Genomic DNA, 102,926 nt, shown 5'->3' on the forward strand with positions numbered 1-102,926 from the left:
CCCCCCCCCCCCCCCCCCCCCCCCCCCCATTTACGACTGTTCATCTTTTACTCCACTTGCCACGAAAGGTTATTTGCTCCTATATTCATGTTCAGAATCTGAAATGGAGCTCCTTTAAGAGTAGTGAGGAGACAGCAGTCAATGACTGTATGAAACAGTAAATAAAATATGTTGACAATAAAAAAATGCTTTCAAAAAGTGTGAGTCACTGCAACCACAACAGGTCTTTCAGCAAATGAGCAGCCAAAAACATATTACAAGCGGAAGGGTGAGGCAGTATGCAGGATTAGCCGTGGACTGGATAGACAGACACAGAAAATGCCCATGCATGTGCACACACGGCCGAATACCTAATCTCCTGGCGGAGATAACCAGGTCTGTAAGCAGGCCTCTAACAGCTTGTGTAATGCTTAAGTAAAAAAAGACAGCAAAAAGGATAGCACAAATCAGTACATGCGATAACTGCATGAGGACAGCAGAAATGACACGAGCGCAGAGATGAAGAATAGGAACTAACATGAAAGGGATCCGATGTAACAGGAAGGATGAGGGAAGGTTGGAATTAGGGAGCGAAATGGAGAATGAACTGTCAAACCCACATAAGCTATGTCCCCATGACATCCACACTTTTACCAGCTCACTTTACCGCTTAATCAAAGTCTAGCCTGAGTGATTACATGGCCCTGTTTTTTCATAAAAGTGCCACTATTTAAAAAAAAAAAAAAAAAAAAAAAAAAAAAGCTCCCTAATACTGCGCTCTAGGAATCATTTCTAATTTATTTTCACCAGTCCTGGTCTGCCAGCCAAAGCTATTATAGGAAAGTCAGGATGATGTGTTGTCAGAAACCAGAGAAATAGATGTCATCCACAGCAATAAGCCTGTAATAACTGCCGTCAAATGATTTGCAGGGCCTAAGTAACTTTTCTCTCATCTCCCCATTTGGCCCCCAGTGCCTCCTTTGCAGCTTGTAAAAATGCTTATTATCATAATTGCATAACTACCCATATAGCATTTGAGATGTTGAATTGAGGCGATATAGTCCTTCTCATCATTAACATACAAGGAGATTACTGAACTTCATTCGTGCACAAAAATCATCCTCTCAAGTGGATGGATTTCCTGTAACAGTCGCGATGAAAACATCTGCATACATACACACATACATACATACATAGATACATACATACATACATACATACATACATACATACATAGATACATACATACATACATACATACATACATACATACATACACACTCTGCCTTTTACTGTGCAGCGAGCAGGTAATTACAGCACCGACTTGGTTTTGAAATTTACGTTTGCCTCTTTTCCTCAGGAGGACGATTCAGGTGTGTCCGTAAATGAGGGAGTGAAAAAGAGGACAAGAGAGGGGAGGAGAGCGTGAAAGAGCGCTCGGTTGTGTTTAGAGTGGCTCACTGTAGTTAAAGTGACATTTTTGTGAGATGTGCACTTTCCAAAAGCCCTGTGGGGGTGCAAGGGGCATGCCCAGCCGTGCCAGCCTTCTCTAACGCAGTCACACTGTATCCTGACACTAAGAACAACAGGCAGCCCAGGCCACGTGCCCAAACACGTTATCCTCTTCCCTATCTAACACTCAAATTAAATGTTATCCTTCCTGACATTAACACAATACCCTCTAATAATATATTAAATACAAATGTGCGCATATATACACAATCACACACGCACACTTTTATCTGCTGCACTGTGACAGTACATAAATGTGTCCCTTTATGCCCTCTGCGAGCCGATCTGGGCACTCAAGAGCTTGGACTCGATATGTTCCATATAGGCCCCATAATGACGGCTTGATTCTATAAGCACAGCCAGCTCCCTGTGTTGTGCATATGACCCCCATAAGGTCTCGCTCCATGAGCGGTCGCGTGAACATAGGTAGAGACGAGGCTTTGGCGACTATAGCGTATGAATGGCTGCGGAACCCAGTGATGTGATTGAACAGGACAATGGTCGTACGGAGGGATTGAGTGAGAATACTGTGTGTTTTGAACTTTAACACTCTGTTATTGAATCATCTTGGGTGGATTTAGAGGGGCTGAAAAGGCTACAATGTGCTCTCATTCCCAATGATACACAGCAGGCTGCAGTATTGACTGAAAAGCATCACTTGGTGCGGAGAATTCACAAAACACACATACCAATCAGTCGGTCTGCTATTCCGGGGCGCTAGTAATCAGCTCGTACTGATTCTTGCACACTCTGACAGATCTACCAATGCTAAAATGTCAGCACGCTGTTGGAGGAGCAGGCAGAATAAAAAAAAGAGACTGGAGAGGGACAAAGAAAGAGGAGGGGTAAAATGCTAACTAAAAGTCACAACTCCTCTGAGCACAGGTTGGGGTTAATGTTGCAGCTGCGCTTTAGCGCCCTGCAAACAGCAGTATCAAACTGCTCACAGCTCCTGACCTAAAAATGTCAGAAATTAATACCGATTGAAAAACTTTTGTCATTCTCTCAACGTATCCCGGTTTCTGGCGGGTACACGCAGTCATTTGCCACACAAGTCAATAGGGGAATATCAGATTTTACACTGATTCACCTCATTAAACTATTTTGTGCCACAGGGGGCACAAAGTACGAGGCATGTTTTAAGCTACTGTATGTCACTGTCCACAGCTAATCTAATCAATTAGCTATGGTGACATTGGTGTTGGAAACTGTGGCATTAGAGTCAGTCAGTGGGTGCCAGTCAAAGCACATTTGCATTTCTGCAGCTCGAGCTGCACTTTTAACGACCGCAGTGAACTTGAACGTACAAGGGAGGCATCAGGTGAACTGTAAAACACGACAAGAAGCAGCCAGGCAGCTTCATCCATCACAACAAGGTGATTTTTTTTCTTCTTCTTCTTATAAATAACAGAAGCCACGGGACCTGGTCTGGAGCCAGACTTGTGCTGCGCTGTCAACAAGAGCTTTTATTATCAACGGATAAGAAATGAAGCCTGGCTCATCGGAAGGCAGATAATGTGCAGGGCGATTTGATCTCAAAAGTGAAATGGGGATATTATCAGAACAAGCTGTGTATGTATGTATGTATGTATGTATGTGTGTATATATACACACACATACACACACATGAAAAAGAGCCCTCTTATGGGACTCCATGGGCAGTGTGCTTCTGGAGCAACTTGTCTAGTTGCCTTAGCACTCTGAGAAATTGCATGCATGTGCACGACCCATCGGGGTGAGCCCATTCATCCTTATGGGGCTCTGGGGCCCTTTCACCTGCTCAGTATGGGCAGTGTAGGGTTATGTTTTACTGAAGGAAGACTAGCCGACAGGCGCTGTATTTAAAAAGCGCAACTTAACTCTGCAATGCTTTGGATTGTCTTGAAGGACTCAAATGGCCAGCTACTGTTAAGGGAAGACAGCTATCACACCGGAATGTTCGGTTAGTGGTTAACTGTTACCCCAGTTAGTGGCACAGTAAATAAAAAGATGGCTAGTGTAAACTATAGGATGCCACACGTGAAGATTAGAAGGTAGCAGTTTGGTACAAATCTGCATATTCTTGCCCTGCTGTTGGGTAGAAGTTGGCTTTTTATTTCACTAAAGACTGTAATTTAGGTAATATGCTGTCCTCTATTTGTTTGGAGCATGTAGTCAGATCTTACACATCACACCTTTACGCACTAGCTTCATCCAGAAGAACCTGTGGCTTCAGTGCCAAGAATTGTCTCTTTGCTTAAAGGAATAGTTTTACATTTTGGGAAGTATGCTTATTCATTTTTCTTGCAGCGTGTTAGATGAGAAGACAGCTCTCATGTCTGTATGGTACATATGAAGCTTAGCTCATCATAGCTGAACAAAATGTACCAGATCTGCTAAAGTTCACAAGTAAACACACTTTGTGGCTATGGCCATGATGTACACTCTTCCCAAGACTGCATTGTGGTACAGAGAAATGATTAATGTATTTGAAGCACAGCCCAGGAATCGTCCTCTGTATTGGTGAGCAGTGTTGCTTGGCAAGTATAGGCACAATGCCCAGTCTGGTCCAGCAGCCTCTCAAGGTTTAGCTCCCCAGACAGACGGGGTGATGGGTCCGGGATCGTCAGTCAATGTGGGCAGGTCGATAATTTCACCCTGGGAAAGGAGATGTGGATCCATGACACTGCTGACTGACTCACAGAGTAATACTCACAAAGTATTGATACTCTGAACCTCTGTGAAAACACCACATGATTAGATCGTCTCAGACACCCTGTCTTGCCATGTTGTTTTTTATAGGGAGCTGGAGAGAAACACTGCTGCTTGACTTGATCTTGGCTATGAGTGAGTGATCTCTGTGTCGTTTTAGACAACAGCTTTGTGCTCATAAGAGGAAATATGAGTCCATCAAAATCTGACAAATAACGCCCAACCATCCTTCCCAAGAACTCAAGGAACACACTGGGCCGATGATGATTCGGCTATAATAATGCTATCCTTGTCTCCAAACAGGGAAAGAAAGGAGAAGTTGCACCCGTTGTATCCCATGTGCAACACAAACAGTAAAACCCATTGCAAATGCCCATATGTGTCGCAGAGTTTGGAGCCTTGTACAAGCAGGGACGGCCAAGCTTATCAGCAGCAGACTTTTCAAATAATTCTGCACTTTTAAATGCATCATCAATAAGGTGCCTTTGACTAAAATAAAACAAGACATCGCTGCGATGGATTACTTAGCCAAAGCTTTAATTCTCTACAGTACAGAAATAAATGGAAGAAATGTCTGGCTCAAAAGATGTGGAAAGAAAAGAAACAATCTGCCAAAACATTGCACTTTGTTGGGAATACATTTTTTGATGAGCTGAAAGCGTATAAATATCAGCAACAGTAACTTTTTGTTGTGTGTGAATTTGATAATGGAACGAGGACACCAATCAGGCTGTTAGCTCACAACTCAATACAGTGTCATGTGTAACCTACATGAACGCTTCTGTCAAACACTCTACGGCTTCAGCAAATAAGAATGCTCTTAACAGAACAGGCAAGGGAAAAAAAATTTAAAAAATCTAACTCAATCACCGCAAGTGTTAACCACTCTGCAAGGACATTGCTGGTCTATGACCATCTTCTTAACTTTAATGGAAATAGTGCTATGGTTCAAAAAGCACAATCAAATACAGAGTGCTTACAACCTTGCTGACCAAGAATGTTCAATTTGTGCTTCTTCCCCTTGTTCTTTTCTTTATATACGTGGCTGAAGTGTATGTGTAGGCACACTGCATACCCACACACACACACACACACTGGTCTAAGACTCCAGAGACCCAGAGCGCCCTTTCTCTCTCCCTCTTTTTCTAATCCTGGCAATTAGCGAGAAATAATTAATGATAAAAATGAAAAAAGTTGAGGGCAGAGAGCCTTGAAGATAGAGTTCTGCACCGTAAGCATTCAATTCCCCCTCTCAAGGTCCTCAAGGTCCACGGCTCTCTGGCTCTGATCCTCATACAGCTACTGGGGGAGGCTCGAACAAAGGCCTCTTTGATATCAGCCCGCCCTCCGTCACTTGATTTCACCCTCTACTCCTTCGTTTTTTCCTTCTCCTGTTTTCCTAACCGTCTAACCGTCTTTGCAAACAACTCACTTGCTCCCATCTTCTTTGTCTCTCCCTCTCACCCGTTCCCCTCAATGTCATCCGCCTACCTGCTAAGGGTCCATCCGAATGTACTTCGAAGGTTACACCAGACATCTGCTGCCCCTCCCCCCCAGAGTAAGGCTGTGTTTGATTGCCTCCCTGTGAAATTAATAAGAGCAGCCATTAACAATCTGGTATAAATAGGAGGCCGGTAGATGTGGAGCTGTGAAGGGGTTGTTCGATGCAGCTGAACCTCGATCACCGTGCGGTGCAGCCATGGAGCTGAGAGTGGTGGGGGAATGGGAAGTCCCTCCCGGGCCACATACAAGCATAATGTGGTCTCGTGAGCAGAGAGAAAGTGCAATGTCATCCCAGTCTCGGGAGCAAATATGATGCGATGTCTGTACAGGCTTTTATGTTTATTTTTCTTGTAATATGTACAACTCTTTGTAAGCATCTAGAGTTCCCCCAAGGAAATCAATATTCATGTTCATATGCTGTTCAGTGCATATGCCTGCATATATGTATGTATGCATGCATGTATGGACAATCACTCTGAGCAGACAAACAGCTGAAGAGAACGCATGAAGGAGAGAGGGCGGGAGGAAAAAAAAAAAAAAAAAACACTCCTGAGCACTCCTGCCCCCTGGTGGCCGTTTGCAGCAGCACCACTGAGTGTGCGAGGAAGGCTGCGACGGAGTTACAGTGGAAGGGGGACTGCTGTGTGAGTAAGTCTGGGGGTTTCTGCTTATTGCACCACCTATTCCTCCTGAAGGGTGGCTTTGATCTTTGCATACACTTAAATTCCAAAAAGGCAAGAAATGCCGAGGGGTGGTAAAACTCATTCATTCATAAATGCAATTACAGGGAGAGCAGACATCATTTCAAAATACTCTTCGAGCTAATTGTGTTTCATTGGGCAGATATTTCAAATAGTTAATGTCAGGCTTTGAATATTGCCATCATAGAGATGTTTCACTGCCACGGGCAATGATACCTTAGCACAAATTTGAAGCAAGCGCAGATACACCAGTTCTATAACAAGCGCGCTAGATTTCCCCTCTTACCATATATCTTCTTGGACACATCTGTTTGTTTCATCTTAAGCAAACGACAGCACACTTTACGGGAATGCAGTGCGGGAAAGCTGGCGTGCAAGTGTAAAGCTAAAATGAAGTAGAGAGGGTAGGGAAGGATTATCACAGTATCAGAAATGCTTGCAGAAAAGCTTTGAGGAACCTGCAGAAAGGTATTTGATCTAGTGGATCAGTCAACACTGCGACTGCAGTCTATGCTTTTGGCCAGCAGATGGCATCAGCAGTTAGTACAGTGTGTTGTGGTGCAGTGCTACCACCCTGATGTTGCCTGTCATCTGGGTCAGTGTCTATGGTAAGGCAACTGCATTTTGGCCAAAGACCAAAGACACGTTTAGTAATTTTGCCAGTACACACTAGGTTCCAGATTTTAGGCAAACAGTGCAAATGAATACACGTCTTGCACAACTCATTCCACTCGGTCTCTTATCAGTCTCTGCTTGATATTTCAATCCTCTCAACTGCTAACCCTCCCACACACTTACACTCACACATTCTCACACGCATTTTTGACAAAGTGTCTTCGACCTAGCAGCACACCAGTTGCTAGTGTGTGTGTGTGTGTGTGTGCGTGTGTGTGTGAAGGAAAGAAAGAATGCGAGAGATCATTAATACACATGCTAAGGAGCATGGTAAAACTTGTCTGGGGAATCAATAGAAACATCAGAAGGAGGAAGATTATGTATTGACTGAGGTAATGGGGTGAGGTGAGAAAAAAAATTGCATTTGGCTAACTGGTGTTTTCATGTGGACTGTAAAATGTACAGAGTATCATCGTGAGAAGGGCAAAAAAAGGGAAAAATTCACCAGTTTGGTTAAAGGGCCAGAAAGTTAATTGTGCGTGATAATGTGTCGTCATGTGACCATCTTTAGACAAGACCACTATGGAGAAGACATTAACCTGTTAAGAGATAAAATAAGATAATCCTATATTAGTCCCGCAGCGGGGAAATGTACAGGATAAAAGAGAGACATAGTAAAAACAAGATCAAAACAAGTATTATAAATAGGTAAATAAGTAATAAACAAGAGTTTAGTTCGAGTTACATTTGGGGTTTTTGTGAATGTCCACATGCCCTCCTTTGCTCAGGAGACACGTGTTCAACATATCTCGTCTCTGGGCTGGGCTGAACAATAACAACTGCCAGCTGGCCCGAGGACAGTAGAAAGCTATACGCTGACACAGTAAACTCAACAGCTCGCTATCCAATTAGAAGAGTGCTTAAAAAAAAAGAAACTACCAGAAATAATATGTTGTCCTTATAGCCTCTCTGCTTTTAGACTGCTCCTGACATCTGACTCACAAACCAAGAGGAGTCACAGGCACACGTGTTAGCCTACAAATACAGAATATGATCGCGTCATTTAGTTGACAACCATCAGCATCAGCATCACTGTCACCTGACAACCACATTGCTCAAACTCTCCAATCAGCCAGGAAAGAGCAGTTGAGATTTACTAATTGTGCCTATTCTTATCAAAAATAAGAAAGATGAGGCACTCAACTAAAAAAAGGATTCAGCAACATAGATAGCAAGATTAAGTTTTTGTATGTCTTACCCACCAAGCAGTTTTGATTTAACTGTAAAAAGGTGGGTTGAGCAGGATTATGTAAATTAACAATAAACATTGAACCCTGTCTGCATGGCTTGAAGAATACCCAAGTACAATGGTACTACCGTATCAAATGTAATGATACTACGGTACTCGTAAAATGTACACTCATACTGTACCATCACAGTGGTGACCAAGTTGCCATGTTTCTGAACTCTCGTGGTATTGTAGCATGGAAGTTGATTGCCAAACAGACATTAAACCTTAAAGTTACACTTCAAAGCTACAGCAAGGATGGCCACAGCATACAGTTATAATAGTTCACCTCATGCAGTGGAATTATCACTGACCTACCGGGTCACAAGAACGTGAACTTCTCTCTGACAATCTCTACAACAACAACAAAACAATCTATGATATTTATCATGACTGGAATAAGTGGTACTGTTCCCCAATATTAACATTGCTGCCACTATAATAACAAAACAACAACAACAACATAATAATATGCATAAATCATCTACATACCTGAAATGTCCACTTGTTGCCAGGGCAGGTCCTGCAAGGACGTTTTTTGCAGGGTGGCTATAACGTAGTCCAAGGTTCCGTGTACCGGATGTGGAAGTGTTTGTTTTGTAGAAGTCATCACCTAAAATAAACAAACAGCCTTTAGTAAATAAGACAATGGCATTTTAGTTGCATAGTATTCAGTCCGGCCATGCATTGCTAAAAGCGTGTTACATTAGCCTCGTGTAAATGCAGGAGCTTATATGTAACAAGTTTAATCACCACAACATCCGCAACATAGTAGCTATTGTACCTTTTATCTCGCAGTTAGCCGGCGGCTACTTAACACTTTTAGCCAACAACAAGCTTCAGCATTGCTCCGAACGGCGCTGCAGTATCTTATCGCCATTGTTAACTTTAAAATGGTTCTGAGCTAACATTAGCTAGCTCAGAACCATAGCTAGTAAAGATGATTGAACATCATTTACACTCACTGTGTTTGTATAACTCTTTGATATGTTAGTATACGTTTTATTTATTTTTTTTGCACTGAGAGAGCCTAGTGTATTTACATTTACTGTACTGTTACTGCAGCAAACAGTGTGATTCATTATGTAACTCCAAATTATATGAAGTTTGTGTTGATGAAGTAGCCTGTTGGAGAGGGGTATTGGTATTATGTTCAGTGTTAAACCTATTGTTGTATCCACCCTGATATGTCTTGGTGTCACATCAAAACCAAAATGCCTACACTGTAAAACTGACCACGGTCAAGTGTGTCTGCAGACCACAGCACCTTCGTTTGATCTAACATATACAACACCTGGTTGATCATCTTTTTTTGATAAAGTTTAAGTTGTGAATGAGAAAACATTATACAGATGTTTAATACTCAACAGATGATGGACGCAATGTTGGACCCGCAGAGCAATACAAGTAATCATCCATTGGGGGATCCTCCGCTGGGATTTTCTTTTCTTTTTTTTTGATAAGCAAGCTCGATTTTGATGCTTATTCTTATACAATCTGGCACCTTATTTAAGAAAGCGAGAGAAAATAAGAGAGGGAGAGACGGGGGGACAGCTGCGTTTGCCACACAAGCTTTTGTGCTTGAATGAGCTCAAAATTTATATTCATATTAACTATTTTAGCAGTAAAAAAAAAAAAAACAGCCCCATGGCTATAACCCAATATCCAGAACCTAAACAAACACTATCGCCACCTGGCTGGCTGTCACCGCTGAAGGCATGGTCAGGGAGACGTGGATGCTGCTCTGCAGTGCTCGATTTGCATACGTTAACTGTGGTGGCTATGACAAGGGATGTCAAAGAGGAGCAGGGGCGTGTGCGGTCTAGAACTATTATTAGCAAGTTTTTAATTGAGAATGTTTAAGATATAAAATTTGAAAAAGAAGTAGGAAAAATAGTTTTGCAAAAAGGGCACTTGGCAGAGGTCAAAAGGGCAGGTGCTTGAGCACCATCTTTGGTCTATACAAAGCCAGAAAGCAATCTTGGAGTCCTGTTTTATTTAGGCAGAATAATCCAAGAGGAAAATAATGATAACTTTGGAATAATATGCTTTCTTGTGTAAAGCAAGAGGTAATCAGGAAGTGGCGAAAGAAGTTGTAGAAATCCCTCCAGCAGTTATCTGCACTTGTTGGTAACAGACCATGAAGTTGCCGTTGTCGTTGCTCACTCTTCTATGCATAGAGGAATAATTAAGAGGAATAACGCCTCATTTTTCAGTTAAATAAAAGGAAAAAATGTGTTATGGAACATATGGTCAAAACCAAAACACAGAAGTAGTTTGGGAAGTTTAATTTTTGTTTGTGTGTGGTTATTATTTAATTTGGATTTACCAGTAATGAAATGAGAAAATGAATGGACACTAACAGTCACAATAGCTCTTTTTCTAACTCAGTTTGGCAATAATTGTCGAAGCCTTCTATATTAAACCAAGCAAATAAAAATACAATTTTAAACAGACACCACTGTGTCATCACCGTGGCAACGAAGCCAGTTTGCCATTGCGGTCCAATATCATCTCGCGATGCTGACGCTGCCAGAGTTTTCTTTTTTTATTCCTTTAAGGCCACAGCGTGAATGCAGCATCACCACTCATGTGCCAGTGCGCGTGCCTCCCGTCGGGTGTAACGAGGCTGGCGCGTGTGCTCGTGAACACTTGCCTGTGTGTGAGCGGTGGTGCACAGTGTGTGTGTGTAGGGGTGGGGGTGGGGGGAGTGCACGAGGCGCCGTATGTCACTTGATCTCGAACATCACAGCAGCATATAGATGAAGCCGAAGCGCTTAAATGGGAGGAGGGCTTTGCGTCACTGGAAAGGTGGCTGCCCCGGATATGTGAATGGATTAAGAACAGAACTACATGAATGACTGCATGAATGGAAAAACAATGAATGAATGCTTTAGAACTATTTCCTCAATTTGCCCTCCTTTTGCAGCCCATCTGACTCTCTTCCAGATAAAGTTGTTGGATACATTGCAGGAACTTGTCTCATAGTGTTTGCTTTATCATAATCATGATGAGGTCACATATTATATTAAACCAACTTTTAAACTGATCTGTGGTTCATGTTTTGCACATGTTTACACAGAGTGGTGTAGTCTTACATTATTTCAAGGCGGGGAAAAAATGATGAAAAATTAGTGTTTTCCTGAAAGCATAATGTCGACCTATACTGTGGATATTTGCATTCTTGTAATCACTAAGTTTAGATCATCATTTTTGCTCATGCAGTATTTGTTGAATGTTGAACTTAAGATTCTATGAGAGCCAAAATACTGCAAAGCTGTCCATCAAGTGTTTGGGAAGCTAACCAACCAGGTCCCATCCTCAATGACGGTCACATGCAACAAAATGTATCTCTAGGTACTTAGTTACACATTCTCTTTCTAGGGGCTTGACACCTATTTCAACTGAGAATATGACATATTTTTGGCAATAACTGATCAATTAAATGATGAGCTAAAGATACAACCAGTGTTTTGTTTGGTTCTGATTGAGAGCAGGCGTAGGGCTGGGCTTTATTTTTTGAGTACTAAAAAAATGTGACACATTTACTTGGTCACTTACCATCTTTTATTCACAGCGTTTTAAATTCACCCACATTTTGTTTTCCCAGTAGATGACCAAAACAAAAACAGCAACATTTACATAACTAAATTAATTCATCATGTACATATTACCATTTGAGCTTGGTGCCGTTGATCATTATTCTTACATTGTGATACTGCTGTTTTGCGATTCGACAAGGACTTTAGTTACAACTGCACATTTGTTTTTGATTTAACCTGCACCCAGGGTCACAGGCATCAAAAACTTCCTGATTAGATGGTATCAGAGGACAACCAGGGGTGCTCTAGCCTCCAGCGCCCCAGGTTCCGTGTGTTGACAGCTCACCATGGCTCACTACGGAAGAATTCTCCCAACGCTCTACGAGCAACGACTTGAAGTATAGGTCCTGCTCGACTTCTTAATTCTTAGTCTCCCTGTGTCAAATTCTAGTTCTGAGACTTTTATTGCTTCAACTTTGCACTTGCATATTCTTGAAATGAAAATGTGTTTGATCAATGTTCAATACACCTCACAGACCTACAAACCTAAGGGCCAGGCAGGATTAAACATTACTCAAAGAGCGAGAGGAAGAGGGGTTAATGGGGCCCATCGTCTTATTTTTGACTGTGGGCCCATTAGCAGGTTAATCTGTCCATGAATTCACCCAAATGTTTCAGCTGTGGTGCAAGCCTAAAGACATTGTGATACCATAGAAGCCTGTCTTCTATAAAGTGTATACTATAAAGGTAAATAAATGTGAGGAAATTGCTATAAAAGCATAAACGGTGTGCCTTGGTAGCTGAAGGTTTACTGTGCATGCCACATAAATATGTCCCGGGTTCAATTTCAACTGTGGGACCCTTTTTGCATGTCATACCTCTCTCTCTCTCTCTCTGCTTTTCTAGTCTGCCACGATATTCTTTATCTGTCCAAGGAAGGCAAAAATATAACAACTAAAATCTTTAAAAAAATAAAAAAAAATAAAAAATATACTGCAATAATGTAATTTTAAGGTATCAAATGGTACCAATGACATGATAATGAGGGAGAGAAATATAGTGCTGAAATCCCACATCACAACAGTCCTTTAAATATGATGGTGATACACACACACACACACACACACATATATATACCCCTTATACTCTTTGGACCTTATATGCTCCAATCAAATCTGACAATCACACAAAAACACAAGAAAGGATATATTGCAGTATAAAAAGATGATATTGATAACTTCAAAATATTCAATAATAATTTATTATTAGTTAAATACCCTATGAAAAAATGACAAAGGGATATTTCCTTGTGGTTGGAATGAATGTGTAAATGTGTGTTGAGATGGAGCTCAGTAAGCAGTGAAGGGAAACCAAAGAGAAACGTGTATGCGTGTGCGTGTGCGTGTGCGTGTGTGTGTGTGTGTGTGTGTGTGTGTGTCAGGGGGGGTGAGGGGGGGTCAGAAGATTATGGATTGATAGAAAGAAATAGTCGCCAAAAACAGCACCCAACTACCCTTTACCCCAACCCCCTCCCCCCAGCCTGGGGTTTGAATTAATGTGTTTCTATTTTTGGCTCTCCCGTGTTTCCAGGGGAAACCTAATGACGCAATGACGTCAATGCAGGTCACCAGCAAGAAGCAGGCTGGAGGAATTGAGTGGCTTCCATTAGAGCTTTTGCAGCATTTTCCACAGAGGAGGGAGGAGGACAAAATGGATTAAGATTAAGAAATGCACAGAAATAAAATAAATATAGACCGAAATGGATGGGAGGCAATGCGACTGACGTCTGGGAAGAGAAAGGATGGAGGGAGGGTGAGAGGGTGGAGGTGGAGGGGTGGTGGTGGTGGTGGTGGTGGGGGGGCCCTACTGCTGCATATCAATGGGTGCCGTTCAAATTCCCAGGGATTATTGGAGGGAAAAAAGGGGGGGAAGAGAAAAATGATGCACGCTTCCTCGGATCGGTGACGACTGGGTGAGCCCATTCTATTCTTATTGTTTTTCTCTTTGCTTATTGTTGAAGTGAGTAAATCAACAACCTGCCATTCTGTTTTCGTGCTTATAGACAGTGTTGCCATATAGAGAGAGCCATTGAGAAATTCCTCCCCGAGTTTTGACGGTGACGCGTGAGTGGCCAGTGTTTTCTCCGGAGAGACGTGTTGATGTGTGCTGATCGGGGGGGAAGAAAAAAAAAAAACATATTCAACTAAAAGTGTCTTCGTGTTGACTTCCACTGAGTTGATTGCAATTCTTTATCATCAACCGCAGCGGCGGACGTGCTCCGTCTACAGCGCTGTAATCGGCTGCCGATGCAATACAAATTCTGCATCCATCGATACACATTCACCGCTGAGAGAGAGAGAGAGCGCGCGCGCTAAGGGGGAAATACGTTTTAGTGCAATAATTGCAATTTTGAAGACTATCCGTAATCTCCGAAATGTTAGAAACACCATCAAATCATCAAGGCAATACTTGCGATCATGTGTCGTGTAATTGCAATCACTCAACATCTTACATCAATTTGTAAAATGTAAACGATTCGAGCTATCGATAGAAATGGAGCCGGTTGATCATCATTTGTCAAGAAGCTACTTTTCACTGCCGGGCGGTGTGTGTGTGTGTGTGTGTGTGTGTGTGTGTGTGAGAGAGAGAGAGAGAGAGAGAGAGAGAGAGAGTGTGTGTGTGTGTGTGTGATGGGGGGGCAGTCGTGCGCGTGGAACCTTGAAGAAGTAACGTTACTTCTTTCAGCGTGGAATAGCGAACATAAGACCGTTCTACGGGGGCACGCGCGCGCGCACACACGCACGCACAAACACACATTGCCCCCAGTCGGCAGGCCTTTCAATGCGTTATGGCAACAAGTGCCAATTCATGCGCGATCAATTCATTTCCAGACTGCTGCACACCCCGTAGTGACGCCTAAGAAGAGAGATTTAATATGGTTGTGTCAGCTGCTTTTATTGTATATGTTTATTTATTTATTTTCGTTTAGATTGTTGGTGTTTCCCTTAACACATTTTTTTTTTTTTTTTTTAACAACTCCACTTTTCTCTCTTTCCACAAACGCTCCAGTGCAGGGCGTTTACCACGCAGCGGGAGCTGGTTTCAGCACCGCGGACAGCTCCCTCCGTGTATTTCAGCACCATGGAGAGCGCGCTCCCTACTTTTGTAAGGCCGATGGGCAGGTGCCGTGCGATCATCCTTTGCTGTAAAGGTGCATCTCAGCAACTGAAAAGACAGGGGAGCTCACCCGGGTTAAGGGCCTGTGGAACTGACAGCGAAAATTAGATAATTGGAGCGCGTTCGAGCCCTCACAGATACATGTTATTCATTAAGTAAATAAATAATCAAGATAGACAATCCTCTATGTCAAAGTAAGTGGAATATGGGACAATGTAGGACACATTAAGAAAAAGAGCAGTAGGGGGATGTGACACTTTTCCCCCCTCACAGATGACGCATGTGGTGAGGTAAGTGTGGCAGATGCCTACGTGTGCAGATGGTCCAGTCTGCTGGTTCTCAGCCGCCCTGGGCTTGACGTAACGCCCATACACGCATAGGCTCCATCATCCACATGTGGTCATGTGCTGGGCACGCCTCCTCAACAAACACCACAGAAGCCCATTTAAAAAAAAAAAAAAACCTTTTTTATGAACTTGTTCTTTACTGAAGCATGAAATTTCATGATGTAGTCCTGCACATTGAATGGATTTACACTCGCAGTTTAGTATTTGATGCAGGAAATCCCCCCCCCCCCCCATCTTTTTTTTCTTCTAAATTTGCGTAGTTAAATTCAGCTGCTGGATTTATATGTTTGGGCATGGTTTATGAAGAGGGGCAAACAATTAGCTGCCAACACAAATCTTAAGATATTTTTTTTGTCATGATGATTGCTGCACGTTGTGTCAAAAATGTTGCATGTGTAATGATATTCTCTGGAATACAACCACCCCAATTCGCACGCTCCTTCCTAGATGGAGATACATCTGTGAGGAGCTGTAAAAAGTTATGGTGACAATGTAAACCTTATGCACACCAAAGAGACTCAACAGACCCTTAATAAAGCTGCAAATTGTGTTTTATTACCGTGTTTGAAAAAAATGTTGAAATGAGACAGGATTTGCAGGTAATTCCTTTATTCTGATGAGGGTGTGGCGTGGAATGGTGTTTGGAGAGAGTAACTACCTGTATCAATGAACTCACACAGTCACTGTCTCTACAGCATACAGTGTGGTGCACTACATGGTGGCTGGCTGGTGATGGTGGGCATGGGTTGTGAGGATTGAATGCTTCATACTTCCTTGTTTTCCTGCAGGGCAATTTGAATGAAACTAACAAGTAATCAGTATGTTTTTGTATATTTATATTGTTTATATTTCTCAACAGATTCAGACATATATGAGAAATTAGCTCATTAAATCCGTCACGATTTCATTCCAATTGTAGCAGCTACTTCATCCCCGGGTGGCGTGTCGATGTTGTGGAATTGTATATTTGTGGTTTAATTGCCTTAAGCAACCTTCAAGAGCTTTTATGTGGATTAGTGGTTTTAGCATATGGCTCTGACATGGTAGAAGCTGATGAATTTGAGTTTTGAAATATCTGAACTGAATGTCAGAGATGTATTGCTGCTGCTGTGGTTTCCTGAATGGAACTCTATACTTGAGTTAAAAGGTGGAAACAATTGTTTATGACTTATTTGTCTAAAGGTGATTCAAATGAACAGCTGGAATTCCAGTTCTTGCAGCATGTTGTTTGTTTCTCCAAAAATCTGAATATCATAAATTGTGACAATATTTTTGGTAGTTTTTTTTATTTTATTGTTTTATTAAATGCAGTATTTCATCACAACTAGAGGTGGAGGAAATAACATTTTAAGATGTGTGTTTCCGGTTGTCAAGACGGTAGTGGTATTTGTTTGCAATCCACCACAACAGTGGAATCATTTTATAAAAATGTTTACCATAACTGTAATGTGGTCTTCAATATCAGGAACAGGCAATATTCAAGCTTCAATTCACTTTCCTTCTGATAAAAAACTATTTCAAAAGGATATTGATGTTTGTGGCGATCATCTCCTGATGTTAGAGGGCAGTGTGTCAAGAAGGAGAACTTCTGGCCAACACTGACGTCAAGTCTCATCAGGTGAAAGGACGAGCTTCTGATTTGAGCCTTAAACACTTTTTAAATGTTTGCATTTTCAAGTCGTGGAGGAGAGACTGGAAGATACAACTTCAGGAATTCTAGTCTCAAATCTTGCAGGAATGAGCTTTTTAATTATTGACCCTGATGGATTCGTCATTACGTTGGGAAGGGAATGGCAGCGTATTTGAGTTCTTTTGGTGATTAAGGGGGAAGAGTGTGTGTGCGCGCTTCCTTCATTAGAGGTGATTCTTAAGGCCTTTTCCTGCTTTAGAACTAAGCAAGCACTTCTGTTTTCTGGTTGCAGATGGGGACAAAATTGAATGCATTTATGAAAATTTAATTTAAATGAGGATCAAGGGATACTTCCACACAGGAGTGCCAAAAACTATCCAAGCAATTTGGCTCCTGAACTGTGAAGTGTAAATGTTTTGAAGTTAAATCTTTTACCTGAATCTCTTTGGCATGAACAAACTGAACAGCTTATACATAGAAAGTCACACCAACAACAACTATACAATGTTTCAATTAATTTCTAAACCTACTATCAAATCTACAAAACAGACTTCATATGCAGTTTGTCTTTTCATTTTTGGCAAAAGGGCAAAATCTCCAGCGAGATCAACCAGTTTAGAATATCACAGCCTTATAACAGCGGTTTGGTTGTACACCATGTTGCTGCTGAGGTAGTGAATGGATGTTGGATTAACGAGTGTCTCGTGACGATCTAAATGGTTTTTGCGGTGACGTCATGACCAAAATCTCTCGCTAATCAAACACCTGATCGACCGCAAGACCCTTCGGAACCCTTTCATTTCATTTCAGTATCATACAATCACACCATACACGTGCTGGAAATCCTGTTTAGACACGGCCGGCGGGAAGCTCCCGTCAAGACCAACAGTCAAAATCAACAGTATCATATAATCCAGCCTGAAGCCCCAGTTTAACATCTGATGAAGACGATATGTGAATTCAATCAGTGTCCCAACTCTGCTGGTGGCTAATTAACGAATACAATGATACTGTAATTCTTGCAATGACATCTTTTATTATTATTGTTTCTAGCATGTCTTTCAGTCAGTGTGTTTTTCTTATGTTGCAGTATTGACGTCACATCTCGTCATTCTCTGGTCGGGGGCGTCTCGGGGCCTCGGAAATAAGCCTGAAACAAAAAAAAAAATCTTGCTTTGGGTTTTTGCAGGTAAACTTTAGTTTGGTTTTTTTCTGTGGATGATGGATTTCTGAGCTTACACTCTACCAAGTGTATTGCGTTTTCCACTCATGTTAAACACTACCTGCTCTATGCATTTCTTGCATGCGTCAGATGTGCTAATGGCTCCGTTTCTTTCTATAGATGCTTGAGGAGATCGCCACGATATGATGAAGTCAAATTTGTGTCCTTTGTGGGTCTTTTTGCGGTCTGGGCTTGCTGTTCCTAAGGCAGTAGCCAGGAAGCCCTTACCCCAAAAAGTATCTGCACTAGATTCTAGCATCTGAACCAGGCGTGGCCCGTCTTTCTTCCCGATGGAGCAGTGAGTATCTCTCATCCCTGTGGGTGTTTCAGAGTGAGGCCACCACTCGTTTGTGGCATACACACACAGCACTCGGAGGTGCTGTAATGTTATTCACAATCTGAGATTGTCAAGGATTGGCCAAAGTGGCTTTTTGATCAGTTGTGAAATACAAGGATGTCATTTTTAAATAGGAAGCATTTGTGATACGGGATGTGGCAGAGCAGATGTCTTAATGTCTTACCAAACCTGAGAAATATCTGATTGCAAAGGGTTTTATTACAGCAAGAAAAAGGTAGCAGCTTTACTCACCCTGACCTCAGAACAAAGAGTAAGCTTTACTTCCTAAAGTTAACCCTACTGTCAAGATTTACCTTCAGGAAAAATCCTATAAAATCCTATAAAATATACTTATATAATTCTGACATGCAAGACAGTGCCCATCATTAGGCTGCAGAAAAAGACACATGGAAATATGGAAAACATACTCTATTTTTACAGAGAAATCCAGATAAAAGCCATAATTAATTTCCAATTTTACATATAAATCCATACTAATAAGTATAATAACACTGGAGCAGGTGCAGACAAAGAAACGCAGATGAGTTAGTGCAGATCTGAGACAATCCAGATTTGGATTTTGGAAGACGGTTCAATTATTAAAATGTCAATGAGATACTTCTTATAATTTCCACATGCATATGTCAAATTTTCATTTCATCATGTTACATAATTTCAATATTGTTTTTTCCAAAACACTATGTTTTGCATTATCATTGAATGTAAATCTTTAATGTTCTCCTCATGCATTTGTGTTGTACATGTTTTGCATCTGTGAATTGTCAAAGTGTGTTGTCAAAATAACTGGACATAAAGATGTTCTCTGATGCTTACTATATTTACAGATGACATATATATATATATATTATACATTATGTCACGTATGTTACCGGAGCATTTGTTTCATTAAAAAACACAAAACTATCAATTGAATGTATACACAGGCCAGACATTTATAGAATTACCTTGAAGAAGCAACATAAAAAGGATGCACACCGTGAACAAATGAGCTGAGGGAAAAAATGAACATGTAGCTCGGAGCCTCTGACGCACGATGTGTTACGTAAACGTGATTACTTATCCAAACTCGTGAGCCTTCACAATGTGCCTTTTGTACGTCAAAACCCAAGCCAGTTCTTGTGCGCCGACGAGGATACTTCACTTACACTAACCGTATGACCTCATCGCTCAGGGACTGCTCACATGCATGAGTGTGTACTGTACATTGACACATGTGTGCATGTGACGTTCCTCCCAGTACAGTGGGCAAAACGAAATTAGGAGCACGTGTTGAGTGAGATTATGCAGATATGTAGCAGCCCTCATTACATCATATCACGTGGTCGATATTGTGAGCAGGACATTTCCTCTTGTGTGCTGTGACTTGTTGAATAAAGATTTGAATAAAGTAGATTAAATATTGTCTTGTTGTCTGTCCAATACATCATAACTAATATGAACGTTCCTTTGCGATTGATGCAATTCATTTTTTTAAATTTGTCTACAGTACAACAGTAAGTGTGTATTTTTTAATAATGTTGCAAATTACTTAATTACACTAAAAACAAAGATTTCAATCATGATTTGTCAGTGATAAAAAATGATTAGTAAAGTAATTGGGATTTCTTATTCTGTTTTAAAAAAATTCTTCACAAGAATCTTTGAGTGTGCTTTAAGAAAAATAAGTAAAAATACACTACAGCTATACAGCAAAAGAAAAATGCACTGATTATTGATGTCTAAAAGTAAAACTCGCCGACTCTTCCTTCCTCGTGGGTGGTATAGTGTCACACAGAGCGACATGTTTTCCGGTAGACCGCGCCTCTGCATCCATTAATTGACCTAACAAATCTCTTGCTGACCTTCAGATTGGCACCAGAGATTCCCAGTTAAAGCACAGCCGTGGCCCACAATTTGTGTGTCACACATCGCCCTGGGATATAGGACAGTGCCTCATCCATGTCATCAGATAGGGACGCGGGTTAGTGGAGGCACTTTTTGCTCATCTCCCTCTTGTAATGGAACCAATCAAATTGGAGACCACAGGCGAAATACAGTGCAAAAGGGATGTTTTTGGGGTGTCGTATTATTGTACAATATCTACGTTGATAGCATGTAATTTAATACAAAATACAATTTGGAAAGAGGAAAGTAAATTTGGGGGATGGAATTAAATGTCCCTTCTCCATTCACAATTATATTAAACAGGCCAGATGAGTTTAAGAATATGTCCAATGAAAAGGATGAAATCAATATCAAACTATCGTACCAGTTGCAATAAGACAAACCCTGAATTTATAATTAAAAGAGTAAAGAGGAGAATTGTTAAGGTAGAGTGAAGGAGAATAAATTATAACAAATCATGGTGATCGTGGAAATACGTGCTGATGTTCCATTGTGAGTCAAGGAAATGAATAAGAGGAAGAATGCCATGCAGTGTTGAGACATACTCAGCACAAACTGGCGAACTGCTCCTCAGTTGAATCTCTTGGTGAGTATAGCTCTCCAGAGGATGTTTTGGGAACTGCAATCAAAAGCACAATGTGCAGCTCCATCACATAGACAAACTAAAAATGGTTTTAAAAAAAAAGTACAGAATCAACTTCAAAAGAGTTCCAGTAAAGTTTCCACAAGACCCAGCTTGACACAGAACGGGTACAGCACGTTTATTCAGCTCAATTAGGATATTCGTACTGGTAGTCTCCTCCCCATGACGTATTCACAACAAAGTTACGGTAAAAAGTGTTTCAAGTGAATGATTCAACGTCTCATTTGGTGTAACAAAATATGCCGTCTGAGGCTATTCTTGGCTTTTGGTTTGTCAATGATCTGCTCTGTGTCTTGGCGTTTTTGTGAAGCACTGCCAATTATTTGGTTTCAACTCAATGATGTGATTAAATTTAATTGCGAAAAATCCCACTCATAAAAGATATTTGAAGTTCTTTGAGCGGACTCAGTGGAAGATAAATCTTGTTCCAGTCATTCGTGCTGCTGGTGGGACTGGCAACAATATTGTGTTTTCAATTAGGCCACTGGAGATGACGCAAAAAAAATAAAAATAATCTGGCACATCTAGTAGTTTTGTAGTAGTCATCAGTTATCTTGGTGTACAAGATCCACATAGAGTTAGGTAACTGTGAAAATATAAAAAGAGAACCAAAGACTGTATAGAAGTGGACGTAGTTGCCGTGATGACACCCATTGGTTTGTGGACTAGTTTTGAAGCCTTGAGTTTGGCCTTTTGGCCGTCACGCCGTTGGGGTCTTTTTGCAACCAGAAGTGACACGACAGGGAACACAACCGGTCGCTGTAAAAAGACATTTCTAGGCTACCCAAAAGGTTACAATTAACGTTCATGAACTGAAAACACAATGTGAAAGGGTCAAAGTTCTAAGATCAAAACGCAGACCGAACTGTCAATGACAAGGTAGCCAAATAAAGCATACACCGCTTCATGGACTATTTTCATCTAAATGGACCATGATTCGCTAAATGAACATCATTAGCAATTGAGACCAGAAACTCATGTTCACAATGTTTACTGAGGTAGTAAATCAAGTGAGAAGTATGATCACTTTCTCATAGACTTCTATACAATCACTACCTTAAGAGTTAGCTTTTAATTACATAAAAGCAAAAGACATCATTAAGACTAAGAGTCCCAGCCATGCTTTAGCAGCTCTGTGAGGCTGCACTTATGCAAAAACTGGGAGCAAAAACTTTAGCATGCCACTATAAGAGACAATAATGTGTATAAATCTCATGACAATCCATCCAATAGCTCATTTTGCTAAAAAAAAACAAAAAACCTGGTGGTGCAAGAGGAAAGGGTACCGACCGACCGAACAACCGACCGACCGACATTGTCACCTTTACAGCCATGACGCCAGTGTGGCTAAAAAAATGTGAGTAAAACTACTTTGGTTTGAATGAAGGTGAACAAGTTCAAAGCCAAAAATTGAAATTTGGTTGATTAAAGGTAAGTCGAACCATGCAAGACATTGACCACACCAGATACCATGACTGCAAAATACCTTATTTTAATGACCGATTTTATTTATTTTTTGTTAATTCTGCAAGATTCCAAGGAAAATACATCGTCTATAACTGAACTTTAGACAAATCTGTCAGTGATGTCTGATCCTGAAGGGAGCTTTATGTCTACATCATCCTCATTCCTTAATTATTTGTATTAAACCACAGCTGTGACATTGGTGCACTGAACGATTGAATGTTTTCACCAAAGGGGGGGGGGCAAACTGAGTCAGCCCTGTCCAATGTCAGCTTACTGGAATTGAACAAAAGCCGGCATTCTAATAATTTGCTCCTCCCTACGTCCCATCTGTGCATCATCTACTTCAGAATTTCCATCTGCATCACGTTGTTCCTCCGACATCAGGGCTAAACTGTTTGTTTTGGCAAGCTACGTTTTATGATTCTCGCTCCTTTAACAAAACTATTCAAGTTAATCAAAGTTCTCGGAAACAGATATAGTGACTGATAAATATAATTCATCCGCTGACATGTCTGCAGAGGAAACATTTATATTCTCTGCAGAACATATATATATAGTGTAACACAATAACTGTGTCTGCAACAATAATAATAGTATTGATGTTGTGATTACTGACAATAAACTAGGGCCCACTGTGAAAAAGTTAGTCACTTAAAGTTTGTTGGTGACCAGATCTGACGATGGCACATGTTCATGTCCTCCAAAATGGGTTTCAGAATGAGAGAGAAGGGGAACGTACACCAGTGTTGGAGAGCTGCTGACCCCGATGCTAACAGTGTTACACTCCCATATAGGCGACACTGAAAGAAAATGATTCTATTATTATTGTTGTTAATAATTTGATACAGTGAACTCTTTAATTACACATTTTCATTATGTTCATTTTGAAATCTAAATCTCAGTCGGTTACTACAGAGGTCATCTGTGCAAATCACAAGAATGTGCCAGTAACAGTTGAACTCTGTCCCACATAAAATCTCACTAATACCAACATCATCATGCAGAGCGGCTTTGTGACACGCGCACGCACACACACACACACACACACCTACACCTGTGAAGTATTACAGTACACTGAACACCTCATTCCTCACACATAAGATATACACAAGTAAGCAGTGGTCATATTCAATCAAGCGTTGGTTTACGTTAAAACAGAGGGATGAATAATTAAGGGATGAATTCAGAAAGAAGCATCTGCGCAAAAGAAGGTCAGTCACTGCCGTGTATACATTCCATAGGGGCATGTGGGAAAAGCAGTATTGGTAATATCCACTCAGAAAACTTACCATTAAGAACAAAGGTAGCTATACAACCGCACACTGTACAGTACATACAGTAGGCTATTTGAATAAGCACAAATCCATGACCAAAAAGTAATAAAGTTTGATTATTTACAAGTTTTGTAATTAATATGATTCTGAAATCTGTCATAAAGCAGTTTCCCAGCACCATTTAAAGTTTACGATTCTGCACTGTACTTTACCCCAGTCCCTCACCTTTCTTTGACCTACTGGCTGCAGTGTCGGCCATGTTTTGCACCACCTGTTTGACCAGTTTAGTAAATAGAGACGCACCTTAGGTTTCCTGGCTTGCTCCTCTGATCCTCCGCTCACTGGCCATGATGTATACCCATGGCTGTATTAAGAGCACCCGAGCTTCTCCCTCTCCTGGGCTATTTCTGCCTTTAGCTGCCCGACATCATGCCTGTTCAAAAGCGCTTGTCGCCTGACCGGTTCTCTTTAAACAGACCATAGTTCACCCTCACAAGCGAACATACCCCATCATGCACCATGTGTATCCGAAATGTACGGATTACATACATGTATAGTGTTGCTTTTCTGCTGAAATAAATAGAGCAAACAAAAAAAACAGGAACAATGCAATTTAATTACATTTATTTAGTATAGCCCAGAATCAAAAAACACAAATTTGCCTCAAAGGGATTTACAATCCGTACACATGCGACATCCTCTGTCCCAGGACACTCATTAGAGCTCTACAAGTTGTATTCCACATATTGTGCAAAACCAGGTCTGGTATCCAAGTGCAACAACCACACATGGTAAGTACAACTACCAGATCTGGTACTAAGGTGCAACAATAATTCAATAAATAACACTTCCTGTGCAATGAAAGCATCACAAGAATTCACATTAATCAATTAATAAACAGTGCATATCACTTTAAATGTAACTTTAGCTGAAATCAAAACAACAAAGTCAAACAAATTAGGATGCTTAGAAGGAGAGACAAAATGTCTTTGGTAAATTACACCATTAATTATGCTGCAGCTGCAAGATAAGATCCCAGTGAATTATGTTTGGAATCATGAAGCGTCAAAATCTGTCAAACTACGCATTTAGGCCCCTAACATTTGCCCTGGAGGAGGAGATGGCAAGGGATTTTAAGTATTTCTCCAGCGTAGAGAGGTAGTCTTCTGGGTGGCATCGCATGTGGGCGGCATGCTTCGACACCTTCCACTTCCTGCTCTCCACAGTCACGCCCCTCATCCTCCAGTGGTCAATCAACTTCTCCATGTCAGCCGTGTCGCACATGGCGTCGTTTTCGCTGAAGAAGAAGAGGGCCGGTGCGGTAATTGGGCTGTCGTAGAAAGCCTGGATGCTGTTGTCGTAGATGTCTGCCGTGTGTTTTTTGAAGAGCCAGAAGTAAAGCATTGCGGCGTTTTTGACAAAGCTCTCTAGCCGTGGAACCAGAGTCTTTCCAAGGCCTGAATAACAACAAGAGAGAGTAAATAATCAAGAGGGTTAATATTTCATAACTAGTACAATCACATGTGTTTTTCCTACAATTTCTAATAAGGTGTATGGGTGTTTATTTGTGATGCACATCAGAGATGATGACATCCTGTATCCAAATATTTTGATGTATCATTTAAGACATTTCCCATGAAAGAAAAAGTCAAACATTACCTAGTTCCAGTTTCTTAAATGAGAGATTATGTTGCTTTTCCTTATCTTACATTAGTCGGTGGGTTTTGGACTGTTGGAAGGATAAAGCAAAATATTTGAGGAGATTGCCTTGGTAACTGTGGAACTGTAATGGGTACTTTTCACTGTTTTGTAGACCAAAAGATGAAATCTGGTAAATAATCAGCAGATTAATTAATAATAAAAACTGTTGGTTGCAGTTTTAGTAAATTACTTAACAGCAATGTTGCTCATTGAATAATAATTATAATCATTTCATTGAGCAAAGAAGCCAAAATGCTCCAGTTCTAGCTTCTCAAGCTTGAGCATTTGCTGCCTTTAGTTTCTTTATATCATAATAAAATAAATATCTTTGGGTTTTGGACTTTTTATTTTTTTCTTCAAGCATTGCCTTGGGGTCTGGGAAACTGTGACAGGAATGTTTCACTATTTTGGGAGACTTTGTAAACTAATTTATGCTTAAAAAAATAAAAGATGAACCAATAATTAAAATGAAAATCTTTATATACAGCCTTAACACACCTATCGCCATGTGCTCCAGAGTGCCGACCACCAAGCTGTCATAGATGTGCCCGATCACCCTCTGGTCCAGGCCTGCATGTTGTTTCCGTCCTTGAGCAACGTTGATGAGTGTCTGCGTGAAAGTGAAGCCCCCGATGGAGGAGGCGTGGACCAGCACCGCCCTCTCTGAGAACTGAGGCTGCTCCAGGACCTTCAACACCTCCATCCCGTAGTCGAGCCCCCATCGAGGCCACAGGAAGTGCATTACTTTGCTCTGGACCAGGAGGACATCCATGCCACGGTCCAGGTAGAGGTCCCTGTATTTGCCCACCGCCGCTGGCCGGGCACCGAGCCAGGAGAAGAAGAGAAGAAGAGGACGCGAAGTGGATGAGGAGTCTGATTGGTTTTGAGAGGATGCGGGTGTGCGTGAAGGTGAATCTGAGAGCAACGGAGAGGAGGAAGGATCTGCAGAGGAGGAGTCGCTGACGGGCAGAGCGGAGGGAGACGGGGAGGAGTTGGGGCAAAGTGCAGTGGAAGTCTGAGAGTCTTCGGCAGCAAATACTGTCTGTTCCTCTGCCACCAAGAAGGGAGTGTAATAATAAGTTATCCCCTCGCTGATCCTATTGGTTATGAACCTTGCTTGGTTGACTTGTTCAGACATGGTTGCGTCACTCCTGCAGAGACTGGAAAGATTAACAAACCTCAGATTTAATAAATCACATTCTGACAGAGAAGACAGAGAAATATATCTTCCCCCTGAGACCCGGAAAAATGAAAGGCTGGGTGGTGCAGTTATTTTTACATATACAATAAAAACATGCCAGTTTTTTTGAAAACATTTCAATACCATTGCCAATAATACTTTTCCATTTAAATTTCTAACCTTTATATTTTTACTCTTGTTTTTAATCTTGTGTTGTAATTAAAATGTTCTATTCTTGATGAATTGTTTCACTATATTTATCTTCATCGTATTGCTATTCAATGTTTGCACTGGTGTCAGTATTACTTATACACTTAATACTTCAATCAATCTCTGGCACATTTGGAATTAATGAAATTCGATCATCTTCTTGTCTTTTGGGCTATTATTCATCATCATCTATTTATAGACTAGTATTAGGCCCACTTTACATTTATTTTGCACTTTACCAATTAACATGTCCTCTACATACAAACAATTAAATGGATTTAGATTGCCATGTCACCCACGATCTGTGTGATACCGTCTGAAATATTAAGGGAGGATACAATCAAGGGTTTCCATCTTGTGCAGATGAAAAAGGGGGGGGGGGCATTGAGTTCACAGAAACGAAGCCGGGCTGTGAAGAGATACTATTACGCGTGCCTTTCACCGACGCAACAAAGTGCAACTGGAGCAAAAATGGCATCCAAAGGATCGCGTTACCGGGTCTCAGGAGGACGTAGCACAGTATCAGCCGACATTTATTTTATTAAATGCGGATGCAAGTTCCGCATAACAGGACTCACACAAGCAGCAACATCACAGCAACATATTATTATGTTACCCGGTGAAGAGCGCCAGATTCCCCATTCTACGGAGCCGGATTGTGCGGGGCCAGCCCTGGTCCTCCTGGTTGCCTGACAGAAAAAAAAGAAAAAAAAAAAGGACTTGGGAAGGTCGGTCAAATCATCCGCAGAGGTGGTGCTGGTGCGTCTCAATCTGATCCTCCATCGAGCGGCGTTTTCCTCCTAGTTCAAGTGATAGCGCCCCCCTCGGCGGTTGAGGTGGGTTCGGGTTTAATTCTGTTTAGTCAGGGGGGGCGGACTGTGAACGCACACCAGTGTTGGAGAGGTGAAAACACAAGTGTACAGGGGGGAAAAAATTATCGCACACTCGATGCAAAATATATTTAATACATTAATAATTTACCAACGTTTCGATACTCCGTCTCCGTCAGGGTAAAGAGGTACAGAAACAGCTCCACGGGATTTAAATAGGACACAGGTTTGTTTAATATATATAGGCTACACATTGTGGAAGAAGCATATAACTGCCTCACTCTCCAGGTATTTAAAAATCACCTTTAAAGGAATGCTTTGATCAAGAAAAGCTAATGTTGTACAGTCATCAAGAAATAGTATATATATATATATATATATATATATATATATATATATATATAACAAATAACATGTACACATGTTCTGTGTAGCCACGTTCTTTACGTTTGTATTTAATACAGTCAGAATTATCTTTACAGACAATGTTTTAGGGGAAGAGGATGACAACTATCCGCTCTTAGTTGGGGGGTGGGGGGGACACGTATCGACAGGGAAACATTATTCGGCTCAACACCGCCTACGAAGCAACTTCTTCTTCGTGTTCTTCTTTCTGATGTTTTGTATTGGCGGTTGGCAAACAACGAAATGTGACATTACCGCCGCCATCTGGTATATTGTGGATCAGAACAGTTCATTTAAGCCGCTTATACGCTAATAATAATAATAATAACAAATATAAATAAATATAATACAATTAATTAATGAACAAAACATATTTTGTTGGCACTTTTCATTCCATCTGTGCTTAATTACACTAATATGCATTATGACCTACTGATCAAATAACTGCAAGACATTTCAGTGTCACAAGATGGAGCCAGACTAACACAGGAAGAAGAGAACTTAACTGCTGCAGGATGCGGATGCATGTGTATAATAAACTTATTGATTCATTTATCATTTGTAATTTGTCATTTGACAACCTCAGTTTATACTAATACACCAAATCGAATGGCTCAATCCTATTTCAATCCTGGAAACTGTGATTGACGACTTCATCCACTGGAAGAAGTATTCAGATTACACAAGTAAAAGAAGATATACCACACTTTAAAAATAAAAGTCTTGCATTCAGAGTAAAAAGTACCGTATTTTCCTCTGAAATGTAGTGTAGAAGTATGAATTAAAGTACGCAGGTACCCCAGAATTGTACTTAAGTACAGTGTTTGAGTAAATGTATTCAGTTAGACCAAATAGCTTTTTATTAATTAATTAATTTTATATTGTTCTGACTTAGTTTTAACTTTAATTCGCCTAATTGTAAAGCACATAACTGCATATAAGTGATATATAAATAAAGTAAATTACATAATTATCTTCCTCCATCTCAGTTATTCAGTTCAAACTTGTCATTTGATCCTGTGAGATGCTGACCGCAAAATCTGATGTTCACAGTTGTTTTAGATCATTTCAACCAGGAAGTTCCACTTTAGCTGCTGGAAACATCCTGATGTGTCACGTTGGTCTACATTTAGACGGCTCAGTGGGAACATGAAACGTCTTCCACCAAACCAGCAAAAAGGCATCAACCTGCTTCAAGAGTTTGTTTGTATTCTCTCCCTGATCTTTCCTTTCACCCGTCTAACCTCACGTTTTCCCCTTTGAATTCAACTGCAGTAGCTTTAATATATAAATAAACATCTCATTGTGCTCTAACAGCATTACACATGTATCATCTTGTTCTATTCATTGAATCTATAGACCTCTGTATACAGTGTTTACTGAGGGAGATATTCAAACACACTTGGTTTTATGGCTGCATCATTCCATCAACTGTAATTAGTCTAGATGTATCATCTCATACACACTCCTTATGTGTTTCTTGAATGTTTTTTAAAAAGGGTTCGAACTAAGCTTGGCTGCACGGCACACATTTACAAATGTATGTTATTTGCATTAAGCCTCTATGTATGTTACCTTTCTTTTCATTGTGGCTTTAAAACCACAAAAACGACTTTTCCGGCATCACCGTCAGTTTGTCTCAGCGCTTCTTGCTGTGGATGTGAGGCGCGGTATTCATGACAGTGTTGTGTGTCGGTGACTGTAAAATGGCTGTCGCAGTTGTGATCGGGTCTTTCCATTCTTTCACATACAGGCAGCAGAGGCAGTTTTAGGTCATCGCATTCACTCACTTTCTTTTTCTCTCTCTCTCTCTTTCCCTGGATCTACTTTCCACAGTCGCATGCACCTTCCCCCACCGACACACACATTACCTTATATTTCCAGTCGGCTACTTCTTTTGACCTTCAGTTTGATTCTTAGTATTGATTCTTGGTTCATTCATATTTACATGAACAGAAATTTCCCATTTTTGTCAGGATCTTTGGTATCCTTGTAATGTGTATATCACATGTAAATATAATATCATTGTTTCAGAAAGCTGTATTAGCCTCCAATAAAAAAAACAGGATACTGTTGCGTGGAAACACCTTATCCAGGTTTCCATGGCCTCCTCAACCATCAAATAATGTCAAAAATAAACAATGCCGACCTATTGCTAACTGCTCTGCTCACCAGCTAGTCGCTAACTTTGTCTAAACCGTGAGCTAAAAGATGCTAAAACACTCCATAGAGCTGAGGGGAACAGCAAAGTCATGTGACCCACTTTACATTACACATTTGATCAATTGTTGATATAGAAATATGCATTAGTCCAGCTTTATTTTCAAATGTTTGGCTAACAGTCTGATGTTGTGTGCAAACTTGTGCGTGTGTGCGACAGATAAAGCCTGAGATTTTCTTTGCCTGGCTCAGCGTGATCACTTTCAGGCTCAGTCAGGCAGAAAAATGTTTTAAGTCCCACAAAAACAACACTCACCCCCTCGGCCATGCGCCTGTGTTACCCTCAGCACTAGCTACCCGACATCCCCATATATGTTCTCTATACATTCCCCTCATCAAAACTCTCTCTCCCAGGAAAGGAAAGCCCCCCCCCCTGTAACGCAACAAGGCCTTCTCACCCATCTTCCCCTCTCTGCACCTCAGACCACCCCTGTGTTGCTGCCGCGCAAATGCCCTGCCTTTCCTTTTTGCATTGTTTCACCGTGGCCCCTATTATCCAAGCAAAGAGAGAAAGTTGGGAGGGAGGGGAGGCAGACAAGAAACCGAAAGGGGAGGAGAGGAGAACGTGCCCTCTCTGTTCTGTGGGCAGGAGGGGTCCACCCACATCAGCGTGTGGAAAATCCGTCGCAGCTTCCTGCTCCGGTCTTTCCTTTTCACTCCACTCGCTTATCTCTGTCAGATTTCCACACACACACACACACACACACACACACACACACACACAACAACCCAAATTAAAGCAAAACCGGTATTGGTGCAGATATTGGCGCTTTTCTTTAAACTACAGTGTTGGGAGGCATAATTTAGCATTAACCAATTACAGGAAACATACAGAAATTTGCAGTATTATGATTACTCATGCTTGGAAGGCGAAGCAAATCTTATGAACCAAGAGCAAAGCCGCCTGGAGTCGTGCTTTTATACAGCAACATTCTCCATGTGCTCTGCATCAACGGAGTTAACATCTGATGTTCCCGGTAAAGGGCTCATCTCCAACATGTTCAGCTTTAGTCTAAATAGTAGAATCATCCTGCAAATGAGAACTCTAAACTTAAGCTAATTATGAGTCCATCTGACTTTTGGTTACAATCCCTGATTTGCTAGGAACTGTACATTGTGAATATACTTGTGAATATAGACTATGCATTCATTTAGAGCCATGTGCCAATTGGTGGATATAAGCCCACTCTCCTTTTAGCTCTACTTTGGTCTCTAGTTGCTAATGTTGCCTGCTGTTTGATGCTGAGCAGCTAATGTACAGTGGGATAGACTTGTTTTTTTTTTACTACTAACACATGGTTACTTAATCCATTGTTGATATAAAAGTATTGACTGCAGCAGCTGTAATCATTCTAGATATACATTTCCCCCTAAAACAAGGAAGCAGCGTTAAGGCTGACACAACAAGTGGCATGTTCGGCAACCGTTTCTTTACCTCTCTGCCATGTTTTGCATCAATCTCCCCCTTCCATCTTTCACCCTCCTCCATGAGAGGGCTGCGATTTGCATTCATAACATGCTCAGAGGCTGTTGACACCTGTCGTCTGAAGGAGGCGCTTTTTTTTTTTTTATCCCATCAATCTTCCTCATTGGTATGGAAACCATGTTAAATCCCCAGCAGGTGCATGTAGCTGATGTATTAAACATACAATCATTGATTACTGATGGCAAGCCCACGTCTCACTGGACCCACACGCACCAAAGCTCCATTGTGTTTTGAACAGTCTGCTATATTGTTCATTTAGGTGTTGCACCATGGGCACGGAGAAAATACTAGTTCCTGATTGGTTGGCGGGCCTCAGGTAAAATTGGGCAAATGCCTGCACTGTCAGTAGATAACAGTTAGTAGTGGATAAATACAGACTGCCACCACCAGCTGACGAACTGCTTTAGGCCTAAATGCATCTTTAAATTGAGTTGTCATAGTCCCCTGTTCATGCTTCATAAAAGGCAGTTACTTTAGAATCGTGAGAAGGGAAAGCAAAGTGATGATGGCACATTATTTATCCCAGAGGCCACTTCCCTGTATCTCTCAAGGAAATACAGATGATTTGTCCACCAAGGTCATCTCTGATCCTCATCTAACAGCCCTAATCATCCGGATCAAATCTGCAGGGAAAGCTGTCTGCGAACACATTCAAAAAAACACACCAGAACTTACCCACACACACATACACACACTTCGTCAAGCTTGAAGTACACATGCCAAAAGGAGCGAGACTTGAAACACACACATGGACGTTGTGTCGCTTGTTAAAAGAGTATTGGAATAAGTGTATTGGATTTCTCTCTTAGTCAGATTGTCTTCATAGATTTTTTTTAAAGGTTGTATTTACACCGTGACTGCTGCCGTTTCATATAAAGGCCTGGATTAATAACACGCCTGTTTTTATTTCAGTGAATTATCATTATGCAAAACGTGAAACACCATTAACAAATATTCATAAATGTTAACATCTAGTGGCAGAAAGGCCTGCGGCTACACACTCAGCATACAGACACACTCAAATCACACGTTTTCTATAATGAAAGCAAATGCTTAAAAACTTTTTGAGCTAAAGTTTTGGGGAGATTTCAGGTCTTGACCATGCTGCGACTATAAAAAGACAGCGAAAGGGCCCTGGGCAGGGTTCGTATAGATGGCAGAGCCAATAAACTATTGATAGAGTCCATTGTTGTTTTTTCAATACAAAGAAACTTTCATTGACCTCCACAATCTACCATTGTCTGGCACTTTCCGTGGGCTGGAGCCAGCGGACTGTACAGGGAGAGGACATCAGTGTGAAGCCACACACATACTGAATTCTTAGTATTCTCTGGGGGACGGAGATCTGCTTCACAGTGTCCTGAAGACGGACCTGACCTGAGAAAGCACGAAAAGTCCCTTAACACACTGAAGTCCACTGCCATTAGTCCCACTGATAACACAGGAATATGTGTACAAGTGCACGATGCGGTCCACAGGGGTTATCTTAAATTAGAAGAGGAAGTGTTCTCAGTATTACAGCGGGATGAATGGGCTGCTCTGATGAGCTGGAGTAGAAGATAACCTCACAGCAGGGGAAAAAGCAGTTGCAGCTTTTATCAGAGCTGCAACTAACGATTATTTTCTTGATGATTTCCTCTACTAATTAATGAAATGTCAGAGAACGGTGAAAAATTCTGATCACGATTTTCCCAGAGGCCAAAGTTTTGTCTTGAGATGTCTTCTTTTGGCCGACCAACAGTCCGGGACCCAAAAATATTCAATGATACAATGACTCAAACGGTTAATAGATCTTAACGCTCTTGTGTAATATGCATACAGATCGTGATAACTTCCGTATGTTATGTATATAAGACATTAGATATATTAATATCTACTAGTCAAGATCTACCAAGTGTTGTTGTGTCTAATATAATATGTTGTTAAGTTAAGAACCAGGCTTTAATCAAACCTTGCACTATATAATATCTACTGTCTTCAAAAAAGATGCTGCTTTCACCACAAAATAGTAAATTATTTATAGTTTGTTCCTTTTTACAATTCAGTTTGGTATAGGATATCCATTCTGTGTCAATCCCTTAGACTTTACAGTATTAGCATATAGCTTGACTGCTTTTGAAGGTCAGAATAATGCAGTCTGTATTTCAGGTGTACATCTTCATACAATACGTCCAATCTAATTCCAATCATTCTGTATATAAATAAGACAATACATTGACTTCCGTGTAGCAAGAAAGCTACACTTTTATCTCACTGGGGTAAAAGTAAAGGTGGTACAAATAGCAAGGAGAGTGAAGGTCAAATATGTTATTACGGCGATGTTGGGGAGGGGGCTTCATCACAGCCAGGACCCCTCAGCCACCACTCAGGAAACGATGTTTCCTTGGGCTGAGAGTTCACTAATTGTTTCTATATTTAGGAAATTCCTACGAATCATATGAGGCAAAGATCTGGGAAATGTTTGTGCACAACAATAACCCCCCCCCTCCATCGATTAGACACCTTTGATGTCAACAGAGGTAAGTCGGCGATGCCCTGTCTGTGGTCAAAGGTGAGTCCCTTCAACCTCATGTAAACTTTGCAGGAGGTTGGATATGACGTGGGTTGTTCTGTGCTTCGGAAGGTTGGGCTGGAAATTAATAAAACAGATGTTTTAAAGGACAGTTTGGGTCTTATTTTGGCAGCCTAGTATCCCAAGAAATGACGCTCATACTGGACGATTCTGTACCTCACAATAATGTCCAATGTCATTCAGTGCCAACAAAGGAAGTTATCGTGCCAGATATGTAGGATGGCGGAAAGGGTCTGGAGATGGAGTGGTGGATGTGTGTATAGCTACTTTCATGCAGGAGACCAGAGTTCACCATAACCAAAGGTCTTTACCACGATTCTTTCTTTTATCTTATTTTCCAATCACAGATGTTGGTGATATTAATGTTCTTGTCTGGTGACGGGGTTGAATTTTATCATAAAACTACCAAAACGAGATCTGAGTTGTAATGAATTTGAATTCAACCTTTAAAGTTGGACTCAAGCTTTTTTTCCTATGGAGCGGAAGGTGATTTGCTTGCAGAGTCAACAAGTCAACATCGGCATTCAATTCATATTAGGTGTAAATATAGCGCTTGAAAACAGCTGCATTTAGATTTTACCAGCTTACAGTTTGTGTGCGGTGTGCACATGCAAGTGTGTAAATCCTGCGCATGTAATATTCAGCATGTGTGCTTGCACAACACTGTTTCCCAGTGTCCGCGGCGGCACTGGGTGATCTCCGCTAATGAACAATTTGCTCGCTGAGGTGTGACCACAGGCATTGTGATGTGAGCCACACAGTGGACCGCTGATGCAGTGAGCGAGAGAGATAGAGATAAATAGAGAAAGAGAGAGAGGGAGAGGGAGGGAGAGAGAGAGGGAGAGTGAGGGAGAGTGGGAGGGAGGGACACTGGAACTCAATTCCATACAGACGAACATACACTGGCTCAGAAGGACGGTCTCTCCTGCAACACGAACACATTGCTAGCTGTGGATTCTCCACCTTATTCCATACATCTGTGGGTAAGTCATGTTTTCATCTGTCTGTCCACATAGCTGTCCCTCTCTCTCTCTCTGTATGTGTGTGCTAATCAGCTGCTCTGCATCTAGGACTAGGAAATGTGAGTGTCTGACTCCAATAGGCATGCTGTTACACGCTGAGAAACACACTGTAGCTGCAGCTATAGGTAAACACACTGACACACACAAACATACTATATTTCCTTTTGTCACATGTAAGGAGGGCTTGTGGTTGATCTGGGTGCATTGATGCTAAATGAGAAAGGAGACCCGAGGGAGTCATCCAGTGATAAATCAAACAGGAAATCTTTATGCTGGTAGGTGTATTTATTTTAGGAGTGTGTGTGTCTGTCAGTGTGTCATTTGATCTGTAATTCCCATGAATATCTGACTTGGATTATGCAATCATATCCATGTTTACTCTCTCCATTTTAGCATAATGTTGTACAGAATATACATGCAAGTGTGTTTTGATGTTTGCAAACCAGCAAAGGCTCTTGTAGGCATTGATTGTGTGTGTGTGTGAATGGTCATTTGCATCTGAGAGCAGCACACTCCTACTAGCGGAACGGCGGAGTCCTAAAGGTGCTCAAATCCCAGGGATTAGCAAGACGTCTTTGGCTTCAGCTGTCCCCATGGCAAAGGCAGCCGGTGGAACGCCTGTGTTTGAGAGCATCCTTTGTAAGCGGCAGGTTCTCCGCATTCATCAGCTCAATGGCTAACACAAGCATTTAATGTCAGTCTCAAGCACGGGGAATATGTTTCTTGAGAGGTCAAAGTGGGGGTTTAAAGAGGTGGAGAGTAAGAGGCATGGAAAACGTGTGGAGAGCTAAACTAAGCAAAGGAAAGGGAAAAATTTGAGTGCATCGACAAGTTTTCACAGAGAAATGAATGTCAAGAAGATGTTATTAATGGTACTGCTAATATTCTAAGAAGATTTCTGCATGTGGAAACTGGATTTGTAAGATTGCATGTCAAAGATCACCAGAGGAAACCCCACAGATTGGATTAGCAAGGCATTAATCTTAAATAGCATGACTCAGGAGGATGTTGTTTAGTTGTAAAGCCTGCGAGACATACAGTACGTAACCTGTTGGAGTCCTGCCTGTGATGCTGCTCATTTGACCAGGGGTTTGTCTATTGTTGGACATGAGAGCAGCTCTCACTATGGTCAATAATGTCCAGGGACTATTGACTGTAGCTGGGTTGCACCGTTTCTATCTGTAGATTTGTCACAAGTCAGCGATGGCACTCCAGAAAATCAACTTGAAAAAATGACGTTAAACGAGGAATCACACAGGTAACTTTGACAACGGCTGATGAAACACAAGGAGCAGTAAATGCACAAAGCTAGCTGTTACCACCGGTTTCCCCGTCTTTATGCTAAGCTAACCGGCTGCTGGTTGTAGCTGTACATTTACCAAACAGATATGAGAGTGATATGGATCTTCTCATCTATCTCTCAGCAAGAGATAGATGAATATGTGTATTAGTCAACTATGAACTATTCGTTTAAACATAATTAACATAATGTCGACAACATAGAGGGATAGGTGGATATTCAGATGCTTGGCCGCTACGTTAAGCTCTCTAACACCTTATAAAGCCCTTCAAATGTACTGCTTTATGCAGAATAAATCCCTGCTGGCTTAAAGCGGCCAGTCAGATTGAATCTGTGCAGTATTGACATCCCTGCGTAGCGTGAAAGTCAGAAGAGGACAACAGGAAAAAAGCCATATGTTTATCCTCAGATGGGAGATAGAACCCTGTGCTGTTAGAAAGCTGCAAACGGACCCAACAGCACGTGGGAGGATGCACGTGTAAATACAAGCGCACCTACACACAACCATGGAAATAATACTAGAGTGAGAACTAGTGCTTGTAAATATGCACGCCCACACAGCAGATTCAGAAAACTATCACCCACAACGGTAGCCATTTGCAGGGAGGTAAATTACTCCATTATTCTGGAGTGTCATTGATCCACAAGCCTTCCCGTTGTTATAGCAAGTTTGTTAAATTGTAATGACATGGGCCACAGTCAATTCGTCTCCATTTGTGACCCCCCCCTCGGCGTCGTAGAGCCTCTCCATTTCAATCAATCAGGAGCGACGCACATCCCTAATTCAGTCACCGCATGTCTTTTTACCTTCCTTCTCCTCTTCATCTTTCCCTCTCTTATTAGCTCTAGTGACCTTAATATGATCACAGTGATCACAGAGGGGCTTGTACTGTCTTCGGGTTAATTTAGCACAAGGCATTTTCCACAGAGTAATATGTTACAGCAAGGTGAAGGCTGATTGAGAATAAGATGGCTGATGGCCCTGGGAGAAGTGAGAGCGTGGGGGCTTCTCATGAACACACACACACACACACACACACACACACACACACACACACACACACAGACTAAATTGAAAGACAGGAGTCTGTTTACAGAGTTAATAAAAGAGGTTCTGGCAACAAACTGAAATGAGCATTAGGGAGACTGCAGCAGAGTTTACTCTCCTGGACTGCGACTGCCACAACTGAATGTCAATATGGTGTCTTTGTCTCTCTCTCTCTCTCTCTCTCTCTCTCTCTCTCTCTCTCTCTCTCTCTCTCCTCTATTGCCCTTGTCTTTTGCTCTCTGCCCTTATCTTCCGTCTCTGTCGCTCCATTGAGCACACTACAGCAGCAGGCCCCCGTCTTCGTCAGGAGCGGCTCGACAAAACGCCAAGGAAATAATAGAGGGGACTTGTAAATTCCCCACAGACACTTTTTATAGTTCCTTTCCACTTGCTCTGTTGCCTGTCAAAGCAGACAATGCCTTCACTAACAGGCATGTATTTGATGTGGTGACAAGAAAGTTAAAGCCCCAATCTGGAACTGAGTAAAGCACAAGATGTGTTGTGGTTTTTGATTCATTACTGGCACTAGCACTGTAGATCATTTGTTAGTTTGATTGCTAGATTGTTTACAAAAACATGTATGATGTAATTGATTAATGCAGTTCTTGACAGAAGCTAAACACTAGCTCTACATTACTTTCAAAAACGTGTTAGAGCTGCTATTATATATATTTTTATTTTATTAAATGGGTCAGTTACTTGAGTCAAATCAAACAAAGTAAGAAACGAAAAGCCTTCTACTATCGAGTCAAAGCTGCACGTGTGATGTTGTTTCAAAATATTAAAAGAAATCATCATTCTGATTCTGATTGAGTGATTCTGAGATCATAAACTTAAAAACATGCTGGAAGACACACTGTGAAGTGAAGCGTTTTGAGCTCTACGCGAGTTTCCTTTTACCACGCTGATACTGAGCTAAAGATACGCAGAAGTTAATTGTGAGAATCTTAGCCACATTAAATTATATATATTCCCCATTCTTACATAATGGATTGGTTGTGCATGTTCTATACATAATAAGATCAACTAAAGGCAGCATTTAATTGTTTATTGGCCTTTTGTGTAATTATTTAGAAATAGCTGTCAAAATGTCTTGAAGAATCCAAGAAAGTGTGCATGCGTGGGTGTGTGTACCTACTACAGAACAGTAAATGTGAGCGAACAAGCACAACTAAGATACAGAGTCAGAACCGAATCCATCGACAATAATATCTCTGCACGTATGAAATGTGACTGTGTGTGGATTGGTTGTTGCAAGCTCGAGCTCTCAGGCATCTAAAAGCAAACGCACCTCATTGGAAACTGATTTTCATGCTGCTCAGTCAAAATGCCAAAACTAGGGAGTGTGTGGGAAGCTTTATGCTTGACCCCCCCACTGGTAGTCAGTCTTCCTATCCAGGCATCATCTGACTGTGTATATAGGCCCGTTTCATCCCTCCAGGTGGGAATGGAGGGGGAGACGGCAGGCAAAGTCTCTGCCTGAGACTCTCATGGTAGTGGCTGATTGATCTTGTGTGTGTGTATGAAAGAAAATAGCACAAACGAGAGAGAGAGAGAGAGAGTGAGAGAATAGAGAGAGAGAGCAGAGAGAACTGGCGTGGATTAGGGGAGGAAAAAAGTGAGTCGTTAATAAACTTGTCAGAGCGGAGAACGGAAGCTGACGATGCAGAAAAAGTGTGAAATAACACTCATAAAGAGAATGAGAGCAGGAGAGAACTTTACTCTATTTGTGTGAATGTTGGGTTTTTTTTCTCTCCCCTACAAACAGATCTTTCTCCCTCTGCTTTAAAGAACAAATAAATCTGAGATTGAAAGAGAGAGAGGCCGAACTGGGGGGGTTGGTGGGGTGTGGGGTGTGTGTGTGTGTGTGGGGGGGGGGGGGGAGTACAGCTAAAGCATACAGGTTGTTGTTCTCACAGGGGAAATTCCTTTGGCGCTCCAGCCTTTTCACTGAGGCAACAGGCTAGTGACTTTGAACCACTCAGTGCTCCACAAAAGAAAAAGAGGTCCCTCCATTCTTAAGTTGGCAACCCGGATCCTAATTTACTATCCTCCCCCAACCCTACACACACACACACACACACACACACACGCACATTATTTCTTGACCGCTCTTCTCTGAAAAGAATACATATGGATGGAAGTCCTTTAAGTTTAAGTTCTCTAATTGGTCAGTCTGTGTAGCCGCCCAACCACAGCAACACAGCATGACATAAATACTGACCACCGCATCTAACGGGACACCACTAATTGCGGGGTGTCCATAATACTTAAGCTCCTGTTGTGATATGTGGTGGGTGACATCTTTTTTTTAGCCTGCTAACTTCAGCAGTCGCTTGTAATAGGTGGCATCGTTTCCATACTTGCTTTACTTCACGCTCTAGAAAAAAAGAAGAGGCTGAAAAGCAGGTCACACTCAAGAATGTTTGATGAAAAAAAAAAAAAAAAAGAACAAATGCTAATTCTATCAAGTTTTCGTGAACTCAAATTTAGCTGGTGGAGAGTGGATGGAAAGCGTGTCACACGGTGACCTGTGTCTTCTTGTCTTTTAGGCCATTTTGCCGGAGAGAGAGCCAAACCCGCCTCAGGGAGCAGGAGAATGGAGAACAACATGTGAGCGACCCATGCGCCACTGTCGACAGCATGCTTCGCCTCCTCCAGACCTTGGCTTTCTGCTTCTGGTGCTTTTTGCTGCTTCACAGGCAGGCTTTGGCTGACGAAGAGGCCCTCTTGGGACCGACGCCATCAAGAGAAAACCCACCTGAAAGCTCTTACTGGTCTCTTAATTTCCCTTCCTTTCTCTCACTACCCTTCCGCATCCCCTTTTATGGAAGCTCGGATGTGAACGACGAGGCTACTGAGTTGACCACAACCGCCAAAGGGCAGACGGAGCAAATCAATGGCTTGCAAGACCACTTCGGTTCAGGGGAAGAAAGCCTTTCGGAGGCCTCTGAACCATCCACCACTTCGAGTCAGGGGCTCCTAACCAGCGTGACAAAGATAGGTACAGGATCACTTCCCACAGGGACATCAGATTCTCCACACAGCAGCATAGCGCTGAGCGACAATGAAGCTCTTGTTTTAGACTCCTACTCTCCCGCAAGCAGTTCTATCAGAAACACTCCGGTCACCAACAGTCCCACCAGCACAAGCACTCCAGAACAAAATGCAACACATACCCACCCACCGAGGGGCATCGCACCAGCCACAACCCAACAGCTCCCAGAGGAACACACTGATAAGGAGGCTGAAGATTTTACAGAAAAGATCTTTCTGACGATAGCACCAGAAACCACAGTTCCCACTGCCTTGACATGGGCAGCAGTCCAAACCACAACAACCCCAGGACTGGTGGAGACCACTCTAACCAGCAGACACCCTCTGGGGCCTGTTACCCCCTCTACGTCTTCAGAAACCACGTTTGTCAGAAAACCACAAGACTCGACTTTGGGTATTACGCTCCATGCTGGAGAGGCAACAATGACAGAACTTCACCCCACTCAGAGCGAGGCCGATCTGGGATTCTCTGAGGCCAGGTCAGGGCCCGTGGAGGAACAGCCGGGGATAATCACCACTGCCATGGGGATCGATCACAAACTAGTGCCGGAATCCATAACAAGTACAACTAAGAGCCAATGGGTTAACTTTCCAATAGCAGGAGGTAAGCAAAGTTAAACCAATCAATAGTGGCTGGATTGACTATAGATGTGATCCATCATGGGCAAGCAGGTCTTAAGTGTTCAATAGCTGGCTGTCAAAAGGCTGCAGACCGGCTCGATTGAAGACATTTCTGACATGGTGAGTAGTCAAAGGTCCGTTTTGTTGAAAACCTGTCAACACATGATTACAATGATGGGTTGTGTGATGGAGTTTCGGTGCACCTTGCTCAGAGAGAGTACCATAAAGGTATAGTTAGGATTGTTTGATATAATGTGGTAGTCTATTACACTGTGCTGGTTTTAATGTCTCAGGCTCCTAACCCTGTGGACACATTTCGGCAACATGACAGCTTTCAGAAATGGGAGTTGTTGCACAATACAGAAATCAAAACCATGTACAACACAATGAAACATCTTTATTAGATTTCCAATGCTCGCTTCCCACGGACTTTGAATGATTCAATGAAACAGTCCCATCACACAGAGAAGATGGAATAAAGATTTAAGCATCAAAGTCTGTTGTGGATCGTTAAAAATCATTTTTGAGAGATGCGTTGTTGTTGTTGTTGTTGTTGAATAAGTTAATTTAGCATTTCACAATCGCCACCAGTGAGTCATTTGTACCAATCCAAAAAAAAAACAATTTAACAATTTTTAATGAGTTCCACTCCGACAGTTCATAAGCCTTTACCTCAGCGAATGGAATGAAAGAGTATTTGATGGAATGCTGCTCGACGGGTGTTTTGTTTTCTACGGAAAGGGACAGATGATGAGCTAAAACAGCTGGTTTCAGAAGACTTTGACACGACATTGAGGCAACACGTCCTTCTTCAAAGCCCATCCCCCCAACACTGGTGGCAGTCTGGTGTCTGTATGCTTAATGAGTTTTCACAGGAAGGTCCTGCTGCAGGTACAGACGCATTCATCATGTCGGTTCAAAGGTCGGGCAAGAAAATGATGAGTCGATTATTCTCTGCCGGGGAGGTTCAGTTTCCATCTGATAAAAGCGTGATTGTTTGGGTGAATTCATACACACAGTCTGCAATATGGACATTAATATTCTGCAGTTGCATATTGATAAGCTGATGTAAGACAATGCTGCCATCCCACCAGATGTCCATTAATATCAGTAAATACAATCTTTGAAATTTAAATAAGTTCATAGATACTCACACAAAGCATTATGTAAAAATAATAATGAAGCAATCGCACTAAAGTTAAAGAAAAATAGTACACCTGTTCCATAAATTCACCTCTTAAAATACACATTTTCTTAATGCTAGTACAGATTTCTCGTAAATCATCTTGGCTTTCTATTGTTTGAAACTACTTTTAGTTTACTGCTAGACGAAGTCTCATGTTAAGGACAATTTAGTAGCCGTTCAATCATATGACACTATCTTCCTCTGTTTTTGAGCATTGGAATTCTTTTTCATCTGAGATCAGCTACTGAATGGATGTTGAAATCAGATTGTTTTGTCAACTGCTGTTTCCAAGGCCGATATTCCCACACTGCTTATGCTGCTTGTATTGAAACTGGTGCTGTTATGTCTACAGCGCCCGGGTGTTGTGTCTGCACTTGTTTTCAGTTGTGCACCGTGTGGCGGCATACAGAAAAGAAAGGGGGTTTGGTCCGGGTGGGGAGGGGCTGCTGTGACCGTGTATCAGTATTCCAAACGCACACTCAGCGAAACCACCTCCTCTCCACTGGGACCATCCGCTCGCCAGTCTCTGTTCATGGATGCTGAACGTGCTTCTTGCCTTTTAGTCTCCTCCCTCCCTCCTTTTGCAATATTTTTTGCCTCTGTACAAACACATCCCCGTCACTTTCTTTCCACGGACAGACTTGTCAGCTATGGCTGCTTTGAAGGGTGAAAATGTCCTGACGGGAATCAGAGAAATCTTCTAGTCATCCAGCTGAGAAATAAAAAACGAATACAAAAATATGGTGCTTTCATGCACCCTTGTAGTCTGCTTGGTGTGGCATTGCGCTGGAGTCTCGCAGTGAGGACACAGGAGGAGACTTAAATGAAAATGAAAGCACGGCACCCCCCTGCATTACCATACATTATCCCAATATGAACATTCTATCTGTGTGCTGTAATGCACAGGGTGAATCACTTCCCCACTGGAGGTGTGGAACATCTTCACCACACAACCGAGTGGGTTTTCATTGATCGAGACAGCGTTTGCTGAATGTGGCGTTGCCCTTGAGGAGGCTGTTAGGTGTAACAAAAAAAAAAAACAGAAACGCTCTGCATCTGTGTCAAATTCTCTACTAAGGGACACTCCGAACGTCTCGTAGCAAGGGCAATGATGACAAGAGAGAGCGGAAAGAGCTGGGGGTTGAAGCTGAAGAGATGTGGGGGTTGTAAATGTAGGCTTTCTAAAGCCTCTCAGATAGCCACTGCTGTAAAATGTCTTCCAAAAAGCTTTCCTTTATCCTGCTCCTTCTTTCCCCTCCTCCCACTGTTCCCATTACTGTATGCTGTACTAATAGGCGGTGGCCAGACTAGACCCTTAACACACTCCATTACCTGCAAGGATATATTGTCCCTGTGATCCAGGCGCTATACACCAAACTGCTAAAGCACGGGCATTGACAGATTAATTGATTAAGGAAATGGATTTACACGGCAGAGCATGTGGCACAAATATCTAATGCCCCAGTGTAGAATGTACATGGGAAAGGGGCTTACACGCAAATCGAAAACTGTGGTGACTTTAATATTATGTTAATCTTCTGACTCATTTGGCCAGAGTCCATGAGTTTAAAAAAAATAATTGATGGATAAAGGCTGTTTGTTTTTAGGATTTCACCCACAGCTCTGAGGCTGAATTAAACGGAGTAATGCAAACATGCAAATATAGAACAATCTGGATTATTTCTCACCTTTATTCAGACAGATTTTTAAGGATAATGGAGTTTGAAAATGCCACAGATCCCTTAGTAACTCTTAAAACTGAGCCAAGTTAGTAACAACGTGATGCAATTTTGTGCAAGTACATTTGAGAGGCTATCCAACCCACTCCTTTTCTGTCTTATCACTCTAGGCTCATTGTGTTTGTTACCAGCCCATGTATTCTTTTCCAAACTCACTCGGGGCCTGCATAGATAACGCAGGCTGTAATGGAGTGCAACATCATCTTTTTTTCTGGAAGCTGAAGATAATGAGGAGCCTCTGAAACACTGCACACTGTGAATTACTACCACGCCATCATGGCCTCAAAAGTCTTGCCCATTGTGGATGCTACTTTAAATACAATTCAGGCTGTATCTCTGGATGAAACCGAAATGAAAGAAATATCTATTCATAGCCTGAAGTGAAGGAGGAAAGATTCTTCTTCAACTGGAAAAACAATGGATAGAACATCCTACTTTAAGGTCACGGAGGCTAAAAGAAATAATGTGTCTGTACTAGGTAAACAGTAAAATGGCAATTCAGCATGTAGTGTTGAGCTGTTCAATAAGTCAGATTACTCTGATCCCAGATTTTGCTTTGGAGACCTTTAAAAGTTACGATCAACTTGGGTGCTGTGAGCATGACCTAGATTATGCCGTGTGCGATAGTACCTTGCATGGCCTCCTAGCTGGGTTTTTTTCTAACTCATTATTCCTCCCACTAGCCTCATACCTCTGCGTCTTTTATTCATGTTAATTCTGAAGTTATAAACGAGCACTGCACCTGCTATCCCTGGCTTCATCACAGAGTCAGCTCATCAGCTTTTCCCCAACAGATTCACTCACTGAATATTGTCCCAAGTCTCATCTGGTCCATCATTCATTTATAACTGTAAACACACACAAATGCTGTGCAGAGGGCCGACTGTGAACACATACTTTGTGAGTGAACCAAAGGGAACAGAGAGTGATGTGGCCCTGTCTTGCAGTCAGTAATTTCTCTCCCACTCTGTCTGTTGCTTTCTTTCTTTCTCTCTCTCTCTCTCTCTGCGCTCGTCATGAAACATGTCTGAGGTTTGGATATGTGATGGACCGGGACGTACACACACACACACACACACACACACACACACACACCAGGATGTAAATGTAATTAGACTACAGAGAGCCAGACTACTGAGCAATGGATGACTGGCTACAACTAAGTGGGCGATGGCCAATCCATCTGACATAACTGGGTTAAGAAACATAGTCCGTCCATGTTCTGCAATGTGAAGCCTCAGAGATGCTGTGTGCAGAGAACACAGAGGGTTAAACTTTATCTTGGCACGCTCCAAACTGGCTAATCTGTTTTTTACTTGAAGCCACCGTGTTGTGTTCTTTAAATTGCGGTCCTGATCGCTTTGAGATCGCTCAGAGGTTAAATTGCATGTGTCTTCCCAGAGCCGCCCGGCAAAGAGGATAAGGAGGATGAGGAGGATGAGGAAGGTGTGGTTCCTTCAGCAGACGGGGATGGTGACACCGGGTTGGCAGACGTTTCCACGGCATCCACTAAGCTGCTAACGACGTACCCGCCACAGAGCACAGGTGAGCAAACAAATCCCTCGAGATGTAAACAAAAACTTGCACAATTGCATCAATGTTTCAGCTTGTGATTGCACTGCCATGCTGTTAGGAGGCACCGCTAAATGGACTGCAGGCTGTTTGTTTCATAAGCCGTCCTGTAGCTTTTTCAGTAGCAGTCAATCTGTCAGAAGGACGGGAGAAACAATTACCCTGCATCCTTTGCCTGAAGCCACTAATTGCTTCCAACGGGAGGAGAAAACTGCTCATTCAAGCTGTGATTTTGGAGCAGAAGAGAGAGGGTACAATGCCACGCGATAAACAAATATGTCTCTCAGCTACCCTAGTCATTGATCCCGTGACAATAGCTGCCTTTAAAAAAACTGAAAACAAGTATTGATTAAAGTGCTGGCCAATGACAGCAGAGTACTTTTAAATGAAGAGTTGCTGCTCACGTCAGTATTTGTCTTCATTCCGTTTTTTGAAATCTAGTAATTAAGGCAGGGTGGGAAATTGTTATTATAGATACTGTAGATAATATAACAATAGATGAAAATCAAGGCTGGCCATATTCTATATTTGTGTTATTAAATGTGTTTCCATCCACCTGTTTCTATGCATCAAATCCCATGAAAGTAAAACCAAGAATTTTACCATCTCTCAATACTTATGAACACACAAACCTACGGTATGTATCCTGTCTTTAGCTCTCAGCCCCAAACTCATTGGCTCTTACTGATGATGTAAATAATTAAAAAACTGCTCACCCACACGCACATACACATAGTATATTATATTATAGTAATTTACGAACACTACTGGGCACTGTAGTATTTAGCAAACATCAATCAAACAGGAGGTGTACGAGTGAGTGTTGACGGCAACAGAGCTCTGTATGCGGGATTGACTCAAAATAAAATACAGTGCCTCTGTTTATTAATGAAACAATGTTGTGCACCTTTAAGAAAAATCTAATAGGTTATATTAATCCCACTGTTAAATATCAATGTACAAAATACTACATATTATTCTATTTATTATGTATTAGTCCATCATCATGAACTTGACTTCTGGTAAAATATGTTAATTAAAAGATTCACTTTTAGCCCAGTTCACAGGAGCAGATTTAACCCACATTACCTCGCCTAGAATAGCAGACGTTGTCAAGTGATTTTCAAAAATAGATATGTCAAATGTGCCACTGGCTGATGGTGGAGCGCTTACGGATCTCTTTCTATCTTGGTGTGTCACAAGTGACTGAGTGAAACAATAATGTTAGCAGTCTGTCATGCCAGTCATTTGCTGCCTAAAGCAAAAGATCTGTTGTTGATAATATTGGCTGCACATAAAAGAACTTACGGCTATTGTACGAACTCTCCCATTTGCTTTAATGGACCCACATCAAGTGTTTTGGATGCAGATAAACCCTCCAAACACTTCCCATCACACACAACTGGCTGCTGCTCAGTATGCATGATATAACTTCTCCATGAGCTCCGGCTAAATTGCTTTTTTCTGAAGTGAGCCAAATTGAAAATGAGGCAATCAGATGACAACTACATGGAGCTCTCAGTTTCACGATGCAGAATCAACACGCAGCCAATTAAAGATGAGTGCGTGGGGCTGTTGCTCATTTAACATCAGAAGAATCATTCACCTTTATTACCTTGGCTGGTGTGACCTTTGAAGATTTACTCTTAAAACCCAAAGAAGTGAAGACATGAATAAAGCCCCAGTGCACTAATTGTGTTCCCGCTGAGACCGAAATGAAACCACTCCTCAAAATTAATGATTTCTGAAGCAAGTTATCTCATGTGGGTTTGCTCAGTTTCAGAAAATGTGTGTTAATTTATCTTTTAGACTGTGTGCTATCGGTCTGTAGGCTATTACTTATTAAGTGAATCATCTTAAGACAGCTCTAGCATCTTAAATTCTTTTGATTTAAGATATTCATAGCAATCAGCACTTATTAGCTGCGGGCTTTATGAAAGAAGGGTTGAAAGATGAATACTGCCATGTTGATCGAATGAAACTTAAGATGGTGAACATTGTGTTGCCATGCGAGGGTTAGCATTTTGCTGAAAGCACTGCTGTGTCCAATATTGACTCTCTTTTAGCTTAGCTTTTCGTCAACCAACTCCTGAGGGAAATATCTGTCTCTTTAGCTGTTAAATGCTCCACTATGTTCCCCAGCTAGTCGCTAACTGTGTCTGTCTGCCGTTTGTTGCTGGGCAGGTAGTGTACAGTCAGTGGAACTCTTATTCCAGGTCTTTAAAGATGATATTTTAGCCTTTTTTTATTCTCAGTTTATGTCCACCGGCACTTTGCTTTCAGGCTGTGTCTGTCTACTGTTGCTGTGCGTACTGTCCCTTTGCATGGTAGACTCGTTCCCACAGGAATGTGTCAGATGACCGAGCAGCATGCATTGGAACGTAACGCTCTGATCCATCCCTGTACTGCAGCCATCACATACCAAACCCTGTGCAGGCCGCTCGGCCGGCTGGCCGGGCAGCTCAGATGTGAATTTATCGACAAAAACATGGCACTAATTCAATACCCGTCACGTTTTCCGCTCGGCCCGACAGGCATCCAAATCATGGCCATCGCCCTGGAAAGTAAACAAATGGACGGACGAGTCATTGGCACAACAACGCTGTACTGAACCCCACCTACTTTATCAGTGGCCCTCACATGCAGAAGGCCTGCAGCTGTGTGTTTATTTTACACTCCAGCCTCATTTCCCACACCACTACGGTCTGTTTTGATAGGGTGACATTGTCAGTGCAGTGAGACAGTGCAGGTTTTTTTGGAGCACTGACATATTTAGTGACCTCATTTGAAGCTGCTAATGTTTCAACAAATCACCTCCGGGCACTTGTGATATTAAATGAACCACTGTGTTTATATAATTCAGTCCTTCCTTCCTGGCATATTAAATGTCAATATGGAACAGCATGTTTAGTCCAGTTGCTAAACAGACTTAGTGGCTGTACAGCCTGCAAGGTCCTGGCAGAGCAGCAGCCTGTGAATGTGTGGCACATCTGAATGTACTGACTGGTGTTCACACATATCTGCCTTATTCTCTTCCCTGCCATATTTGCTCATAACAACAGTCTAGTGTGGCGCTGAAGGATCATTATGAGAATGATGCACAAGGGAGCCATCTCAATAGCATTTCAGGTTTTTGCTATTCAAGATCCACCAGGGTTTAATTAAAAAACAGGGTATTTATGCGAAAACAAAGCCTCTCAGAAACTCTTCCGTCTTTGTTTTTTCCTCCTGTTGAGGACGTGATTAAGCTTCAAAAGACAGCTCAGGATGTCTGAAATAAATCTGAAGAGCAAGGCGTTGTTCAGCAGGGGTACTAGAAAACAGCAAGTGTGAACAGTGTAAACGCATGCAAAGGCACCGGTGGACACTCCAATATGAACACACAGAGTTAGTGCCATTTCGTTCTCCTCTGCTGCAGACTGTCACATCTTAACCATAATGGAAGCCGCAGCTGCCATACATTGGACCTATTTGAAGGGGGGGGGGGGGGCAGCAGAAAACATAAAGCATGGGAAGAGACTTGTAAAAATCAGGGCAGTCTAGAACAGAAAACTGCCCCAGTTTAAAAATAACAAACCCACCTATGGGAGTTTCCCCTTTTAGGAGGCAGGAAAATCATAAATAAAAGGAGCGAATTGGGGGACAGGGTGGGATGGGAAACACCAGAATACAACCCATAAAAAAAAACATTAAAAGACAGATGAGAAAGACTTAAAATAAAAATGCTAAACCACACAGATCCTGCTTTTAGTTATAGGAAACGAATTAGACATCGTCAATCTATACGCAAAGATGTAGGGGTTTTGCGGTGCTGATGTCTGCACATTTAAGTTCTTAAACTGGCACATAACATCACCACCAGATATAATGTATTCACCAGGCTTCGCTGGATGTATTTAAACCCCCTTCTTTTTCACTGTTGTACACAACAGCTACATTACTTTTGGGCTGTATACACCAGCAGTTTCTAATCTCACGCAGAAATGACACTTCAAATGATGGAGATGCTGTCAGAAGCTGCTCCTCTTCTGCGGCATTTGACAACCTTTTTCTTTTTAAGGGGCGAGGGGTTTTTAGCTGCCATCCTTCGACGGAAGGTCGAAATATGTTCATTTCTGTGGTGGAAAGATAGCGTGTGCGATGGGGATGTTTTAAGGTGGTGTTTTATGAAAAAACAAGGTCTATGATGTGAAGCTCGGAGACAAGGAGGCTGAAAAATGCTTGTCTTTTAGCCCATCTGTGAGGCATTATGCTGTGTGAAGCGACTTGTTCAAGTCATCCTCCAGTAATTGAACTACATAAACATGTATGGCGCAGATGAGCTTTGCAGGCGTCTCTTTTGATCACGCAAACACACATGGTTACCCCTTAACTTCCAAAGCTAAACCATTTCCTCTGCAGTGCTAAAACACATCTAAGACAATCATCATTAACTGTACTTGCATGGAAACTCCAGATGGCTTATGTAATGCAAGAGAAACCAGCTCTGTGGTTCTGAGTGGGTTGTTCTTTAACACACACACACACACACACACACACACACCCTCTGATTTTGGTCCAGCTCAGTATGAAGTTGCCTTCATACAAGCTTCTAAACAGGATTAGCACATTAGGCAGAAAGCACCCTTTCAGCTTGCTGGACCTGAGCCAATGTCTTCTATGGCTCAGACAGTTCGAACCTTTGATTAAATGCTTCTGTGCATTCTCATGAGTGGATGATTAGTATGCTTATAAGGGAATTAAAAGTAGATGATTACAGCTCATTTTAATTACTCATTCAAATGTCATTATATTGCTTATCATGCCAGCTATTCAATGTCAATTTGATTTTCTATTTTCTTTCCCCCAGAAACTCCCCTTATCCCTCTGGACACTGAAGACTATATGTTCAACCCGGTGGACAGTGACGCCACCTTGCTTCCAGACTGCAATAAAGAGCGCTCCGGGATCTGCTACGTTTCCGACACCTGGGACTCAACAACCTCCTCGGACGTCAAGCCCACACAAAACACCACTGCCACCAACCAATCCGCCAACCCCTTCCTGATCCCAGCTCCACCCATGCTGGTGCCGCTGTACACCGACTGGAACAGTGCCATGGCAGCTTGGGGCCTGGCCTGGGAGGCTCATGTGTATGGCGCCGGTTGCATCTTCGCGATGCTAACGCTAGCCTCGGCTCTCAATCTCCTCTGCTTGCCTCTACGATGCCCATCCGGCTGTGGCTACTTTGCCCTGGTCAGTCTGTTTCTACTAGCTGCTGGTGGCACCAGATCTTTCTCCCTCCTGTACGATGCCTACGGCCACCAGGACCGCTTACCCTCTGCAGAGGCCTCACTGATACTCTACGAGGCACCGTTTCCCTGCTTGACTGCAGCATTCGGTCTGGTTTTCCTTCTACTCTCCATGCGCTCGAGGATGCAGCTCTCCTACTCAGCTTTCCAGAGACCCTGTTTCCTGGCCTGCCTAGTTGTCGTGCACTTTGGCGCTGCATTCGGACCGGTGACATTACTGAAGCTCTACCAGCAAAAGCCTCCCCTTTGCCTCTTTCTTTCACTACTCTCCCGTGGGACCTTTGTTGCACTGGCCACATTTCTGTCTGCAGCCTATTTTGTGTTCTACATCTACGTTCGGGCAGATTCAAAGCACATCTACCACCTGAATAACACGTCTCCAACACCTGCTGAACGTTACAACCGCTGCCCCTTTGCTGAGAGCCGGGACTGGGACCGTGCAGCTGTAACCGTTTGTATTTCAGCACTGTTTTGTTTAGCATGTGCAGGACTGCAGTTGTATGCAATGCTCAATGCTATGGGTGTTGCAGGTGGAGAGGAGGTCTTCCACCCTTGGCCCTGGTGGGCTTTCCAGTTTAGCTGCAGACTATGTGAGCTTGGGGTTTGTCTCACCTTAGCCTTGGTGGTAGCACAACCAGTCTACTGTTCTGACCACCTCCCGTCAGCAGGAAGCTGCTGGACTGAACTGTTGGCGTCCAAGTCGCCCATCTTGCCTGGGAGCTACCAATGGACCCTGAGCCAGCAAGAGAAGCTTGCAATCGTTGATACCGTTAGGCTTGGAGAGATAGAAAGCCTTCCTCTTTACACTCTGGTGGATGAGAGGCTCGGTAGCAGTCTGAATGGCCTGGACCTCCTCTACCACAGCAACCGGGCCTTGGCATACCGAGACCTGGACTTGGATTTGGACTTACAGGGTTCAAGAAAACCTGAGGATGGAGGATGCGGAGAACCCTCAGGTGGATCCTCGTTTACCAGTGACTCCACCACAGACCTGAGGCCACCTTCGCCCATCAACCTGCGTCGCAGTATAGACGAGGCACTCTTCGGTGAGGCCCTATTTCCCATGAGCCTCTTTAGCCCTGCCAGGCCCATTCGCTGCAGTGATCTATCCATAAACAACCACTGTGCACTTCAATGCAACGGCCTCTGCGATCCTCTCTCAGCCGACCCTGGACTTTATCGAACCTCTTCCTGCGTGGAGATGGCCTCGCAACCCCAGCCCTCATGCGCCCAATCTCACGGAGACACAATTGTAGGTGCTCCACCATCTCCCTCCCTGTCCTCATCCTCCAGCTGCTCATCTCCTGAACGTTGGAGGGGCAGCTCTTCCTCCTGTTCCCTCTTCCGAGAATCCTTCGGAGGCTCCTCACTGGTCCTCTGTCCGAGCCCAGAGAGACGCGCTCAGCAGCTTCTCCAGCAAGGGGGCACGGGCCATATGGCATCCTCTGGCCACCATGGCCATGCTGACCCACAGAGGCACTATCATACACTGGGTGCGGCCTCACAAGAGAGCCTGGACCTGGACATGTCGTCTGAGGCAGACCGCTCCGCGCAGGAGGAGTTCATCGGTGTTTGCAGACAAATCGATGCTTTGAGCATCTGCAGCGAGACTATTGATTTATAAAAAAGGACAGTTTGGTCAAACAGTTACATAGAAGACTTGTTAAGAAGGATGTCAGAAGGGGGACTGTCAAGGTTTTTTACAGCCTATTTGGTAGTGCATGGTAGCTTTTGCTTGCACCATAAAACCTATAGCTGCCAAGATAAAGTTTTGGGAGGTTTGATGAGCTTTCTTATGTGGTAATTAGTGAATGTCTACGAGGGTCTAAGTGCCAAGAATGTCAAAAGCCAAAAGGTCATTTCTAAGTTTTACATGTTTGATTAAGGCTGGTGAAGTTTGATACAGTCAAAAGAATAGTGACATTTTACTGAGTGGTGATAACAAGAACTTATTTGTACAAATGTTTTTATTGCATTCCAACATTCCAAATAATAGTTCTGTACTGTGACTAAAATGAAGCACTTATTACATACTACTGACGTCTTAGGTTTTCAATTTCAGCATAACATCATCATTGAATCTCATGTTAGATAAGTGGGATTGCTATTCAGTTTGTTAAACTGTGAACTGTCCATATACCACTATGCCACGCATCTTACTTGCAGTTCTGATGCAGCAGTGCCCTCTACTGGAGAAGAACGCACACTATGTTACCTTATCCTGCAATTATTACCACTGGACTGTGCTTCTACATACACTGGCAGCATCTTCTATATGACTTGCTTACTAATTTATTTATGCTCAAACATAACTTTGCTAAAACACATTGTTTAATAAAGTGTCTTTTATAAAAAATGTGGCTTATTTTACTTAAGGTTTCGAAGTGACGTCCAATGCGACTTTGCAGCTCATATTCAATAAGACATAAGTCCATACATGTTTGATTTATTTATTCTTGTTTTATCATATTGAAAGCAAAAGCAACACACCTCTGTTGAGTGTTTTTACTGTAAACATGTGCTGAAGTGATATTCCTCAAAAACATCCCAATTGGTTTTCATGAATACCGAGTCTTTTCTGTCCATCTAAAAAGCCCTTCGCTTATTGTTTTGGTTGTTGGTTGCAGAAGCTACTGCGATGTTCTGGCAACGGCTTCACGATATCCCGAAGCTGAAATAATAAAAAACTGCAGCACAAAAAAATAAAAACAAATGTAAACCTAACATCTCACTTTATGACCATATTTGTGCTTTTTAGATGGACTAACAGAACCCAGTACTTTACAAATAAGACATTTCAAATAAAAACCTGAATTATCTCTTTAGATGGGAAACTGAATACAAGCAGCAGTCATTTCAAACTGGATATAGGTATATAGTTCTCCATATATTTTCATGTACATTTATTTTGCAATTTTGTCCAATTGCAAGGCTTTTTTTTCAGCCATCTGAACCCTGTGCAGGGTAAATACATTAGCATGTTAGAGGAATCAACTCAACTCTTACAATCTGGGAAATTTTATTTAAAAAAAAAAAAAAAAAAAAAGAAATTACATCTGGCCAAAAGGACATCCAGTATGAAAATAATAGAAAAGTGGACTCCTACATAAGCTGAATGATAAACACAAGCAATGCCGTTTTAAAAGGAAGAAAAAGGGTCGAGAGGGAGTGTAGCATTCATCCATCCCCGTTTCAAGGCATACCTCTGGTAGAAAGAAACACATGATCTAGAAAGAAAACAAAACTGGTAACAGAGAACCAGGAATGAAGTGACTCGGTAACAAGAGAACTTCTTGCGCCAATTTTGGTTTTCGAAATTACAAAAGAAAAGTGTCAAGAGGAAGCGCAAAGACACTTGGCAGTATGTATGCAATTACAATAATGCAGAATATAAATACAGCCGTGTTTGGCTTAGTGAAAAAACAAACATGCATATCAAAACACTTCATGCGCAATTCAAAGCCCCCCCCCAAGACTATACAGGTTTAATATAAAGTTTGATTTATCTAAAAGTATTCAAATTACGGCGGGGAGAAATAGTCCTCATTTCGAACTATTCTTGATTGATGCAATACATTTTAGTTTTGTTTTTTTCTTCCAACATACCTGATCTGGTCCCTTCCATGCTCAACATATGAACACTACGCACTGAAATGGGACATTGATTATTTGTCAAGATGTCGTAAGAAGGGAAAATGAACACCCATAAATGTTAAGCGGGTCTGGGTTCGGTCTATTGATTGCAGGGAGACACTGACGGATACAAAGTCAACGGGATACATCGGCACGGCCAATATCTCCTACCTCGGGATCCACAAGACGGGGGGGGGGGGAGTAACCAATATGCGCCGAAATATAAACAGCTACTGTTCATTAAGTAGCTTATACCTTGAATGACCTAAAAATGAAAAAAACAAACAGGAAGATTGCCATGAAACACCAATACACTTCACATAGAGAGACAAGTGTTTTGTCTGGTTTTTCTGTACGTACTGGTGTGTTTAAGAGCTGGGATGTGAGAGGCTTCAGACGTGCTGGTAAACGTGGATCCCCCCCAAAAAAAGCCAGATAAGATGCTGATGTGATTTGCACCATGGCCGTTTTACACCCTCCAACATCAACAAGTAAACACAGTGCGCCTTCACCTTCGTTGCCCAAAGACACATCTTTAACTCGATCACTCAGCCAGGCACACGCTACCCTTGGTTCACCACGCACGCGCACACACAGTTCATCCACGCATGCTAAATTGGGGTCGGCTGCGTACTCGAGATACAGGTGTGTCACTCCGAAAAACCCTGAATGCGCCGCTTGTTGAGTGCAAAAAAATCCCAGGTGTTCAGAGAAGGAGTCGGGTGTCGGATTTGAGGATTCTCACTTCGCTACTTGTGCCTCGTTCCTCCCAAAGAGCAGCCGTCTGGGATCAGCGAGAGAGAGAGAGAGAGTAACGGTGGAGACGACGGAGGAGAGGGCAGAGAGGGTGTAGTGGGTGGTGTGTATTTTAGCAGAAGTGGCAATTTTAACATTTTGGTCACTGTTAGACGTGCACCGATGAGCTGCACTTCATACCCCTCCCCACCCCGCCTCAGTAAAGCCGCTTCTCGTAACTGTGGAGGCAGAGAAAAATCGGGAGAGAAATCAGCGCCTGCTTGAACGTAAATTGAAAGTATTGCTGCAACAAGTACGTTAACTGAGATTCACTTTATGTCAGTAACTTGCACTGGTTACTGGTTTTCCGAATGCATTTAGCAGGAGAGAAACTAGCATTTGTCCTTTCTGATTTGCTGCATTGTCCCTTCTTTCTCTCAACTATAGAGCAGGCTTATTTCCCATTGGAGCATTTGCCAACGCATCAGGAAGAACAGTAATATTGGAGCCACACTGTTTCTTAGCAACGTAATGATGAAATCCTCTATGACTGTCAGAGAGTTTCCATTCCTGCTTCTGGGACTGACAGAAGGCATAAGCTCCTCTCACTGCAACAACAGACATTTTGTTTCTACCACAACAATTCAGTCCCAACTTCTTTTTCAAAAGGAGGCTTTGTTGTTTCTTTGTGCATGATCCCTACAGAGGACACAAAGTAAAGACTGTCTTGTCCCAGAATAAAGTCTTCTCTCTCTTTGTTGTACTTACGAGTGGAGTCCATGAACACCTCCCTCCACCTGCGCTGACATGGTCCTCTTTTCAAACTTCAGCTCTCCGGAGTACATCATGGAACTGCGGAAGATAGAAAGCTGATAAAACATAATGCACATAAAAAGTTAACAGTTGCTTTTACAACCAGTGGCTCACACGCTTTACTCACCGAAGGACAGAAAGACTCTTTGCCCCGATGTCCTGGCAGCCATGCTGGATACCAGCTATCAGGTAAGGTACAAACTTGTGGATGGAGCCCTTGTCCTGGACTGAGCCCGATACACCCTGGGCTACCTTCACGTTGTCGCCCTCACTGTGGAAAGACATGAATCAATATTCCTCCAGTGGAATCACAGCATTTAAAATCTCTTGGAATTTGGCTTTTCACTGCCTCGAGCCTCCCACGTACCTGAAATAGCGTTTCTGGCTGCTGGTGCTCTTCTCCATAGCGTCCAGGGAGCCCATTCCGCGGTACTTCTTCAGCCGCACACCGTCTGAGAAGAAGTACTCCCCCGGAGCCTCGGTGGTTGCCGCAAGCAACGAGCCCATCATCACTGGAGTGGGAGACGGGAGAGAATTATCAGTGGTCTTTTATTACCCGATCTAACAGCATCGCTGCTGGGAAGACTATCAGACAAGGCCTTCTTCTCCGTGTCATGATCTTTGAAGCCTCACCGGTCGATGCTCCGAGAGACAGAGCCTTCACCACGTGGCCCACGGTCTGAATGCCGCCGTCGGCGATGACTGGCACGCCGAAGCGCCTGGCGTACTCGGCTACCTTGTACACCGAGGTCCCCTGGGGCCTTCCACATGCCATGACTAGAAGATAGGAAAACACATCCAACATGGCCGCCATGGAAACAGATCAGTTAAAAAACAAACAAAGCCAGATCAGCCCTGCTAGAGCAGCATCTATTTAAGTGAGGACTAATAGAGTTATTTTAGGTTCAGCGCGTCTCCTCCGAACGTGACCCAGTCTGAGCACGAGAAGCGGGTCCCCATGGTTACCCAGAATAAGGCCTTGGCAGATCACCATGACAACAAGGAGGGTCTCGGGGTATTTATTTTTAAACATTAGCAACGGATGGCCTTTCCTTAAGGGTACAGCTAGTACTGATGAGCTACAAGCTCAGGACTCAATTCTCATCTCGCCTTCGCGTTAACGAAAATTGAGATGAATTAAATTTCCGGTACTCGTGTTGTAACGGTGTTCAGGAGATGAGGCGTTGAGCAAAGAAGGGTGCGTTGCGTACCTTCCTGTGTGATGCAGATGGAGCCGCAGCCCATGCCGACTCTCAGAGCATCGACACCAGCATCGATCAGGTTCTTGGCCTGAGCTGCTGTGACCACTGTCGGTAAAAGAAGAAGAAGAAGAGGAAAAAATGTGTGCAAACTATTAGATTTCGTTGGCATTATAAAAGGAGGCTGGCAAAAAAAAGGGCAACAACAACAAACTCACCGTTTCCTCCCACCACTTGCAATTCTTGATACTTCTGCTTAATATAATTGATCATGTTGATTTGATACACCGAGTTGCCTTGGGAAGAGTCCTGGGGATGTAAAAAAACATTCATGAGTTAAGTAGACTGACATGGACCCGAGAATGCATGCAGTGTGTGTATCATACAGGCATATTTCACAGGCAGGCAAAACTCTGTTCTTCCTACTTAACATAACAATACCTGACAGAAAGTTTCCACCAAGTTATAGTATGCCGAGTCATGGAATTTCCACCCTATGACCGTACACTCTCCCTTGTATCACTTGTCATCTACTGTCAAAAACAGTTTCATGTATTTCTAGGTGACCTCTGCTCAAACAAGGACCTAACGTTGGTCCGTGCCTCCTTAACTATCGAATCACTCACCAGTACAATGACATCCACTCCGGCCTGCACCAACAGGTCCAGTCTGTATTTGTCGTCGTCCCTGGTGCCGATGGCGGCGCCACACAGCAGCTGTTTGCGTGAGTCTTTCGAGGCCAGCGGGTAGTCCCGGTTCTTCTTCAGATCCGTCCTGGCAATAATGGCCACCAGCTCGTCGTTATTATTTACAATGGGAAGCTTGCCTGGTGGTGGAGAAAGTTAAAGTCGAGGTTATTAAATTGCACGAGAGTGACCAAAATCTGACTAGAAAAAGCTGCCGTCACACATGACCTTCTATTCACCTTTTTTACTCCGCTGCAGAATGTCATTGGCTTCTTTTAGGGTAACACCGGCTGGAGCCACTACCAGCTCCTCCCTCTTTGTCATGGCCTTGGAGACGACAAGCAAGAAGCAAATCGAATGAGTGATGCCAACGCAAACATTTGTCAACTGAATCAGTTCCCTTAAAAAGAACATGAAAACACACACCTCTTCCAGAGGTTTGCCGCGGTCTTTCTCAGACAGGAAGTCAATGTCTCGGGAGGTGACGATGCCCACCAGCTTGCTGCCCATTTTGCCCGTCTCTGTGATAGGAATACCAGAGAAGCCGTGTCTTACTTTGGCCTCGAACACGTCCCCAACTGTGTGGCGCGGACTCATCACAACTGGGTCTGTGATAAAACCCTGCTCAAACCTCTGGCGACAAAGAGAAACCAAAACCGAATTATTACCAGTATTATTTTTTTCTCTCCCCTCTTTATTTGTGCAAAGCAGCGCAAAACATCACACCAAGACACACAACAATAAGTACATGTTAATCAGCAAATACAAAAAAACAACTAACAAACAAAACATACACACACATACATACACACAGATGGAAGATGATTACCATAACCTATATAGGGACAGCACAAAATAACGAGAGGTCAAGGTATGGTTCATGCGAGAGTCAAGTTACGTTGGTTAAGGTTTGTACTTTAGTGAAAAACATGTGGATTCATCATCATTATTTACCTTAACCTTGCGGACCTCATTGGCTTGGAATTCTGGTGTGCAGTTGTGGTGAATGATGCCGATGCCTCCCATAAGCTACCGAATAAAACAAAATTAGAATTTCAGAATTAAAATTAGGCAATAAATGAAAAATTGGCGCTCTTTCTTAATAGCAGTTTTGGCACAGCGGTGTCTTACCGCCATAGCAATAGCCATAGCCGACTCTGTGACCGTGTCCATGGGGGAGGAGATGAGAGGGGTCTTCAGTGTGATCTTCCTGGTCAGAGCCGACGTCAGGTCCTAAAAACACAAAGAGAGGTTATGCAGAAAAGTTTGTTTCTGTAGGTGTGCACATGAACCACCAGGGGGCAGACTAAACTTGGCAGATTCAATATAATAATAAGATGCATGGGCCATCAAAAAGTGTCCTTCCTCTCAGGGACAGAAAGCCAACAGTGTTTGGGAAAAAATAAAATGAGCCATACCACCGTATCTCAGAATTTAACATCTTACTGATTCCCACAACCGCCATCCCCGCTATTGTTATCTCCAACTGTGTGTGTGTGAAAATAATGACATTCTTTGCACATGGGAAACCAGCAAATCGAGTTCTGTGGTGTCCAAGCTTTCCTTCCTTATCTGAGCCAGACATAAACTACGAGGGCTTTTCTCAAGGGGTTCACGGCCAAGTCAGGACAAAAATCACCAAACACCAGGTCTCCATTTAGAGAGAGCACAGCTGTGCACTGACCTGCTAAAGTTAGGACAGCGGGTCAAGAACATCGCAAAGACGAAGAATTTCCCACAACACCTCCACGCACATGCGGCCCCTCTTCATGTCACCTGACACAGAGCGCAAAAGCTCTGAAGTATTTTACAGATTTCTGAGTCGCTGTGTGAATATGAACTAGACGATTCAAAGTTGCGACAGAGGCCAACTGTGGAAGCATTCGAGGTATTCGAGCTTGAATAGACTCACTATCCTGTGGAAAAACTAGGGCAAGGCAACGACTCTGGAGACAACCAGCCCATGACAACATGGCGAGGCAGACAAGCATCTCGCACAGCAGCGAGAGCTCTCTGTAACTGAAGAGAGGGGGGGGGAGATTAGATACATTAAATTAAAGTCTGCAGAGATGGACGAAGCAGAGGAGAGGGATTTCATCTGAAGCCCAGAGATTAACTCTCCCGTCATCTGGCGAGAGACGTGGATGAGCAACCAACCAGACGAACGTAAACACACGGGTGAGGTAGCAGCCAGTGGGTGACCACATCGGGCAAAAATAGCAGGGAGAGAAGAAATGATGCAGACGGTTTATAAATGGACAAAAACAAGACTGTTTTTGTAAGAGCTGCCATTCGGAAATAAGGTTGAGGTCTGGGAGTAGAGAGGCTTGTTTATAGTCAAATGGAAAAGAGAGTCCACTGGAATAAGGCTGATTGTTCAGGACGCGGCTCGGCCAAGGACGGTCTGTCTGCCGACACTGCCGCATTAATTATCATGAAGGGGGTGTGGAAGAAACCGAAGAAGTGATTTGATTCGTCTTTCAAAATACCCGGCAGAGTCTCTCCTCAGATGCGACAGACACTTGCAACAATCTCCTGAAACAACCAGCGACCTTTACGGCCTTTTGTATTCTCACACATGTCCTTCACACGGAGGTGTACTCACCACTTCGTCTGAGGTGAAGTCGATGAAGCCGGGTAATATCAGGAAGTCACTGGAAGACATAAACAAAATGTAGAGTAAGGGACCGGCGCGACTTTGCATGGCTGGTTGAAAGCATCCTTTGAAAATACCAAGAGTTAAAGAGTTCACGTTTAAAACAACATGGATATTTGTGATATATTCTGCCCAACATTTCCAGGACAAACAGAGAATTGAACATGTTTTCTTATTCCTACATTACGTGTCGCTCACAGGCGGAATTGGTACTATTGAACAAGACTGCTTAAGAAAAGAAAACTGTAAGACAGGTCAAAGACTAACTGATTTAGCTTTAAAAGAACATTCAAATTCAATATTTGTTGGACATATAATCAGCCTGATCTCCCTCTACTCATTTCCTTCTGTCTAACAATTTCAACTGGAACAACGCTACAGTTTAAAGCCTGCAACCTATTGTTGGATACTCTTATGTTCCCAGAATATTACTAAGTAGGGTAGTGAGTCTAGTGACTGTGTGGCTGGGTCACGCTGCATCCTGCTACAGTTGATCTCACTCAGCTCTTGGACAGTATAAACACACGATGAGCAGGTAGAATGATATGAGTGGGGGTGCAACAGCGAGACACAGGAATGGCGTGTTTGTTTTTCAACCAGATTTTTTTTTTTTTTTTTTTTTTTTTTTTTACAGCTGGGTGTGAAAACAGGGCAGGGGACGGACGGAAAGATGGAGGAACAAGGGAGGCTTTGTGTGCCATGTGGACGCTGGAGGAAGCTTGACGGGGGAATACAGAGTGTGGGTATGAAAAACAGGTAGACGGGGAGCAGTACGAGTGGACGAAACAGATCTCTGCGTGGGTGGGAGAAAAGGAAGGTCTGAAATAGTCGCACATGGTACACTGAGGGAGGAGTCCTGTTTGTTCGTTGGTTTCTTCTCAGGTTAGAACCCGAACACCCACACACACACATCAGCGTGGGGACAAACAGGAAGTCCAGCACACATCTGCTAGCATTTAACAGCAGCCACAAACCACAGCTGCGGCTCACAGGCCGCACCTACTGACTCGGAGTTCAGCGCTCATTGTGTTGGATTTGAATTGTAAAAGACAACACTGGCTTGGCGATGCCTTATTGTGGTTCTCGTTTGAATGTTAAATGTAGACAAATGCATGACGCGAAGCGGGAGTGTTTCTAAGCACAACCAGAGGCCACAATTGATCTTCCACTGTTTGTGCAGACGCCTGTTGTTGCCTGGGCATTGGAAAAACAAAAACAACAACAACAACAACAACAACAACACCCCACCAAAACAACATCCAAAAGCAGCTGAGAGCATGGCGCCCGGTATTTTTGTAAATGTAACAGGGTGAATCTCAATGTGTAACATCTGTATGTCTGAATCACACTCGAAGACGCCGACGAAAGAATATTATTAAACTGCAGTTAGCAGCGGTGATGTATATGCTACAGCTCTGTAAGAAGTGAAACGACGATGACAACAATGTGCTCTTATGCCAGCCCCACGTCTGAGGTATTCAACTGTGGAAGACTTGTTTTTCCAGGTAACGTCAGGCGTTAAGGCCCATAGTATGTAGTTGTGTAGTATATAGTGCATAGTTTAAAGTATAGGGTTATGTTGAAGTGGTCTTGTGTGAATGGGACTGGCAGTGACCCAGTATTTAACCACCAGCCTGTTGCGCAAGAGGCACTTTGACTTTTGTATCTTTAGTAAATGTATTTTACAGTGTCTGAGTGTATAAACTACAGTTCATCACCTTGCCCCATAATGAAAAGCTAACAGCTCGGAACCCTTAAAGTCGGCCGTCTCTTTCACTTTCTAGGCCATTCCAATAGTGTGGACAGAAAAATGGAGTTCAGAAGTAGCTTTAAAAGAACACGCGCATAGTTTAAAAGGTCAAAATGCTGCAGGAACACAAAATGCTGTTTCTGTCTTCCTGTGTCTCACTTTCTCTGAGTGGCCTACTTCCTTTTCCTCTAAAATAAAAAAAATATCCTGTGTAATTGTAGTCTTAAAGTCAGAACCTGTGACAGTCTAAGTTAAGTGTTGATCAAGTAATTGGGGACATTTAAGATATATATCAAAGATTACAGGAAAAGTGTTTTAAAACATGCTTCAAAGAAACCGAGCAATAGAAATTGAAGCAACCCCACCCGACCCAAACTCCTCCTGCAATCCACATGATGTCAATTCAGGCCATCATGTGCGCAAACCTTCCTTTGGTCGTGATGCACTTCATTACAGTGTGGAGAGGTTGTTCAATCACACGCGGTTACGTTTTCTATTCAATTAGCTTCCCTAAAGCAGGAGGAGCATGATCAGTGTAGATAACTGGAGTTTTGTTGTGCAGACGATTATGCCATACGGAGAATTATATATTGACCAATGGTCTTTCAGGGAACGCCGAGTGGGCATCTTAAGCATTGATTGTAGTGATTGTTAGTGCCTGTTCAAGAGGTAAAGCACAGATTGATTTAGGAGAAAGTTCAAGGCGCTACAACGGAGTCACACGATGCTTTGCTTCTTGTTATTTAGAATTAAGAAAATGAAAAAAAGGGTGATTTCAAGGATTATTGAGGAAAATTTCAGACAAAATACACGATGAGTTCAAATACAAAAGCATCACCAGAATGCATCCCAGAGCTGAGTGAGGTTAAGAAAGATGAGAGAAATGAGTGCTTTCATCAAAGAGAGAAAGTGTTGTGATTTTATTTTAAAGAAGGGGCATGAGCTGCTCTGACATGCATGGTGCATTCACAGGACAGATCATGCCCTGTGATTGGTTAGTTGGAAGTTATTCATGCAGTTGTGTCCACTGGAAGCAAATTTGATCCCCATGACCAAGATCATACTGAGCATTCCAACAAAAGCCCTCGTTTTATCTTCTGCTCTCATGCACTTTCATGACACCAGATTGAGATTTTGCCATGGAGTTTTTTTTTTTTTTTTTCAGTCAAAGTAAAGTTGCTTTGGAAGGACTGTCATTTGCTTCCCCTTTATGAATTCACTTTTTGGAGAGACAAAGGATAACAGCACAGTTTCAAAACAGTTTGAAGATGACTGTTTTACTCACTTGTAAGTCAACCCATCTCCTTTAGAGCATAGCTCTTCAGCCGTATGACCATCGGAGACAACGCACTGTTGGTCAGATCTGCTGGTTCAAAATGCGTTGGCCATTACAAAGCACTGCTGTGTACACGTCACCCACCATTGCGCGCAGGTGAGGTTTTAAAATAAGGAGACCTTAATTTGAATGAATTTAAATGAAGAGATTTTTTTCCGAAATGTCTCAATTAAAGTTTGTGATGCAGGGAAACTTACTTGTACGTGAGGCCATCGCCAACTGAGAAAAGCTGCTGAGCCGAGAGTCCATCTTCGGGGACGTATCCCGTGCCACCGCTGATTAAGTAATCCGCCATGCTGCCAAATGACAAGGAGAAGCAACTTCAATCAACTGTGCAGACTCAGATCAAGATGTGCATCTAAAAGGATGCTCTGCAAGAACACTAGACATCCACATTGCAGGCAGAGCTTCAGTGACCTTCTCACAGGGAAGACATAACCATAGCAACATCAACATCCCCCCCCCCCCCCCCCCCACCCCCAGCCAGCCGCTGGTCAGTGCGCCTGCGCGGCGGGCTCAAAATGCGACCACTTCATCCGCTTGCAAAAATAAGCCTATAATAATCCGGTAATAAACAATGTTATACACGTTTAATTGATTGTTTTCTATGACTGCTGCGGATACATAACGGGACATTATATAACATTAGATCCCACCATGTATCACAAACACGTCACCGTTAAAAAAAAAATTCTACTGCGATTTAGTGGCGAGCAAATTCCTGTCTCTAAATTATTAACATCGTTGCCATTTTCAAAACATATTCTCGTGCGCATGAGGCGTATGACATCAGTGCAATAGTCGCCACATGGGCGCGTGTGAAGCAAAACATGGCCGGGTGACCCACTAACATTGAACTGAACCGATAGCTGGGACTATCTACCAGCATATCAGTTGAAACGCTGTCCACAAAAAGAACACGACATCCTTACAACGTGTTCTCGACCTGAAACGGTGACGTCTGGTTGCTGGCCCGATGACCTACATTGCACTATCAGTAGCTTGCAAACATTAGCTGATTTTGCGTTGCACACTCTTAAATTGACAAAATGCACTAGTGTTACTTGTTTATACAGTGAGGTGGCAACGCAACATCCATGCTCTTCATCTTCCACGTTACAATATTATCCATGCTAGTCCCCATGTTAGCCTCCCACCTCAAACGTCCATACAGGCTAAACAGATCATTGTGTAAACCGACACAAAGCATGCCGAACTGAAGAGAGGCTCTTTTTATTTACTAGAGGAACCGAGATCTTTCTCTACCCCCATATAACGCCAATTAAACAATAGAGGCAAAACTAATTTGGCAGTTTTGATGGGAGTTTGGTGTTGCGTTCAGGTGTAGGTCGAGTTCATTCTAACATTGCGTTATATCACATTTTCATAAATGCTCAGCACAGGTGAGCGACTTTCAGTTAATGTCAAGTAACTAGCATTAGTACCAGTAAGGTTCAACGAAATAAACACGCATGTTACTTAACGCTACGTTATTTGTGCACCGAATAACGTTGGTTTGTGAACACAACTGGTGTAATAATGCTGGAGACACCAGTGGTAACGTTACTTCAACCAGCTGGTATTTAAATGACAAATTAACTATAAAAAGGCAAGTAAGCCCTCGTGTAAATCATCGATATTTGACACAAATACATGTCACGTTACCCAGTTTAACGTTAGCTTATTCAACCCGTCACTGTGTCGTCACGGGGTTCAGATCACCGTACGCTACATGTTACTCATTTAAAAACAAGTAGGTCAACTTAAACCCCATTTGTGCTACAAAAACAAACTATCCCAACTGGTGCAGATGTGTTAATAATCCACGTATGTGCATGCAACCGAACTTTTGGCAGACCAGACACGAGCAGAGCGCAGAATAGGTTGTACTTGCAGGCATGTGGGAGCAGCCGTTAGCATTAACGTTAGCAGGCTGGTTATTTTTGGCTTGACATGTGTAAAACGCTCACGAGACCTTAAAGCACGCTTCTCCATCCGTACGTTCAATATGAAATAAAGTGGTTTGGACTATGTAGCTTCTGAAACTAGCGTACACTCACACAATATGTCCCCTACACCGAGTTACGTTCGGCTAGCTAACCTTATTTTTGGAGCTGATGCCCCCGTTGACCAAAAGAGAAGCAACTTTCCAGCTGTGAAGCTACAGAAATCAGGCTTTAAAAAAAACGACGACACGGTATTTCCTTCTACCGCGAAAAACAAAACCGATGAGGAAAAAAAATGCAAGGTGGATCGGTGCTCCAAGATGTAAAAGTGCAGTCAGAAGTGATTGCCTGTCGCTGCAGCAGACAGTGCGTGTTGGTGCTGGCAGCAGCGTCACATCCCCTCTCCTCCTTACAGAGGCGTGTTTAACCCTCTGCACATTTCTGCTGCTGTGGAGTCAGTGGCGGCGGGTGAACTCAAATGGGTTAACTGGTGTTCAACTGGAGTTGTTCACGTGGACGTGTCGCTACTAACATGATGGCACACCGGTTTATCAGAGCTGTCGGTTCATTCCGATGGGCCTTTCTAGGCACGCTGTTTAGAGTGAAGACAGGCTCTACTTTGTCATTTTAGCGTTGGTGGTTTTAAGCTGCTTTGGTTAAAGATGGCACTATGCACATTTACTTAAGTGCAGTTTTAAAGTACTTTACTTGATTGCTTCCATAATGCTTTTTTATCCTTCCATTACATTGAAAAATGAATGTGCTGTTATTTGTTTTACTCCACTACACATATAAGACTTTGTTCTAAATAAAATAATATGAATTGTTGTCATGTATTAAACCTTCCAATGTGTGTGTGTAAAACAAATCCAGACCATGTGGCGATATTAATATGCTGCTAACATGTTAAACAATAGTCACCCAATATTTTAATATATCACAGTACATACTGTTGATGATGCATTTTTGAATGCAGGGCTTTTTAATTGTAATTGAGTACCTTTACATTTTTGTATTGCTAATTTACATCTTTTAGCATTGTGATTTTGCAGTTTTTAGTTTTTCTTTCACAAAGTCAATAGTTCTATTTCTTGTATTCTTGGTATAATTGTCAACAGTGTTTGAGCACGACTTGTTAACACTAATATGGAAGCAGCACTGTCTGAATCCTGGTCACATCTCGTAACTCATCTAAACTGGATTAAGTGCACTGAAATGTTCACATGATGACAATTGTGGGATGTGCAGAGAAGCAGCTTTTAGAGGAACACAAATTCTTGATGTGGATAAAATTCAGTGTCTTTTTTTCCCCGAATAACTTTTTATATATATATATATATATATATATATATATATATATATATATATATATACACAGTACAAAAGTAGATATAACAGTTAACTTCCAAGTTTTGAAGCCGCTTTCAATGGTGTGCTGTTTGTTTAGGAAACAAAAGAAAGTTCAGTCCCGATAAGAGAAAGCCGTTCTATTTTGGGCTATATCATGAATACATGGGGTCACTGAGGGGAATGAGAACACGTTTTTTTAAAGCTCATTTCATACATTTATGTGAAATCTAAAGAGTAAAAGGTTTATAAATTGACCCTGCTCTCCTCATTATGCTTACAGGAGATTGGAGTTGAACAGTCACTTACTTTATGGCAAAGAAACTGAATGTAAAACCGCACAAACATTCACATTACTTGACAGTATGTTGGCACGCTGCTCATGTTATTGAGCTGTCAGCTGCATAAATGCTGACAGGAAATTACTTTTGCTTTCTGTATGAACGTCAGTATCTTTTATCACCTGTTCTGCAGCATCATGGAGCAGAGGATGGTTCACATCCGATAAAGGTTTTGTCATATTTGCTGCCAAGGAGGAAGTTTTGAATTACAGGCTATTAAGTAACATCAGTACTATTCTTGGGGCTTTCACTTCCGGTATATTGATCATTTCTTGCAGAGATGTTTCACTGATTGCATTTCAGACATTGAATCCAATGGAGAACCATGTGGTCTTCCCTGTAACCTAATATGCCACACAGTCCTCTCTTGTTCTATATTAATCTTAAAGGAGGGCTGCTACATTGGTCTGTCAAGGTGACTCAGGGGGGATCTGTTTCCCACTCTGTGTTTGTGTCAAATTAAATGTGGGTCATTGCAGATATGGGTCAACGGTTCCTTTATGCACTGTTGCTATTCTGAGCAGTTGATTCAGCCTTGTTTATCCTCCCTGCGGCATGCTGCTCACTCCTGCCTTGATGTTGCATCACAGAATTGTCCGTGTGCACAAAGGGCACACGTTCACATTAGCACCCGATATTTTAAGATAAGCCGCTTTTGTTTGTCGTTACGGCATCTGCTCGTGAGACAAAAGTTTCCTTATCCTTCAAACAACTCAAAAATGAAGTGTCATCCGAAGCAAGGGGTTTTAACCTCAAGGGCATTTGCAAACTGATCTAAATACAAGTGTGTGGACATGTAAACTGACCCGACGGCATGAAGTTCATTTACATGAGCAGCCTTATGAAGGCACAGCCAGTGAAAGTAAAGCATGAGGACTGACATCACATTGTCCTTAAATCTAATCCTCTGGTGTGTAAAATGCTGAATTTTTATAAAGGTTTTTGCAGAACTCTCACTCTCCCTGGTAGCAATTTAATTCAGCAGCAGGACTATTTGCAATTAAAAATAGCTACTTCTGTGTAAATAGTAAAATAGATGTGTTTTAGCCTAGTTGCTGTTTGGGCTCTACCTAAAGGTGGCTCATTCTCCGTATATTTTCTCAGCAACTCACCTCTCTGGGCCTAGACCGGCCTGGATGCGTGTGGCGCTGTATCGCTGGGCTGCAGTTTCATGTCCGTGGCCATGTGAGGTTTGCCTGACATAATGTTCGCCTTCCCCGGGCGATATGTCGGTACGTTGGGGCTGAGTGTCTCCTACAATTCTCCGATAATCCACCTCCTGGCTCTTACTCGCTCCGTCTGCACCAAAGTGCTCATAACCGTACCCCTCCATCGTCCGTCCAAGGTCAGTCTCTGAATCCAGCGGCCCTGGAGCCCTGCTGTGCAGCTTGCTTGCTTTTAACACAGATCAGTCAGTGAAAAAATATCCAACAGTTGAAGGTTACATTTGTGTCAAAACAGAAGACCTCTCGAAACCCGGATATCATATGCACTTCATAACCCAAGTTTGGATGAAATGACAATTTGCAACACAAATGGAAACTCTCCAAGTTGTTTTTCTACATTATTCTTATCTGGATTCCAGTGTCTGCTCTTTTTTACTCTGCCTTCCAGACCAGATATGGAGCTGCATAGATGTTCCCACAGAGAGAAAACACGAACCAAAAAAAAAAAAAGACCTGTGTCAGGCTCCTCCGTCTGCCCCTGCACAGGATGCACCTGCCTACAAAAAGGCAACCAGCCACCTCGAAGGCGTGTCAATAGAGGGCGTCACCTAGGAGATTCTCCCACTGAGAGGGTGTCACCGTGGAAATGATGCCAGCACCAGGCCGTTGTTGTGGAGAGGCTGTTGTGCTGATGTCCTCGAAATCTTGGAGGAGAGTTTCTGTCACAGGGGCAGAGGGTAATGGAAAGTACAGACGAGCCCTGTACTGTGCATGCATGTAGGATAAAGCAGCCATTGCCCCGAGCGTTCCTCTCCAAGTTGAATGGAGTGAGTGCTGCTGTCCTGCTGAGTGCTCCATGAAGCTCTGTACATCTTGCTCCCCTCTCTATGTATGGGTTAATCCTGCTTTATATCGGTGGCACAACGTCATTTTCACAAAGAGGATTGCAGAATTAAAATGAACAGGACTAGAGACGAGCTCTGCAAAGAGTACAGCACATTTTTTTGTGCTGATCTCTTTAAATTTAGCTCCTCACGCCAGGACCCACAGAGATGTTTAGTCTTGCATCTTGTGCTTTGTGTCGGCCTCATGGAAAACACTGGTTTCCAATCTGTTGCTGAGTAAAACGTGGGCTGTGCAAAATTGAGTGTAGGATAATAAGTTCTGGTGTAACCACACCACCTCCTAAAACAGTCAAGAGGCCGAGGTTAGACACACAAGCTAGCACGACATGTACTTGTACCTTGACGCCGCTGAGTTAAGCTCTCACCAAAGCGTCAGTGTTACATAAACACTCCAACTGGCTTTAACAGCCTTTACACAAGTCACATCGCCTCTTTCTGACTTCAGAAAAGGGTATGAACGCATGCCTTTAGTGGGATGTACATACAGTGCGCAATGTACAGAATGTATGCATTGACTCCTCCGTTGTTCTTTTGGTTTGGCGTATAGTTTAGCCAGTGGAAAGGATTCCCCCCGGCCCACACGAACCCAAACACACAAGTGGGCCTCTCAAAGGGATCACCTCCAGGTGACCGACTGTTGGTGACAGTTGGCGAGACGTTAAGATGGAAAATCCTCTTAGCCCGTCCACTGAGGTTCCCCACTTACGACTCACATTCATCGGTAATACATGGTAACGGAAACACATAAGTGAAGATAACACATAAGGAAAGTGACTTTTAGCACCAAAGACACATTAGGAATAACACATTTGTAATCTTGACGAGATGCTGCCGCTCTGAGCGAACACCATTGCGTCGGATGCGCCTTAAAATCATGTTATCAACGGCATTAAAGGGTCTGTGTCTCGTGCACTAAAAGGCAAAGGAGCACACTCTTAATTTTACATGTGCATGTCCTCGGGTTGTGCACGGTCCCTCCTCATTCAATTACAATTATCCTAATGAATGTCATGTGCACAGTGTGGATACTTATTGGCTGGCTGAGACAAATCAGAGTCATACGGTTTAGCACAAGGGAAACCATTCCCAACAAAAAGAGCACTCTTCTCCTTGCGTGTGAATGACTGCGCCGCTGATGATATAATGCATCGGATGATCTGAATCTACTGTACAGTTGTAATTCATTTCACGTCACACTACTTTGACACGACACAGGTGTCATTTTAAGTGACAGCCTTCACTAGAGCTGCAGCCAGCGCGGTGGAATAAATGTGTCTTTTTCTCTATTGTGTGATGTTTTTAAAAGATGGGTATTTATGAAGTGAAACTGAAATTGGGATTGATTTTTTTTATTCATGACTTTTATTTTTCTGTAATTGCTGCAGTTATTTTCCATCAAAAAATTTGTGTCGTATGAACACAGGTGATCTAGAGCAGACAGAAGTAGCGCAGTGATATTTAAACACAACTCAATTGTACTCATCAGAATCAGTGTACTGGTTAAGGGAAAGTACTACGCAGCCTGTAAAATCAGTTGTATAACACATTCTGTGGCTGTGGTGAGAGCTCTGTGAAGTCAGAGAAAGTAAAAGGACAGCCTGGGTTACAAAAACCCTGGGGCAAAAATTTGCAGTTGGTCCACCGCCACCTACCCATATATACACATTCACCATTTGGCACAAAGCACACTAAAGACTATACATGGCAGCTTATTTATACTCCCACAGACCAACCAGAACTCCAGTCCGTGCAGTAGTTTGATTTATCAAATATATGTAAACTTAAAACCAGATTTTGACTCGCTTATTTTTTCTTTTTACAGTATATTGGCTGTCTAGTTTTGAATCACTCGTATATCATTTTACTTTACCAGTTTTTACTACTTGTTTTATGTTTTTGTTGTTTTTATCTCAACTGTTCATGCGACTTTATCTTATTCTGTAAAGCACTCTGTAACTGCGTTTGGAAGTTTGTCGCTTTAGTCTTACGTCATTCTATAAAAACAGATGTCACTGCACAGACCAGGAACTCAAAGGAATAAACTTCAATGTTCACCAAATAATGAAGGCAGCTGGTGTGACCGTGGGTGCGGAGCAGAATGTCTTTTCCACACGAGTCATGTCGACTCGTCAAAGCAGAAAAGGCAACCGTGTGGCTAATACAGTTTATGACTGCTGTGTTCCAAATATAAAATGTATGAATAAATGTATATACATGAGGCATTTTTTTCACATTATGACATGTGACAGTAGGAAAAGCGCTGTAACTAACAACATTACTGGAAGTGAACCGTCAGCTGCAAACCTGCAAGGACAATGTCTATTATGAAACAATTCAACATTAGATGACTGAAAACAACATACACAGACTCTCCAAACCTGAAACATGTGCTCCCAGCTCTTTACTGTCATACACTGACACCTAGTGGATGAAGTGTTTTATTGCCCCTTTACTAAGTAAGGGATTTCTTTATGTGCAGTTGCATTACTTCCCTGCACAGATGTACTGTACTATATTTGACAACTATGTGCTTGCAGGAAGCAAATGAGAATATGTTTCCAGCCAATGGACAGCAACTGAAAGTGACTACTAAATGAACTGTATCGTGTTAATTATTTGTTTGTTCTTTCATATCATAATGTGCTCATTGCTTTATTTTTTAATGAGCACCAGTCAACAGCTGGGTGGATTATGTGTCAAATGACTAAAGAGTTTCCTTTGACTCATAGTCTCGTACTTTCTCTCTGTCCCAGTGTTTGCCGGCTTAACTGGCTCTGCGAACCTTTTCGTGAAGCAGCAGCTTAAGATTGATCATGATGAAATACCGCTGTTCCTCCTTGAGAGTCAGCGCTTTTGAGTCAAGGCAGTGAAATGAAAAAACAAAAGGATTTAATGTCTGACTGCAGATGAGTCATCTGAACTATTGGCAGCCTCTCAACATCTGGCAGTGAAAACTGCAGAGCAGTCCCAGACTCTAAAAGCAGCTTACGCAACTTCGTGCATTATTTTAAACCGTGGGAAAATCCCAACACTTCTTGTGTCTCTGAAAAGGAACCATAATGGACAAAAGCAAGAAGCAACGCACGGAGGGAATAATTTACAACTGGGCAGGCTTGGGTGAGTAAAACGTTGCAGCACCCTCAACTTTTCTTAACTCACATCTTACAGTAATATTGTCTTGAAAGCGTAAACCACGACGCATCGATTAGTCATAGCATCTCCTATCAAATAGTTGGTGTTGATTTAAGAGCGAGCCCTACATCTGTGCTATTATCCTCCCAGTGAACTGTGCCGATAGCTATCTGGGTTGGAGTTTCCTCAAAAACAGGGCCAAGCCTCAGGGGAAGTGAAACCATGATAGGACAGCACTGCTATACTCCCTCTGAATGGAGAAATTTCCAGAGTAAAAATCTGGAATCTCCGGTCTGGCATGTGAACAAATTAGTGGTATCTAGATTTATTTTTTCCTTTTTTGACAACAACAGGCCTGCTAACAAGTTTTTACAGTGTGGATCCAGGTGTAGGAACAGGTCTGACGAGTCCCAGAAGATACATTGGTTAAGTGCAATTTAAATACAGTATAGCTCACGAATTGATCACTCTTTGCCTTTGAGCCACTGAGAACACACCTCAAATACATTGCTCCACAACGGTTTCCTTTTGTCTGTAAATGTTAACCAAACCTTTAAAACAAAGTAGTCATTGTCTTATGACAAATAATGAGGAAGTAAAAACAAGTATTTCACGAGATATCCATCTAGCTCTAAACATTTTCTGTTGGGGTAAGATATGGTACCTCTATCATGCGATACCATGCCTTAAGTTTCTAAAAAAAAACACTAAAGATAAACTAAAAGTCAGTTCACCCAGACTGAAATATCTCAACCACTTTTGGATCGATTGCCATGAACATTCATTGTCACCAGAGGATGAACCCTACAGACATTGGTGATCCACTGACTTTTCGTACCACCGTGAAGTTGACATTTGTAGTTTTAGGTGAAATGCCTCAAAAACTATTGGACACCAATGTGTACAATTGGTAGAGTTCCCCTTTAATCTTCCATCCAGTGTTGTCATCAGGCATATGATGCATGTTAATTTGACCAAAAGCCAATGACTACTGGAAACAAATGTATCAGCTTTACTTTGTGTTTTGTGCTAATTAGCAAATGTGGCCATGCTAAACAGGCTAGGTTAAGAGGGTGAACATAGCACACATTCTCCTGCATTTGCTAAACATCAACATGTTAGCGTTATCATTGTGAGCATGTCAGCATGCTGACTTTAGCATTAGCTCAAAGCACTGCTGTAGGCCTATACAGCCCCACAGAACATAGCTAGCAAGGCTGTACACTATTTCTGGTAATAAGCAACCTGGAGTGCTTTTACATTCTATAATAATAATTTAAAAAATAGCTTAATTATGGTGTGTTGTAGGTCAACCCCAATATGTATAAAATTGACTTATTTTACACCAAATTAATCAATTAATAAATAAATGTTTCAGGCAGCATACAAAACTGGCTTGGAAACAAGCTTTTGGGAGATAAAATATACAGGAAATATAATTAAATATAAATAAATAAAATAACTAGTTGTTTTCATCAACAATAAAGAAGAAAAATGGGGGAAAGAGGACACAAACTAGCTAACAAGCCACCTTTCTACCTCTCCAAGTATGTCATGATAATCCAATGGAAACTTCTAAACTCCCCCGCGGTCATGTGAAACAGTCAGGGCATTATTGCTGCTTCAAGGTGATGTCACTGTTACGCATTATAATTGAAGGCTGCTTGATATGCGGCTCATACAGCAGCGGAGACGGAGGCAGACAGCAGCTGTGGGATTTCAGCTCCAGTGTTCCAACAGTTTCTCGGAGTATTAAGAAGAAATAAAACTCATTTTTGACAAACAGATGTCAGTGGATATTTTTTTTTAAAGCTGCTGTTTGTTGATGGAAACCGGGCTGCTTCAGCCCACACACAGCAACGAGAGTGACAAATAAAGAAAGAGACACTGCAGATCAGCCGAGCCTCTGGTAAGTTATTTTACCAGCGAAATACAGAGTGTCTCAAGAGTGCTGATTTAAAAGACGCGATTTCAGCGTATCACACCGCGTCGTGTTGCACTACCGTCTCCACAGCCATGTGCTCTATTGGGATGCTACATTCAAGCTCGTTTCCTAAGCGTCTGCGTTTGAGTTTCGTTAAGCTGTGGTTTCAGTTTCAAGTCGAATTTGTGTAGCCCACAGTAAAGCAAAGCGCAGAACAATACTACAGTAACTCTTGTAACAACCGTGGTGTTTAGTGGCTTTTGTTTCTGAAAAGGAAAGAGAAGCGTATAGAGTCGTGTTTAAAGCATATTGAAGATAGAAGATAAAAACAGTCGTATGAATAACTTTGACTACAAATATTGAATATTTTCCACTCCCTGCAAACCAAATACCAATTCTGGCGTCAAAATAAATAAAAAACAAATCAAAAAAGGTTATTTTTGGGGTTGCTTATCATCCTAAATTCTAAATTTTCAACAGTCTCAAACTGCACCAATACCCTGGCTCTTCCTGTTTAGTGTGGTCTGAGGAACAGTAGCTTCCTTTCCAGATATTCTCTCTCTGTACTCCAGTCATTTCAATTTTCGACCAATTCCTGTTCTTAAAATACTTATGTACTGCAATAATTAATTAAACATGCATACTGTTGTTTTAAATTGGCCCAAAAATAATCACCAACATGTATTTATGCATGCATGCATGACTGCTTTAAATGTAAATATCTATCAATCTAAAACATCTCCTTAAATCTGTATTAACAAATACCGCAAATGTAGCCTAACTAACCTTGAAACTGATCAATCTTTTTCCTTTGCAGCCAGTTGTCCTTTGCCACGGGAACCATGGTGGCGGCAGTCCTCAAGATGTACTTTATTGGAACGGCGCTGAGCGTCCTTGCAGTCATTTATGGAATAGTGGACGCCTTTGGTGGTCTGATGTACGTCCAGGACCACCACTACATTATGGACTTGGACCAGCAGACACAGAGGCAGCTCTCCTCAAGCAGCCACCGGAGCGGATCGCCTCCGACTAAAAACATCGGCTCATGAAGGGAAACATCTTGGTCACGATTACATTTTTTTATAAGGCAGCTATGGACATGCTGGCTACTGTGACAATGGATGAACAAGACAGGACATCATTACCATGCATCGGACAGATCGTTGATATGGATGCACAGTCCCACAACATGAATTTGTGTTGACTATCAAACACAGTAATGTGGTGGAAGAATCCTATACCCGCTTTGTGTGAGTCTTTTAATGCTGAAATAAAGAATACCGAAAACCAGAGGTTGTCTTTTGAGTATTTATTCCCAGTAAAGACATGATTCTTTCCTACGAAACAGGACTTAAACTAAAAGTAACACACAGAAGGGAAATCAAGTTGGAGGGAACTAGTCAAGGCATGCCAAGTTTATAAGGATTGATTCATCCGTATGGGTCCCAGCACAGCCCAGGCTCTCTGGTAGACAAGTAAAAAACAGCATGGAATGAAGAGAAACTTTAACCAGAGATATTTCCCTTTTCGAAGGGCTGGTTGCACAACAGCAGCGCCGTGATAGGGCTTGTCTGGATCACTGTCCCTGTGGTCTATGAGTATGTATTTACAATGAAGCGAATGGATGTATCAGTGTAATGGGAACATGATTGCTCAAAGGCCATGGGGAATTATCACTGTTGTTTAGCCTCTGTCAGCTTATTGTTTTTCTATGAGTCAGTTTCTGTGTGGATCAGTCTCATTGCTCTCGTCAGACCCAGACTTTAGTGGTCAACGTGACGTCCCAAAATGTGTTTTGGGGCATAACTCAAGAATGCGTAAGTTATGACAATTTCACACAATTGTCGAATGGGATGAAATAATTGAATCATGACGTTGACAGACATGGATGCGAACTAGGCGGTATTTCCAGTTTTTTCATGAGTTGGTGAAAGGGAAAGTTAATACTGCCCTTTCAGTACATTCATGACGTAGAGCCGTTAAGTATAGGCCTACATGTTCAAACAAATCTTTAACACAGGATCTTCAAGCTGAACTGTCTGAATCATGAGTGTTTCTGACTGAGTCAGGAGGTTGCATCGGTGGAATTCCCCTCTCTGGTGACAGCCGTGATCTAAAACACGTCATTCCGTGGTTAGGAGCTTGTTAAAAGATTGAAAGCCACAGAAACACAGTATCAACCTGCAGCAGATTATATTGACTACTGAACTAAAGAGTCAGAAGCAGCGTGTCACAGAACAGTAATGGCTTATTGGTGTAAGATGAGATATGATAAGATAAGCCTTTGTTGATCCCCAGAGGGGAAATTCAGTTGTGCAGCAACACAAAGACAGAAATTAGTATACAGATACACAGAGAAAGTTAAAAAAAATAAGAATAATTAGAAAGATAAAGAAAAATAAGAATACAATAAGAAATAACAACTAGACTTAAAATGACAATGCAAACAGTATACAAACAGTACTCACGACCAGAATAGTACTTGAACTATTAGTGCATTACTGTCTCAATCAAAGGGACATAGTGGAGTGATTATAGCAGCGATCTCTTCGCTTATTAGACAGAACATGAGGAAACTGCACTGTCAGCAACTACAAATCTTTGGATTGAACGATTTAAATCAGCAAAAATAATTCAAACTTTTCCCGTGTATCATCACATGGCCAGAAACACGACCCAAATGAAAGCGAACGAATGCTCCATATCTGTACATAGCGACATGTTTTCCAAACTAAGGGACAAAAATGGCTGACTGTTGTTGTCTTTAAAGGCAGTCCCTCTTGGTTTGCCCTGCTGTTGCTCTGTGTTTTCTGTCTCCAGGCCTGCAGGGCAGTATTAGTCAGCACACCTGGGCCTGGTGCGCTCTGTGCTCAGAGGCCGGAGTGGCAGACAGCCCATTACACTTCTCCTCTTCCCACACAGCTGGGAGCCGGGCTGCGACACTTTCAAAACAAAAAATTAAAGCATTAAATAACAAACCAAAACCCCTGTTGGCAGGATTTCTCAGTGCCTTCCAAAATGGTTGCATATGAACTGTACACAATTATTTCACAAGGCTGTTTCTGGAAAGCCAAAAGAGCCGGTTACAAACTAAGGGTATTATGGGAAGTGTAGGATTCAGCATTTATTCAGCTTGACACATTTGGGCAATATTGTCAGGTCTTTGGGTTTGTATGCTTGTTGTGAAGTTTTTTTTTTGCCCTTAAGTTGCCAAAACAACAAAAAAAGAAAAAAAAAAGTTGAGCTTGAACAGTTAAGCCTCCATTAATAAGCTCTCCGCAGTAAACATGTTTCTTTGTCCTCTGTTCCCAGTTTTCCCTCAGTGCCAAGGGTGAGGAAGTGTACCAGCTTGCTTCAAAGCTTTCTCTATCAGGGGTTACAGTGACACTGGTAGTATTAAAACACCCACACACCGCCAGAGACCAGTCATCAGAAGTCAGTCATTAACTTTTATGTTTTGAAATAATGTCACTAGTGCACACAATGTAACAGTTTTCTACTTGGCTGATTTGACCTCTGCTCAATGTTTGCGTGGTTCCTCTTCCCTGAACAGCATGAAGCCTAACCAATACAGATTATAATGATGTACATTTTTCTCTAATTGGATCTCATGGATTATTTCAAAAATTAAACATCTGGATAAAATTAAAATGTGTAGCTGAAGGACAAATAAACTGTATTCCAGTTTAAAGGGTCCAGAACCTAAATATGACTTGAACATAAGATTAAATAAACTATTGAGCTTAATCATTTCCCATGGTAGTAGGATAAAGTAGACGGTCACAGCTGTGCCAGATCAGCTCCCGGCAAAACAGCTGCGTGTCTTTCGATTTCTTAGTAAAAAGTGTCTTCAAAACACTCATAGGATACTTGTTCGGTTGACTTTCAGGCATTGGCTTGAAATATATTACAACTGTGCTGCAGCCAATGCTACCATAGCTGTGCGTAAAAGCGATTTGGCACCTGACTGAGAGTCAGTCCGCTGGAAGCATCATAGGTGAATACATGACGTCCTCTTGCGTTCAGTTGTGCCACTACCAATACAATCAGGCAGAAAAAGTTGTCTTTTATGCTGCATTCACGCCTCCTTCGAGTATCAGAACTTCTCTATTCCGGCCATCACACTTTTTTATTTTTCTTCTGTTTTCTGTGCACACAAATTAACCTCGCACCGATTCCCACATTTACCTTTCTTGCATTGGGTGCAAATGGCCACAAGGTACGTTTCCATCAAATACACTTGCACCGCAAATCCTCCCAGCAGCTCAGGTCACCTGGATGCGGGCAGAAACACCTGCTGGCGGAGGACGCATTACTTCACACGGCACTTTTTTGATGTGAAGGACCCGTTCAAGCTCGTCCCTCCCACACTTGCTCTCAGAGCGCAACACTAATAACCCAGTCAGTGTCGGCAGCCACCTCGCTTTCTGGTCCTCTTATTTTAGTGAGGTACCCCTTTCTCATCGGATATGATCTGGAGACTCTTGGTCCTCCACGTCCTTCTTCTAGGAGCTGAAAGCAGCAGCCGTGGGGGGAGGACAGTGACTTTCCACCGGACTCAGCAGGATGACAACCAGGGCCAAGCGCGCGCACGCCCCAGGAGGGATACGAGCGGCTCCTCCGGCACCACCAGGCCCGTTCATGGACCCCCCTTCACCGCCTGTCGGACCCCCCTCACCCCCGTCGAGCACAAGGTTCTGGATGACAATACGCATGAGGTGAGGTGTGTTTGAGTTTGGTGGCGTTGTTCTGAAGCTGGGAAAGGTTTGGTAAATAGACAGGAGCAAAGTAGTCGTATGATCTTTATTAATTTGCAGTTATGCATTTTATTAAAAGTGAAAAAGGACTTTCAGAAAATTCAGAACATAGTGATATTTTTTGCTTTTTTTCAAGGTTAAATATGTATTTAAAACACAACAAACGTAATACTTTAATATAAAAAGTGGAGCTTGACACAAATAGAAGCGTAAGAACAGCTTGTGGAAATTTTATATCATGACATTTAGTTTTTTAGTTCAGTTTTTTTTTTTACTTCAGAGTAAACTGACTCTGAAGACTGTCATATGTGTGAATATCTCTTCTCTCTTGCTCCTAGACAGGGTTTAACGGTGATGATGGCTCCTATGTAATTCTCACATGGGTGGGCCATGGCACAGGGGTGAGTATCTTAGCATTACAGTAGCATAAGGTCAGACAGAAACGTGTGGGATTTTTTCAGAATTCATACTGCTATCTAATCTGTGGCCGTGTATGCGATTTCTCCATTCCAAAATATTTACTTTTTTTTTTAAGTGTTCAGAAATATACATAACTACCTGAAGCTCCCTCGTAAATAATAATTAGAAAAGTAAGTCATACTGAAGTGGAAATGATAACTTACTAAATCTCCATAATTGTCTTAACCAGACTCAGATATTGTTTTATACGGCCATGTCAAAAAATGTTAATCCCATTGCATCATTTCCCAGGTCGTCCTGGTGCTGTCAACATTTAGTGCTCCGATAGATTCTTTCATCGAAGGCGGCTCCTCACGACTCTATCGAAGGTGAGCTAGTATCTGATATGTCACCGGAAATAGAGGGAGCAGCAGCTCAGCCACGAGTAGAACTCAATCAGACAGTGAAAACCTGTTTGTTCTTTCCTCTCTCATCAGCACGGATTATGCTAAATCCTTCCACGACATTTCCCATCAGATCAACAACACCTTCATCAGGGAGGAGTTTGGAGTCCGTGTCGGACCAGGGAGCTCTGTGAGTCGACACACTGTGTGTAGTGAGTGAGCAGTTAGGGGGTTTCTGTTGGGGAACCGTGTTGCTATACCCGGGGAGGAGTGTGTGTGTGTGATGTTGCCTCACATAAAAAGGTGTGAAGACATGTCTGGTCAACTTGTTACACATCCTCACTGTCAAACCATGTAGTTTTGCGCTTGTCCTCAACTGGGATGAGGATGAGATTATGTAAAAAAGATATTTTTCTCTGACACGACCAAGAAACTCTGCTCAGGTAAAGCTTTTAAAAAAAAGAAAATGCAGTAGGAAGCAATGCGATTTTGCTGTTTTCTTTATGTTTAGTGATTGATTTGAATTGACAGGTGATTCTGACAGCAGACATTCCGGTGGTGGATAACCCAGGCGGGATCATCTTCACCTCCACGGATGCCGGTGCGACGTTCAAGTTCATCCAACTGCCCTTCCACCTGGCTCAGCCGATCACGTACCACTTCCTCAACCCCGACTACCTCGTGGCCCTCAGCATTGATGTGAGTCGCACACGGCTTTAAATGTTGTTTCTCTGGTTGTCGTTTTTTTCTCGTTTTATCATTCACAAGGCCACGGCTGTTTCCCTTTGCTCTGTGTAATAGCTGTATAGAGTTATGCCCCACACACACACACATCAAGCCCACACCTCTAAGTGTAGGTAAACACTCCTCTGTTCCTTCCCGACTTGCAGGGCGGTCTGTGGCTCTCTCTGGACTTTGGCGCCAAGTGGACGAAAGTTCATGATGGAGTGCATTCTTTCTCATGGTGAGAATGAACAGGAAACAAAACCACATGCCGAATCCCAGTGTGCCTCAAAAGAAAGCACGTGTTAGAGATGAACCATGTATTTTGTAAAAGCTGTAGGCCAGTATCACCATTTGACTGCCATGTTTTGCTCTAAATGTGCGATATGCAGCGTGTTTTGTCCTGGAGAAGATAAAGTAATTGGTCAAAACGGTTCTTATGTTTTGCTGTTAGTGACATTTTTCTTAACTTCCTCTTTCCATTAGGGGCGCCGGCATTAATTTGTTCTTCAGCTGCAGTCGAACAGACGCAGGTAAAAAGCTATATGAAATGCACTTCCATCATGCGACCACTGATTATGACTTTTGTCAAACAATTTCAACCTCTGTGGTGCTTAATTAAAAAAAGCACACCCCTAAAGACAGACATCACATCCCAGACACACTGTAATTCAAATGTTTGCCTTTTAATGTTGTTGTCTGGTTTCATGTTTTTTTTTTATTATGTTGTGATGAAAGAAAGACATTGAAGTCTAATCAAATCTATTTTAGGAAGAAGATTGTCTAACATGGATTGTGCCTTCCATCCACACTCCATCCGACAACACAAAAATAAAATATAGTGCTTAAATGAATTCAGGGAAATGGAAAATCAATCAATAACAGTCGCGAGTATCTCACATCACCAGGTCTTGCTTCTTGCTTCCACAGTTGAGGCAGAAGAGAGAGGGGATTTAGTGCTGAAGAGGACAACAGATCTGGGGAAGACCTTCACCACGATCCACGAGGACATCTACAGTTTTGGCTACATAGGAACCTTTCTCTTCTTCTCTGTGATGGAGGATCCGGTAAGATGTGTGAATACGAAGCCTCCTCTTCGCAAGCACGTTCGTAGATTTGATAATCAAATCGCATAAAAGACCAGCAATGTTATAATCATACATCAAAATGAGAACCTCAAGCAATAACAACCCAGTGATGCATTATTTTGCTCCCAGAGATCCCCTCGGGTCATGTACTTCTCATCAGACCAAGGAGACACCTTCAGTCGAGCACTGCTCCCTTCTGCCTCCACTGAGCAGGTGAGACCGAGATTAAAAAACTTCATGTAAAGAGCTTCTCAACCGCTTCAGGAAAGCTTCTAGTTTATTACAATTTATGGTAACAAAAATAAAATCCAGGTGGTAAGCTTTTAACTTGTAGTCATTTTGAAACGGCCACCCTCTCCAAGCTTGGTTCATTTAATAGAGATGGGACTACATTTCGTATCGACACTATCTAAATATTTCAAACGATAACCTGCCCCACCACGGGAACTGTACAGATATTTATACAATCAGTCTTGGGTTGGAGAACGCTTCAAACTCTCAGACACACACACACACACAAACACGGTTTTTTTTGGTTTGCCTTGAGTAAAAACAGCGATGGCAACATTTCCTTTTTCAACACCAACTGAACACACATCTGTTCTGGCGAAACACCCACCCACATACACACCTTGTTGACAGCACAAACACACCGTCTTCTCTCACGACGATTAGACAAGGTTTATAGCAAAGTAAATTACTCATCACAAATGTTATCACTTTTGATTAATCTCTCTCAATATGTGTGTTTGCAGTTCTACTCCATCCTGGATGGAGATGTAGATATGCTCTTCATGCACGTGGACAACCCAGGAGGTAACAGACAAAAACACACACACACACACACAATCGCTCGGTCCATATCTTCCGCTCAGAAGACACACACACACACACCTTAAAAAAACCACCTTAACAACAAGCTGGATACATATTCCCAAAAAGCTTGTGTTGTGAAGACGACATGAGTGCATAGCTCTCTCAGCCCCTTTTGTTGTAATGGAAAAGCTCAATGGTAAAGACCGGACTGGTTTCACAAGTTCCTGGTGTTGCTGACAAATCATTCCATCATACCCAGATTGTGTTTGTGCATGCAACTCCAGCAGCCCAGTCTTTGTTCCTTTCGCTTACTCCCTCCCCCCCTCAGTCTGTCTTTCTCATTCACCTGTTTCTGTTTCCTGTCATATTAGTATTATTTATTTGTTTCCCTGGCTAGTGCTCCAGGTAGTGCCGTATGGGTTAGGTGTTGGGACTTTTGTACTGCTGAGATAAATAGGGGAGATATGGGGGTAGAGGGGCTTTATCTTTTGTTGGCTGGAGGGAGGGAGATTTAGTTTACACTGCAAAAGCTGACTGACATATCTTGGGATCAGGGTATAACACAAGCACACACACAGACACACACAAACAAACACACGCTTAGCTGAGCTCGTCCTTCATGGCTTTAGCTGACTCGTGTGCGAGCGTCACACAGTAAGAAATATGATTGATGATGATGATGATGTTATTATGCTGATGTTGAAAGGTTTGTGTCAGCGTTGCATCTGTTGTTCCCAGGTGCCGATTCTTTTTGTAACACGGCGTATTTAGAGGTGCAATGTGCAGCCACCTTTTAATTCATTTTTGTTTTTGAAGGAAAATAGGGGGCAGCGTTTCAGCTGGACTTTGCTGGTTGGCAGTAGATATCTCTGCAGCACAATACATTGACGTATTTTGGCATTCTTTTAAAAGTACTTCTTCACATTCTTTTGATAACGTTAGTTCATTTTTAAAATGTTTTAAACTAATAATCTGGCCTTTTGCACCTTTTTAACATCAATAAATCCTCACTACATTCAATTAGAGACATTGCTATTACTAACCCTAACCAAAGACAATCATTCCTAAATAATACAACAATGTATTTTCATTAAATAACTAAATAGGCTACTGGCTAACTTTGACCCTTGGTCTTACTGTAAGAGACTAAAGTTCCTTGTTTCTGTCTGCTGCATTCTGTTTCACCACAGACACCTTCTTTGGAACCATGTACACATCAGATGACCGAGGCATCTTATTCTCCAAATCGCTGGAGCGCCACCTGTTTGATGGGCAGAGGAAGAGCGATTTCTCCAACATAACTTCACTGAGAGGAGTCTACCTCACTAATAAACTAGACGAGGGTAGACATTTTTAAAGACTTATTCCTTCAGTTGTACTGGGAATTTTTTTGTTGACAATTAAAAAATAGAATAATGCCAGCCTTATCCTTTGACCCTGAGTAGGTAAAGAAAAGTGATGTGTCTATTATGATAGTTTCATCAGCTGATGTATTTAATCTAAAGGTTTGAACTACCTTCCTTACATCAAACCGCTTGTTTATACACGGTCATGTGTTTTGTTGCAGATGGCCGTATAAGATCTGTCATTTCCTTTAACAGAGGAGGGACGTGGAGACAGCTCAACAAACCTGAGAATGTGGAATGTGGAGAGCAAGTCAAAAATGTATGTTGGATGTAGAAATATCGAATTCCAGTCTGCATGTGCATAGTAACATCATATTCTACAAATGAGTCAATGTTTGCTACTAAAACATTCCTTGTGTGTGTGTGTTTTAAAATCAGTGCAACCTTCATATTCATGGAGAGCACAGTCGCAACATCCGCATCGTTCCCATGCTGGCTCTGTCGGAGCCAACGGCTATTGGTCTGGTTATAGCTCACGGTAATTGAAGAGCAATGTTCCTATATTTATTTTTGAAATAATGTCATAGTTTAGATATACAGTCATGTGCCCTTTTGCAAGTGTATACACATGTCATTTCCTAATTCAAAATTGTTGTTTAATTTTTGTCAGGTTTTTAGGGATAAAGTGTTCTATAAATCAGGCCATGAATTAGAAACCCCTCTACAAAAACCTTCAGAATATAGACAGTAAACTGGAAGGTTTGGTGTAGGTGCTACCGAAATAAAGATTTTTCTGGCTCAGAGTCTGAGAAAAAAGTGTTTTCTTTCCACTTGTTTGAAAAAGAAGACACAAAAAATCCTAAAATTGACAAGTGCATGACAAAAGTTGTAATGTTTTTTCCTGGAATGTCTCCCCTTAACTTTTGATCCTTTATCTTAACTCAAAAATAACATTGACTAAGATGATCTCCTCTCTTCTCCAGGCACTGTGGGTGACTCTCTGTCATCGTCACAGCACCCAGATGTGTTTGTCTCCTCAGACGGGGGTTATAACTGGAGGGGGACACTGAGAGGTCCTCACCACTACAGCATATTGGACTCTGGGGGTCTCATTGTGGCAGTGGAGACCCAGCGTGAAGGACAAGTCAAGACAATCAAGTACCACACAGATATTTTTACTTCATGCGCAATAGTGGTATTTGGCAATGGAGGGCAGAAAGACACTTACAGCATACTTTTGCCACCATTTCTCATCACCAGGTTCTCCACAGATGAGGGCCAATGCTGGAAGTCCTACAACTTCACGGACCAGAGCTTCTTCTTTGCAGGCCTGGCGTCCGAGCCGGGGACCAAGGCCATGAACGTCAGCGTGTGGGGCTTCCGTCCCGAGGAGGACCGCCAGCCCATGTGGGTGGCCGTCACCATTGATTTCCAGAGCCTCATTACAAGAGAGTGTGAGTCAAGATGCCATAATGCCGTCTGCTACAATATATATTCTCCGCCCCCGGCTCGCACATGTTACCATCTGGTGGTAGGTGCATCAAGTTGTCTCCAGTGAGGTGGAGCCCAACAGCAGTTTCCTATTACAGAAACTCAACAACCCATGACCTGGGACTTTCCACAGCCTTGACGTTTTTTTTTATTTTATTTGTTGCGTTTTATAGTCATGAATATTTAATTTGATCGCGAAATAGTCAGGTTGTTGTTGCAGATTTTTTACTAAAATGATGTTTGACAGAACTGTTAACAATACCCGCAAGATGGATTGGATTTGGAATCAGCCGGACTGAAACCAGTGCCTAAACTTTTATCATGTTATGGAAAATATGCATTAGAGAGGGTGTTTCCAGGGGAAATCAATCTAACTTTTTTGACATCTTTTTGGTTTCACTTTACCAGCAAATATGTAACGATTGCCAGTGACAGTCTGATTGGTCGTCATCTAATTCATCAGGTAATGACGAGGACTATGAAGAGTGGTTGGCTCACGCTACCAATGGAGGAGACTTGAAGAGAAACGGCTGTCTCTTGGGTGTCAAAGAGACCTACAGGAGGCTCAAGAAACCGTCTGTGTGCAGAAATGGCCGAGGCTTCGTGGTGAGCAAGAAGCAAAGCCCCTGCCTGTGCACCAGAGAAGATTACTTATGGTAAGTCTGTGTCCATGTCTATGTAGTTATTAGGATTTATTCAAATCCAGAATTCAATTTTATCTCAACTCAAGCTTGTACGAGATCATGTTTTGGCGCCAACAACTAATACAGCATGGAGAACATTCCCCCGTGAAGCCCTAACCTCTGACCTTTTCAACAGCGACTATGGTTACTATCGCCATATGAACACCTCGGAGTGTGTGAGACAACACAGCGCTGCAAATAAAACCTTGGAGCTCTGTCTGAATGGAGAGGAGGATGAGCTGCTGACAGCGGGGTAATAACAGGCACCTCTTTTTAAAATGAAGAGACGCTCCTGTTGCGCATGCTCACACACACACGTCTGACTGTGTTTGTAGGTACCGCAAGGTCCCGAGTGATCGGTGTGAGGGGGGATTCAGCCCTCAGCTCGCGGTACAGACAGTCATCAGACCCTGTGGTGTTAAACCCAGCCCTGGTCCACCTGCCAGGTCCTTGTCTCCAGTCACGCACTTTGACACACCGGTCAGTAGATGCGTTGCTCTAATGAGTGTATGCGTGCGTGTCCTTTCAGTTGTTCATGAAGTATGTATGACTATAACAGCTGTTGCGTGTGTTCCTCAGAGAGAGAGGCTGGTGTTGATCCTGGTGTGTTCAGGAGCAGGGGTCATCGTCCTGGTAGCTATCGTGTCCGCTGTCTTTACTGTCAGAAGGGTGGTTTACAGAACCAGGTGAGCTACACACACACACACACACACACGCACACACGTCTGTGCTGCATGTAGACCTTTTATGCACCCAATAGTAGCTGACCATTCTGGTTTTATGTCGCCCTCCACAGTTCACCAGTATATCGTTTCTCCAACCTCCGGATTCAGGACGAAGATAACGGCATCACAACCGATCTTGAAAGCGCCACCAGCAGCAATGGCACGGTCTGCCAGCAGGAATCAGATGATGTAGGAATTATCACTATTATCACAGTTTTAACATTTTGTTCTGAACTCAAAACCTGTCATTTCCCCATGTATACTAATACTTTTGTCTTCTAATATCACCAGGATCTTATTGAATGACACAATTCTATGGATACACTGAATATTCAAGATTGGGGCCAGCTGTGCTGAAAAAGACTGCCAAAGGCTTTTGTTGGATTTATCGCCGATATTTTTGATGGGAGCACCCTTTGTGGCAAATTCTGAGGATTTGAAGGACGAGCATGTGAATGTCTAATTTATTGAGCTAGCTTAATTTCATTGTGTTACTTTTCTTACTCTTTGATTCATTTGTACAGTATTTACTTTTTTATTTTAATTTTACTTTGTGTTGCACCACCTTTTTACTTTCTGTTTAATGTGAAAACAAACAAGACAATCCTAAAAATGTGCATTTGTAAAAAAAAAAAAAAAGATATAGAACATCATTATGTGTCTGTTGCAGTTTTAAATATGCCATGATCGGATTAATCATAAGGATTGAACGCGCAATAAACTACTCAAACACTGGTGGCGCTGTAACGTCTCCCGTTTGTTTGGAACTGAACAGAAGAAGAAAAGGGAGGAAGTCGGTGTGACGGACGCAAAGATAATTTATGAATAAGATGTCTCACTCATGAAAAACCTACCCAATCTTGCAGGGTTAAAAAGAAATGCAGCGAGACGGCTCATACATGTTATGCAATATTTGGCCACAGGGACCATTGGCACCATGCGCATACCAAAAACCTGATTTCCACCGAGTTCTAGTCGAGGCAGAATTTAACGAGCTGACAATACTGTCTGATATCAGGCAAGGTGTCCATAACGTATTATTATGTTATTTAACTAGCCGTGAGTCCTACGCCGCTGTGTTGGGGGAGTTTTGCAAATTTCACATGCAAATGCAGCGGGGATAAAATCGTTTTATTGTGCTTATAAAGAGATCATTGCCACTAAGTATGATCTCTTCATTCCCAAAATGGAAAGAAAATGATCTCTCTCTATACATACATCTCCAAGAAATGCTTTTTTCCCACAGTGGTATAATTGTCTAGAAAATGTGGCCATGTATCTATAATTTGCTTAATTCTGGAAGCATAAAGAGATGAACAGTTATTACGTATTTCATACGCAAATTAAAAAATAAAATCACAAATAAAGCTACAATAAATAACTGAGTAAAAGCTGGAATAACCAGTAAAGCCAAAATTTAATGAACGAGACATTGTTGACATTCATGTTTTTGCTTTGTTACAGGTGCATTAATGATCTGGTCCTTATGAAGGTGATATCTCGTGCCAAGATTAGAATTTTGAAACTACGTTTTTACAAATTGCTCGTTAGATTCTGCTCAGTGCTCTAAAACAAACAAACAAAAGCTGCCGGCTTGGTCGTCTTCGGTTTCTTCGACAGAGTGGCGCATCTTTCCGCCTCTTCGCTCTCTAACCATCTCAGCTATCTCCACCACATCAACTAGTGACCGTCAAGTGGTGGCGTGAATCACTCCTAGATACCTGGGGCCATTTGAATAGGTAAGCAGGGCGTGAGTGTTCATCCAAAAAGGGACACTCTTACGTTACTTCCAAAGTATTACTGCTACTGAATCCCTGCCAGAGCTATTTCCCTGTCTGGTAGCAAACACAGGCAGAGACGAGGAAGTGAACACATCAGCCGAGTCAACGCAGCGTCTGTTTTGACATAAAATGTTGCAATTTGTAGCCAACGCTAGAGAGGCGCGTCATCACGACCCCCGCCGCCTGTAGTTGAGCTAAAGTGACTCGGGAATACCGGAATACTCTCTGTGGCATAGGGACAAATGTCTTATTTCAATTATTGGCAGCCAGCTAATGTTGACGTCACACTGGGGCTGCCACTGTCCGTTATAACGTGACCTCCCGGAGACCGCGGGCGGGGTCACAGATGAATGGTTAACAGACGCTTCGTTTTTTAATCATCGCAGGTTTTTAATCGTTTGGACGAGTGGCTGGAGGATAAGATGGCCAGGGCTGGAGGTAAGAGTGTCCCTCTTAAAGGTGTGCACTGTAACACAACAGTATAACACCATGGGGAATCTTTATAAGTGTAATGTTTAAAACATCCTATCCATCTATCCATTTGTCTCTCATCCAGGTATTTTGAAGTTGGCAGCGGTCATCTTTGCCTTCCTCCTTGTCCTCTTCATGGCTTTTCAGCTGCTGGAGATAAACATGGACTTCAAGCTTGGCAACATGATTTGTGAGCAACGTTTCTTTGCAAGATGAAATTCACCACAGCTTCCGATGAAACTGTTTCTAACTGTTGTAAAGGAAACACGACACCTGCATTGAGTTATTGTGCAGTAGGCTTAGTGGGCCTTGTCCTTTTTGTGTTCACGTTACAGAAACCAAATATGCTCGTTGTCTGCCTCCGCGTACTTACAATGTGTGTGTTTAGGGAAGTGAGTTTTTCGACAGAGCTTCATTTAAATGACTGCCATAGAGGTGTCCACTGAAAAAACCCATTTAATATATACTTTCTTTGCTTTTCAGCAAGATCTATGCCATCCAATGAAGTCTGTAAGTATATTTAAATTATTATTATTTCATTTTTAGAGACAGCTGGTATTCTTTCAACCCTGTGAGACATATTTCGATGAGTGACTCATCAAAACATGTTCCTGGTTGCTGTATCTCAATATACCAAAGTGGGTAGACAAAATGTATTTGCAAGTCAAAAGACTAAATAGTAACAGAACAGCATTGTTGTACACGACAAAAAACAAAACACCAACAAGACGAAGACACGAAACGGTGAATACAGGCCAGTTAACATGCCGTTTTCTATTCACAGCAGCGAAGCCAGTCAGGTACAAGTGTGGGCTGTCCAAGGCATGTCCACTCGGACACTTCGCCTTCAGGATGGCGAGTGGAGCGGCCAGTGTGGTGGGACCCAGAATCTGCCTGGAGGACAAATTGTAATTAAAGTAACATCTTAAAACTTTTAGTAAACACAGGAGCACGTGTTGCAAATGCATTAATATTAATGCTTGCAACAGCTTCTACCGTGTGTTAGAGCTTCTAAATGCTACATGGCGGGACCTCCATGGCTGTACAGGAAGTGTCTTTAAGCCCCATGTGCTGTACGTGTGAAAAGGTCTCTGTTCTCATTGTCCTCTTTTGTTCTCGTTTTAGAATAATGAGCGCTGTGAAGAACAACGTGGGGAGAGGAGTCAACATCGCCCTGGTCAATGGTAACGCTATCAGCCCAATTGCGCACCTTGAACTCAGTTTTGATTAATGATAGCGATATAATACAGCAGCTATTTTCATATCGGAGGCAAAGGGTGTGGCTCCTCTTGTCCGTTTCAAAACCAAAATGTGCCACTCCTAGTGGTAAACCTCGAATGAATAGCAAAGAACCACCACCCACATTCTGTACTAACGGAAATTAAAAACTGTAAATCTCTTTTACTCAACATTAGATTTGACGTGTTCTAAATTGGATTTTCTTTTCCCCACAGGGAGAACAGGAGAAGTCATCAAGACCGATTTTTTTGATATGTGGGGAGGAGGTGAGAATATTTCAGAACCTTTTTTTTGTTTTAGAAATTAAAAGAAAATGTAGGCATTGTGTTTACCACGTGTTACCTTGTGTAGATGTGGCTCCCTTCATTCAATTCCTGAAGGTAATCGAGGAAGGGACCGTCGTCATGATGGCCTCATTTGATGATCCATCCACAAAGTAAGGACTTTCTCCACAACAGCCCCCTTGCTGACTGATACAGTTTAGAGCCACAGGACGAATATAAATTGCTTTAGTTCTCTCTGATACTGTCTGTGTGGCCATGAAATAATATCTGTCTTCTGTGTTCCGTAGACTCAACGATGAAGCCAAGAAGCTAATTGCTGATCTGGGCAGCACGGCTATCAGTAATCTGGGCTTCCGCGACAACTGGGTCTTTGTGGGGGGGAAAGGCATCAAGACCAAGAGTCCATTTGAGCTGGTAACACGACCCACACACGTGTTCATGTTTACATCTCCTCCCTTAAGTGAAGTATGACACAGTTTGTAAGCAACAGCAGTATCCTTGTCTCTATACTACTCTAGAGGTTTTCACAAAGTGGACCTGGTATCATGTCGGCATAGTATTTTCCTTCCCACTCAGGAAGTGCCAGGGGATTTAAAAAGGTGTGTTGCGCTCGGGCCTTAAAGGGCATTCAGACAGAACACAGCCCTGTGTTCAATCATTGTAGGCGGGGGGGGGGGGGGGTTGGAGAAAATCCGGATCTTTAAAGATAAGCAAAATCTATTACTCTTAAAGCCGCAGAACAAGTTTACTCAGCTCTGTTCACACCAGTTGTTGAGAAAGTGTGTTGTCGTTGCTGTCGTATCGTTTTATTTCACAAGAACGGCACACACACTCTGCCTCTTAGTTCCTGTCCAACCAGGATACCATTGCAAACACAATGTGTTGTGTTTACCTCCCCAGCATATAAAGAACAACGGAGACACCAACAAATTCGAGGGATGGCCCGACGTGCTGGAGATGGAGGGCTGCGTGCCTCAGAGGCAGAACTGACCCGAGACCTCGCTGTGATTGCCGGCGTCCTGACATTCCTGTACTCGCATGACTTTTGAGCGTCTTTGGGCTGAGGTCGTTTTTTTATATAGCTTTCACCTCCAAGCTTGTTCTTCACATTTGCCTACTAGAATTTAAAAAAAAAAAAAACATTCCAGAAGATGCTACAAGAGAAGAGGAGATGCTGTGAAACTTCGGTCTGACCTGAGCTGGAATGTGAAGCTTGGACCTTTTGTTTGCTCGCATTTCTGCAATGTAGACGCTTATTGGGAAGGAAGGAAGTAAAAGGTAGAGTGCACTGATTCAAATGGACTTCCATTTGGTTATCGGTGTACTATCAAACTTTCTATCTGTAACGCCCACAGACTCGGCTGTGATAGTGTTGCCTAATTGCACTGTTGCTGACAGAAATGGATATCATAGCCCAGATTTTTGGGAGGCTAAGTTTCCATCACCTGTTCCCTGCCTTAATCTCATGATTGTATTCCTGGTTTTAAACAGACATGACTTTGTGATTCCTTTTGTTCCTTTCAGACGGAGTTTTTTTTTCTGAAAAAATGATTATTAATAACAGGGTTTGAGGATGCTTCTTATTGTTATATTGTAACCAAATGTACCAAATTCACTGTGAAATGTGTAAATATTTGTGTAGGGAATAATCTCAAAGATCTTAATTTAATGACCATTGTAACAATAATATTTCTTAAAATAAATGATATTGGTAGCGGTGTGTGTTCTGTTATATTTGGCGGTTTTATGTAGTTATTTCTTTGTGCTAATGATATTTGTACTGCTGTGTAGTTTTTTTGTATGTGCATGTATACAGTACAGTACACGGTATACTCTGAACAGGTAACAGCTGTGGATCAACTGAACGTCATCAGCATGAACCTAGATGTTAATCTCACCGTTATACAACCACTTTGAAAGAAATGATAGGGTGTTAACTTCACTAATGTAACCAACTCGCGCTGGTTTAGCTCATGTGGTTGGCTGAAAGCAGATGACTACGACTAATGAACACGCTTGTGTTATGATGCTGTGCCTTCCTTAGCTTCATCTTACAGTTTATAGGAATGTCCTTTAACAGTAATTTCATTGCTTCTAAGAAACAATTCTGTATGAAAAACAAAGTTGGTGACTCCAATCACATTGTTGTATTTATTTGATAGGAACCTTAACATGCCCGAGTTAGCAATAATGCTAATTTACATCCGTTGTCCCTAGGCAGGTAACAAAATCAGACATTACAGGTGACGATAAATGATTTATTTCAGTCAGAAATGGCCTGATTTGCTTAAAATGTGGTAAATTAAATTTGACGGTGTTTGACGCCTTAAAATGCAAAGGGCTCAGCAACTTAAAATATAGTTGAGAGGATGCTGATTGGCCGATAGTTAGCCAAGTCCGTGTTTACCCCCAGATTTGAAGGTTGGAGTAACCGGGGCCACCTTGCAAGCTGAATGAACAACTGTTTGCTGTTTTGTCAAGCCCATAGGCATCCTCAGCTTTAGAGCTTTTCAATGCACCGATAATGTTTGTCACTTCATGGACAGAGTTTAAGAAACAAGTATTGGAGTTGGGGTAATCAGATATTTCACTAATCCATTATTCATTTTGAGTTTGAATTCTCTTTTATTCAGTTTTGTTTGATTAGTTTGTTAATGTTTTGCCAGTTTGACCAGACTTCAAGGCTCTGTTAAGCAGCTGGTCTCTATCTTTTAACAGTTACCTACATTCATCATTCAGCCAGGTCAGAGATTTCCCCTTTTCTTTTTTCTTTGACTCCGCCTACTAGTGAAGGACACCATCACTGATTGTTGTACAAAATCACAGCCACTCTCTACATCTCCGCTTGAGAGGACTTTACCCCAATCGAGCTCCTTCAGAGGTTTTGCAGCTGATTGTTTGGGCCTGTGTCACAATAGGATATGGTTTTAAATGAATTTGAGATACATTGTTAACATGTATAAGTAGAAATTGTAAACCTTTGCAGTATGCTCCACGTTTGTGTAGAAATAGCACAAAATGTAATTTCAAAGCTCCAATAAGTATGTTCAGGTTGCTAGTACCGCCTCTTGTGGCAATCAATCTAATTTGACACACCTGTGCAGCTATGTTTGTAATTGTGGTGTAGTTTCTACAATAGTAAGCTCTTTTCCAGAGGAGAGGTGTGATCTCAGGTGGGGATAAAAAAGAAAAGAAAACAAATTTTCGTGTGTGCTCCATTATGTTATGGATATTTTCTTACTTTCTCCATTTTAGTTCATTCTTAGTTGTTGACTTACAATTAGTGCAACTAAAGAATGAGCTGTATTTGCTCCAGTAGATCATACACAATTAAAGCAAACTTCTCAAGAAATGTCTCGCAACACCCTCTTCCGTCCTTCATCATATTACCCTCCCAGTCCTTCTGTTCCTTTTAATATGCTTCAAAAGAAAACCTCTATAGCCCATGTCACCCAATTTCACTCTATTACGCTGTCATGTTGCGCAAAGTGATACCTCGTTACAACATCTGCTGTTAGGAAATTGCTGTCTTTAAGTTCACAGGCAGAGGGCGCCATTGTCTCATTACATTATGTACCCTGTGGGTTGTTACAGTATGTGCATTGGATGTGTGCTTCAGTAACACAGCAGAGTAAGTATATGTCGGTGGCCTCTCTCCTTCTCAATAAAGTCTGTTTACTGAATCAACAACATGATCACCTGCTAGTGCTATGTAGGAGATTTGATCAGCGCCACTTGCACCGTCATGAGTGTAACATCAGCCTAAGTGTGGCATGTGTTGAATAGGAATTTGGTATAAATTAAACATTTGATATGTGCCTATTGCATGATGCATATGCCAGACATGACAAAATTACCAAAATGATATGCTGCATGCATCATTGGAGAGAGTTTGTGTCCTTAATGCCGTGTCTGTGGATGCGACCTACGCATCAGCCTCACACGATGTTGTGAAATGTTTCCGTCCTCTCGACTGTACTCAAAGTACATTAACATTGCGATACTTCAGTCTCTTTTACCTGGATACACACATAATGCACTAATCCGACAACTCTGCCATGTACTTTCACTATCATTTGTGTGCGTTTCAGTCACACAAATAAGGGTACAGATACATGTATGTTGTACACGACTCCTCTCAAAGTGTGCCTCTCTGCCAGGGGAGTGACCGTCTGAGTTCCCCTCAACACAGAGCTCTTCCTTACTCCCACAAAATGATAAATACCCCACGGTGCTCTCCCTCTGATCTGATCTGAGGCCCATGCATGACATCCCTCTGACATGTTATATCCCCATGATAAATGATATATATCATTAATGCTTAACGTTACAGATCCTTGCATGCTCCCCTATACGTGGGCCTCGCATATGAAGTCATGTTATTGTTTGCCTGCGTGCAGTCGGAGAGATGCCTCCCTGGGAGGCCTTTAAAAGTGTATGTTCGTCAGCGCTCGTGTGGGCTGAACCCCCTTTGAGCGCCCATGTTTCTGCGCTATAGCTGAGAGTGTGGGAGGGAAGCTTCGCCAGCTCGTCTTATATAAGACACGCTATATATGATGCATTATGTATGAACATAGAGTATCTCCCATCCCATATAAACCTCTCTAATGATGAGACATCTCGTGGGATCCTGAGGGCAAAGCTGTATAAACTCAGGAGGACTATGAGGATAACATGCTCCCACGAAACAGGAGAGGTTTTGTTGATGTTGTTGTATAGAACAACCTCTGCATGCTTCGCAAAAATAAATCTGGAGGCTAAACAAAAGCGCTTGCCCCTCAAAGAACCTCTTACGAACTCATTCCCCCTTCGCCTCGGTGTGACCTCTGACCCCTGCACCTCTGTCCTTTCACCCCCTGACCAGGCCACTCCCATGCTTCCGTTTGCTCCAAACCAACTCCTCTCCTCAACTTAGCATGAACCTTTAGATGTAAATGCATTTCTTGCCAACGTACTCATATACCGCACCCCAAAATTGACATGACTCAAACACCCAAAACTTAGGAACATCATACATGACCACTGGTGGCAAAAGGGCGACATTACAACAGTCTGTGAGTATTTTTGCAATATACTTTCTGGCCAGCAGTGGCAACACTGAGCACAAAGCTGCTTCCTCACTCCAGTCTGAGGAGGAAACTTTGCAGCTTCTTTTAAGTGTTGCAGACTTAAAAAGGAGAAATCCACAGGTTTTCCACGTCAAAATCAGTTCACTTGTCATTTCTGTGCAAACTGTTGTTTGTCTGTGGCTGATGAGGTGGCTTTGTCAAGTGTGAGAAAATTACATTTTGTATTACATTCATTTGTTGGACACTTTTGTCCAAAGCCTTGGAAGACATACAATTTGAAATGCCTTAAAATGGACATTGTACAATACAGATTAAGACTTTATTTAAAAGAATGCTTTTCTCTCCCATGAGTTTGTCTCCAGGCTCCCTCTGATGTTCACCCGGGCCATATCATTTAGTATGAACGAATGTCCTTGTTCAGGGCCACTGCCAGCATAAACATGGCTATTTGTGAGCTCCTATATTGTCTGTAGGGTTGTAACCACTCCCATAATCTGTCTCTTATCCGATACTGGACCCCAAACAGAGCCAAGCCCTCTTGTTTACACCCAGCTCTGCACAAAAACCCTTCCCCCACCGTTTTTTTCCGGTTCCCCCCCCCCCCCCCCCCCCCACACTCAAGTCAAGTCAGTTATACAGCCAAATATCACAGAGCTCAAATTTCAAAAAAACCTACCCCCAAAAAACCTTAGGGCGAGCTGCAGAGGACGGATAAACATGCAATAGATGTGGTCTTACAGAATAGACCACAGACCAAACTACACGTTCAAGGCTTGATAGATTAATGGTAACAGGTACAAGGACTGAAGTAATCAAAGAATATGCAACTAAGTGAAAGTTAAGGCTAAAAGACGAGTTTTAAGTGTGGATTGGAGCTTGTTCCAGAAGAAGGGGGCACAATAGATCAAAGTGTAATTTTGTGGAGGAAGAAAGTTGTCAATCTCACAGAAATCACCATGGGAAGCAGAGTCACGGCGTCGAAGCGGTTGTGCAAAAGGTGCAACAACCCCTTCCCCCCTCAATCTCAGCAATGACCCACTGCCCTTGTTTTCCGCCCCACCACCAATCCTATAATTGCCTCTCCAACACACGTACACACACACACACACACGTACACACACACACAGCTGTTTTTACACTCAAAGGGTCTGTGGGAACTTCCTGCTGACCTCAGCACATACAGACAAACACCACGCCGGCCACAGACCCTTAACTGGACCGATAGCTGATCATATGAGTCTTTTCACACAATATTTCTAAATGGACACGCACACGATCAGACTCAATTTGACAGAACGATTTGCACAAAGAAACAGACAGAGGAACTATTTTGCATGACAGTATATATCTAAAGAGTGGACGATGGCCAATTTCTCTGTTGTTGTTATGATAGTACATACAGTTGTTTTTTCCCCACTCAGTCCTTTTCTGGGTCAATCAAGTTTAACGGTACATGCTAAGCGCTGAAACAGCACTGACCTTTTCACCCTAATGGCTGACATGGTTCATACACAAGCACACACACACACACACACACACACAGGGTCCCTCTGGTCTTGTCTGCAAAACAAAAGTCTCTTTCATTGCCATCGTTCTGACTTTCTGCTCCTTCAAGCTCAGGGTCCAGGATGTTGAGGTGGATCAGATCACTGCTGGTGGAAAATAGCCACACTTCCAACTGGACCAACTCCTCAAACTGATGTTTCTTTAGGTGCAAAATGTGCAATGCAAAGTTTTGTTGCACTTATTGAGAGGATCATTTGTGGCTTTGCAAAAACAGCGGCTTTGCAATAATATGGAGAAGCCATTGTGATTATTATCTTTCCAAACAGCTGTTTAGAATTTACGCAAGTTTTCTACTTAATGTTTTTAGCAGTGTTTAAGAAATGGTGCTGTGGGTGTTCAGCCAGGGGAACTGAATAAAACACAACCTTTTTTTATTTTACATGCAATTTCAGTTCAGGAAACAGTCAAACAACCTAAACAGTTATTTGTCTGATTGTATCAAAAACACATGAAGAGTTGGACTTTAGTTTGAAAGTACAAAAGTACAAAGTGGGTCCTTCTCCACTTTAAACATGAAGTCCTGTGTTTTAAAAAAATACTGATAATGTAAGCGCAAAAAACAACAACTTAGATTTAAGTCACTTTTCTTATTTCATGTGTTAGGAGAGCTGTCCATCAGTTTGGGATGCAGACTTTGACTTTCAGGGCATTCCTTGTGATTACACGTTGGACCAAAGTGCATTTTCTGCCCTTTTGTTTTCGCACCTACAGCATCTACCCCAGTCGTTAAGCCATGCATTCAGACATTAGAGCATATAAAAGCTGTCTGGAAGAATATGGTTATTAATGCAGGCGATGGACCTTCACTCCTGTGACCACCAAGTCTGCTTCATTCATAATGCAACAGTGCGTCTCCAGTCCAGACAACACCCTCTTCTACTTTCCCTCTCCATAACCTGTGATTCCGTCACAGGGTAATGCACAGTGCTCCAGGGCACTTGCCATTCCGCTGATTCCGTCTTGTTTGCATCACCACTATGAAGTGGCTGAAATGACAATATTCATTCATGTTCTGCTTATTTTAGAGGGCTACAAAAGAAAGCAGAAGAGAGATTAATGTCATTAGGGGAGAGCTGGGTGACTTCTTGCCTGTCAACAACTCCGTTTGAGTCGATATGTGCAGCGTGTGACAGAATATCTGTTCTGCCCAAATCAATGACTTTGAGAGTCATGTTGTATATGTACTCTATAAGTATATGAGCAAATGTGGCATAAGTAGTCACAGAATGATTACATGCTTACTCGCACAGCCATAACCATGCCAGCTGGTGAGGGAGCAGCGAGAGCAGAAAATCACTCTATATTTTTATGCCTTTCCCCATAAATACAGCCACCTCATGAATTTCATTGCAACAATTTGCATCTCCAATGCCCTTCGCTTCAAAACACCTACTTAAGAACAGCATACCATGAAAACCGATTGCGGCATTATAAACAGCACCGCTCTGAGCCGCTTGAAAGTCATTGCAGTGAGCTCAGGTCATCACGGTGTACTCACGGTGCATTTGGGGCCAAGAAATGCATTTCTCTTGCGCGATAGCAGGGTCGACCGTATGGCCTATTTACGGCCCTATAGGCAACGTTTATCAGTCTTTGACGTTGGCCCTGTGTGTGTGTGAGTGGAGGATAATCATCCGAAGACTCTAAGCTGCGGCACAACTCTAAAATGATGTCGAGAATGTATTTAGTTTTTCTTTTCATGTTTATTTTATAGGGACAAGTATAGAGCAATGATTCATTCAGGCCACATACCGCAGTGTTCATAAGCTACTTTCAAAAGGCTGTGCCAACAAGAAAACAAAATGGCACCAAAACCAAACAACAATACAACAAAATCATCGTAGCTTATCAGTAAATGATCATTACAGCGCAAACACAGGAACAATAATGGTGTAGATAGAGCAAGCTAGCCTTTGAGGAAGATTTTATAAAGCTTAGATAAACACAAAGCAAAGATAAATTGCTCATCAGATATTTTTTCCAGGTGTGTTGGTTACCTACTGATTCTTATAACTTGCCTTTAACTGCAATGGGCTTTGGGTAGGATTCCTGCTTTCGAAAACTTTTATCTAGAATCCTGAATTCAGGGAAGAATAATGTTGAATTATTTATTTCTGACATTTTCAAGTCTGGCAGAATCACCCACCCGCCTCATAAAGAGGTCAACAAGAATCCAAAAGTGCACAGCCACAGATGAGAGCCAGAGGACTGAACAAGTCCTGAAGATAAAAACACGGTACTCAGTTTATAGAGCTGGATATTGTTCAACTTTGGACCAGTTTCCGCACGAGCAGCCTTGCGTGCAACCCCAGGAACAACAAGATGTGTGCAGGGGAGCCCTGAGACAAGGGAGGGGTTCTTTGCCACGGGTCGGCCCTGCTTTGTGGTTTCGCTGTGCAGATCTGTTATATGATGTCCATATGTGGAGAGAGAGGTTTTATACATCCACACACACAGTGGTTGTTTCTCTGGATATATTTCCCATTGTCCTTTCGCAGCATCGTAGAAACATTAGCAGCATATTGAACTATGTATCCTATTCCACGTCACCATGGTAAGGCAGATATGAGATAGTTTTACACTGAATTTAAACCTATTTTCTACAAGGTGTAGATTTCTATCACAGCCCTGGAAAATCACGTTAGCTGTGGGCTTGTAAAATTGTGAAATCTCGCTGTACTGCATGGTTTTCTTTCTCCTGGAACAAAGCGTAGTGAATCACTCCTTGCGACCCTCTTTATCGGTTCTGTATCGGAGGTCAACGAGAAACCAACGGGAAACAACATACATTAAACATAAAGGCGACATAACGCACAGGGCATAAGAACCGGCGAACCGGAGGCTCGAGTCAAGGGGACATGATTCATGCGGATCAGTATGCCGGACGGATTTCTTCATATTGTACTACTGCCTGTCTTTGTAGGGTCACAGAGCTTGTCACTGTCTTCTAATCCTTTACTCTGTATCATATGGAGGCACACGGATCAGATTGTCACACACGGTCTTAAATGTAACGGTATGTGGCTATTTGAGACCACTCTTAAGATGCTTTGATTTGCTTCCTGCCCTCCAATGTTCTCACGTGTTAAAATATACACTGTTATAAATATACTCTGTTATATACGATTATATATTGTGTGTGCTACATATATTTATAATGTGGTGTTGCCTCCCCTGTGGTTTTACTTTTTTTTTAACTGTTTTCAAACAGACAAAAATAAATGGTTTCCATACAACAACTGTTTTGACTGGAAAAGGCCTCGAGAATCGAGAGCAGACTGAGAAAACAAAGTCCACTAATGGCAGCCATGTTGCCTTACCATTTCTGCGTGCAGACTTTGAGATCATGCCAAGCCAACTGTATACGCTGTAGGTGATGGTATTTCACAGTTTCCCCCGCTGTACAAACACTGGACTGTCTGCTGTGTGTTTTTGCTTCCATAAAAAGGATGCAGGTGTGCGGGTGTAACCTGCACCTACACCTCATGGTATGCCCCAACACACACACACACACACACACACACACACACACACACACACACACAGATCCTAAGAGAGGTGTGTTGACTCACACTCCCAGGTGAATCTTGGCAAAAAATAACTTCAGGCTGTTCTCAACCTCGAGGGCCTTTGAGTGTCAACAGATCTTCACTCCTCCATGTGTTGGTGTTAGTATCTAAGTGTACATGCGTGCAAAAATTCATACACACACACACACACACACACACACACACACACACACGTTAACTTCTGCATGCTTTATTTAGGAAATGATGCTCACATGAGATTTGAAGAAGAACTGAAAGTCAAAGAAGCTGCAGAATATGCAACCTTGTGTGAAAACAGAGCAAGCTGCATCATATCTGTGCAGTGTGTGTGTGTGTGTGTGTGTGTGTGTGTGTGTGTACGCATGTATGCTTTAGGTGAAGCTTTGCTAAAAACAGTGGAGGTCACTGAACCCTCAGAGGGTGTTGCAATCTCTCTCCTCAGGTGACCAATGAGAATCCAGAAATACCTGGTGATAGAAGGGCAGGGGAGGTGCCGCATCGCTTGCTTCAGCAAAACAACTTCTTGTTATTGTATGTGTGTCAGAGGGTGTGGTAGAGGAAGGCTATAGTTAACAGCATTGATTGAGATAAACACTCTCTGAATGCGATTGGACGGTTGACAGGGGCGCTGTCAGGTCAAACTGGTTCCAAATGTTTTTGAGTCTCTGCATGCAGTGTACATGTGCGTTTTTTTATGGGTGTGTTTATGTGTTTGACCTATAAGTCTAAAGTCTGTGTTTGTGTTTCATTGTCTGCATGATCGCCTGTGTGTACACCCACAACCACAGGGCCATGTGTGCTTCAGAACGGACACGATCCCTCTCAGATCATTTTTCACAACATCTCTGATCTCTTGCTCCTCGCTGCAAATGGCCTCCCGTGTCACACGAGCCGCGTGGAAACACAACACCATTTGGCCCAAAGCTGTCCAAATATGGCCCGCAGCCCATTCGGTCATGCCTATCCCTGCCTTGAAGGCTAGCACGAGAAATTGTTCATGTTCCTAATTCAATCAACAGGAATTTCATTACAAGAGACGGATAACGACGGTTCTCATTTTCTCGTCTCCGTCTTTTCAAACCATTCAAGTGTTGTTGCTTTTTCACAGGCGAATGTAATTACCAACAGCACATCTTGTGCAAAATGCTAATGGCAGCCATGGACAAAACCCCCTCTGTATCTATCGGCTAAAGGCACGGGGAATGTTTTGTGAGCCGTAGAATCAACTCATTCAGGCTCTATTTGCCTTTATTATGTGACCTCAATATCAAGCCTATCATTTTCTCAGCCATTGTTCGAAAAAAAAACCCACCTCTCACTCCTTCCCTCCTGCAGTAATCTGCGTCAGTTTGGTGATGATTATAGCTTACTGGAAGAGATGTGGCTGGCCATGAGCGTCGTCTCTTGGGTTTGAAAAAGAGCATGAAACACAAGGAGGCTTCCATTTTTCATTTCTCTTCTGGGAGATAGGATTGAGAGGGTGACTTTGGGACGCAAACAATACAGATGCTGCTCCTCACTCCTCTGGTTTCCTTGGTTTCACTTCCTGCCAAAAAAGTGGGCTGCAGGGGTGGATGCTCGCTGCTGTCATAATGTCATCCCCTTTCTTCTTTCTCACTCAAACAGCCAGGCTCTCTCTCTCACACTCACACACACACACACACACACACACACACACACACACACACACACAC

The 102,926-nt window shown here is 42.4% G+C and overlaps 5 protein-coding genes across 10 annotated transcripts; 3 read left to right on the forward strand and 2 right to left on the reverse strand.

Annotated features, from left to right (window-relative positions):
- Nucleotides 1-24,444: 24,444 nt before the first annotated feature.
- Nucleotides 24,445-27,730, reverse strand: LOC116389974 (transmembrane protein 53-like). Of its 2 annotated transcripts, none has more exons than XM_031859147.1 (3): nucleotides 27,503-27,730; nucleotides 26,033-26,694; nucleotides 24,445-25,290 (listed from the first exon to the last, which is right to left on the reverse strand). In XM_031859147.1, the coding sequence occupies exons 1-3, from the start codon at nucleotides 27,514-27,516 to the stop codon at nucleotides 24,914-24,916; spliced, it is 1,053 nt and encodes a 350-aa protein (XP_031715007.1). In that variant the 5' UTR covers nucleotides 27,517-27,730; the 3' UTR covers nucleotides 24,445-24,913. The 2 variants fall into 2 exon arrangements, with proteins under 2 accessions (XP_031715007.1, XP_031715006.1); XM_031859146.1 differs by having other exon boundaries at nucleotides 27,541-27,729.
- A 7,583-nt stretch (nucleotides 27,731-35,313) lies between these two features.
- On the forward strand, nucleotides 35,314-53,762 carry prrt4b (proline rich transmembrane protein 4b). 2 transcript variants are annotated; one of them, XM_031858961.1, is made up of 4 exons: nucleotides 35,314-35,420; nucleotides 40,360-41,468; nucleotides 45,812-45,955; nucleotides 50,832-53,762. In XM_031858961.1, the coding sequence occupies exons 2-4, from the start codon at nucleotides 40,451-40,453 to the stop codon at nucleotides 52,895-52,897; spliced, it is 3,228 nt and encodes a 1,075-aa protein (XP_031714821.1). In that variant the 5' UTR covers nucleotides 35,314-35,420; nucleotides 40,360-40,450; the 3' UTR covers nucleotides 52,898-53,762. The 2 variants fall into 2 exon arrangements, with proteins under 2 accessions (XP_031714821.1, XP_031714822.1); XM_031858962.1 differs by having other exon boundaries at nucleotides 35,314-35,416.
- On the reverse strand, nucleotides 53,708-69,365 carry impdh1b (IMP (inosine 5'-monophosphate) dehydrogenase 1b). Of its 3 annotated transcripts, none has more exons than XM_031858964.1 (16): nucleotides 68,828-69,365; nucleotides 64,279-64,377; nucleotides 64,031-64,108; nucleotides 60,945-60,993; nucleotides 59,471-59,572; nucleotides 59,294-59,368; nucleotides 58,766-58,972; nucleotides 58,579-58,666; nucleotides 58,280-58,479; nucleotides 57,872-57,962; nucleotides 57,666-57,761; nucleotides 57,088-57,231; nucleotides 56,822-56,966; nucleotides 56,582-56,725; nucleotides 56,410-56,493; nucleotides 53,708-55,880 (listed from the first exon to the last, which is right to left on the reverse strand). In XM_031858964.1, exons 1-16 carry the CDS (start codon nucleotides 69,046-69,048, stop codon nucleotides 55,859-55,861), a joined length of 1,845 nt encoding a protein of 614 aa, XP_031714824.1. In that variant the 5' UTR covers nucleotides 69,049-69,365; the 3' UTR covers nucleotides 53,708-55,858. The 3 variants fall into 3 exon arrangements, with proteins under 3 accessions (XP_031714824.1, XP_031714823.1, XP_031714825.1); XM_031858963.1 differs by having other exon boundaries at nucleotides 64,031-64,111; XM_031858965.1 differs by lacking the exon at nucleotides 64,031-64,108 and having other exon boundaries at nucleotides 68,828-69,364.
- A 9,873-nt stretch (nucleotides 69,366-79,238) lies between these two features.
- LOC116389821 (sortilin) lies at nucleotides 79,239-88,003 on the forward strand. 2 transcript variants are annotated; one of them, XM_031858793.1, is made up of 21 exons: nucleotides 79,239-79,560; nucleotides 79,938-80,000; nucleotides 80,311-80,387; nucleotides 80,496-80,592; nucleotides 80,934-81,101; nucleotides 81,293-81,366; nucleotides 81,612-81,658; nucleotides 82,056-82,192; nucleotides 82,343-82,426; nucleotides 82,969-83,029; nucleotides 84,220-84,372; nucleotides 84,597-84,694; nucleotides 84,814-84,913; nucleotides 85,359-85,533; nucleotides 85,636-85,829; nucleotides 86,330-86,522; nucleotides 86,686-86,802; nucleotides 86,885-87,029; nucleotides 87,129-87,235; nucleotides 87,346-87,463; nucleotides 87,566-88,003. In XM_031858793.1, exons 1-21 carry the CDS (start codon nucleotides 79,312-79,314, stop codon nucleotides 87,578-87,580), a joined length of 2,472 nt encoding a protein of 823 aa, XP_031714653.1. In that variant the 5' UTR covers nucleotides 79,239-79,311; the 3' UTR covers nucleotides 87,581-88,003. The 2 variants fall into 2 exon arrangements, with proteins under 2 accessions (XP_031714653.1, XP_031714652.1); XM_031858792.1 differs by having other exon boundaries at nucleotides 85,359-85,829.
- A 928-nt stretch (nucleotides 88,004-88,931) lies between these two features.
- On the forward strand, nucleotides 88,932-92,769 carry LOC116389922 (protein FAM3C). The gene is made up of 10 exons (XM_031859047.1): nucleotides 88,932-89,013; nucleotides 89,442-89,493; nucleotides 89,612-89,716; nucleotides 90,010-90,036; nucleotides 90,311-90,434; nucleotides 90,652-90,710; nucleotides 90,981-91,031; nucleotides 91,117-91,201; nucleotides 91,337-91,463; nucleotides 91,950-92,769. The coding sequence occupies exons 2-10, from the start codon at nucleotides 89,478-89,480 to the stop codon at nucleotides 92,037-92,039; spliced, it is 684 nt and encodes a 227-aa protein (XP_031714907.1). The 5' UTR covers nucleotides 88,932-89,013; nucleotides 89,442-89,477; the 3' UTR covers nucleotides 92,040-92,769.
- Nucleotides 92,770-102,926: the final 10,157 nt, after the last annotated feature.

This window comes from Anarrhichthys ocellatus, unplaced genomic scaffold (genome assembly GCF_004355925.1).
Source record: "Anarrhichthys ocellatus isolate YVR2014 unplaced genomic scaffold, GSC_Weel_1.0 scaffold21, whole genome shotgun sequence".
NCBI lineage: Eukaryota > Metazoa > Chordata > Actinopteri > Perciformes > Anarhichadidae > Anarrhichthys > Anarrhichthys ocellatus.

What these genes read in the sequence shown, in the direction of transcription:
- LOC116389821 (XM_031858792.1), top strand. Translation starts at nt 79,312, where the DNA reads ATGATCTGGAGACTCTTGGTCCTCCACGTCCTTCTTCTAGGAGCTGAA. An exon ending in GGGTGGGCCATGGCACAGGG is followed by an intron (nt 80,001 to 80,310) that starts GTGAGTATCTTA and finishes ATCATTTCCCAG; the next exon opens with GTCGTCCTGGTGCTGTCAAC. An exon ending in CACTAATAAACTAGACGAGG is followed by an intron (nt 84,373 to 84,596) that starts GTAGACATTTTT and finishes GTTTTGTTGCAG; the next exon opens with ATGGCCGTATAAGATCTGTC.
- LOC116389922 (XM_031859047.1), top strand. An exon ending in TATGCCATCCAATGAAGTCT is followed by an intron (nt 90,037 to 90,310) that starts GTAAGTATATTT and finishes TTCTATTCACAG; the next exon opens with CAGCGAAGCCAGTCAGGTAC. An exon ending in CAACATCGCCCTGGTCAATG is followed by an intron (nt 90,711 to 90,980) that starts GTAACGCTATCA and finishes TTTTCCCCACAG; the next exon opens with GGAGAACAGGAGAAGTCATC.
- prrt4b (XM_031858961.1), top strand. Translation starts at nt 40,451, where the DNA reads ATGCTTCGCCTCCTCCAGACCTTGGCTTTCTGCTTCTGGTGCTTTTTG. An exon ending in TAACTTTCCAATAGCAGGAG is followed by an intron (nt 41,469 to 45,811) that starts GTAAGCAAAGTT and finishes GTGTCTTCCCAG; the next exon opens with AGCCGCCCGGCAAAGAGGAT. An exon ending in GTACCCGCCACAGAGCACAG is followed by an intron (nt 45,956 to 50,831) that starts GTGAGCAAACAA and finishes TCTTTCCCCCAG; the next exon opens with AAACTCCCCTTATCCCTCTG.
- LOC116389974 (XM_031859146.1), bottom strand. Translation starts at nt 27,566, where the DNA reads ATGGGGAATCTGGCGCTCTTCACCGG. An exon ending in AATCTGGCGCTCTTCACCGG is followed by an intron (nt 26,695 to 27,540) that starts GTAACATAATAA and finishes TAATCTTTCCAG; the next exon opens with TCTCTGCAGGAGTGACGCAA. An exon ending in TCTGGAGCACATGGCGATAG is followed by an intron (nt 25,291 to 26,032) that starts GTGTGTTAAGGC and finishes GTTGTTATTCAG; the next exon opens with GCCTTGGAAAGACTCTGGTT.
- impdh1b (XM_031858963.1), bottom strand. Translation starts at nt 69,048, where the DNA reads ATGGAGGGGTACGGTTATGAGCACTTTGGTGCAGACGGAGCGAGTAAG. An exon ending in ATGAGGTCCGCAAGGTTAAG is followed by an intron (nt 58,973 to 59,293) that starts GTAAATAATGAT and finishes CTTTGTCGCCAG; the next exon opens with AGGTTTGAGCAGGGTTTTAT. An exon ending in GTCTCTCGGAGCATCGACCG is followed by an intron (nt 56,967 to 57,087) that starts GTGAGGCTTCAA and finishes CTCCCACTCCAG; the next exon opens with TGATGATGGGCTCGTTGCTT.